At 43.2% G+C, this 134,918-nt stretch overlaps 5 protein-coding genes, 1 long non-coding RNA gene and 1 pseudogene across 13 annotated transcripts; 3 read left to right on the plus strand and 4 right to left on the minus strand.

The window, feature by feature from the left end:
• The first annotated feature begins 19,946 nt into the window (after window positions 1-19,946).
• Nxt1 (nuclear transport factor 2-like export factor 1) lies at window positions 19,947-22,869 on the plus strand. Its single transcript, NM_001106521.2, has 2 exons — window positions 19,947-20,052; window positions 22,122-22,869. Exon 2 carries the CDS (start codon window positions 22,180-22,182, stop codon window positions 22,600-22,602), a length of 423 nt encoding a protein of 140 aa, NP_001099991.1. The 5' UTR covers window positions 19,947-20,052; window positions 22,122-22,179; the 3' UTR covers window positions 22,603-22,869.
• Window positions 22,870-25,873: 3,004 nt separating this feature from the next.
• Window positions 25,874-29,854, minus strand: Sert1 (Sertoli cell protein 1). The gene is made up of 3 exons (NR_130708.1): window positions 29,570-29,854; window positions 29,206-29,269; window positions 25,874-26,903 (listed from the first exon to the last, which is right to left on the minus strand). It is a non-coding gene; the product is annotated as a Sertoli cell protein 1 (long non-coding RNA).
• A 123-nt stretch (window positions 29,855-29,977) lies between these two features.
• On the plus strand, window positions 29,978-42,195 carry Gzf1 (GDNF-inducible zinc finger protein 1). 6 transcript variants are annotated; one of them, XM_008762274.4, is made up of 7 exons: window positions 30,076-30,331; window positions 31,387-31,563; window positions 32,417-33,794; window positions 36,227-36,321; window positions 37,710-37,877; window positions 39,298-39,455; window positions 39,964-42,195. In XM_008762274.4, exons 3-7 carry the CDS (start codon window positions 32,434-32,436, stop codon window positions 40,303-40,305), a joined length of 2,124 nt encoding a protein of 707 aa, XP_008760496.1. In that variant the 5' UTR covers window positions 30,076-30,331; window positions 31,387-31,563; window positions 32,417-32,433; the 3' UTR covers window positions 40,306-42,195. The 6 variants fall into 6 exon arrangements, with proteins under 6 accessions (XP_006235215.1, XP_038960977.1, XP_063139882.1 ...); XM_063283811.1 differs by having other exon boundaries at window positions 30,078-30,331; window positions 31,387-31,521; XM_006235153.5 differs by lacking the exon at window positions 31,387-31,563 and having other exon boundaries at window positions 29,978-30,080.
• A 1,024-nt stretch (window positions 42,196-43,219) lies between these two features.
• On the minus strand, window positions 43,220-90,244 carry Napb (NSF attachment protein beta). Of its 2 annotated transcripts, NM_001191966.2 has the most exons (11): window positions 90,092-90,244; window positions 62,533-62,612; window positions 58,384-58,500; window positions 56,229-56,275; window positions 56,018-56,095; window positions 52,294-52,349; window positions 52,096-52,180; window positions 50,602-50,706; window positions 49,094-49,162; window positions 48,346-48,396; window positions 43,220-47,051 (listed from the first exon to the last, which is right to left on the minus strand). In NM_001191966.2, the coding sequence occupies exons 1-11, from the start codon at window positions 90,187-90,189 to the stop codon at window positions 46,941-46,943; spliced, it is 897 nt and encodes a 298-aa protein (NP_001178895.1). In that variant the 5' UTR covers window positions 90,190-90,244; the 3' UTR covers window positions 43,220-46,940. The 2 variants fall into 2 exon arrangements, with proteins under 2 accessions (NP_001178895.1, XP_038961630.1); XM_039105702.2 differs by lacking the exons at window positions 56,229-56,275; window positions 90,092-90,244 and having other exon boundaries at window positions 62,533-62,548.
• Window positions 90,245-110,792: 20,548 nt separating this feature from the next.
• Window positions 110,793-115,875, plus strand: Cstl1 (cystatin-like 1). 2 transcript variants are annotated; one of them, XM_063283358.1, is made up of 4 exons: window positions 110,793-110,917; window positions 111,298-111,424; window positions 115,096-115,206; window positions 115,718-115,832. In XM_063283358.1, the coding sequence occupies exons 2-4, from the start codon at window positions 111,413-111,415 to the stop codon at window positions 115,799-115,801; spliced, it is 207 nt and encodes a 68-aa protein (XP_063139428.1). In that variant the 5' UTR covers window positions 110,793-110,917; window positions 111,298-111,412; the 3' UTR covers window positions 115,802-115,832. The 2 variants fall into 2 exon arrangements, with proteins under 2 accessions (XP_063139428.1, NP_001099992.1); NM_001106522.1 differs by having other exon boundaries at window positions 110,878-110,917; window positions 111,298-111,640; window positions 115,718-115,875.
• A 6,501-nt stretch (window positions 115,876-122,376) lies between these two features.
• On the minus strand, window positions 122,377-125,101 carry Cst11 (cystatin 11). Its single transcript, NM_139085.1, has 3 exons — window positions 124,861-125,101; window positions 124,090-124,194; window positions 122,377-122,475 (listed from the first exon to the last, which is right to left on the minus strand). The coding sequence occupies exons 1-3, from the start codon at window positions 125,086-125,088 to the stop codon at window positions 122,389-122,391; spliced, it is 420 nt and encodes a 139-aa protein (NP_620785.1). The 5' UTR covers window positions 125,089-125,101; the 3' UTR covers window positions 122,377-122,388.
• A 3,473-nt stretch (window positions 125,102-128,574) lies between these two features.
• Window positions 128,575-130,053, minus strand: LOC102548897 (zinc finger protein 844-like; annotated as a pseudogene).
• Window positions 130,054-134,918: the final 4,865 nt, after the last annotated feature.

A 134,918-nucleotide genomic window follows, 5' to 3' on the forward strand; every position in this document is an offset into this window, starting at 1 on the left:
TGAATTTTGTCAAATGCTTTCTCAGCATCTAATGAAATGATCATGTGGTTCTGTTCTTTCAGTTTGTTTATATAATGGATCACGTTGATGGTTTTCCGTATATTAAACCATCCCTGCATGCCTGGGATGAAGCCTACTTGATCATGGTGGATGATTGTTTTGATGTGCTCTTGAATTCGGTTTGCCAGAATTTTATTAAGTATTTTTGCGTCGATATTCATAAGGGAAATTGGTCTGAAGTTCTCTTTCTTTGTTGTGTCTTTGTGTGGTTTAGGTATAAGAGTAATTGTGGCTTCGTAGAAGGAATTCGGTAGTGCTCCATCTGTTTCAATTTTGTGGAATAGTTTGGATAATATTGGTATGAGGTCTTCTATGAAGGTTTGATAGAATTCTGCACTAAACCCGTCTGGACCTGGGCTCTTTTTGGTTGGGAGACCTTTAATGACTGCTTCTATTTCCTTAGGAGTTATGGGGTTCTTTAACTGGTTTATCTGTTCCTGATTTAACTTCGATACCTGGTATCTGTCTAGGAAATTGTCCATTTCCTGAAGATTTTCAAGTTTTGTTGAATATAGGTTTTTATAGTAAGATCTGATGATTTTTTGAATTTCCTCTGAATCTGTAGTTATGTCTCCCTTTTCATTTCTGATTTTGTTAATTTGGACGCACTCTCTGTGTCCTCTCGTTAGTCTGGCTAAGGGTTTATCTATCTTGTTGATTTTCTCAAAGAACCAACTTTTGGTTCTGTTGATTCTTTCTATGGTCCTTTTTGTTTCTACTTGGTTGATTTCAGCTCTGAGTTTGATTATTTCCTGCCTTCTACTCCTCCTGGGTGTATTTGCTTCTTTTTGTTCTAGAGCTTTTAGGTGTGCTGTCAAGCTGCTGACATATGCTCTTTCCTGTTTCTTTCTGCAGGCACTCAGCGCTATGAGTTTTCCTTTTAGCACAGCTTTCATTGTGTCCCATAAGTTTGGGTATATTGTACCTTCATTTTCATTAAATTCTAAAAAGTTTTTAATTTCTTTCTTTATTTCTTCCTTGACCAGGTTATCATTGAGTAGAGCATTGTTCAATTTCCACGTATATGTGGGCATTCTTCCCTTATTGTTATTGAAGACCAGTTTTAGGCCGTGGTGGTCCGATAGCACGCATGGGATTATTTCTATCTTTCTGTACCTGTTGAGGCCCGTATTTTGACCAATTATATGGTCAATTTTGGAGAAAGTGCCATGAGGAGCTGAGAAGAAGCTATATCCTTTTGCTTTAGGATAGAATGTTCTATAAATATCTGTTAAGTCCATTTGGCTCATGACTTCTCTTAGTCTGTCTACATCTCTGTTTAATTTCTGTTTCCATGATCTGTCCATTGATGAGAGTGGGGTGTTGAAATCTCCCACTATTATTGTGTGAGGTGCAATGTGTGTTTTGAGCTTTAGTAAGGTTTCTTTTACGTATGTAGGTACCCTTGTATTTGGGGCATAGATATTTAGGATTGAGAGTTCATCTTGGTGGATTTTTCCTTTGATGAATATGAAGTGTCCTTCCTTATCTTTTTTTGATGACTTTTAGTTGGAAATTGATTTTATTTGATATTAGAATGGCTACTCCAGCTTGCTTCTTCTGACCATTTGCTTGGAAAGTTGTTTTCCAGCCTTTCACTCTGAGGTAGTGTCTGTCTTTGTCTCTGAGGTGTGTTTCCTGTAGGCAGCAGAATGCAGGGTCCTCATTGCGTATCCAGTTTGTTAATCTATGTCTTTTTATTGGGGAGTTGAGGCCATTGATATTGAGAGATATTAAGGAATAGTGATTATTGCTTCCCGTTATATTCATATTTGGATGTAAGGTTATGTTTGTGTGCTTTCATTCTCTTTGTTTTGTTGCCAAGACGATTAGTTTCTTGCTTCTTCTAGGGTATAGCTTGCCTCCTTATGTTGGGCTTTACCATTTATTATCCTTTGTAGTGCTGGATTTGTAGAAAGATATTGTGTAAATTTGGTTTTGTCATGGAATATCTTGGTTTCTCCATCAATGTTAATTGAGAGTTTTGCAGGATACAGTAACCTGGGCTGGCATTTGTGTTCTCTTAGGGTCTGTATGACATCAGTCCAGGATCTTCTGGCCTTCATAGTTTCTGGCAAGAAGTCTGGTGTGATTCTGATAGGTCTGCCTTTATATGTTACTTGACCTTTTTCTCTTACTGCTTTTAATATTCTTTCTTTATTTTGTGTGTTTGGTGTTTTGACAATTATGTGACGGGAGGTGTTTCTTTTCTGGTCCAATCTATTTGGAGTTCTGTAGGCCTCTTGTATGTCTATGGGTATCTCTTTTTTTAGGTTAGGGAAGTTTTCTTCTATGATTTTGTTGAAGATATTTACTGGTCCTTTGAGCTGGGAGTCTTCACTCTCTTCTATACCTATTATCCTTAGGTTTGATCTTCTCATTGAGTCCTGGATTTCCTGTATGTTTTGGACCAGTAGCTTTTTCCGCTTTACATTATCCTTGACAGTTGAGTCAATGATCTCTATGGAATCTTCTGCTCCTGAGAATCTCTCTTCCATCTCTTGTATTCTGTTGGTGAAGCTTGTATCTACAGCTCCTTGTCTCTTCTTTTGGTTTTCTATATCCAGGGCTGTTTCCCTGTGTTCTTTCTTGATTGCTTCTATTTCCATTTTTAATTCCTTCAACTGTTTGATTGTGTTTTCCTGGAATTCTTTCAGGGATTTTTGTGTCTCCTCTCTATGGGCTTCTGCTTGTTTATTTATGTTTTCCTGGAATTCTTTCAGGCATTTTTGCGATTCCTCTCTGTAGGCTTCTACTTGTTCTCTAAGGGAGTTCTTCACGTCTTTCTTGAAGTCCTCCAGCATCATGATCAAAAATGATTTTGAAACTAGATCTTGCTTTTCTGGTGTGTTTGGATATTCCATGTTTGTTTTGATGGGAGAATTGGGCTCCGATGGTGCCATGTAGTCTTGGTTTCTGTTGCTTGGGTTCCTGCGCTTGCCTCTCACCATCAGATTATCTCTAGTGTTACTTTGTTCTGCTATTTCTGACAGTGGCTAGACTGTCCTTTAAGCCTGTGTGTCAGGAGTGCTGTAGACCTGTTTTCCTCTCTTTCAGTCAGTTATGGGGACAGAGTGTTCTGCTTTCGGGCGTGTAGTTTTTCCTCTCTACAGGTCTTCAGCTGTTCCTGTGGGCCTGTGTCTTGAGTTCACCAGGCAGCTTTCTTGCAGCAGAAAATTTGGTCTTACCTGTGTTCCTGAGGCTCAAGTTCGCTCGTGGGGTGCTGCCCACGGGCTCTCTGCAGTGGCAGCAACCAGGAAGACCTGTGCCGCCCCTTCCGGGAGCTTCAGTGCACCAGGGTTCCAGATGGTCTTTGGCTTTTTCCTCTGGCGTCCGAGATGTGTGTGCAGGGAGCAGTCTCTTCTGGTTTCCCAGGCTTGTCTGCCTCTCTGAAGGTTTAGCTCTCCCTCCCACGGGATTTGGGTGCAGAGAACTGTTTATCCGGTCTGTTTCTTTCAGGTTCCCGCGGTGTCTCAGGCAGGGGTCCTGCCGCTCCTGGGCCCTCCCCCCACGGGAGCCCAGAGGCCTTATACAGTTTCCTCTTGGGCCAGGGATGTGGGCAGGGGTGAGCAGTGTTGGTGGTCTCTTCCGCTCTGCAGCCTCAGGAGTGCCCACCTGACCAGGCGGTTGGGTCTCTCTCTCACCGGGTCTGGGAGCAGAGAGCTGCTGCGGGCCGGGATCCACAGTGACCATTTTCTAGTCCCATGGTACATAAGCTCATTAGCATTACTTCTGGTGACGCCTCACTGGGGTTTTGGTTTGCGTGCTCAGAGAAGGGCATTCAGGTCATCTTACAATGTCACAGTTCCAGACTAACCAGGTAAATGGGCCTTCAGTTCATACTGCTGGAAAGACCAAGACAAGATAATCAAATTCCAAGGCCAATCAGAGTGAGGTCAAGGCCAGTCCTGATTCAACAAGACCCTGAATCCAGACTGGGCAATTTAGCAGCAGGCTCAGTCTCAAAAACTACCAAGAGAGCTGGTTGAGATGGCTCAGAGAGTAGCAGCCCTTGCCACCAAGCCTGACAACCTGAATTTAATCCTTGGAATCTACAAGAGGAGAACTGAAGCTCAAAAGTTGTTCTCTGATCTCCACATATGCACTGACAAGCAATAAACACACACACACACACACACACACACACACACACACACACACACAAACTAAATGGAATTTTAAAAGTACAAAGACCGCTGGAGATATAGCTGAATGGTAAATCCATTAACTGCCATGCACAGGTCATGGGTTTAATGGCTAGTACCAAAACAAGCAAGACCACAGTTCCCTCAGTTCACAGGTATCATTCCCTCAGCACAAACTGGCTCACTGACAGCAGAGGTAATACCATATTCTCTATGTCCTCAGCTAACTGTCCCCTTGGTTTTATGTGGTACCTAGTCCCTCCTCATACAGACTGGCAACTGATCCACATGGTTGGATGTCTGAAGGCAACAACCTCTTCAAAGGCCCTGTTCAATGACACCAAGAATCTATATCAATGTCACTTCATGTCTATGAAGCATTCAAAATGTGCTGGGTCATCCAGGGCCGCTTATAAAATGTCTTTCAATCCCTGCCACAATCAACACTGTACTGCATACTGAAGCCTGGGGCTTATTTTATCCACCAGGGCTCGGCAGATTTCTCAATGCCTAGTCACCATTTCGAAGTGACCTATCTCTGATGGGGTAGCTTCTGTACATCTCTCGCTAGGCAGACCAAAGTACCAATAAAGTAAAACTTCTCAAGCAGTCACCACTGTTGAGAGAGGTGTTGAAAGAGATGTGCAGGGGTTGGGGATTTAGCTCAGTGGTAGAGCGCTTGCCTAGGAAGCGCAAGGCCCTGGGTTCAGTCCCCAGCTCCGAAAAAAAAGAACAAAAAAAAAAAAAAAAGAGGTGTGCAATCCCCCTAACCCCATCTCACTTCCTCAACCTCCCCACCCACTCCTGAAGAACCTCCAGAGAGAACTCTGAAGCCTGTGTTCAGAGCTGGTTTATGCTGGTCTACACTGGGTTCCATGGAGTCATTCTGAGTGGCAATTACCTGAAAGATCCACACCCCACTCCTCACTTGAGTTATCTGCTCTCCTATACATTGCTTTGCACTGGATCCCTACTGTGAATTTTCTTTTGTGTTTTTTCCAAGATAGGTGTCACTACATAGCTATAGGCTGGCCTGGACTTCCCTATGTAGAATAGGCTTCCTCAAACTCATAAATGTCAGGCAAGTGGACCCAAAACTATACCCCAAAATTATACCTAAAACTATACCCAAGAAGATCCTAATCTCCCTTCCCTACAAATCACCCCCAATTCTAAGGGCCACCATTAGATTTAATACTCCCTGCCTTGACTGGCTTTCCAATGAGGCCATTGGGTTGAGCAGTGACCTCTATCATGGAAGAAACTTGAAGGTCTCACACAACTGGTAAAAGAACAGCTTCTACTACAACATATCCACCCTTCCTGCAGTCCATGGAATACCCCTGTGTTCGAATTAAAAAGAACTCGGGGGGATGGAGACTAATACAAGATTTAAGGACAACTAATAAAACCATGCAAGTCTAGGACTCTTCTTGAGGGGTGCTGCCCCATGTCTCAACCATCTCTGCCAATGTCCCCCTATTGACAATAGACATAAAAGACTGCTTTTGTCCAACTCTCTCCACCCCTGAGATTGTGAAAGCTTTGTGTTTTCAGTACACTTCCCCCACCCCCATTAACAACTCTTGGTCTAGCCTCACAATATGAGTGGACCATTCTCCCTCAGAGAATGGCTAACAGCCCAACCCTTTGCCAGGAGGCTGTGGACACCATGTTAAAATCTTATTTAGACAAAGGACTCAATATATTTTCTTATATGGAAGAAATGTTAGTGAGGCAATTCTCCACCTCCCTTCCCAAATTAAAGACCATTTAATAACTTTCCTATCCTCTCTAGGATTCAAAACAGCCCTTCACAAAATACAACTGATTCTGCCCATTGCAGTTTTAGGAACGAAATCTCCCTCACCTCAACATGCTTTCTCAAATCCACCCTTTCCTTCCCTCAAAACTTAACTCTTGCCTTCCTCCACAGCTTTATGGGTAATCTTAATGGCTTTGACCCTGGTTCCCCCTTCCCACAAACACCCTTAACACACAAAACATTATGTTTATCTCCTCTTAAAAGGAGATAAAGGGCCCTTCTCCCCAAGAATACTGCTCCCTGAGAAAAACCAAGCTCTGAACTCTGTTATTGCAGCCCTAAAAGTCATGGCTCTTGCTAGATATGACCCAACAATGCCCATACAGATCTTATCTTTAGCTTCTCTCCTACAGTAGTGGGAGCACTAGGCCAACCCCAGGGGGTGCTCGAATGGTTCCACACCTCTATGGATGGTACACCCAGATTTCTAAATGAGGTGGATGTGCTCACTATCAGAAAAAGAATCTGACATTCTCATCACCCCCTTTTCCTTGGCTGATATTCGATGGTTAATCAAAAATCACTCCCACTTTGCAATCAGCTTAATAGGATCCCTAGGGCAAACTGACAACCATTACCCACCCCCCCCATGGGTTTCTGTCCTACCTCTGTTAGGGTAGCTGCTCCCTCCTGCTGAAAGCCAATAATTGGAGCCCCCTTAACATTTACCCATGGTGGAAAGAAGGGCGCTGCAGAGATAATATACTACTCCCCTGAGACTAAAGCCCCTATTGTCTGATTCAAAGAGCTGCCCCATTACTTCTCCCAATAAAAAGAACTATATGCTGTCAAGTTAGCCCTAAAGGAAATCACATGCCCTTTAACTTCTTTTCAGACAGTATATATGCTGTTAAATTGCTCTACTAGCTACCAAGATACTTTGTCAAATTAGATGCCAATCCACTTTCCCCCTCTACTCATACAGGTTTCCATCCTCTTACCAGAAAGAACTTCTCCCCTCTACATCCAGCAAGTCAGATCTCACAGTCTTCTGCCAGGTCCAATATCCGAGGGAAATGCTCTCGGTGATCAAGCCACTTCTACAGGAACATTCAGAGCTTTCACTGAGCAAGCAGACCAAATTCCATTCATGCACACACACAAATATAAAGAGGCTTCATGCCTGCTTCCTCCACATCCCTCTTGCTTAATAAAAACATGCTCCTCTTGTGCATCCCTTATTACTATCCCAGTTTTACAAACTATAGGCACCAACTGTTGAGGTCTCAAATCCAATGCTGCATGGCAAATTGATGTCACCCACATTCTCCAATTCAGCAGACAGAAATATGTCTTTGTTACCATAGCTACTCACTCACAATTAATATGGGCTAGAGCCCAAATAAGAGAAAACTCAAAAAGGTTAATTTACCACATGCTCTCCACTTTTGCCATCATGGGCATGACCTAACAAATTAAAAACTGACAATGGCCCTGCTTTTACAAGCTCTTAATTCAAAACTTTCTGATCACAATGGGAAATTGCCCACCATATAGGGACTCTCCACAACCCTCAGGGGCAAGAAATAATAGAAAAAAAAAACATATCAAACCCTAAAAGTTCAACTTCTAAATCAAAAGACAACCACCTTCCCCCAAACATGCAATTAATGGCAGCTCTAACAACCATAAATATTAACATCTACAAGTGCTCCAAACACCCTCCCATCTCATTACATTGCCCACACTAGAAATAACCCATCCTATCCTAGTGCAATGGCGTAATCCCTTGGATGGAATTTAGAAGGGACCAGAATCCCTCCTTATAATGGGGTTTTGCTTGTGTTTCCCACAGCCTAAGTCTATCTGGAGTCCCAACAGAAATGTCCAACATCACTCCACTGAGCAAGAGAATGTCCCACACCTTGATTACTGATCAAGGACAGAGGAGGCACCACTCCCAAAGGAACAGCAAGATCTCCCAGAAGGACATCCAGGACCTGGTAACTGCTGCCCTTGCCATGCCATGTGTCCTCAACAAACTTCCCTCTCCTCTGTTCTTATGGCTGCTTTTTGTTCTTCTTAGTACTAACTCTGCTACTGCCCAGCCTCTCTCTAGCCTTCCCAACCCTCAACCATTGGGGATTCTTTGCTAGGGAAACCTACAATGGATACAACAAAATCATAGGAACACAGGATTGCCCACTTGAAGGACATTAGACCAGGCCTGAGATTTCCCTAAGCCCAGATTCCATTTCTACTATCCCCAGCCCTTTCCTCTGCTTTTCTTACTGAAACACTGGTTAAATTCACTGGGAGGCTTGTACATATGGAGGTTGCAGATATTGGAATTGCAAAATTGAATCTACCAGCTGAGGCGGCACCATGCTTGCTAACCTTAAAATTCATTTTTAGCGTTCCATCAGTGATCCATGGGATGAACGTTGGTGAATGGGAGTCATGCGTATGCTCTACCCTAATGGCTATGCCAAATATCCTGGAGCCTACCTACATGTCTCTCGCCAGTTTGTCCCTGCCTCCAAATCAGTCTCTACCCATGTTAGTATTCTTCAACAGGAAATCAATCTCAGAAGGAGGTCCATGCTACCCTTTCTTGGCTATAATACATTCAATATGAAGCTGACATCCTTCCCCTAACCACCCACCCCAACTCCTCCCAGTGCTTTTTCTGTGCTTCCTATTGGCAGCTGCCCCATTAACATTTCCCTTTATGAACCCCATGGACCCTTACCCACACAAAAATCACAAGACACTCCTCTTTGATTTACTCCTTCCCTTTGCCTTATGGGGATCCTCCTTAAAACCCTATCCTACACGTTCCCGTTTTTTTCACTATCGATCACCAAACCAATATATGCTAACTCCCCTGGTCTTCTCTGGTGTGGAGGCATTACAGGTTTCTACACTAACCTCTCTTTTCGAGATTCCTCCACTCCCTTAATGACTGTTCTCCAGGTTTATCTCTACAGATCTGAAGAATTTACAGCTGGGAGAAGACCAATAGAAGAAAGAAATCTTTATTCCTCTGCTTATTGGACTGGGTCTCGCTGTCTCATTGGGTGCAACAGGAACTACTAGAGCAGCCTATGTCCAAATACACCAGCTGGCCAGTGACTTCCAGGACAAACCTGACTGGGCAATGAATTCCACTTCAAGAGGCTTTGAATTCCTCCAATATCCGATAACCTCCTTAGCAGGAGTTGTTCTCGAAACCAGAGGGCCCTCAATTTACTGACTGCTAAACTGGGACGGATTTGAATTTTCCTGGGGGAGGAATGTTGTTTCTATGTCAATGAATCTGGGCTGACAGAACAAGATGTACAAATGCTCTGAGATCTCCAGGAAGATCTCCGGACATACTATGCTCCCAACACCCCTACCCCTTGGTCCTCAAACCCCTTGGTAGCTTCTTCCTTGGCCCCATACTAGCCATTGAAGCCCTGCTTCTCCTCGCACTCTGCCTTATCTAATTTCCAAAACATTGCAAAGATCACTACTAATCAGGTTTTGATTCGATACTAAACTGTTCTCAACATAAGATGATTACTCCAATGACACCTCTCCTTTATGAAAAACAAAAAGAAGTTGTTCTGGGGCAAGTAAAGACCATGCCACCTGACAGAAGACGTGGTAAGGTTGAGTGAGACCCTGTGAATCTCAGAATTGAGAACAGTAACAGTGAAGCTATTCCTTGTGTACCATTACCTGCTCTGAAACAAGTGCTGGGAGCAGCCTCAAGATGTTGGAAGCAGCTTTCATGTTACATCAAAAGCAATTGTATGTTAGCCTTATCTTAGATCAAAAGCAATCATATTTCAACCTTACCTAAGCCTGCACCTGCTTACTCAATAGATAGAATAAATCTGGTTGTCAGGTCGCTTAGCACTGGTGATCAGGTCACTAAGCAACCCACCCTACTGTTACCCCCGCTGACCGATTTACCCAGCCAATATCCTGGTCATCGAGCCAGGCCCATTCCTTTGTGGTTACCTAACCCCTCCCCACATTTTGCTTCTACCAGTATATCTTCTGCCTGAGAAAAAATTAAAAATTGTCAGCTTGATCAGACTTTTTGACTTGCTGTCCGTTCTTTGTGTCTTTTGTCCCCCATTCTCTCCTAGGTGGACCCCAGACCCTGGTCGACTGCTCTTTGGCAACAAGTACCTAACAAACCCCCACTGAGAAGACCATGACAATTAGTCATGTAGGGAAAACACCTCGAGTTCTTTCCCATGCAAATAGAGCACCACTAACATCTCAAACTAAGCCAATAGGAAACATCTACCCCTAAATCCCACCCTACTTCTTGATGTTTATATAGTCCCTATCCAAATAGAATAAAGCACACAAGTTATTTCATCAAGGGTCATCTGAGAGTGGCTGTTTTATTGAGCTATAACACTTGGGAAAGAGTTCTCTCTCCCAGAATATTCATTGCTGAACCTTGGACCCACCTGGCAGGCCAGGCTCACAACACTGCCACTCCTGCAATTATTGCTGCCACTGCTACTGCCACTGCCTCTGCCATTGCCACTGCCACTGGCACTACTGCCATGATAGTGGGACCTTAGCTACCTGCGCTGCACAGGTGACCTAAACCTCCTCACTTCTCTTCTAGGAGCTGTAGCACTTCCAGCTTTTCCAGCTAGTGGAACCTGTTTAACCTGTTCCACTTCACCCTTTGGGTGGATAGAGGACAACACATAAAGAGAAAATGCCTGTCTCCCAAGTGCTTGGATTTAAGGCCTCCCCAACATCTTCATATGAACTATATTTAAAAGATTTATTTTTATAATTTTTACTTATGCACATCTGAGTGTATTTGTTATGGGAAAAGGATATCCACCTTATTCATTCAATTCAGTATAATGACTGAAGTACTCACTATAACCATAAGGCAAGGGAGGAAAAAACAAGACACGAATAGGAAAGAAAAAAAGTCAAAGGCTGCAGAGATGGCTCAGCGGTTCAGAGCACTGACTGTTCTTCCAGAGGTCCTGAGTTCAAATTCCAGCAACCACATGGTGGCTCACAACCATCTGTAATGGGATCTGATGCCCTCTTCTGGTGTGTCTGAAGACAGCTACTTATATACATAAAATAAACCAATATACCTTTAAAAAAATAAAGTCAAACTATCCCTCTCTGCAAATTCATGACCCTACACTTAATTTCTTAATTTAAAATTTAAATAACTTTTTATATGTCTGGGTGTTTATGGTGTATACACATGTATGTCTATGCATTGTATGAGTGTTCAGTCACTGCACAGAACAGACGAATGCATCAGATTCCCTGGAGTTAAAGTTACAGATGCCTGGTGGGTGTTGAAAACCAGTGTCTTCTATATAAGCACCCAGTGCTCTTAACCACTGAGCCATCTCATTTCTCCATCTCCATGGACCATACTTCAAACAAACAAACAAACAAAAAACTATAGAACTCTTTAAGTAAAGTAGCAGCATATAAAATCAACATATCAAAATCTATATACCAAAAAGTAATACTCTGAGTAAAAAGCTTTTAAAAGCCATAGAAGCGAAAGAGTTTTACAATCAAGACTGTAAATATCAAAGAAAGAAAACCAGGGAACTAGAAGGCATAAAGATCTCCCCTACCCTACCCTGCATACTGATGGATTAGCAGAATTAGTATTATAGACATGGCTATTTTACTAAAAGTGATTTACAAAATCTACAATATTAAAATGCCAATGACATTATTCTTTTGAGACACGGTCTAATTTTGTAGCCCTGGCTTACTTTTGGCAATTTCTTTCTTTCTTTAATTCTTTGCTATTCTGGGGCTAAAAGCCATAGCTTCTGGCAATTTAACTCCTACTTATAGGCAGGGGATTAAGAAAAAAAAAAAAAGCTTAGTTACTTGGGCTCTTTTTTCTTGGGCTCAAGAAAAAAGCTAGTCAAGAGGCTCCTAGTTTAACTCTTCCTGAGTCAGAGAGAAAAAAAGAAAGGAAAAAGGAAGAAACTCAGGCACATACACTGGCTGAGCTTGAACACCTGTTTCATCAATTTCACAAATGTACATGCATATTTATATACATACACCTACATACGTATGTATACAGACAGACATACATACATTCGGTAAATGGATCAGAGCCCCAAAAGCCACACTTAATTTCTACACTCTTTTATACACTCTTTTATACCTTGGGCAATTTTTTTTTAAATAAAATTACCTTATAGATAAAATGTTAAACAAAAGGGGAGTTAAAGAAGGATGTTGATAGTAAGTTCAAAGCAGTATAAACTCATTATAAGTTCAAAGCAACAGTTTCACAAGGCCTTGCTTTATCATAGTGCACACCTGTGGCTTCATCCTTGGCCCTGACCTAGAATGAATGTTTTTTCTTGATCACAAAGTCTCTTCTTAGTATAATTTATGAAAGCTCATTATATTGCTTATTATATAGTTTTTACTTACAATCCTATGAGGAAGGGGTACATTCTATTCTTGATTCTAACTTTATTACATCTTTCTGGCAAAACAACTAAAACTATCTCCTTAAACTTCCTTCCTAAAATTATTTGAATCAAATCAGACATTATATAAAGTCATTAATTCATCTAAACAGAATTAATTTATGAAAGTTTATCTTCATGTTGATCTGCAGGAAATTTGTCCAATAGGGTGAGCTGATGCCCAGGAATTGTTAAGCTATGTAATAATGGTAGGAACTGCATTACCAGCATCAAGAAGCAATTTTCTGGGGCTGCGCCTCTCCAGAGTGACTCCATTGCAGTCATGCAAAATGGTGGGCCATCTCCAAGAAACTCACTTGCTTGCCAAAGTCTTTCCTAGATGGCTTCTGTCACATCCCCAAATCCCTTACCCTTTTCTTCTGGAACAGCTCCTCTACCTACTTCTGCAAGATTTGCTCCCTCAAGTGGTTTCAGTGGGATTGTAGCAAGTGAATGACATATGGCTGGACTTGGGTCCATCTAACTTCATTTCCTAGGATTTTAATTTGAGTAGTGAATTCCAGAGGGTAGAAACTCCTCACAGATCCATCATTCCATTCCAGCCAGTTCTAGTTTGCTTTCTATTGCTGTGATAAATACCATGACCAAAAGCAACACTTGGAAGCACACACTTACTGGATTGTTCTCTTTGGCTTGTCCAGCTTTCTCTTTAGACAACTCAGGTCCACTTGCCCTGGAGTAATGTCATCTATGCTAGGCCCTCCCATGTTAGTCATCAAGAAAATGCCCCCACAGACTTGCCTACATGCCAATATATTTCCTTAATTTTAAGTTATTTTATTTTATGTTATTGCATGTGTGTGAGTGTTTTGCCCTCTACAGAACGATCTTTTGAAGACATTTCTCAGTTGAGCATGGACCCTAGCTTATGTCAAGCTGACAAGTTAAAAACAAAACAAAACAAAAACTAAACAGTACATGATGTTGTAAAAATATAAAAAATAAAAAAGGTATGGATGTCTTTTACCTCGCTAGGTCTGGCACTGCAGTGCCACCAAGATATCTGCTAGATATCTTGGAAGAAACACATCTCAACTCTGCCACAGTGGCTCAATGTCTCCAGTCGCCACATACTTTCCTATACTCAAACTGTCACATAAAGAGACAGGAGGGGGAGAGAAGCCAAGAGACAATAATGGAGGCTGACACTAAGATTCCGCTCTCTGTATTTACAGGTTGTTATTAATGTACTTAAGGGATGGATGTTACTGGGCTTTGTATGTTTAGGTGGGCAATTATATCTTATCAATTGGATCTAAGGTTACTGTGTTGTGTGTTCTCTCATGTAGCAATTTAAGTGTAATGGAGTGTTGGGCGGCTGGAGACACTGGGCCACTGCCGAGGAGTTGGGATGTGTTTCCGCCAAGATATCTAGCAGATATCTTGGGGCACTGCAGTGCTGGACCTAGCAAAGTAAAAGACATCCATACCTCTTATTATTTTTTATATTTTTACAACAACAAGTACGCAGCTCTTTAAGCAATTGCTGTTCATTTGCTAGACCCTAGGAATTACCTTCACAATCCCTGTTGTTCACTCTACTAGCAGCTTTTCCATAAAGACCTTTTGGCTTACATTAGCCAAAACTGCCTTCTTGTACTTTGCAAATACTGATGTAGATGTCCCATTTTGACCACACAAAGAGGCTCTGTAGCCATGTGTGACCTGTTTCACCATTTCAGGTGGCTGGTACCAGAGTTAGGAAAAGGTGTACCCGAGACTTAGTCAATAGCAGTCATTACAACCTTCTCAGGCAAACAGCTCCAACACAGGGAGCATTTCTATGTAATGTGTACAGAAGCAATGTTCTCAGGCGTCTATGTTCTTCTCTGTGGCAACAGAGAAGGCAGAGGATGGGTTTTATAAAACACTGTCTGGCTTTATTGACTATACATCTTCCATGGCCTCCCTATAGTTCAGTCCCTAAATGAACTCATAGAAACACAGCCCCAGATCACCCTGGTCCACCAGAACTAAGATGGCCCTGCTAAGGTCAAGAGACAGGAAGAAATAGATGCAGTTCAGGTGACAGTGTAATTGACACACAGCTGCCCAGACACTACACTGACCTCAAGTCACGCAGCTGCTTTGAAAACATGCCGTTCAGATTCTATCCCAGGGAACAGCACTGACAGTAGGGGAGGAGAGCAAGTGTGTTGACAGATTTTTAAGATCTGTAAGTCAGGCCCAACTCTAGGTGTAGACCAGATGGTGTCCTTCTTCCTTCTGGATAGGCTCCATGTAGCAAATGGGAACACTGGCTCCACAGCTGCCTAGGTCGGTCTCATTTATCCAAAGTGCTCACGTGATTGCGTAACAAATCCCACCAATTTGTCATCTGCTTATCCCAAACGTAAAAGCCAATCATTTCCTTAGGACTGTTGACAAATGAAGCTACTGTTGGCATAAAGTATAAAACATAATTAGGTCCTATTAATGTTTTCTGGATGCTAATTTGGACTGAGACCCATGCAAAGCTCTTCCCAAGAATATTACTAGTGTCTGTGCTTTACAGAGGAGGCAGCTGGTTACCAGATAGGCAAACTCACATGTCACAATCACACTGATGATACCCAAAAGGCACAATGCTGAAGCTGTAAGCAATTATGCTTATGCCTACCTTTCAACCCTGACTCTAGAAACTACCAAGTCCAAAACTGTGGAGGGGGGCAAAGATTTTGCTTAGCATGTTGAGGCCTTGTTTATAGTCACCACCACACAGACACAAACACACATATACACATTGATAGTAATACTCCTAACACTCACTGATAGCCTGGTTTCTTCTCATCCGCCCTGTTGGCTCATCACTGAGGGGTCAGTTTCTTCTTGGGGAGCAAGAAGACTAAAGCACTCACTGGTGTCCATACTCATATTCAAAATGGAAAGAGAGAAAATTCTCCTTTCTTAGAATGTCCTATCAAACTCCTCTTCTAATCCAATAATAGTAACTGGGGACCCTATGATTGCTATTTTTGGTTGTCATTTTTTTTCTTTGTTCTGCTATTAAATGTGCATTGGTGTTTTGCGTGCATGTATGTCTGTGTGAAGATGCCAGATTCCCTGGAACTAGACAGCTCCAGCTGCTGTGTGGGTGCTTGGGAATTGAACTGCAGTCCTATGGAAGATCAGTCAGTACTCTTTTTTTTTTTTTTTTTTTTTTTAAACTTGAGTATTTCTTATATACATTTCGAGTGTTATTCTCTTTCCCAGTTTCCGGGCAAACATCCCCCTCCCCCCTCCCCTTCCTTATGGGTGTTCCCCTCCCAACCCTCCCCCCATTGCCGCCCTCCCCCCAACAGTCTAGTTCACTGGGGGTTCAGTCTTAGCAGGACCCAGGGCTTCCCTTTCCACTGGTGCTCTTACTAGGATATTCATTGCTACCTATGAGGTCAGAGTCCAGGGTCAGTCCATGTATAGTCTTTAGGTAGTGGCTTAGTCCCTGGAAGCTCTGGTTGCTTGGCATTGTTGTACATATGGGGTCTCGAGCCCCTTCAAGCTCTTCCAGTTCTTTCTCTGATTCCTTCAACGGGGGTCCTGTTCTCAGTTCAGAGGTTTGCTGCTGGCATTCGCCTCTGTATTTGCTGTATTCTGGCTGTGTCTCTCAGGAGCGATCTACATCCGGCTCCTGTCGGCCTGCACTTCTTTGCTTCATCCATCTTGTCTAATTGGGTGGCTGTATATGTATGGGCCACATGTGGGGCAGACTCTGAATGGGTGTTCCTTCAGTCTCTGTTTTAATCTTTGCCTCTCTCTTCCCTGCCAAGGGTATTCTTGTTCCCCTTTTAAAGAAGGAGTGAAGCATTCACACTTTGATCATCCGTCTTGAGTTTCATTTGTTCTAGGCATCTAGGGTAATTCAAGCATTTGGGCTAATAGCCACTTATCAATGAGTGCATACCATGTATGTCTTTCTGTGATTGGGTTAGCTCACTCAGGATGATATTTTCCAGTTCCAACCATTTGCCTACGAATTTCAGTCAGTACTCTTAACTGACCCTCTCTCCAGCCCTTTTGACTACATCTGGAATTAATTGAAACCCAAACAAAGAATTTTTTTCCATAAACCTTTTTCTTTCTTCCCTTTTCTTTTTGCTTTCTCTTTTTATTTTCTGCTTCTGCTGCTGCTGCTGTTTCTCCTCCTCCTCCTTCTTCTTTTTTTGACAGGGTTTCACTGGGAAGCCTCCGACGTCCTGGAACTTGCTCTGCAGACTAGACTGGCCTCGAATTCACAGAAATCTGTCTGCCTCTGCTTCCTTGTGCCACCACCATTTGACTGGGATGATCCACTTTAATGTGGATCACACCTGCTGGCAGCCTATATACAGAGCATGAAAGAAGGAAGCTCTTCCTCTTTGCCTTATCTAGCCTTTGCTAGAAAGTTCATTTCTTCCCTAGCATTAGAGCCTACTTCTGGTATATACTGAAGACCAGATGAGATATTCAGCTTCACAGACTGAGCGACTACTGGATTCTCAGACCTTCTGCTCATAGGCAGCCTTTGTTGGACTAGCTGAACCACAAAGGGGGTGTGATGGTTTATATGTGCTTTGTCCAGGGAATGGCACTTTTAGAAAGTGTGACCCTGTTGGAGTAGGTGTGTCACTGTGGGTCTGGGTTTTAAGACCCTCATCCTAGCTGCCTGGAAGTGAATATTCTGCTGGCAATCTTCAGATGAAGATGCAGAACCTTCAGCTCTGCCTGCATCCTGCCTGCCTAGATGCTGCCATGCTCCCATCTTGATAATGGACTGAACCTCTGAACCTGTAAGCCAGTCTTATAAGAGATTCCTTGGTCATGGTGTCTGTTCACAGCAGTAAACCCCTAAGACACACATTGGTGCCAGGGACTGGAGTAGTGCAGTGATAGGCCTGACCATGCTTTAATGCTTCTGTGAAAACCACCACCTGTGGTGTTACAAAATCTATTGTTATGGTATTCCACACAGTATTGTTTCTGACCAAGGAACTCATTTCACAACCAGAGAAGTGCACCAATGAGCCCACAATCATGGAATCCACTGGTTTTATCATGTTCCCCACCATCCTGAAGTAGGTCTGATAGAAAGATGGAGTGGCCTTTTGAAGACAGTTACAGCGCCAATTAAGTGACAGAAGCTTGGAGGGCTAGGGCAGGGTTCTTCAGAAGGCAGTATATGTCTTGAATCAGCGCTCAATATATAGTACAGTTTCTCCCATAGCCAGGATCTATGGGTCCAGGAATCAAGGGGTGGAAAAGGGATTAGTTCCACTTACTATCTTAGTTAGGGTTTTACTAAGGCCACATGCAGAAACGAAGATTATAAAGTAATATGAACGCTTCTGTTTTATTTTGTTAAGAACACATTTGTGTAGATATTTGTGCTTTCTTCCCATTTTTTCCAATTTCTTTAACAATAATTGGTATAAGTTGAGATACTAAAAGAATGTTCCCAAGGGCCATGGACCTATTTTAAATTTACAAATGTGTTTGTGATTATACGAGGAATAGTTATATCATGTTAGGTGCATTTATGACCTGGTTATTGCTTCACTTGGACATGAGATATTAGTTGTGTCAAGTTGACAAGGGGTGGACTGTAATGGTTATTCCAGGTTGTCAACTTGGCTATATCTGGAATGAACTACAATCCAGAATTGTGGGAGGCTGGATGACACAAGTTTCTGACCTAGATCTTGGCATAGTGGCCATGAAAAGCTTAGGCCCAAGCAAGGTAGTACATGCCTTTACTCCCAGGAGACTGAGGCAAGGAGATCTCTGAGCTCAAGGTCAGCCTGGGACCAAGCAAATTCCAGATCCACACACCTTTAATCTGGGCCGCACCTTCTACTGGAGACATCCATAAGGATATCGGAAGAAGGAAGATTCAGTCTTCACCTGCTTGCACTTACTTGTTAGAACCTACTTCTACAGGAGGACCAGCTGAAACAACTAGCCTCCTGGGACTGAGCAACTACTTGATTCTTGGACTTCCCATCCACAGCTGCCCATTGTACTACACGCTGTAAATAATCACAGTAAATTCCCTCATTATAGAGAGACATTTCATAAGTTCTGTGACTCCAAAGAACCCTGACTAATATGGGGGTTATGAGGTAGTAGGGAAAGAGAGACAGAGGAGAGAGAGATTTTTCATTCTATTCCCCAGAGAACCTTGACTAATACTCTCAACCGTGACAGTGCTCAGTCCCTTAGAATCAGAGGTATTTCTAATCTCAAATTCAAGGGCTATTGAAAGAATAAAGGTCTAGTTCTCTCTCAAGAAGAGTCCTTGGACCTATCACTGTTTTAAGCCCAGGTTTACAGAGCATTTTTGTGTAACTACTGCTCCAAAAGCACTTATTCATCCTCAAAACTCAGCCTCCAACTTATTTCTTTAAATAATGAAAACTTGTCACACTTAACTCCAGTGGGAAGTAACCTATATTGAACAGGCATTCTGGTTTCTTAACTCTAAAAGCAAATGCCCCCTTAGTAACATGAGCAAAAGGAGCCAAGAGGTTGCTAACAAAATACAGATTAAAGTACTTAATTGAACGTAGCCACTTCCAAAGGCTCTCCTAGCGGGGCAGATGACGCAGAGTCGGGTCTTAGGAAAGTTAGCCTTTTGGGTTTTGTTACGCGCGGCAGTTCCCCAAGTTCCTATGTGAAATGGCTCCATTCTTTCGCTAAGCATCTAGACTGCTCCAGATTAACCAAACTGCGGCGCCTTAAATGAGGTGGAACTGCGCCGCAGCTGGAGCCTGTAGGGAACTCAATTTGCACCGCACTGAAAGTAAACTACCATTATTTCTCTCCTCCTCCGCGTCTTCGACCTCAATTCTTTTCACTTGACTAAATTTGTTATTTCTTTTAAGTTCATCTGCATGCCGACTCTAAGTAGTTTTACCTTAGAAAGGGTGCGCTCAGCTAAGATGTTTGACCACAAGGACTTCCACAGACTCTCTCAGACTTAGCCTTCACTCGGATTCCTACACGGGCATCTATGTGCTTGCTGGGTTCAGTCCAGAGCCTTACTGAAGCCATGTTGCTGTCTCCCTAGATATGGTCAACCAGTGAAGCTCCACGTTGAAGCTCCACGAGTCTCCACAGGATATAAAGCCAAGACAGACAGGAGAGGAGCAAGATGCAGCAGCGGGACACTTCTCACCAACCAAACCTTCCACAGCTAAGCGCGCTAACTCCACCTCCTCCACGCCGTCCAATCAGAGCTCGCTCAATCGGATCTTTTGGGCTCGCGCCTACCCCGGAAGCCACCCTGATTTTGCAGCCACACTTGGGCGGGGCCAGTCTTTCTACTGGCTCCCGTAGCTGCCCGTCGCGGGGAGGCGGGAGCCGGCAGGAACCGAGACGCTAGCGCCTGCGCAGAGTGAGGCTCGCGGCGCGCGGGAAGCTGCTACCGGCGCCTAACCGTTCCCCGCCTCCTGGACGTCGGCTCTTCAGGCGGAGCCTCTAGGAGGAAGAGGAGAACAAGAGAGAAACTCTTCTGGCCCGGGACCGCGGCCCGGGCGGGACCCGGGGCCGAGTCGCCTAGGCGACGTTGACCGAGACCGAGCAGGTAAGTGGGCGCTCCTGCCTGGCTGTGCTCCGGCCGTCGGACAACGCCGCGGTACCAGGGACCTCTTCCCTTCTCTTAGACTCAATAAGACATGGGTGTTGTCCTTTCCCCCACGTGGTGTCTCTGCAGCCTGTGCAGAACAGTGGCGGTGAGTTTGCCATACTTGGAGGAGAGCAGCAGTTTGGGGATGTAAGAAGCGACTCAAAGCTGGAAATGAGGCCCGGGGCACGGCTGCCGTTTCTAGGGTCCAGCTCCAGCTCCAGGAGACTACAGTGTGAACCACGGCAGTGGAGCATCTTTCTGGCTCTCGCTCTACAATATTTCTGTCTTACTGCTTTTTCCTGAAATGAGAAAGATGACTGGGATCTGTGTGTAGCTGAGGACCAGAAATGGGGGTGATCATCTTTGGGGGGCGTGACCAATGTTAGACCGTGTTTGGATGAAGCATCGTGGCCTAAAGAAGCGGAGATGAGGTGGTTGGACAGAGAAATATGGTTACCTGGGAGAACATTGCTAAGCCAGCATCCCTAGAGCTGTTTTTATATAGAACTGCTTTAAAAAATCCTGGAACTTAGTGAGCATGGCGCCGACTCCCTTGCTTTCCTAGAATGAAGCATCCAAGATCGTAACCTCTTTTTGTAAGTTGTTACATTGATTTGTGCAATGATGATTGAAGGAATGTACCTAAAATGCTAAGCAAATAGCACTTCAGATTGATTGTTGAGTCTGAGGACCTTGGAGAGAGCAATATCAAGCTGGTCAGAGTTCATCTATAGGACCAGCTTTGCTCTGTGTGGAATCATCGTTCATAAACTGATAGTTGTAAAAAAGAAAAGTTGGACCAGGCATGGTCCTGCACCATTATTTCCAGCACCAGAGGCAGAGGCAGGCAGATCTCTGAGTTGAAGGCCAGCCTGGTCTACATAGACGTGCCAGAAATATATAAGAGACCCTGTCTCAAAATAATAAAGGCTCTTGAAATGGAATTTTTTAAAAAAAGTGTTCCCAACTTAGTTGTAAGCTTACTCTGTAGAGACCTGTTTCTGAAAATTGGAAAATAATATAAATTACTTGTGTCCAATATTTTCATTAATATTGGTCAGTACTGGGTTCTTTCAAGTGGAACTTTTTAATCATAGGAAAAATTAACAGCCATACCTGTTATGAAAAAACAAACATGCTGCTTATGTGTTGGAACTTTCATCTGAACTATGGTATTTCAGATTCTCCCTGAGAATCTGTTCATTCTAGAGCCTTCTGCTATGGTGTCATGGCCCCTCTGGTCTTACATGGTGGGCATTAATGCTGAAGAGGTAAATTTAGTCGGTCTTGGGTTTACTTATAGGAATTGTAACCACTGTCCTCCACTCCCCTAAGAAATATGCTGTTCCCTGCATCTTTTGGGTCCTTGTTGTGTTAGTTCGTGGTAGTTTTTTTCCTGGAAGGGCATCTGCTCTCCCTCTGATACACTTTATTGGGTCAGTAATCACTCATCCCTTCAGCAGGAGCCACTGGTTTTACTAAGATTAGCCACACCCTGGTTGCCTGGGGACAATCACACCTCTCCAAGCTTTCAGGAAAGAGCAGTCTTTAGGTATCAATTTTTTGAAGATGAAACAGGATTAGAAAGATTAATAGGCAACCATTCCTGATCTGTATGCCTTTGATCCTGGGTGTGTGTGTGTGTGTGTGTGTGTGTGTGTGTGTGTGTGTGTGTATCATGATCCTGCCTTTAAAATAAATAGGCAAGAGTCTGAGCCTGAAGTCATCTGCCTTTAATATGCAAATGTTATCTATGGAAAAAATAGGGTTGGGAACTAGATGGGTCAGTAGCTAAAGGTGCTTGCTGTCAAACCTACCGACCTGAGTTTTTGACTCCTAGGACCCACATGGGGTAGGCAGAGAGGACTTTTGCCTGGTCACCTTTGACTTTCAATGAGCCATGGCATGTACCAAACTGACATGCACACAAATACTATTTTAAAAATTAAAACTTGAAAGAAAACTTTGGCCAGAGCAGAATAGATTTGATATTCACTTGTGTTCACTTTACCTTTGCTGTCCTACAGTCACTGGATCCCTAAGGAGGCGGCATTCTGGCAGAGGCCTCTGGCAGCAGACCCAGAGATGGCATCAGTAGATTTCAAGACCTATGTGGACCAGGCCTGCAGAGCTGCAGAGGAATTTGTCAACGTCTACTACACTACTATGGATAATCGGCGGCGGCTGCTGTCTCGCCTGTACATGGGCACGGCCACTTTAGTATGGAATGGAAATGCCGTTTCGGGACAAGAATCCTTGAGTGAGTTTTTTGAGATGTTGCCTTCCAGTGAGTTCCAAATCAACGTGGTAGACTGCCAGCCTGTTCATGATGAAGCTACGCCAAGCCAGACCACGGTCCTTGTGGTCATCTGTGGAACAGTGAAATTTGAGGGCAACAAACAGCGGGACTTCAACCAGAACTTCATCCTGACTGCTCAGGCGTCACCCAGTAACACAGTGTGGAAGATAGCGAGTGACTGCTTCCGCTTCCAGGACTGGGCCAGCTAGTGGGGGTGACAAAGGCAGCTTGGCTTTAGCCAAGCTCTGCAGAGAAATGCCAGTCTCAAATCTCAGGACGTGGAGAACACTAGTTCATTTTTGTTGTCACAGCAGCACTGCAAACTGGATGTTCGACTCCTAGAAACCCCTTTCCTGGTTATATACTGGTTTGTCATAGTTGCCTTTTAAAAGTAGTAAACTTTCTATTTTTCTACTTACTCAGTAGAGAACCTGTTTCTGGAAATTGACAAATAAATATGCTGCTTCTCTGCCTAATATGTCTAAATCTTGAGATGTGTGGAGGTGTGTAAAAATCAGAAAACATGAAGCATCTATAGAGGTGGGAGGCTGAGCTCCTACCACAGTGTGAACTTGGGGAATCCAGAACTAGGGGAGTGGGGGGGTAGGCAGGGCAGCCCTATTCATATTGGAATCCTTGAAACATTGGGAATTACCTGTCCTGGGTCCACCCTTAATGTGTGGTGTGTACATAAGCGTACATATGAATATATGTGTGTATGCACCTCACAGTTGGCTTTGCTCTTGACACCTGAGATGGCAGTTAGTGATAAATGGGAAGAGTTAGCTGACAGCTAAGTACTGCTCTACCAGAAGCTCTACCAAGGTTGGAGGGAGTGTCAGAAGCTATAACTACAAAAGATTCACCTAAAACTTTTTATGTCTTAGTTGTCATTTGATTTGACATATGATTAGATCTGACCAATGAAGCAGAAGTTGATGATTGAAATGGGGAATTTTGCATCAGTAAACCCTCACTTCTTTCTCTGGCTGCTAGACCAACTGGTCATGCCTTCAATTGGGGTTACAAGACAATTTGTCCTTGCCCTAGAGTTAGAATTCTCATGTAGTCCTCTAAGGTAGCCCTAGTCTACCTCTGATATCACCTATGTCTTGGCCTGTCACACCCATAAAATAACAGCTGCAAAGCCACATCTAGAGTGGTCAAACCAGTCCTACAGACTTGGTGAGAAGATGAGACTCAGACATTCAAGCGGTGATGCTATTAAAAATTATGAAATAACAATGAGATTTCCAGCATGTTGAATTGACCAAGATCCTGGAACACTAAACATGGCCCCTTAGGAAGACACAGGGAAGAAGAGTAGAAGAAACAGTTTCTGAGTTTTAAATATCACACACTTGTCACCCAAAGGTGACCTTGATACATATGCCCTGGAGTCAAAAGAATTAAATTAGTTAAACTCTACCCTATTTGTCCAAAACAGCAAAAACAGAATTGTGTTGACCGCTAGGTTCCTGATTTCCTGCTTCTCTAGGAATGTTTGAATCTGAACTAACTTGGTTCTCAAGCTTTGCTCAATATCCATTCCACACCTCACCCTCATTTCTCTCCTGCTAGAGTCCTCCAATTCAACCTTTCTGCTCTCCCCCAAGTTCTTGTTCTTATACCCTGCCCTGTCAGGGTTCCCTCCACACCAACCCACCTTTTCCTTTGCTGTTCTTGCCTACTTCTACTTTACCAGAATGCACTCCATACATAGGCCAAAGGCAAACACTCTGCTGTCACCACTAAGCGGTCTCCTGTTTGACCCAGCAAACATAAGGACATGAAAAAAGTACTCAGTAAGAAAAGAGGTACCTTTTTCTGTGACAGCCACATTTTGTTTTCAGAATAAAGGCAAAGTTTGCTTCAGCCACAAATCCTCATTTGTAGTCTATTTCAAGTTCCCTGCTAGAGTGTCTGCTAAATTGAGAGGTCTGGGCTCTGTTCTAACCTCTTTTGCTTTAACAAAGACATGTTTTTGGTGCTGCCTTGTTGGAAAAGTGTGAAAATGGTATTTACTTCTAACAGTGAGGATAATTATTTGCCAAGTTTTCTTTACTCAGCAGTAATGGGAGAAACATTAAGGACAGAAGAATCTTATTTTCAAACTCCTAAGTCTCTAGATAGACAATCTGTTTGACTCTTGCCTCCCCATTCCCTGATTAGATGGATTCCCTAGAAAGAACTGAGAAACACTAGGATTTGCAGTGTAGGGCTGGACGTTGAGGACCAGCGTGGACAGACTTAGGGGCTGGAGATGGTTCAACTCGTAAGAGCACTTGCTGCTCTGGCAGAGAACCTGGGTTTAGTTCCTTACATCTACATGGTGGTTCACAGTTGTTTGTAACTCAAGCTTCAGGAGCTCTGATCCCTTCTGTAGTCTCCTTGTGCATCAGGCCCACAAGTGCATACACAGACATGCAGGCAAAACATCCATACAGTAAAGTTAATTTTGGTTGACAGTGGACAGGCTTGATCCTGACCCAGAGGCTGTGACATCTACTGATGGACCTTGGCCAGAAGAAAGCTGATAGCATAGGCCTGACCACTCTAGGGCAACCAGGATAGTGTGGGGGTATGGAGTCATTAGGGGGGGGATCTCACTGTCTGAACATCATCATCTTAGATTTCTAAACAAATCTAAGTGAGCTGTAGATGGTAGGCAGAATCTACCATCTACAGCTCACTTAGATTTGAGAGGAAACAACATTAGAGACCAGTGGGGTCATATTTTGCTGATCAAACGCAGTGAATAGAAACAGTAAGTACAGCAAGTGGTGCCTCTAAGATGGGGTCTCAGTGTTTCCAGGCTGTTCTGGAACTCAGGCTCACGTGTGCTTTCTGACTGCTCATGGAGTAACTGAGGCCTATAGACACATGCAACTGCACCCACGGTCTTGGTATCAGAAGAGTGTCTTCCTGTCATCGGTAATGTTTGTCTCCTTTTAGGGAATTACCAATTTTACTGAGTTTTCTAATAAACAGCTCGTGTCATTGATTTTTCTGGTTTCAGTTTAGTTGGCGTCTGTTCTTTATTTCCTTCCTCATGCTTATTTCAGTCTTTTTTTTTTTTAAAGTTCTTCCATTGAAAGTGCTGAGATTAGAATATGCCACCATGACTGGCTAATAAAATAGTTATCACAAGCATCCTTTGTGATTGAAAACTAACAGCTCTAAATGTCCCTGATATTTTTAAATCATAATGTTGTCATAAGAGGGATTATTGTGCAGTCTTAAGAATAAAGAACAGACCTTTTATGTGAAATGATTTATATAATGTATTTGTGTTTGATAATCAGAAAAGCACAAACTTTGTAGAATGCACAGGCATTCTAAGGGCCACTCAAGGCATGTTGCACCATTTTCGGCTTATTGCCAAGGTAATTGATTTGTGAATGTAAAATGAAATTACAGTAGGTACGAAACTTCTAGAATCATAGATCAAAAATTAAAGACAGATGTTTCTCTCACATTAGCTTCTAGAATTTTAATGTGTCGTTACCAGGGTCAACTTAGTGGAAAGGAGAGAACTGACTCCTACAAGTTGTCCTCTGATCTTGCCAACATATGATCCCCTCCCGACGTAATTAAAGAAAAAAAAAAAAGAAAAAAGAGACTCCTCTAATGTATTTAAAGAGAGATGAAGCGTTTGGGTTTTGGAATCTACAAGAATATTCCAACGTAGGTATGGAAATAGCTTTACAAAAGCGCATTCATTCCCCCCTCCCCCGGTCATTACCAAATGCACTTGTGAGAAATGGCTAAAGATAGAGTGTATATGGGGGAGGGGAGCAGTTAAGTAACAATGTGCCCAGATTTAAAGCAGGTGAAGACTTTTGTGGTCTGTTAAAATTCAACTTTTGAGCTGACCCATAATTGATGCACTGGAAAGTAATCTCACTGGCTGGATTTTGGGGCCTGGGAACCGTACAAGAAAAGTGGCCCATGACAACACCGCGTGGTTCCTCCGTCCACACCAACGCACGACTTGCTCTCTCTCTGGGCCGCCGGGAGGCTCCAGCGCGGCCGCGTGGTAGAGATGGCTGCTCGGCTTGGAGGGGATGTCACAGGACCGCAGAGCCTCTCACTTCTGTAAGACTACCACAGCGCCACATTTTAGGACATGGGGGTGTCAACGTCATCACCTCGCGACCACCAAGAACCAATTACAAGAGGGTTCCCCGAGAAACTCAACGGCAAGCAGAGTGACCTGGTCCCCAGCTGCTGCCTGAGTCTCCTAGTGTGAGGGACAAAGCGCTGCCTGGCCTGGGAGGCTATACCAATCAACTGGCTGCGCGCAATGGAGGGTGTGGCCCAGTTTGTTGTGTGTTCCAGAATTGGACCCTACTCATATACAAATGAGAATTGTCCTGTAGCATTCTTTATCGGCTGGTGATTTCTTGTTGATTTGAAGAGGTTCTTTGGCGTCTGCCTTGTTATCTTACCAGTCCCTTGGCACAAGGATATGTATGGGTCAGATCTGTAGTTCTGAAATCCAGATGATCTGAAGAAAGGTTAAGGCAATGGTTTACTGAGGGGAAATGAAATGAGGTCAATAGAGTCAAGCAGGAGTCTGAACCAAAGTTCAGGGAGCACAAATGAAAGTGGTGATCAGGATTTAATCCAGACTTTAGTTACTTTTGTGTAGAAGAAACTTTGTGATAGAATTGATGTTATAAAAGACTTACTAATAGATTTTCAAAGAAGACATTAAGTCACACAAGTGGAATTTAGTGAAAGGAGCTACCTAGAAACACCACCAAAGATTAGTAGTATACTAACCAGGCCTGTTAGAAGAAACAATTAGGACGCTAGCATGCAAATGTATATTCACAACAATTGGCTAGCCACTAGCTCCGTTGCTGAAGACATTCCTCTAACAGGCAGTGCAAGGTGGGGGCAGGGAGCCAGTGTAAGGTTACAACCATCCTTAAGTCCAGGTCTGCCTTTAAGACCCCTGGGTAACAACCATTCAACCCCCTCCCAATGCCCCCAAGCAAACAAGCAAACCAAAAAAGCCGTACTACAACAAAACTGGTGTGCTTAGAATACTTCTGACAAAATGTTATATCTTTGCTGTGTAAATCTACCATTTGCCTGAGCAGCCCTTCAGTATCCTTTGTTTAAATTGTTCAAAGTGTAACCTGGAGCCAGGACCCAAAAGGGACTTAAGAATGAAAGCATATGTAAAATGCCTAAGGTAAGCTAATAAAACCTTCCTTTGCTTTGGGCCTTAGCACCAGTTGGCCAGACACTTTAGTAAAGAGCTTTCCCTTCATTAATCTCTAAGTGTGCAGACTGATTTCTCACAGGGAAGTCATGTTTCTATAACAACTTTGTGGGCCTAAGGACTCAGTGTTTTCTAGCAAAAGTACATTAAGATACAAATCCACTAAGAGTTTGTGAAGAGTAAAGCTTGTGGGCTGTGAGGTACTCGACAATTAGGATGTCCATACTATTGGGTAATAGCTTCAAATCCTGGAAAACTGAGCTGGGCAATACTGAGTAATAGTCCCTGGCCATAAAACAATTGCTTGATTCCTTGCAGATTTTCAGCTCTACCTGCAGAAACAATACACCTGGGCACCAAAAGACCCACCCAGATTCAAGTTAAAACACACACACACACACACACACACACAGGAGTGGGGGTAGGGAAGGAGAGAGGAGGGTGAGCTGGAGAACACACATTTCCTGGTAGCTACCCACTGATGTGTGTAGACTTATATCTAAGTGTTGCAGCTCTGAGGTGAAAGACTTGCCCCACAGAAATGTTACAGCTCTGCTGGGAAAAGTGAGAGTGTAACAGTTCTGTTCTTCTCTGCTTTAGGGGAAAGTGTTACACAGCTTGCTGCACAGCAAACCTCACATAACTAACCTCACAAAGATTTTACTGGGAGGGAAGACTCCAGAAGGCTGCCTCTGCTCCAGGAAGAAGCAACAGCAGTGAGCTGAACCATAGACAGAGCTTAACCAGGATTTCTTAGGGGAGGAGATTATCAGAGCAGAGATTTCCAGGGTCAGGATTACTGGGTTTCAAGTCCTGAGTTTAGGGGGCTCAACAATTGGTGGGTTTTCCTGCTCAGGGATTTGTGGCTTTTTTTATTTTACACCCCTTTTCTGCACTGGGCCCATGGATCAGGATGGGAAGACTATCCAGGCCTCAAGCAGCTTTGGCTGAGGTGACTGGCTATCTCCCAGAAACCAGTAGGCGGAGGCTGAAGAGGAGATGTGGTTGCCACAGCAATTCCTGAGGTGATGCCCCGCTTGGGGACTACAATATATACCTGTCCACCAGCCCCTCTAAATGCACTCAACTTTCATCCCATAGAAATGTTGGGGCCCCTTGCTGGTCCAATAAAGCCGTCTCAGCCTGTTGAACTGGAATTAAATGCTTCTCTGTCTCATTTTCCTTACACATAGAATTACCTTTTGAATGTTTATTCACATAAACATTTCCCATAGTACCGTGCTATTACTTAAAGATTAAGCGGTTCACAGCTCAGGGTTGGTTCATCAGTATAACGAAGCCTGCTCCACTCATGGAGGTTGCCTTATGGTTGGCTCCTTAACACATCTTGTAAGAATTACATTATTCCAAATCACACAAAATGGTTTTACTTATGTTCCAAACTGGGTTGTAAGTCAAGATTTCATTCTTCTGTGTAGCAAAGCAGTTATGGCTTACACACACACACACACAGACACAGACACACACACACACAGACACACACACACATTAAAATACATTTCAAGTTATATTCTCAATATATATTGAAGTCATACATAGTTTAAAGTAGCGTCACCTTGAAATTGAAGTGAACTTGTATTTCATGTAATTGGCTTAACATCGCCTCTTTGCAGCAGGAGCTAGTTAAAAATAAGAGCAAGACATTTGCAAAGTTAAAGGAGTTATCAATCTCGTATTTCTAGTTGAAATAGCCGGCTTCCACAGCCTAGAGAAAGACAGGGTCTGTATGCAGACAGAAGCCAGCTTTCTAGAGGATTACGAACATACCAAAGGGAGGAGAAAGCATTATTTTGATAAATGCTCAAGGGAATGACCAGAGACCTTCTATTCTCAGCAAGAAGAGGTCTAGCTGGCTGGTGGCAGTAGGAGGGCGACTTGGTAAAGCTTTAGCAGTAGGTGGAAGTATAATCAACATTTACCAGGAACTGGAAGTGTCAGAGCAGGATTTTCAAATGAACAGGCTTTAATTAAGATCAACAGTGGGATTTAGAGCGGAAGGATTCAATACGAAGCAGCGCCAGCCTTCCCGTCCCACCTTGGCCGTGCCCTAAGCCAAGACTTGGCCAAACGCAGCACCCGGGAGTGCTCGAAAATTCAGCTTCCAGCAACCTGAAGACCAAAACTCCGCTAAATAAACCTGTCCCCAACCATTGCTGTCTTCTGCGCAGGCGCGGCCTTGGATAGCCACGGGTGGTAAATCCGGGATCTGCTAGCTCTTCTCCCTGCCCAAACTCACGTAGGATCACGTAACTCAACGGCCGGAACCGCCTTTGCAGCTGGAGGTGCGCGCGCAGCACCTTCCTAGCCTTTTGGGGCGGGGCCCACTAGGGGGCGGGGCGCGCTTGTGGCGACCAATCCGCGGACCCTGCGGTCCGCTGTTCCTGCGGGCCTGAGCCAGGGTACGGGTCCCGCGGAGGCACTGACTGAGAGGTGAGCGTGCTGCCGACTGGGTCGTCTTCTAGGCTGTCCTCTGGCCTCTGTCCCTTGGAGCGGCGGGCTGTGGGAATATAGGCACAGGGCGGGGGTCGGGGGACGGCGGCTAGATTGGCCGAAAGGGTCCAGGCAGGCTGGACCCTTTGGCTCTGGAGGCCGGAGGGAAGGGCTGGACCTTGGCCTCAAGAAGTTCATTCTCCCTGAGGTTTTGGAAGACCATCAGTGGTCCGGAACTCCGGGTGGCCAAGGTGGGAACAGAGGTGGTGCAGTTAGAGAGGCCACAGATACCAGCCTTTATTCCCTGCCTGAGAGCCAGGATCTCTGTAGGGTGGGCAGGCTGCAGAGAGCAGCGTTTCCTGGAGGCCTGGCCTGGGAGTCCCGACCCCGGGACTTCTCGGCGACCTTGGTGAAGAGGCTAGGCCCACCCAGAGGTGGCCAAATGCCAGTGAGTTACAGTAGAACACAGCTGTCACCAGACCTCAAATAGCCGCTCCCTATGACTGGTGTCTGCCCCCATGGGAGGTAAACGGGGTAATCTGCTCAGGGCCTTCTTGGTTAATGGTGAGGTTGCTGCCAGATCTCCTGGAAGGACTTCGAGTTCCCCTGAGGGACCAGGGCGAGGTGCAGGAAATCAGGCTGGTCGTATGAGCATCAGGCTGAAAGGGGTCCGCAGCCTTAGTCCTTAAGCAGGGACCAGGGATTCTGAAGAGTATTGGCTCATGAGTACTGCCTCTTGTCGTTCTCATATCAGTATTTCCTTTATTTAAGCTTCGTTGGTAGGTAGGCAGTGTTTCCTGTTGAGTCCCCTTTAGTTGACATGACATTCCACAGGTGCCGAGTTTACAATCGCACTCCCTAGGAGTCTTTTCTGTGTTTGAGACTGGAGATTGTGGGTATCGGTCTGTTGAATGAAATGGAGGCAATTGCAGGTCCTGGTAGACACATGGAATCCCAGGTGGTGTCTAGGATCTGGTGAAGGAGATCCAGGAGTGCTCTGGAGGGTGGAGACTTGGAAACCCACGTGAACCTGGAAAGGGAAGTTAGATTCAGGGACAGACTCTTCTCAGAGTCCACAGATCAGAAGACAGGAAGTTGGGGTAGCATTTTGGAGTCCAGGACAGGAACCTGGGGGATATGGCAACTGCAGGGGGAGCATCTTTCATTTGGTGAAGCTGGGATTGAGGGGAGTGTTGACAAACTATAGTTGAACCAAGACAGGGCCACGAGGCTCAGGGTCAAGATGCCCATTAGCCAGTTAACCAATTATCTCACTGGCTTGTCAACTGTGAGATGTCCTTTACAGGTGTGTAGGAAGCCCACCATACACCTGCAAATGTCAGGCAAGTTGGAAGTGTTTGCTATGTTGTTCTCCAAAAAGATGGCTGGGTCTTCCAAGAGGAAGAAGTAAATGTTTAGAGAAGCTTCTAACTTGCTCAAGGTAATACAGTTTGTAAAAGCTCTGGAACTTGAATTATTTCAGGTGAGCGTCTCAATTTACCAGGTGTTTAAGGACATTGCAAATGAGAATGGGTTTTGAGCTATTTTTCTAGGAAGTATTCACTATTTTCGGTGGTAAAAGAAATTATCAAACAACTATTTCTTGCTCAAAACAAAGAGATGCAAATTTTCCTATATTTTTGGAATATGTCTTTGAGTAGACTAGAAAACAACCTTGATAAGCAAATTACTGCCTTAATGAGTTTCATTTGTGCTTATCACTGGAGGAGGCTTGCCAGTATTGTTTTCATGAGAATATTTCTCATGAAAGCCTTTCTGGAACTTTACCAACTGCTAAAAAGTGAAGTGTAATTAGACTCCGTGTTCTATATGTGTGTTTTTAAAGATTTCATTTTGTTTTTAATAATATGTATATATCTTTGGGTATGTGCAAGTGAGTGCAGGTATCTGAGAAGTCAGATCCTCTAGAACTGGAGTTAGAGGCAGTTGCGAGTCATCCAGTGTGGGTGCTGGGAATTAAACTTGGATTTTCTGCAAGAACAGCATGTGCTCTTCTTAATTGCTGAGCAATCTCTCCTACCGTGCCTTTGTGTTTTGGTTGTTGTTTTGAGATAGGGTCTCACATAGTTCAGGCTGGCCTCAAAGTTGCTGAGATTGGTTTTGAACTCCTGTCTTCCTGTCTCTACCTTCTAAATGTTGGGATTGTACCGGCAAGGTTGGTTATAGATGCATACCACCATACCCAGCTGTGACTTACAATGAGAAAAGTTATTTACTTTTTGTTACTATTTATGTTCTCAAGAACTCTCATAATTGTAAGCCCTTTAGGAATGCTTCATGTGTGAGCTAATTGATTCTTGTTTTTGTTTTTAAAGCTGTCTTTAGAAGGAAAATGGAAAGTGGTACAGTTTTGCTGGAATCTAAGTCTTCACCATTGAACCTTCTGCATGAGATGCATGAGCTCCGCCTTCTGGGCCACCTGTGTGATGTCACTGTTATCGTAGATTATCAGGGTGTCCGTGAAGACTTCATGGCCCATAAAGCAGTGCTGGCAGCCACCAGCAAGTTTTTTAAGGAGGTGTTCCTGAACGAGAAGCGTGCAGACGGTACCAGGACTAATGTTTACTTGAGTGAAGTTCAAGTTGTTGACTTTGCTTCATTTTTGGAGTTTGTCTATACTGCCAGAGTGCGGGTGAAAGAAGACCGCGTGCAGCAGATGCTAGAAGTGGCTGAGAAGCTAAAGTGTTTGGACCTGTCTGAAACATGCTTGCAGCTGAAGAAGCAAATGCTGGAGTCTGTCCTTTTGGAATTGCAGAATTTCTCTGAGTCTCAGGAGGTGGAGGCCAGCAGTGGCCCCCAGGTGAGTGTGACTCCCAGCTCCAAAGCAAGTGTACCAGCAGGAGAGGATGCTCACTCCAATGGCCTTGTAGATTCCTCTGACTACCCAATAGAGAGATTGGGCAATGGCCTTTCACCAGAAACGCCATCTAAGAAGTGCAAGGAGAAACTGGACAAGAAGAAAGATGTGGCTAAGCCTCCCTTCCCTAAGATCAGAAGAGCGAGTGGGAGACTGGCTGGAAAAAAGGTGTTTGTGGAAATCCCTAAAAAGAAATATACAAGAAGGCTCCGAGAACAGCAGAAAAGTGCTGAGGAAGCCGCAAAGAATGACAAGTGTCCTCAGGACCAAAGCCCAGACAATGAGAGAGTGGAGGCCGAGCCAGCTTCCAAAAGTGAGGCTTGCCCTGCTAGTGTGGAACGAGAGGAAAGTTTGCAGAAAGTGGAGGGAGAGAAGGAAGAGGAGGAAGGGAAGGATGGGGAAGAGAAGAAGAAGAGTAACTTTCAGTGCACAGTCTGTGACAAGGCCTTCCTGTATGAGAAGAGTTTCCTGAAACATATCAAGTACCACCATGGAGTGGCCACCGAAGTGGTGTACCGATGTGATACCTGTGGCCAGACCTTTGCCAACCGCTGCAACCTGAAGAGCCACCAGCGCCATGTGCACAGCAGCGAGCGCCACTTCCCATGCGAAATGTGTGCAAAGAAGTTCAAACGCAAGAAAGATGTGAAACGGCATGTGCTGCAGGTGCATGAGGGTGGTGGCGAGCGGCACCGCTGTGGCCAGTGTGGCAAAGGCCTGAGCTCCAAGACTGCTCTGCGGCTTCATGAGCGCACACACACCGGCGACAAGCCCTATGGCTGTACCAAGTGTGATGCCAAGTTCTCACAACCTTCAGCGCTTAAGACCCACCTGAGGTGCGGCTATCTGGGAATGATGCTATGTGGAGCAGGGCTGGCCTGCATGCAGGGATGTGGGTTCCCAAGTGCTAACATGCACTGGGCAGTTGGAGATGGCATTAGGACTTGAACCAACATATCTGTTTCTATAGAGCTTCATTTCCCCACCGGTGCCATCTAGGACCTGGGAAATAGGGGCAACTCTTAATCTTAATCCTCTTTGGAGGTGGAAGTAAGGGAAATGGCTCTTCAACTTCTGGGAGGACCTTTGACCCCTCCTCCCATGTATAGAGGCCAGGGCACAGCAGAGGCATCCAGAATTCTGGGTGCTGTGTGCCTGGCCTCATGGTGGTCTGAGGTCTCAAGACACTCTGTACTTGAGCAAAAGCTGGGCTTTTCTTTACTCAGCTCTGTTGAAGTTTTATGAAATGATATATAGTGCTGTAGGATACTTCTCTAGTAGTCTTTCCGTTTTCAGGGCTTGGAAAGTGCCTTCAGGGTTTGGAAAGTGCCATTCAATGGTTGATCTAAGGATCAGACAACACTTTCTAACCTTTTAAAAAAGATGTATTTATTTTTAGTTTATGTATATGGTATTTTGCCTGAATATATGTATATGTACCATGTAAGTGCCTGGTGCCCTAAGATGTTAGAAGACAAATGTCAAATACTCAGGAACTGAAGTAACCAATGGTTGTGAGCCTCATGTGGGTGCTGAGAACCAAAGGCTGCAGAAGCAGCAAGTGCTCTCAACTACTGAGCCATCTCTTTAGCCTCTGAATGATGTTTTGTAATTGTTTGCAGACTGTACCTGGAAAATGAGTTTTGTTTTGTCTTGTTTTTTGAGACAGGGTTTCGCTATAGTTTTGGCTTTTCTGGAACTCACTCTGTAGACCAGAGACTGTCTTTGAACTTATAGATATCTGCCTGTCTCCCCTTGAGTGCGAGGATTAAAGGCATGGCCACTGCTACATGGCTTGAATAGTGAGTTCTTTTTTTTTTTTTTTTGCCCCCGGAGCTGGGGACCGAACCCAGGGCCTTGCACTTGCTAGGCAAGTGCTCTACCACTGAGCTAAATCCCCAACCCCTTTTTCTTTTTTTTAAGATTTATTTATTATCTGTAAGTACACTATAACTGTCTTCAGGCACACCAGAAAAGGACATCAGATCTCATTACCAATGGTTGTGAGTCACCATGTGGTTGCTGGGATTTGAACTCAGGACCTCTGGAAGAGCAATCAGAGTTCTTAACCACTGAGCTATCTCTCCAGCTCTGGATAGTGAGTTCTTACATTTAAATTTCCTCATAGTTTTTTCTTTGTCATTGTTTTAGAGCAGGGGTTCTCAACCTGTGAGTTGTAACTCCTTTGAGGTTGAAGGACCCTTTCATAGGGGTCATATATCAGATATCCTGCTTATCAGATATTTACATTATGATTCAGAACAGTAGTAAAAGTATAATTTTGAAGTGCAACAAAAATATTATGGTTGGGGGTCACCACACCATGAGGCGATGTTTTAAAGGGTTGCAGCATTAGGAAGGTTAAGAACCACTGTTTTAAACAGTGTCTCACTTTGTAGTCCTTTGTTGGTCTGGAACTTGGCAGTATAGTTTGTGCTTGCTTTGAATTTTCAGAGATGGGCCTGCCTCTGCCTCCTAACTGCCACATCAAAGGCATGTACCACATTGTAGTTCTTAGTATGTATATTCTCATTCCAGACAAGCAGTTGAATTTTCTACTGTACCTTTGCCCTCTAAGACTGTGGGGGCGAGAGCCTGGTGGTTGTCATCTTTCAGTTTGCCTGCATTCAAAGTGCTTGTGTAGGAAGCACTCAGTAGATCACAGCTGATTGCTACATCATGCTGGTTGTGAAACTGAAATACTCCTGTGTGGTTCTCAGTAATTTAAGAGAGATTTTTCTCTCTAGATTGACTGGTCATGTTAGGAAATGACAGTAAAAATATTTGGTCACATGGTACTTCATCAACAGTAATTCTTAAGGTTATTTCAAATGAGGAAGCCTTTCAAATATTAAGTGATACTCTTTAATATTAAACTATGTGAGGGCAGTCTCAGCCTTCCAGTGCCTCACAGCATAAGTAAGGCCCAGGAGAGATGTAGGAGCTCTCAGTGGGAAGTTCCACTCTGGTATGTGCAACTAAGCAGAGATACCAATCCTCAGGTCTTGCGCAGAAGTTCAGTTCTGAACTTGCTCTATAGATCAGGCTGGCCTCTATATTAGAGATTTCATGTCTGCCTCTGTCTCCCAAGTGCTGGGATTAAAGGCATGTGCCACCATCTGTGAATTCCCGATCTGTTCCATTAGTCATTTTTCTCAGCACTCTTGGAGAAAATGGTTTTTGCATAATACAGAGGAATTTGGAAATTGTATTGCAAAGTGACCTTTGAAATCTACCCTGAGTTATCATCTGAATGTTGTACTTTCAGAGTTCATACAGGGGAAAGACCTTTTGTCTGTGATGAATGTGGTGCAAGATTCACTCAGAACCACATGCTGATTTATCATAAAAGGTGCCACACAGGTAAATACCCACACTCTTGTGATTGACTGTCTTTCCTAGCTATAGAAGAAAACTGCAGTTGCTTAATTAGTTGGCATCCACCACAGCTAGGCTTCAGCTTTTCCATCTTGTAAGAGAGGATTACAGATATGGCTGCTGCCTGCAGTGCTGCTGTAGTGGCCATGGTCTGTGCCACTAGGCACTAAAATGGAGGATACTGGTCTTAGATATCTAAGAAGTATTTAACAGTTGTAACCCTAAGTCCATTTCCAGGAGTCTGTGCTAAATGATTATCTGACATCTGAGAAAAGTTGTGTGATGAGCTATCTTCTTGCTATGTTTAATAGCAGAATTAGGAGTGACATAATGGGCCAAGCACAAGGAAGTGTGTCCATAGGCTGGAAATCCATGCCCCAGCTCAAGATACGGCTCTTCAGAAGGACTCTGGAATTGCGTGGGCACATCTGTGCTTTTATGAACAATTATGAATGGTCACAGTGCCAACTGTTAAAAACGTGGACAGAAACCAGGAGCAAATACTTACCGGATAATATTTAGATATGACATTATCTTTGTTTCTAAACATCTTTGTGATAGTTTACCATGAGAGGGAAAGTTTAAGTTGTTTTTATTCCGGTTCAGCATTGCACTCCTGTGGTTGAAAATTGTGATGTAAACTATGCAGGGCAAAGAGCCTAGTCTATCATCTTGTATTCTATTCCCTCACCCAGCTCTTTCTTTGCTTACACTTTTACCTCTGAGCACTCGACACAGGCCTCAGGTTTAAGCTCAGTCCAGACAAAGGTGAATCATTTGTTACTGGAATGCAGAACTCCACTGGAAGCTGTCGGGGAGGCCATGTCACACCATAGATTTAGAGTTGGTGTACGATTATTAATGTATTAAAACTTTATGAAGGCCAGTGTTTGTAAAGCCCCCGGCACACCAGTTGATGGTATGAGAACTTAAAACAACAAAAACTGAGGTGTTGAAATTGCCATGTGGTCTAGTCAGGTTGACTGCTGTCGCTAGCCTAGAAGCTAGTGTGAACTCCCTCTCGTTTTAACAGAGGGACTTTTAGTCTCTTAAAGAGCAACAGAAATACTTGTTTGGAAATAATCCAACAGACACCCAAAGTTGTAAAGTTTTCTTATTTGCAGTAACTAGATTTCTTAATCTTAGCTGGCTGAACAGTAACCATTGATTCTTGTCCAGTGGAATGCTGTTTGGATTTTTGGATTTCCCACGGTATTCACACTTTTAGCAAGTAGCAAGAGAAGTATGTTTGATGTTTGATTAGAAAGTGTTAGCTGCTGTGTGCCAAAGTATAAACAGAAGACTCGCTTTTCCTCATCTGGTTGTTTTTAATGCTTCTATTGTTGGTATTTTTGTCTCATCCTTCTCTGTAGGTGAAAGGCCTTTTATGTGTGAGACATGTGGTAAGAGTTTTGCTTCTAAGGAGTACTTAAAACATCATAATAGAATCCACACTGGATCTAAACCCTTTAAATGTGAAGTGTGTTTGCGGACCTTTGCCCAGCGGAATTCCCTTTACCAGCATATTAAAGTCCACACAGGTATGGTGGCGTAGTACCAGAGGAGAGTTCAGTCTGGCAGGGAAAAGAGTTCACAAGCGTTAGATTTATTAGAAAGGCACTTGGAGAAGGCTGCTTTGGTGTTACTGTGGCCATAATCACGTCAAAGGGAGGGCTGATAGTAGCTCAGAGTTTTTTAGGGTTCATTTTCTCAGGGTAGGGAAAGCATGGTTGGATTCATGGTAACAGGAGCTTAGGGAGGTTCCTCATGTTAGCTAAACCAGAGAAGGCTAGCAGGAAGCAGGGCGGTATGATCTTAACCTCCTTCCAGGCCATCAGGAAGTAGCGATCCCACAGCCTTCAAAATAGTGAGCAGCTTGAGCATTAAGAATGTGACTCTGTGAGGCACATTTCAAATTCATTTCTTCTTCAGAAGCTTTAGGATAAAAAACTGGCCAATTTACAGTAGTATTTTAAACCTTTTGTGGATCCTATTTTTTATGTTTTCCTTTACGAGATAAAGATTTTCCTACATCCAGTACAACCTTTAATTCCTGATTCTCCTCTTTACCCCTCAAGTGCTACCTGTCTTCCCACATTTATTTGTTTGTTTGTTTATTTATCTGGCTTCCTTCTTGCCTTTCTCTTTTTCTTTTTCTTTCTTTCCTTGATACAGGGTTTGTGTAGTCCTGTCAAACTTATTCTGTAGACCAGGCTGACCTTGAACTCAGAGACCCACCTGCCCCTGCTGCCAAGGAACTGGAACTAAAGGCTTATACCACTACTGCCAGGCTAATTACATATATTTTAATTAATTAAGTTTATTTTGTGTGTGTATATGTATGGATGACATAAGTGCCCTGATATATGTGGAGGTCAGAGGACAAATGATGGGAGTTGGTTCTTTCCTTTTCCCATGTGGGTCCTGGAGATTAAATTCAGATCCGCAGGTTTGCTGGCCGGTGCCTTTACTTACTGGGCTGCCTTGTAGGCCCAGTTTCTGGTTCTGATAAAGTGAAAGTGAGAACACTTTAGTATGTAAACGGGGGGCAGTGTTTGCAGCATGGGGTTTATTGAACGGGCACATAGCTTCCTGTGGCCTGACAGCTGGAGTATGATCCACATCTTTCAGATACTACACAGGGTTAAAGAATGTTACTGTGCATATGTGCACACGCATGCTCTTTGTTATTGGGGCAGACCACTACAATGGAGATGAAGTTTGTATTTCACCGATACCATGGCAGCTGCACACATAGAACTGAGACAGTTGGTACAGTTGTAGGCTCTTGCAGTTACAGTGTAGTTACCTGACTCCTCTGCCAGGTAGTGCTTGAGTCGTTGTGATGTAACTTTCCCCTATGGGGAGTGCTCAGACTATCCTGGGTGTGCAGATGTGTATCCAGAGTTAAACGTGGACTGAAGATGCCACTGAGTAGTTTCCTTCCCTTTCTTTCTTCAGGAGAGCGGCCTTATTGTTGTGACCAGTGTGGGAAGCAGTTCACCCAGGTAAATGCTCTCCAGCGCCATCATCGCATCCACACTGGTGAGAAGCCGTACATGTGCAATGCGTGTGGACGGACTTTTACTGACAAGTCTACTCTCCGGAGGCACACCTCGGTAAGTGAGGGGGTGGCCTGTTCGAAAACAAAGCCATTATGGTCTGTAGGTTGCTAACCCCAAATACCTGTCATTATTTCAGCCTACGGGGTCAGCAGTGGTAGCAGGTTTCCTCCTTGGGTGTCCTGCAGTGACATCTAGCCAATAAGGTGAAGGACCCCTATGGCCTAGCCTATGTTAACACCTCCAGGCAGTGGCTGCTGAACAAGGCAGATATTTGGCAATTAGTACACAGATTTAAAAGTCAGAGATCTTTTGTTTCATTTTTTAATGTTTGCTTTTTTGATTGATAAATAGTCCAGCTGTTTTTGAGGTTGACCTTGAACTTATGACCTCCCATTTCTGCCTCCCATGTGCTAGTTTAGATTATGTTTTTGGGGTTTTTGTTGTTGTTGTTTTTAATGGTTGTGTGCCACAGTGCCTGGCCCTGTTGTTTTAAAAGATGCACATGTTATTGATAAATATGTGAGTCACACATGCAGTGACTCTTGCTTTGTTTTGTTTTTAGATACATGATAAGAATACGCCGTGGAAGTCTTTCCTTGTCATTGTAGATGGCTCACCCAAGAATGATGAAGGGCAGAAGACAGAACAACCTGATGAGGAATATGCATCACCCAAACTTTCAGATAGATTACTATCTTTTGGTGAAAATAGCCATTTTAACAACTTATTGGAAGTCCAAGGCAATGTGCCTGCTGTGCAGGAGAACAGTTCTACAGACACTGCTTGCAAAGCCGTGGTGTCTCAGGATGCTCTGCTTACCACTTCCATCAGTGCACTTGGTGAGCTGACTCCACAGACAGTCTCCATGCCTGCACACCTTCCCTCACTGACCAATATGGAGTGAGAACTTGAAGTTGTGTGCCAAGTAGTCTGTGTAATTGCTGTATTCCAGGTGATGCCAGGGGCTGAGGAAGAAGTCTGTGCAAAGATGTAGGCAAGACTGGCTTGCAGATTTCCCCAAACTTCCATGACCTTGCACGTCTGTATCACACTTGAAGCTTTCCTGTTAACATTCTGATCTGCATGATCTCGGTTCCATTTCATCAGCAAACATGGCAGTTAGCGTAGCTCACTTAACCCTGGTGTAGCTGTACACGTCAATCACACTAATGCTTGATTCTCTTGATGTCTAAACCACTGCTTGTCTTAATCAGAGTACACAGCATTGACCCAACTCGGGAAAGTGCTGTTCGTGATCTCCTGGTCTCGCTCGCCCTGCCTTATACGTCCATGTGTGTTTACGTCACTCTGGTCCCTTTAGGGCATTTTTCTACAAAGTTAAAGTAGAACTGGGGCCACTTATTTTCATCTGTTTCTTCCTGAGATAAAAGCAAATGAGATTTATTCTGGGGCCCCTAGATGGGATTGAAGAAGTAGATGATTCCATTTGTTTCTCTCCAAACCCCTTTTTGTAGGCACAGAAAGATGAATGGCAAGTGGGGCATGCTCAGTGTAGTGCCTCAGCACGTGTGCAGTGCAGGTAAGGAGTCTGTCATAACATTCCACCTGGATGAGCTGTGCAGCTCCAGTCCCTAAGTCAGATTAGGTCAAAGCTGTCCTACCAAAGAATCTAGTAAACAGTTGTCACTCTTCAGAAGTGTGGGAAATGCAGAGCTAGGCGTCTAGCTAGGCACATTTTCACAAGCAGCAGGAAGAGTGAGCCTGGCAAATCTTGAGTACTTTTGCCAGGCTTTTATTTATAAAGTCCAGAGCCCCCCAAATACCCATCTCTACAGTGGAACATGACACAGACTAGTAACTGCTACAAATCCACCTCTAGGAGCACGCAGGAATCTAGAGCAGTGGTTCTCAATGACCCTTTCCCAGAGGTGGCCCTAAACCATCAGACAACCCGAGATACTTAGTTATGATTCATAACAGTAGCAAAACTAGTTATGAAGTAGCAACAGAAATAACTATGGTTGGGAGTCACCACAACATGAACAAAGGGTTGCAGCATTAGGAAAGTTGAGAACCCTTGATCTAGAGGGAACCAGAAGCCTTGGCATGCTCACTTCTATGCCTTAACCAGTGGATCATAAAAACCAGGAATATTGTTTCAAATGTTCCTTTGGCTTTCTCATGCTGAATTAATAATTGTTCAACAAATTTCATATGAAAAAATGCATTTTATGGCACTTGCTATTCCTGATGTATGGTTGCAGGGCCTTGGGTTTGTGGCCCCTGTGTCACCTGTGACCCTTAAACATTAATTTTAAGAGCGCCTTAAAGGGGGAATTCTTATGCTTTCTGGTTGCTTTTCCTCTGTTTTTAACTTACTAAATTTGCTATGAGAACACTCTGGTTTCTAGGGAAAGACACCTAATGTTCAGGGCGAAGACAGATCACACTATGATAGAAACTGAGAGTTCTTACCCAGTGCTTACTTTGTGGTAACACCCTAAGTAGTTGGTGAGGCCAGCCAAAGGTGTTCCAGGTGCTGGTAATATTTTCCACTTGCTCTTGAAAGTTCAGGGCTGAATTATTTCACATTCAGTTATGACCTGGCAATCTAGTTGTGTTTACAGACAAAAACAGACAAGATTAGTAACTGGCACATGACCATTTTATCTGGTGAGAGCAAACCTGCCCAGCTGATGTACTGTGTTATGGGATAAAGTCATCTTGATGAGAAGGAATTTAAACAATAGATTATTTTGTTACCTACTGGAAGAACTGTCTTGAATTTGTTTCTTTAGAAATTCTAAATAAAATTGTTTAATGTGTTAACAAATGTCTGCTTTGTAAAAGTCCTAAATTTATTTACACTATAGACAAGAGTAGAATCTATAGAAATAGATTTTTAATCTAATTTGTTTAATAGCATGAACATTAAAACTTCAAGTCAGGGTCTGTAAACTTCTGTTTTATACAGTCACCACAAATGATGGACTTACATTCTTGAGATCCACTGGGGCACACAGAGGAGAATGGCCTCTGCTCAGCAGTGGTCAGCGTTGATCTGGGGAGTATACAGCATAAGGGCTCTCTGCCCTTCTGTAATGCAAGGTCACAGCAGGCGTCAGTGAACACTTTGCAGTACAGGAAGGTGATCTTTAAGGACATAAGCCCTGGAGTTAATACCACTTTGTGGTGTCTCCCACATTTCTAATCCAACCACAGTTTTATGCTGTGAGAAAGCAAGATACCTTTAGTGAGTTTGTCCCAAATGTGCTCTCAGCATTTTACTCTCAGAGCATCTATAAGGGCTACTGAAGAGGCAACCCGGGGCCATTCCAACCATTTCATGGCACAACATAATACAAACACTGTAGGGCTCTAGCCTTTGGTTTTATCAAGGTTTTCTGTAGCAGTTTAAAAAGTAGGCCAGGAATTAGAACCTTTAGATTTTTGCTGTTGGTAATTACCTAATCAGAAGTGTAGATTATAATTTAATTTTCTACAGATTTTAATGTGTATGGGAATTTTCACTGCATGTTTCTATGGCTGTGTATGACATGCATGCTTGGTGCCCAAGGAGACATCAGATCTCCTGGAACTGGAGTTATAGTTGTGGGCCACTATGTGAATGCTAGGAATTCAACCAGGGTCCTCCAGAAGAGGAGCCCGTCCTCTTGATCACCAAGCCTTATCCCCAGTCTTGTTAAATGTTACACCCCTGTAACTTCTAAACCTCCGCCAGCAGCACCGGCAGGTGAGTATGGCACAAAGTCCCTAGCAGTAGTAGTGCTGTAAGCTTCAGGGGAACAACTAGTTCTGACCTGAGTCAGTTTCGCTAGTAAAAACCAGTCAAAATGTTACTGATAACTTCCACTTTATTTACTGTACAGGTTCACATAAAACAAACGTTCTTTTAGCTTAGGTAGATTTATTGTTACACGATTTGTTTTTATAATGTACCCACTTGCCTGAGAGCAACTTAGGACTTTACAGGGCCTGCTTATGGCCACACAGCTCACACTGCAGCAGGCAGGTCACGGGCATGCTGTGCTGCCAGATTCTTCACAGTCACAAAGGTTTGTATTTGGACATTTTAAGTGCACAATACCAGAGGGAACAATAAATGCACAAGGGCTGGTGCATGTACTTTGGTTATAGTGACACCATCACACATGGTTACAACTGTGCAAAAATACTGTATTATGTCATTAAAAAAAAGGAATTCACACAACCTATAAAAATGTTGCCACAAAAGGAAAGCTTTTCAGTAAGAAATATTGACTGCCATAACTATGAACTATCTCCAGATGCACTCAAGTATGAGAACAACTGATCATTGTGCTTTGCTCATAATATTCTAGAGACCATGAAAGCCTAAAGTCTAGGCTCTGCCCTGTGTCTGCAGGATGTCTAAAGGCAGTAAGCGTGCATACTACTGTCTGGACTTTTTCCTCACTTTTATCTTCTGCCAGGTATATGTGTGTGTAGACACACACGTTTTTTTTAAAGGTGGTCTTGCTACTATGTGGCTTAGCCTAGTCCAGAAATCATGCTCCTCGTGCCTCAGCCTCCCAAGTTCTGGGACAACATAGATCCAAGCTCAGACTGATCTCAGCCTTTCTTTCCTTTTTTTTTTTTTTTTTTTTTTTTTCTTCTTCTTCTTGTGGTTGGTTGGTTTGTTTGTTTTTTGAGATGGAGTCTCACATTGTAACCAAGGGCTGGCCTGGAATTAACTAGGTAGCCCAGGCTGGCCTCAAACTCAGGAGGATTTAACTTAGTATGGCTTACTAATTAGGATGTTAGTAGTTGGCGCCCAGCGATTGAGTTACAGGTTAATTCTAAACTAAGTTTGTGTGGTGTTTTCCTTCATGAGACAACTCAACTGAGTTCAAGAGAAAGGTCTTGGAATTTGGATGTGTGGGGCTGGCATGGTACCAACCTGCACGGGAACTTAGCTAGTCGGGTGGAAACATTTTGAGAACAAAGGGTTAGAGGTCTACCGAGAGAACACCTTGCTGGTGCCATATGGCCCACCCGTGTAGGAAGCTAAATCCTTTTTTATTATTCTCTGCTACACTTAATACCTAGATACCACAGAATTACAAGTGTTCATGATGCCTGCCCCAGCATTTAACTTCAGTAAAAGCAAATAAGTGACTTTTAAAGAAACAACAAAGTAATACAAACAGTACTTTAACAACCCAACACTTCTTCATGGAGATGTGTTAGGCAACCTTGATGAAAGGTAAAACAGTGTCCTGTAAGATACCACATGGCTCTCACTTTAAATAGTCACATCAGGAAACTGAACTAGGGAGGCAGAGCACAGAGGCTCTCAGTGTTTAGATGCTCTTCTGCTGAACTGATTAGAGCCATTTCCACACCTTATTTCCAAGGCTGCCTGTGGCCAGTTGTGAATAAAGCAATAACTCACTTTTCTATACACTATAGTTTTTTCTTAAGTGTATGCATGTTTTGTCTGCATGTATGTGTGTGTACCACATACATGCCTGGTGCCAGTGGAGGAAAAGAAGATGGTGGATCCCTTAGGACGGGAGTTATAGACAGGTGTGAACCCACACATGAGTGCTGGGACTTTAACCCTGGGTCCTCTGGAAGAGCAAATGAGGCATCTCTCTAGCCCCAATAACTCACTTTTTGTCTTTAGAGATTCTAAAGGAGCCATGAAGTATCAATTAGGTTCCATTGCAAATTTTACCTTTGGTACAGTCAGCTATCATTCAGAAACCCCCTAAAGACACTGAAGGAGAAAGGAATCCTCATTAGATTCTAGGGCACATTTCCCCCCTTTTCAGACATGCAGAGGCCTCGAAGCTTCTTGCACTTACACCCTATTACCACCATGACGGTCTGACAGACACCTAACACCTGTCCTCATGGGGCCAGTTTCAGCTTCATCTGCTACTTTTCTTTTTAAAAATAATAAAAAGATCATTTTACACATGAGTGTTTTGCTTGCGTATATGTGTAGATTTCATTTACCTGTATGTTTATCTGTATGCACATGCATATGGAGGGCAAGTGCACTGGAACTCCTGGGGGAACTGGAGTGTAGGTTTGAGCCACCCAACATGGGTGCTGGAAATCAAGCGTGGGTTCTCTGGAAGAGTAACCATCTCTCCAGCCTCCTCTTGCTACTTGCTATTACTTCTGACTTTCTCATCAGTCCTCAAACTCCTCACTCAGCCTTGGGCCTGGGCAGAGGTACTACTCTAAGATCCTCCAACTCTAGACTAGGGCCAGCCAAAGATGAAAACACCATTCTGGTGCCATTTTTACCTGCTTATCAGGAGTTTCACTGTCACATGATAGCAGTACATTAGGACAACGGATAACAAAATATGTCTAAAACACATGCTCTTCAAGCACAAATCACCCCAGCATAAAAATAGCACAGGAGACTCAAGAAACAAGGCCATGTCTACAGTTATATCAGCATATAAAGTAGCAGGGAGTGTTAAAATCTGAAAAAACACAGCATACATCTTAGGTAAAGCAAGTAGGACATTAGAGCTAATACACACTAATGAAATCCCTCCTTCAGTTAAGAGATAAACCACAGACCCTCAAACATAGGTGAAGTTCTTATCTAACCAGGTATAACATAGATTCTTATGCCACACTGGTAGCATTTTACCACCATGTCCAACAAATGGACACTTCACTACATGTATTCAGCTGGAATCTTCTGTCTAGCTCTGCTCAAGCTTGACATGACTGTGGCCCAGAACACTATGTGGAGGAGTATATCAATGTGTGAATAAAGGAGATGCCAGCTAAAGATGGTTTAAGGCAAATATGAAGGGATTTCCATTACAAATAAAAGTGGAAACTGTCTAGAGAAGGGGAAAATTCCATCTTGTAGGTTTTGTGTGCGCATGTGCATGTAAAAACAAAAACAATGAAATCTACCTTGACATCCTCCACCACAGCAAACGACCTCAGGACCTGCCAGCAAGTTCCTTCCCCGAATGATGCAAGTGATGTCAACAGATCCCAGATGTTTTCAGTGTTTGCCATGCACATGTGAGCATATGGAGCAAAACAAGAAACAAATTCATCACTAGCACCTTCAAGATAGCTATAAAAGAAAGCCAAACGGTTTCTATTAAATACAAACCTACTTCTAATAACCACCCTAAACTAAGCCACTTGTATAAAGGTTGCATCCAGATACCAGTGCATAGGGTCTTTGCAAAGCATCTATAAAACTGGGTTGAAGACCAGAGTTCAAGAAAAAAGAAAACACAAAACGTGGCAACATTAACCGTGGGCCCTGAAAATATCAAAAGAACAAGAAAAAGATTTGGCAGTACTTCTCAGAAAACTAGGAGGACTCGGATAAGCATGATATACTTTGGTTGTCATAACCACAAACTGAATAGAAGCCTCCAACTCTCACATTACACAGATGTGGTGAGCTAAAACAATACATAAACTGTGTGGCTGGCTTATTTACAACAAAATTAAGTCATTAAATGAGCATCTCAGAAAGACAGCTCTGCCCAAAGACAAAATAAAAAGGAAGGAGCTGCATGCCACAAAGATGCCAGCGCTTCACTTGAGGTCTCCATCTCCTTCTCCATCCCCTTGAATGGACTTCTTGATACGAAGCAACATGGTAGTCAGCCACTGATCCAAACGTGATATTGAGTCAAACTCCTTCACCTGGTTTAAGAAACCAAGAACAGGAATTACACCCGACAAACAATGAAAACACAAGAACATAGTGGCCTAAGCTGTTTGAAGATGTTACTGTAATAGCACACCCACTCTGACTGGAAGTTACTCATTCTAATTTATCAGTTCTGTCACTAAAAACGGTTTTTCTTTTCCTTTATCTCATAAGCCTGTGCTTTTAACTTTTCTCTATATGTGAACATATGTATGGCAGAAATCCCAAAAAGCTATTATGAATGGAAAAGTGAGTTCTATGTGACAGAGGACAAGTGGGTATGGCAAAAGAATCAGGAAGGTATAATCAAACTACTATTTACCACCCACGGGAAAAATATAATCAAATAGTTAGGGAATGGGGAAGAGAAATCCCTTGATGGACTTCAGCACATGCAAAGAAAGACAATGGAATTTGTGGAAGCAGTTTTGAGGATAAAAGAACTGTCACTCCTTTTCACTGTCAATTTAGGACTGTGGTTGAACTCATTCTAGGCTACTCATAAATCTGCTTGATTCTGAACACAAGATTAGGAAAGATAAAAAAAATTAAAATAAGACAAGTATGAAGAAGTAACCTATATCACAAATACACCAATCCCCCAGTTTTGGATACTTTAATTTTAACTATAACCCATCCTCTACATTTATGGATCAGCCTATTTTCCAAACACTGAAACTGCATATTACAACCCTGTCACACACTTCTGAACAAGCATCACAGCTCAGTTGCTTCTGGGAGGAAATCAAGAATCGGAGCTCAGGGGTTGGGGATTTAGCTCAGTGGTAGAGCATTTGCCTTGCAAGCGCAAGGCCCTGGGTTCGGTCCCCAGCTCCGGAAAAAAAAAAAAAAGAATCGGAGCTCAATATAGCTGGAATTTCTGCATGGTAACTGGTTAATAGAACTGAATTAAAAATAATTAGGCTGATTTATTTTATGTGTATGAATGTATATGTAGTCATGAGTGTATATGTCTGGTGCTCTTGGATGTCAGAAGATGGCACTGATCCTCTGGAATTGGAGTTACAGGTGATTGTGAGCTGTGGGGGCCTAGGAATCCAATTCTAGTCCTCTACAAGAGAAACAAATGTTCCAAACTACAGTGCCACCATGTCTCCAGTGTTTAACAGAACTAATTTGTGGAACATGCAAGACATCATCTTTGGAAAATACAAGTAAGTTGAACCACATTCAAATAAATGTTCAGAATTTATACAATGCAAAGAAAAAGGAATTTTTATATATAACCTTTGAAAAACTGCAACATATCCTGAAGGTTTAACTTACTGCTTCAGTGTAAGCTTCACTGTTCTGTTCTTCATGAGCTTCTAGAAGTTTCTGATGGCATTAAAAAAAATCAAGAAAATACCTTAGGCTAGAAAGTACTGTTTCTGAAGGAATACTTAAACAGAAATCACTTTAGAATCTCATGAACTGATTTTCCTAGTATCTCATAAAGTGGGATATATCCAATAAGAATTAAGGAAAGGCTCTGGCTTTGTACTGCTAATTCAAGGCTGCATACTTCAGAACAGTGTTAAACATCCTAACTCTCTTGGTATATGGATATCTACAAAGAAAAAGCAGCCAAGTCCAAGGTACCCAAGTGACGGCTAGACTTCACTGTCAACTTGACTAAGTTTAGAAACATAATTGTTCATATGGGTGTTTCCAGGCAAGTTTAAAAGAAAGAAGAACTAAAGGAGAAGGAGCCACCATTTCTTGGGTTCTGGATTGAATGAAAGGAAAGAGCAGGTGAGGCAGCAGTACTCGTTTCTTTCTGCTTACTCACTATAGACTACGTGTGACTAGATGCCTCTCGCCCCTGGGGCCAGAATGGACTGTCCAATGAAACAGTGGCCAAAGCAACGTCCTATATTAAGTTGCCTAATGTTGGATTCTTTGTTACAGCAATGAATCCAGTAACCAACACCCCCTCAGAAGACTTACTGACACTCCACCCATCACCAGGACCACTTAGGTGCCATCAACCAGCAGTAAAGGCTTCTGTCTTCAAAGTTGTTTCAGTACTTACTTTCAATAATTTACATTCTCTGGAGTCAGTAAATGCTGGAAACATTTCCTCGTATTTCTCAAGAGCAAGCTGAAGGGAAGAAAACAACCAGTCACTGAAATTTAGTGAACTAGAGAACTTGTCAATGCTCTATCGGTTCAAAAATTTCATTTCCATCTCATTTAACTGTTTAAGAAATATAATGATAAACTCTACATCAGAACATAGGAAATTTTGATTTGTAATAAAATTTCTAAAATAATTTTTAGATTTTAATTTGGTTGCTGGAGAGAATAAACAAAATAAAATCTAATTTACTGTCAGGATCTATGTATGTGTGCTAAACAGAGAAGACTTTCTTTCACACCCTTTAAATGCCAAGTGCCCATGGGGTAGGACAGACTCCAAAGTAGTTTTCTTTGTGGCTCTCTGATGGCCAGTGCTGTCTGTCCAGGACCCGTCTGTCTTTCCAGCTGTCCTCTTGCTTTTTCTCCGACCTTCATCCTCTTCTAACTCCACTTCTGAGGTTTGTTGTTTGTGGTTTTGGGGGTTTTTGTTTGTTTGTTTTTTAAAATGAGGACTCAGAAGCTGGATGTGGTAGTCTACACCTTTAATCCCTGAATTTAGGGGGCAAAGGCAGGCAGATCTCTGTGAATTTGAGGTTACCCTGGAACTTCATAATGAGTTGCAGGACAACCAGGCCTATATAGTGAGACCCTATCTCAAAAAACAAACATACAAACAAACAAAACCCCTAAAACATCCATCCATCCATCCATCCATCCATCCATCCATCCATTAGGGCCAATGAGGTTTTTAACAGATAAAGGCATTTGCCACCATGCCTGACTTCACTTTGATCCCTAGATCTGATATGGTGGAAAAAGAAGACTTAACTCCTACAAGGTGTTTTCTAACTTCCACATGTGTGCTGTAATATATCCACGTTTACCCACAAAAAAATAAGTAAATAAATAAGCCAACATATATAAAAGGAACAACCGAGTGTACTAACTTTACTGTCCTAGTTCCCTAATCTATCTAAATCAACCACTGAAGGAAACCTGAAGAGGACAGCGTTGCAGCTGCCGAAAGATCCAAACTCCCATGTCACAGAAGAACTATTACTTCTACTTTATGTGTATCAGGAGACAGGCAATAAGTATGATTCATGGGGCATGTATATGTGGCAGCCAGAGGTCAATGCCAAGTGCTTCTCTCAATCATCCTTCACCTTATTTTTGAGACAGGGCCTCTTCCTCAACCTGAAGCTCATCACTTGGCTAGCCTGGCTAGCCAGCAGGCTTCAGGGATCCGCTCGTCTCTGCTCTGCTTCTCAGTGTGGGAGCTACAGATGTGAGCCAGGATACCTGGCCTTTACATGGGTGCTGGGCATCTGCACTTGGGTCTGCAGGGTTGTGAGTTAAGTGTTTTATCAACTGAGCCCTTACCACCTGTAGGAAAAGACATCAAAGATGACAAAATGTCTGCCCCAAGGGTAAAGTCATCAGACAGGAGCACATTCTCACCTTTGCATTCAGCTCATCCACTATGAAGTGACAGAGTGCTGCCTTGAAGAAGTAATCCTTTGCGCTGTACTTCAGCAAGGGGTTATCCATAGTGTTTGCTCCCACCTAGGCAGAAGACACCAAGGCACTATTACAGGCAAAGCAATCCACTGTTTACTCATCTGCTTTCCTTTTTAAAAGTGCCTTGTACTACCTTATATGGATATACTCAATATCAAGCAGTACAAAGTTTTACTAGGTAAGAAATAATTATGAGGCACATGAACTGTTAAAAATGCCTGGAAGATGATGAGGTCTAAGCTTTCTCTGGTTCTTCCTATGAAATACAACTAGAAGTTTGATGATTTAAAATAAAAATAAAAAGAAACATCTGTGCACATAGGGCACAGGAGAGCCAACCACCAGGGACAAGACATCAAGGAAAATCACCTGGGGTGAGGGTGGGGGCCACTGAGCTCTATTCTTCTTTACTATAGTCCCAACATGAAAATAAAGAACCCAGCATCCAGAAGGTTCAGGAGGAGTCAATTAAAAGAAAAGAGGCAAAGGTCGTAGGAGACCTAACAGGTGAGACTTCCAAAAAGAAGTCTGAGCTTCTGCCTCCACCAACACACCTACATCTCCAGTCAGTGTTAACGAGGGCCAATGCAGAGAAGGATGATGTAAATCAGATGCAGCCTCAGAGCACAATGAGAAAGTCACCAGTCACAGCAGAGCACAAGGTGAAGGTCACCAATCGCAGCAGAGCACAGGTGAAAGTCACCAGTCACAGCAGAACACAATGACAAAGTCACCAATCACAGAGCACAATGAGAAGGTCACAGTCACAGCAGAGTACAATGAGAAGGTCACCAATCACAGCAGAGCACAGGTGAAGGTCACCAATCACGGCAGGGCACAATGAGAAGGTCACCAATCGCAGCAGAGCACAGGTGAAAGTCACCAGTCACAGCAGAACACAATGAGAAAGTCACCAGTCACAGCAGAACACAATGAGAAGGTCACCAATCACAGCAGAACACAATGAGAAGGTCACCAATCACAGCAGAGCACAGGTGAAGGTCACCAATCACAGCAGAGCACAATAAGAAGGTCACCAATCACAGCAGAATACAATGAGAAGGTCACCATTCACAGCAGAGCACAATGAGAAAGAAGGTCACCAATCACAGCAGGGTACAATGAGAAGGCCACCAATCACAGCAGAACACAGGTGAAGGTCACCTGTCACAGCAGAGCACAATGACAAAGTCACCAGTCACAGAGCACAATGAGAAGGTCACAGTCACAGCAGAGCACAGGTGAAGGTCACCAGTCACAGCACAGCACAATGAGAAGGTCACCAATCACAGCAAGACCTGAAATGGTCAGAATGGCAAACCAGGGAAACAGAAAGCATGTTGTTTTCCTAGCTTCTTTTGGAAGTAATGGGAAGGCCAGCAGTAGGTAGTAGTGATGGTTATAAATTTGTCAAGGTGGCAACAGTGTCCTCACCTGCTCATAGATCTCGATGGCTTTCTGGTACTGCTCCAGCTGTGCAGCATAGGCTGCCACCTTCAGCAGACACTTGTTAGCAGAGCTGAAAGGAGGATAGTGCAGAGTAAGTGACAATACTGGGGAGCCTTGGCCGAAGGACAGTTGCTTTAGACGACAGAGATGCTGTGTTCTTCATCACATATGAAAAGCACTTGCCTGTTAGATTCTTCTCCTTTGTAATAATCAGCAGATTGTTCATAATGTGCAATAGCCTGAAAGTACATACAGTTAATTTACATACAATTCATTAAAAAATTGCATTAAAAACTATATGTGGGGTCCGGTAGGATGGCTCAGCAGGTAAAGGCACTTGCTAGCAAGCCTGACAATCTGGGTTTTGTTGTTCGTTTGTTTTGCTTTGTTTTGTTGACAGTCATTGGAACTAGCCTGAAACTTGCTATGTAGACTGTGTTGGGCTTGAACTCACAAATATCCAACTGCCTCTGCCTCCTGAGTGCTGGTACTAAAGCCACACTTGGCTGTAAAGTTTTATTTTAATTATTTATTTTTTTGAGATTATAATTACATCATTTTCTCCCCATCCCTTTTCTCTCTCCAGAACCTCCTCCTTGCTTTTTCAAACTCATGGTCTACTTTTTCTATTGTTGTTAATCTTCAAAAGAGGAGGTGAAATCCTCCTCCTCTTCTAAAATGGTAATCTTAGGTTGTTTTTTTTTTTTTAAAGATTTATTTATCACTTTATTCAGACACACCAGAAGAGGACATCGGATCCCATGACAGATGGTTGTGAGCCACCATGTGGTTGCTGGGAATTGAACTCAGGACCTCTGGAGGAGCAGTCAGTGCTCTTAACCACTGAGCCATCTCACCAGCCCAGGTATTTTTTTTTTTTTTTTGATAATGCTAATCAACCCACTGCCCTGACTCCCTGTTTTCCCATTTCAGCAGAAAGACAGAAAAGGAGAGCAGCCAGTTAGCAATGGGTCTTCCCTCCATTGGCATTTTAACTACCAGGCGTCTGTGGGCCCTGGTGCTGACAGGGACCCCACTGTATCGCACCATTCAACCTTCGGAGCCCACTGCAGACGGAACATTGTTAATGAACCTTAATGAGGTTCATTCCCTCAGAGCTGATGGCCCCAAGCCAAAGCCACATCTATGCTATGTTCCTATCCTGTGCTGTAAGTAATGCTACTAAACCAGGTTTTTCAGGAGCCCAAACCAGACACAAGCTACGTCTCCCCTGGCTCACTTACGGATCACCTACGTAAGACCTGCTAACACGCTGGCGAATATTTTACCTCAGGAAGCTACAAGAAGTCATTTGGATGTCAGATGACACATCTCACCGCCTAATAGATAAAATCTGTGAGTGAATCAAGAGAACGAACAGACATCTGTCGTACAGACAGTGACTATATCTAGAACAAACCAGTTCTTCAGAGTAATTGATTTCTCATACATATATTTCACTGACCACAACCTTAGGAGTCCAACCAGGGAGAAGACAAGGACATTTTTAATAATGTAAGAGCCTCAAACTCAGAGACCGTGACAAGCTAGCTCTCTCCTCCATGTCTGAATGTGTGTATGTGTAAGATACACGTAATTTTCTTTTCTTTTCTTTCTTTCTTTTTTTTTTTTTTTTTTTTTTTTTTTTTGAGGCAGTGACTTGCTATGCAGCAATACTGGCCTTGAGCTTCAATCCTTCAGTCTCAAACTCCTGACTGCTGGGGCCACGTGAACCAACACACAGGCTTTATTTCTTAAATTACTTTCAACAGAACAAGATACATCAGTGGAAAAGGTGCCACCTACTGGTTAATTCACAGAATGATAGAAAAAGACCAGGCAATAGAAGCTGAAAGGCCACTATGACAAACATAAAGAAGGAAAACGGCAGCACTAGAAGCCATTTCATTCACCCTGATCCTGTGGTGCCTGTGTAGTAAAGTGGTTGTGTGAGACATCCCCTGACACAGGGAATGGGTTCCAGACCACAGTGCTCTTCTGACTGCCAGGCCAGGGTGGTCTTTCTGACTTCCATGGGCCTAGAAGCAACCCAAATGATCTCTGTACACACTCCACGTCATCCACAAGATCCACTCAACCCAGTCAAAAGACAATGCCCATCCCAACTGCTGGGAAAATTAAGCCCTAGTCATAGCTGACCTGTCCCCTCCCATTTCTGTATTAATACTACACCAGAGAACAACTGCAGACTCTACTCACCCCTCCCTTCCACATTTACACACGTGGGGTAGCCTTCTTTAGAGCAAGACCAGAGCTTCCTAGAAAAGAGAGGGGAGTGTGGCTGGCGCTCTCTCTCTCCCCTCTCTCTCTCTCTCTCTCTCTCTCTCTCTCTCTCTCTCTCTCTCTCTGTGTGTGTGTGTGTGTGTATGTGTGTGTGTGTGTGTGTGTGTGTGTGAGAGAGAGAGAGAGAGAGAGAGAGAGAGAGAGAGAGAGAGAGAGAGATGGGGGTGAACAGCATGAAGCAAATGCAAGCAAATTCTGTGTAACCAACACATGTGCAGCTGGTATGACATCAAATTCGATGCTTCCTGGATTCCGGGCACAGTATGCGTACTTATTATGTATTTGTTGAAAGCCTACTATGTCCTGGGCTTTGAAAGCTATCAGACAGGCAGAGATGGAAACACCAGAATCATGAGCAAGCATATGCCACAGAATGAAAGGTGGTGTGTGGCTGTAAGTAAGTGTGAAAAATGAGTAAGAGTGTGTGTTCACAGAGATGTCATCTGGTAAATGTCCCTGAGGTCTATAATCTTAGAAAAGGTGATGACGGACACAGGAAGTCAGCTTGTGGATGTGTGAGGAAAAACTGGGCAGGCAGGGGGAATGGCTGCTACCTAGGTCCAAGGGCAGGGGCTCAATTGGTACAGCGAATGAACAGCACAGCATGAAAGGAACAGTGGCTAGAGTAAGGGGGACAGAGCAGGAAAATACGAGGAACTTGAGGTCCCAGGGGTACATAAGTTGGGTGAGAGGAGCAACTCTCAGTTTTTCAGTCATGAAAAACTAGTGCAGGTTTCCAGCTCTTCCTGAAGGGGGTGCCAACAAAAGGCTGTACACAGTGACTGGAGAGACGACTCAGTGGTCAAGAGCACTGACTGTTCTTCCAAGGACTCAGGTCTGGTTCCCAGCACCCACAGGAAGACTCAAATGACCTGTAACTGCAATTCCAGGGCATCTGATACTGTCCTCTGGCCTCCAAGGGCACATGTATGCAGATATGAAAAAAAGACTATAAGCAGAGGAGGCAGAATGACGCACAAATATCAAGACTCACTGTGGCTGTTCTGTTGTGTGATAGTCTGAGATGAGAGAACAAGGACGCAGATGTGGGAGTCCAGCAGGGGAGTTCTATTACTGATCACAGAAAACTGGGGACAAGGTACCAAGAAGGGCTGAGACACTGGAGTAGTGAGAGAAGTACCCACAGAAACTCTTCATAAGCTAGATGGGACTAGGGAAAGGGCAAGCAAGTCTGTTGACCTTGAGACTGGCTAGCTCAGAGATCACTGTGGTACCCGAGAAGAAAAGCCGGCAAGCAGGACACGGAGAGTAGCGATGCTGAGGGAGTAATGCTGACTGAGCATACAGAGTTTGCTTTCAGCTTCTCCATAGCCCCAGAGCGCTCATTAGACAGGTGCAAAGTCTATTGACCCTTCTGACACGAACCAAAGTACAAGCAGGGTGAGATAGGTAAATCTCAGGCTCTCCAGGTAAGCAGCCCCTTTACTCAGGTAGTGAGGCCCAGGCAGTCTCTCCGCCATGTCACCTGTAATGATTCTGACCACCCAATTCAGCTGGGAAAGAGAAGGAGAGGTTTTCTGAGAGGCTGAGAGGCCAAGCATCTACCTTCTGCACCAAGCTTCCGTGTGTGGTCAGTGCTCACCTTCTCAATGTCCACGAGCTCAGTCTCATAGATCTCAGCAATGGTGATATGGTGCTTGGCTGCGATTGTGAATCTTCCCTAGGGGAGAAAACTGAGTCAGACACTGCTTTACCTACCCAGACACCGACCAGTTTAGGAACAAGAAAAAGCACAACTCTAAAGCAGCTTAAGGACTCCACCCCACAGCCATTCAAGCAATGCAGTATCTTACCATGTCTGTGTAAATGTCGATGGCTGCATTTAAGCAGTTGATAGCCTCTGAAGCGTTGGCATTTAAGAAAAACAATGAAAAATTCATTCAGTGAAAGAGGGTTCAGCTGAGCCTGATTCCTGGCTGCTATTGATGGTAAGAAGGTAGGTACACTTTGAAGTGGAGGGTGGGCAGGTTGGTTAGTAGGAGCAGACACAGTCATACACAACACAGATTCATCAGTGTAGCTTTCTTCCTAGCAGCTGCACTGGTGTTTAAAAGCAGTGTGGCTGCAGCAATACTGGCTTAGTAACGCTTAGGGGGTCCTTCCAGGTGGCAGATTGTATTACAAATGAAACAAGACCACAGGGATCGCCACCAACATTGATAGATCACACCTGCTACTATACAAGGTAAATGTGGTCTTCATTAATATCATGTGTGTCTATATTAATTTTGGAAAATATCTCTTCTTCACAAGAAAAAGACCATTTCAATTGTCTCCACTCTTCAGCAGCTGAGTTCTTCAGTTCCTCTCTTAAGTCATATGTGTAAATGTGTACTACTCAAACATAACAAAATGGTCTCGGCATTCTGCTTAAGGAAGGAAGAACTTCACAATGACAAAGCTAATAAATTATATTGGTTCCTAATACAGTGAGTCAGAAAGTCTCCTGTCACAGGAAAGAGTCAATTTTGCTTTTGATTTGGAAGAGGCAGCAAGGAGGCAAAGCTTAACAGGAGGAACAGAGAAGTGACTAGAAGAACAAAACACGAGAAGCAACCGCCCGCTAAGGCATATTCTAAAATGCACACAGAGCTTATCGATTACACCACTCAGGCCCAGTGTTCCCACACCAGCAAGTTTCTTTTGTGTGTGTGTGTGTGTGTGTGTGTGTGTGTGTGTGTGTGTGTGTGTGTGTGTGTGTAGAAACTGTAGCTACACGGTGCTCAGCTCCCTATTTAAATTAGCACGTGAGAATGTACCAGGTCAAAGAACAGCTAAGAAACCCAGAACTTAGCTTTCTTTGAGGTAAGGTATATACATATATATACATATATCTCTGTGTGTGTGTGTGTGTGTGTCTGTCTATCTACATCTATCTATCTACATGCACACACATACATACATATATCCATCTCAGACTGGTCTCAACACCCAAGCCTCCAGCCTCAGTCTCCCAAGTGCTGGGATCATAGCTGTGTGTCATGGCGGCCTGCCCCAAATGAGGAACGTGGATGCTTGTGTGCTACTCTACAATATGAAGACACTGTAAGTCTGCTGTGCCCCTCATTCTGCTTATACCCGCTGTGTTCAGTTTCTCACTTAGGAAATAAAAATATGGTTAATCTTTATAAAAAAAAGCTGGACGACATTTTTCTTTGGGATACATTCCTAGAAGTTTAGATTTGTAGGTAAAATAAAATAGAAAACAAAAGAAAAAAGACTCAGCAGGGTTGTGACGGCAGCGGTGTACACCTTTAATCTCAGCACTTGGGAGGCAGAGGCAGAAGCAGACGGATCTCTGTGAGTTTGAGTGAGGCTAGCCTGGCCTACAAAGGGAGTTCTAGGACAGAAAACTAACCAGCCAACCAAACAAACAAAAAAGACTAAAGATAGCCATGTACATGTGCAGGATTTTAATCCTTTAGTTTAATACTTCTCCAAAAGGAATTAACATTTGTAAACTTTACTGCTTTTAAAATCCAATATTGTTAAAAAAAAAAAAAAAGGTTCTGAAGAGCACTTAGAAAAACAATAAGGAGTGCTGTGTGGTTCAGACACCTTTAACACCTTTTTAACCACTCCCTCACTACATAAAACACGTTGAGGAGTACAGTTAAATCAGGATTTCCTGCCTAGTTCAAGAACATAGTTCATGAAGGTGAGATAAGGTGCTTGAATCCCAGAACTTGGGAACCAGAGGCAGAGGATGCAGAGATGCAAATTTGAGGCCAGCTTTAGCTACATGATGAAAACTGTCTCAAATGTCCCTTAACGCATGCAAATTAATGTCTTTATGATTAAAGAGTAGACTTTATTACATTTACCAAACTTTCTCTTTTATCCCATACTACAAGAATTCTTATTACCAGGACTCAGCGTGGCACCCCAACCTCAACACCACAGGAAATGCTGCTAAGTCAGTTACACAGAGCCACCGAGCGGCCTTACCTTGAGGGTCTGCTTTCTTGTAAGCATTTCCAGCATCCACAAAGCTCGTAGCAGAGTCATGCTTGCTCTGAAGCTGCATGTGGAGCTTGGCGGCTTGACAAAATGCATTTCCTGCAGCTGAAGAAGATGCCACAGTTAAATAGTGAGGCACAGCCTGTCTAAACAAGAGACCAAGTATCTAAGAGGAGGCCTTGCAGTCAGAGACCACAGGCATCACACTGAAACAGGTGCATCTGGGTGTCGGTCACTTTTCCTGACAGTTCCAGAGGGCCTGCCAAGCATCCTGGACACAGAGCATCCTTTCTCAATGACTGTTAGCCAAGATTTAAGCTCTTGAACTCTATTCCACACCGTGAGGTCAGCCCAACAAGGGGCACACAGTTTACACAGTTAAAGAAGGCAAAACACTGAAGCCTCGCCTCCTAATCCAGTGTCCATGGCTATCAGGTGTCATTATTGAATCTGTTCTTCTAGGGAAAACATAACTAAGAATGGCATAAAACCTTAGGGTTTTTGGATGGAAGATGTGGTTTGCTAAGGTAGGATCTTGCTGTCCTGAAGCTGAATTCACAATCCAATTGTGCCCCAGCCTTCCATGTGTCAGGACTACAGTCATGAACCATGCCCAGGTTCATGTTCTGAGTGGTTGGTCTCCAAGGGGTGGTGCTATTTGGTCAGTTCTAGAAGCTTGAAGAGGTGTGCCTAGATGAGGTCTGGGAACTAAGGCTTGTCAGGATCACCTTCCTTTCCTTGCTCTTCTTGTATCCTGTCTACAATAACGTGAAGAAGCCTCTCCCACCACCCCTCCTGTGTGACATTCTGCCCACACATGTGGGGTTAAAACAAGCCCAGAGTGAGCCTCTGAAACCACGAGCTAAGTGAGACTCGCCTCCTTCAGACTGTGAGCTAGAGGTACTAACAACAAGCACACAGCACTGCACTCTGCTTGGGAATCACCTGCTTTAAATTTACTCTTAAGAAATAAAACAGCCAACTCTGTGAAAGCTTTTGCTGTTTCCCTTATCCCAAGAACCCTCTCCACAAGTATTAACCTAATTTCCACAGGGACTTCTGATCATCACCAAGGAAAGGAAGACACTCAACCCTGTAGTCTGCCCCAGTTCAATTCTTGCTCTGTCCTGTTTCTGACAAAAGAGTACACGTGACATTTAGAAAGCACTGACTACCTAGCTCTGCAGGGGGCTCCTGAGGTCTGAATGTTAGTATCCCCAACTTCGTATTTGAGTATCTAATGCCCAATGGGATGATATTACCCATTAGGCCCTTTAAAGGAGTGGTTAATCCACACACTTACAAGTGGAACTGGTATTCTTATAGAAGATACTAAAAGGAACAAGCTGCTTTGCTCCCTCTGCCATGTGGGATGAAGGAACAAGATCCTGTCTTAGAGGTGGAGAGGAGTCTTCGCCAGATGCAAAGTCTGCTGGCGCCTCAACCTGGGACTCTTCTGTTTCCCTATGTTGTAAGCAATATATTTCTGCATTTTATAAAATTCTCAGATGAAGGTATTTTGATCCAGCAGCATAAAAGGATAAATGTCAACACCAACTAGTGAGAACGAGCCTTAGGGCTAGAGTTGGATCAATATAATCCCTTAGAGCCACATTAAGACTTGGAGAAGCACCAAGGCCAAGCTAGCTGCAGGAAGAAACCAACTGATCAGGAGCTTTGACTGGCTCTGCCTTGGAAGGATTAGTGAGTGACCTGGACCTGCTGTGAAGTGCTTGGGAGAGCCTGGCTCCAGAAACACTGGTGCTGGCCACGTTCACTACTGAAGACAAGCCTTCCCACAGCACACTGCAGCTCGTTTCTCATTTGTTTACCAGTGCCGTCGGCATTTTACTTTCGACTACATTTACTGTCCCAGAACTAATCATGACCTGTCCTTTTCTTGCTGCGGGTACAGCACAACAGTTGGCTCCTTTCAGCTACTTCTCCCTCCCGATGTGCTGGGTATACAATTCCATGCTGCCACTTCATTGCTTGGAATACAAATTCCAATCACTGCTAACAAGAGCAGCTTGGTCTCTCTTGACCTAGAAGTGTCTTTAAAGGAGAACAGTCTCTGGGAAGTTACCCAACTTGTCAGTCTCAACAGAGGCTGAAAAGCATTAGCTTAATCAAGACCTTTTAAAATTATAAAGAGACAAAATGGTGTTAGGGTCGCCATCAGTGCACCACTGCTTTAACTTCAGGGCCTTGTTTATTTATTCAAATAACAAATAATATGCTGAATATCCACAACATCAGAGACAGTGTGGACCCTGGAGATGTAGTCAGATTGCAAACGCATAAACACTCTGACCTTCCAGGGTACATGCTAGTGAGGGCTACCGTGTGATGATTCATGTAACTATAAATAACTAAAACACCCAGGTGGTAATGTGGGCAGTAGGGAAGAGTAGAGCGTTTCCAGGGAGAGATCACTGTTTACAAGGGGTAGTCAAAAGAGAGCTGGCTGAGGAGACAACATCTGAAGAGGGGACAGAGGAAAGCAAAAACAAGGGGAAAGTATGCAGGCAGGTAATGGCATGTGCCAAGGCTCCGGGGTGGCAGCCAGGAGCACGAACGTGACCAGATGAGGTGAGAGAAAAGAAGAAGACAGTCCTGGAAGGTCTGACCCAATATATGACCTGACTTACTCAGCCTCAGTAAGACTGACTGGAAACTAAGCATGGTGGCACATGTCTACTATCCTAGCACCTGGGAGACTGAGGCAGGAAGATGGTTCCAAGGACAAGATCTATCTGGGCTTATAATGAGTTTCAGGACAGGCTGGGCAGCAAAGTCAGCCAGGCGCTGTCTCAAAACAAAAGCGAGAAAAGCAGAACATGGGGACACTGGGGTACTAGCTGGAGAATACTAGCCAGCAAGGGACAGGGGCAGGGTACATGGAAGGCCTCCACAGGTACACACAGGATAAGGGGCTTTCCATTGAATTTTCCAGGATCTAACCTTTAGAAAAGATGGGTGAGCACTCTTGGGTAAGATCACTTTTCACCATGATTACAGGACTTAAAAAGATGGGATGCTGGGATGGCTCTGTTTATTTTCTATTTGTCTTTCAGTAAAATACAACGTGAGCATACGTGTTCTGAAATCCCTCCATTTCCCTTTTAACTAAAACTCTATTGCAAACTAAGCCGACAAAGAAACTTCAGAGTCAGAGGCACCTTTCAGATCCACCTAGCTTGAAAGCATCTTCTCCTTCGAAACAAAGTGCCTGCCTTAAAGGCAACAGGCAACAGCAGCTAGTAAAAAGCAGGAGCCGGGGCTGGAGAGATGGCTCAGCGATTGAGAGCACTGACTGCTCTTCCAGAGGTCCTGAGTTCAAATCCCAGTCCAATCCCATGTGGCTCACAACCATCTGTAATGGGATCTGACACCCTCTTCTGGTGTGCGTGAAGGCAGCTACAGTGTACACATAAAATGAATAAACCTTTAAAAAAAAAAAAGCAGGAGCCACTTTCCCCCTTATTACAACAGCTGTTTGCCAAGTGTGAGACCTGCGTTCTGTTCTCTCTGGCCCAAGGCTGACTCTATGTCACTTGCATAACGACCCATTTCCATCTGAGCTACAGAAGTCTCTTTCTCCAAGGGAAGAAGATGTATTTTTCTCTCTAATTAGTGTTAGTGAGGGCAATCCCCTTGGATAGATAGTAGCATCCTACCGACCTGCTCCCTCTGAGGGCTTACCTTAAGGAGTGTGCTAGCTAATGAGGTAAAGATCTTTCACTGTCACTCAGTTCTCAATGGATTCAGGGTAAAGAATGCTTCGAAATTCTCGACTTATGCCAAGGAATTTCCATCTATCTTATTTCTCAATGACTTCTCCTATAATCAAGGCACTGGAATACAATTCTAAGAAGCAAAAGATTACTACCTACCCTCCCTTGTCCACGGAATTCTTGTTTTCAGATCTCAGAAGCCTACTGCACTGGGTAGCTGGCCGAAGGTGAGACAGACAACGTACCAGGGTTCAACCTTGACAGCAGGTTAGTTATCTGAGATGAGGATCCTTCCCACACCACCCTTGCCTCACTCTTTAAAGGGGATACACAGCTTTGTCTTTCTACTAAATTGCTTTTAAAGTATTTGCCTGGTAAATAAATAAAATGTTGTACATACCACTCCAGTTCTTGGCCATCTTGAACATATTTGCAGCTCTGGTATACATTTCACATGCCTCTTCTATTCTTGTGTTTCCTCTAAGAGAAATTTAAATGCAAGGTTACATTTTTCTTCTTGTTAATAACCATACATGTCTCTCCTCCCTCACTGAAATAATACTGAGATTACTATTTTATTATATAATTATTATTATATAACTCTGAAACACTCTTTTGTACACAAGACAAACTATAGAATCTTAACAGCTGTTCAAAAAGACAGATACTCTTTGTGGTAGTTTGAATAGGTATGACTCCCAAAGACTCACAGGTTTGAATGATTGGCCCCTGGGGAGTGGCACAATTTGGAGGTGTGGCCTTATAGGAATGGGTGTGGCCTTGCTGGAGGAAGTTTATATGTCACTGTTGGGGGCAAGCGTGGAGGTCTTCTAAGCTCAAGCTCCACCTAGTACAGAATATAGTCTCCTGCTGCCTTTGGACCAAGATGTAGAACTCTCAGCTCCTCCAGTACCACGTCTCCCTGGATGCTGCCATGTTTCCCACCATGATGATAATGGATTGAATCTCTGAAACTGTAAGCCAGTCCCAATGAAATGTTTTCTTTTCTAAGTGTTGCCCTAGTAATGGTCTTTCTTCACAACAATGGAAACACAAACTAAAAAGTCTCTTTTTGATCCCAAATACCAGATGAGGAGGCTGAGGAATGTAGTGCTAAAGTTACTACACTAGACCACACAGCAGGTACCATAAAAATGACACCCAGACAAAGATTTGGTGAATCCAAGGTCTACAAATATAACTAGAGAGTTTTATGGCTCAGTGGTTAAGGACACTTGTTCTTACAGAAGACCTGGGTTCAGTTCCTATCTCTTATATGGAGGCTCACATCTGTAACTCTAGTTCCCGGAAGGTTCTGATACTCTCTCCTGACCTCAATGGGCAGCAGGCATGTATGTGGTACCAATACATCCATGTAGACAAAATACTCATACATACACACATTCTCTCTCTCTCTCTCTCTCTCTCTCTCTCTCTCTCTCTCTCTCTCTCTCCATATATATATATATATATGTACATATATATACACACACATACATATTCTATATACATATATATAATTTCTTTAAATGCAAGTTTTCTATCAGGAAGGGTACATAGATTTCTTTATATTACAAGTGTACTTCTCAAAGAAGATTACATTTTGAAGGGTGAAGATACTTGCCATTCTTTAACAGTTTAGCACAACACCGAATGCCAGATGTGGTGGCCCAGGCCTATAGCACCCACACTGGAGTGACAAAGGCAAAAAGAGGGTGAGTTCCAGGCCAGACTGAGCTCAACAGTGAGACTATCTTAAAAACAATGCCCCAATTGCCTCAAAAGCCACAAAAATCAGAAACAGAGTGCTGAGCAAGTGCCACATTATTTTGTTGCTCTGCCACTGTGTGGCACGTTAGCTCTGGAATTATTCAGCCTGTCTCCAATATGGAAGAACCTTAGAGTCACAGCCGCGCCAGGTACAGAAAATCACTGTGTAACATCTTGAGAAGAGGGCACTCTACAGCAGCTAGAATACATGTAGCTCTAGAAAGTTCTTCACTAAGTAGCTAATTCCACTGACTAATAACTTAATTTTTATTTATTTTTAATTATAAAATTTACTTTTTGTGTATGTGTTTTCGTTGCGTGTATGTTTGTGTACCATGTATGTGCAAGTGCCACAGTGCAAAGAAGGAGCATCAGAGCTCCTTGAGCTGGGATTACAGATGGTTCTGAGTCACCATGTAGATGTGAGACTTGAACCAGGTCCTTTGAAAGAGCAGCCAGTGTTCCTAACCACTGACCTATCTCTGCAGTCTGTAAGGGATAGCTTTATTCAGTCAGCAATTTCTTCAGACATAAAACCAAATTACTCTTTGGCATTTACCTTTTACAGTTTCTAAATTCAACTTTGCTAATTAGCTCAGGCCCTTCTACACAAGACAAGTGTATTTTGTCTGTCTACACTGCAAATATAAAATCACAGAGGAAAACCAAGGCTCAAGAGACTCTGTAGCACATACAGTGAGGACCTCAGAGTGGAGAGTGGAAACATGGACTTGACAGGGAGTGAACACAAGGGCACGTTCAGTGAGCTTAGGTAGGTCATGATAAGTGAACTAGGAGAGATAAAGCATGGGACTGTAGGGTAGGATCTATCTCCTTTGCTCCTCCACCAAACAAATACACAACATCTGTCCCCTCTCTGCAGACTTCCACCATGTGAGGACAATAAAGGCTCACAGCGGATGCTAGGACCTTGATTTTGTAAATTCTACTCTCCTCCAGAACTGAAATATACACCCCTTTAAACTACTCAGTCTCGGGCATTCTGTTGTGATGTCACAAACCAGACTTAAAACCTCTAGAGCCAAGGGGAAAGGGAGGATGGTGTGCCACAGGCCGAGGGTGTGTTGTTTCATTTGGGGTTGTTTTACTCACGGTTGCACAGCTCTAATACTCAAACATTTTAAAAGATCAGCAAACACTTTAGACAGGTAAATTATTTGCTAGGTGAATAATATCTCAATAACACTGCTATTCCTGGCTGCCAAATAAAATGACCTGGGGCCATGTCACACAAGGAATGGCAGGATGTCATCAAGCTGTTCCAAAAAGGAGAGGAAAGCTTTCAACCTTAGCCTTCAGGCCCCTTTCTTCTATTTCAAATCTACATTAAAATTCTTTTAAAGACTTGCTTTCTTTACATATGTGAGTGTCTACTTGTGTGCCTGGTGCCTACAAGAGCTAGAAGAGGGTGTTAGATCCCCTGAATCTGGAATTGGCTGTGAGCTGCCATGTAAGTACTGGGAACTGAACCCCGATCCTCTGGAAGAAGAGCCAGCGCTCTTTTTTTTTTTTTTTTTTTAAAGATTTATTCATTTTATTATATATAAGTACACTGTAGCAGTCTTCAGATACACCAGAAGAGGGCATTGGATCTCTTTACAGATGGTTTGAGCCACCATGTGGTTGCTGGGAATTGAACTCAGGACCTCTGGAAGAGCAGTCGGGTGCTCTTAACCGCTGAGCCATCTCTCCAGCCCCCGAGCCAGCGCTCTTAACCTATGAGCCACCTCTCCAATCCATCTACATTTATTTCTTCCTTCTTCTCTAAAAAGCAATGAACTAATATAATAGGCTTTCCTAGTCGAAAATTCCTCACACGAGAAGTTTCTCACTTTTAGTCACAGTTAACAGGCGTTAGCCTTTCCCTGTGTCTTGTTTTTCTGTCAAGTACCCGGAATCTTGAACTGTAATTACAGTGCAGTGCAGTCATTCCTATTAAGTTTCTAAATAAAACTAGCTTAATTAAAATGTACCTTATCCTACTTTCAAGATGCAAACAACAGAACTCATGTGCTGTGCTAAGCTCACACCCAGATATTGCCACATCAAGTCATTTTTTAAGTTATAATAACCAGTGAGGATACTTCCTTCATCTCACAGAAGAAACACTGTCACCTGGAGGCCAGCAGCTCGTCATGGTTCTCAGTACAGTGGTGTAGCTGACTCCTGACTTCAAATCTAGAGATCTTTGTGAGAAGGCTGACTAAGCTAGATGGATTAGATCACTAGACACCAGTCTTGGCCAGAATTACCACAAGCATTCTCAATATTAGAGAACGGGGGCTGGAGGGATGGCTTAGTAGTTAAGAGCACACACTTCTTTTGCAGAGGACCTGAGTTTAGTTCCAAGAACTCACATTGGGTGGCTTACAACAGACTGTAACTCTAGATACAGATCCCACAGCCCCTAACCTCAAAAGGTACCTGTACTCATATGCACTCACCCAAACAGACACACAAAAAAAATCAATCTTAAAAACAAACAAAACAAATATGAAGAAAGCCAGGCATATACCTGAAACCCCCAAACTTGGAAGGCAGTGGCATGATGATCAGAAACTTAAGGTCATCCTCAGTGAGTTTGAGGCCAGTCTGTTACACAAGAACCTGTCTCAAAACAAACAAATAGATAACAACAAACCACCTAAGGAAGACTCATCATCAAAAAACAAAACAGCCAGAATATAGGCTGGGGATATGGCTCAGCTGGTAGAGTGCTTGCCTAGTACGCTCAAAGCCCTGGGTACGATCCTCATCCAATCCATCTAATCTGCCCAGGGAGGCCCATATCTGTAACATCAGCACTTGGGAAGGAAAGGCAAGAGCATCAGACGTTCAAGGTAATCACCCACAATACAATGAATCTTAGGCCAGCCAGGGGTACATGAGCCTTTGTCCCCAAGTAGGGTGAGTAAGCTTTAGGTATCTATATTAAAATAAAAGGTAGGCTGCCGATAAGGTAAAGGTTCTTGTCTGTCAACCTAAACTCAATTTCCAAACCACGTAAAGATGGAAGGAAAATAACAGATTCCACAAACAAATATAACTGCATACCTTTTGGGAAATATCTTCAAAAGTACTTTGACTAGTTACTTTATGTACATGGACACTAAATATTACAAGTTTTAAAGACCAATACCCAGTATTCACATTCAAATAATTCAATCTACCCTGAGCTCCACAAGAGCAGAATATTCTTGGAAACAAAACAGAGTTTGAAAAGCATCTCTGCTACAAGGTAACACGATGCTAGCATATGGCACCGAAGTGGCATGGAAAAAGATAAACTGAGCTAAAGTAAGCATCCTTTGGTATCATTAGTTTCTAACCTTGAACAAGGAGACACCTTCTCCACCAAGAAGGGAAACTCTAGCATACGTAAGACCTGTCTCCGCCTGAGGCCTCAGCCTAGCACACCTTCATTTCGGAGGCAGGTCAGTCAGTATGTACCAGACAACGCTATGGAAGGTCAGAGTGCTCACAAAGCCTCCTACTTCAGGGGTGAAGATGCCTGAGACAGCATCTCTAGCCCCACTGTAGACCAAGTTCCTAGGCAGCTGGCTAAGGACCTGCGAAGAGCAATTAATCCCCAAATCCTCTCAAGTCTTAGTATTTCCCCACCCCAAATAATCACTGTTTGGAGCAGAGCACACTGGCAACTACAATACAAACTATTTTAAAACTGTGGGTGGGAGGAGGGAGGTATCAAAGCAGACTGGAGTGAATTAATGGCACACACATCATGAGATGTACCCAAAAGGAAAAGGTGACAACTGCAGAGGCAGAAATAAAGCTGCCTCTAAAATCACAAGATATTAAAGTAGAAAAATCTCGACTAATTACAGCTATGCCAATGTATCAGTGTGCAGGCACAACCAGAGAGAATTCAGGTCTATAATCCAGATACCCTGAGGGCTACTACTGAGACAAGAACCACTGTGCTTATTGCTGGGATGATGGTGAGGTGTCCATGGAGGCTGTCACTCAGGACAACGCTTCTTCTTCACTAGCAGGAATATTTCTTTAGTCAACCTGCATCAAATGTCAGACCAGGGCCTGGGACATAGGCTACAATGGCAGCAATAGCTGCTGAGTGTGTTGATGGAAGAATCTGTCCACATTACTGGCTTTTTGCTGCTGCTGCTGCTGCTGCTGCTGCTGCTGCTGGTGGTGGTTTTACTGTTGTTGAGTTTGTTTTCTGTTTAGTTTTGGGGGGTTGCTAAGGATGTTTATTTTGATACAAGGTCTTGCTCTATATAATCCAGGCAAGCCTTAAACTCAAGCTCCCACTGCCTCTCCAGTCCTGGGATTCCAGACAAGCAGTAGTGAGCCCAGTTCCACATAGAAAATTTTAATTAGTAGTCCAAATGTTCCTCAAGTTAGCAAGCAAAAATAGAAAATATTGAGAAAGGAGAGACAAATCCACTGACTGTGTTTAAAAGTATCTGCCATAAATATGGAAAAGGAGAGAAAATAAAACAGTAAGAATGTTTGAAAAAGTCATAACTATCTTCCTTAAAAAACCTATAATGCACATAAGTCTACATAAATATGCATAAATTGTTTACATGAAATTTTCTCATCTGGGTTGAAAATGTTTCCTCCAAGAGCCAAAGACCATAGAACAAAACATCTAAAACCAGGCATGAAAAGCCCTCTTTTGAGCTGTTGGTTGGTCAACGCCTCAAATATCTCAGGTTATTGATATTGCCACTGATTGCCTCTAAGGGGTGAAGGAAATTCTAAGACACCATACACTTCAAAATCATGGCCCTAAGATACCTGAGCTGGAACTGACCTGAATGCCTCCTCCCCAGGACTAGCATTTATGGTACCAAAACGCACCAAGTAAGCATCAAAGAAGGGGAGCAACCAACAGTCCTACTCAGCTATGACGCCTGTGAACCCCAATGATGAACCGGCAACCTAGGGATGCAGTCCTAGCACTTGGCAGTGTCCAACAGCTCTCTAATTAGACTTAAAACCTGTCAAACAAGAAGGATATCTACCCGGAATGGAAACCTAGCCAACTATTCAGGGCCAATGAAGTCATAGATCTTGAAGGCACTCCTACAACCTCCACTTTACTAAACAGCAAAAGCATAACTTGTACATTCTACAAGTCCTTACACCTACAGATAAGTCTAGTCCTCACCACTCTTCGAGGAAACCTCTCTTTGCAACAAGATGGAAGCCACCATAGAAAACCATGACCAGTAAAAACAGAGATGTGGAGCCCAGTCGCAGTGGATACATCTACAAAACAACTCCCAGAAGGCTCAGGGAACACTGAAGAAGAGGGAGCAGAAAGCTTTCAAGAGCCAGATAATCAAGGAGCTTAGGTAAGATTACTCCTAGGAATGTCAGAAGCTATACTCATAACGTCTCACCAACATCACAGCCTAAACATGAGCGGAACAAAAATAACAAGAGACATACCAAAGTAGATGGGGGTAAAGTCCACACGGTTTAAACCCTTCACTATAAGTAACCAAGGATGGGAGTGAGAGAAATAGTCTTCCTGAGGGAAGAACTACCACTTGGTTATCCAATTTTAAATGGTCAGCCCCACATGCACACATACATACATTATACAGAATAAGATATATATACATATATATATGTATATACATACATACATACATACATACATACATATATGAAACAAAGGTTGTAGAACCTTTAGGTTGAACCTTGATGAAGGAAGTGGGTCGCTTGAGTGATCCTTGATCTTTATGGCTGGACCCTGCTTCCTGTTCCATAGGTGAGGAACCCCAGCCACGTGATCCTACAGTCAAGGAATCATCTACTATTACATCTCTACCATGATGGACTTCTCTCAAACTTCCAGTCAAATAAATTCTTAAACTGCTTTTGTCAGACATCCTGTCATAATAAAAAGTAAATAATACAAAGTCTGTATCAGAAGTGGGGTTATTCCAATGATAAACCTGAACATGTGGCTGATTTGCAGGAAATATACAGAGGAGATTGGAGACACAGACTAGCAAAGCCCTGGAGTGCTATAAATAGAGCTTAATGTGCTATTGCAGTGGGGGAAGAGAAGAATGCTGATATAAATGTGAACAGTGAGGGTGTGACTCACTGGGTTTCAGAGAGAAACAAGGACTCTATCAGGAACAGGGCATTTGTGGCACTTTCTGGCAATGAATCTGGCTATGTTCTGACCCCTCCTGAAAACTTGAGTGAGGGTGAATTACAAAGTAATAGACAATGTATTTTGTAGAATTTCGAGACACAGTAACATCTGGGCTAAAGAATGGTCACTGCTGGGGTTGGGGATTTAGTTCAGTGGTAGAGCGCTTGCAAGGCCCTATTTCGGTCCCCAGCTCTAAAAAAAAAAAAAAAAAGAATAGTCACTGCTTGGTGCGCTTAACAAGACTTAGGTGGACAAGTAGAGTAGAAAGATCTGAAAATTAGTTTCTAGAGGAAAGGAATATGACAGTCTGACACCTGTGGGCAGCCGGGTGGTGGTGGTGGTGGTGGTGGTGGTGGTGGTGGTGGTGGTGGTGGTGGTGGTGGTGGTGGTGGTGGTGGTGGCGGCGGCGGCGGCGGCGGCGGCGGCAGCGGCGGCACACACCTTTAATCCCACCACTTGGGAGGCAGAGGCAGTTGAATCTTTTAGTTCCAGGCCAGCCTGGTGTACAGAGCAAGTTCCAAGATGGCCAGGGCTACACAGAGAAAACTTGTCTTGAAAAAAACCAAAAGAATAAAAGATGTAGGTAACATGGGCTTGGAGAAAGCATCTGCAAGTGTTAAAGAGCCAAGAAAGAGAAATCATATACACTAAGTAGAATAGGAAAAATGTCTTAGGGTGTGTTTGGGGGCAGGGGGATGGCTGCACATCCCAAGAACTCCAGAACTGTTTAAAAAGTCCTGCATTTTAAAACTATTTTCTATTTTGTACTGAAGTTCACTGAGATATACAGACTTTAGATCTAGCTATTCCTTTTTTTCTCCTCTAAGTGTTTCACAGTAAAGCTTTAATAAAATAATTTTATATGTGCATTTGTGGGTATCAGACTTCAGGTCAAAGTATAGTGGTCAGAGGACAACTTTCAGGAATTGGTTCTCCCTTTCACCTCCCTGAACTGGGGTCTCCCTTGTTTTTGCTTTTAGGCCGTGTACTCCAGACTTGTTGGCCTGAGAGCTTCCAATTGATTCTTTTGTCTTCATTTCACACTCCAACTGATAGGAGTGCTGGGATTACAGATGCATGCTACTACAATCTAAGCTACTTAAGTGAATTTAAGGCTACCGTGGGCTACATGATACCTTGGTGTGGTGGTTTGTATAGGCTAGGCTGAGGGAGTGGCACTATTAGAAGGTGTGGCCCTGTTGGAGTAGGCGTGGCCTTATTAGAGTAGGTGTGTCTCTGTGGGCGTGGGCTTTAAATCCTCATCCTAGCTGCCTGGAAGCCAGTATTCTGCTAGCAGCCGCAGATGAAGATGTAGCACTCTCAGCTCTGCCTGCACCATGCCTGCCTTGATGCTGCCATGCTCCCACTTGATAATGGACTGAGCCTCTGAACCTGTAAGTCAGCCCCAACCATATGTCCTTTATAAGACTTGCCTTGGTCATGGTGTCTGCTCAGAGCAGTAAAACTCTAAGACACTTGGCTTGGAAAGAAGGAAGGGGAGGGAGGGAGGGGGAGGGAGGGAAGAAAGTTTGACGGAGAGCCTCCAGGGTATTTTGCTCTAACAGACCCACCTAGAGAAGTGTTCTCCTAAGCTTAAACTACTGTAGCCATGCCCAAGGGGACAGGCTACATCCCAAGCAAGCAGAATGTGGCACTGAACACTGGTAATGGTTTTGGAGGCATGAAAAAAAATGCAAGTAATGGGGTCATAGAGGCTTGCTCTAAAGTCTTAGAAGATGCTGTAACAAGGCAGCATGTGGCTAGGTTCCCTGCATGAAGGCTGTGAGAAGCCACTGAACAAAGCCATGAAAGTGAAACCTGAGTTTCAGGGAAGACCCCAGGATACTGAAGATGCTGGAAACACAGGCTTCTCACCAAGAACACTGAGAGACAGCTACTGTGGGGTTACTCTTAATGTTAGGAACCTGCCTTAAGGAATAAGTACCAGGGTCTCAGCATGTCAGGGTGATTTGGCTGTTATTGCTATCTTAAAGTTCACTTAATAAATTCTCCTTTTTTCTTCCATCCCTTGCTTCTGGTGCTGCAGAGGACCTGACTGAAACAGAAGTATGGAACAGCTTTGTAGTTATTAAGTATGGAATAGATTTGTAGTTACCGAGGTTTGGGAAGGGTTATGGGGCAGGAGAAGTCCGGGGTGGGGGTGGGGGTGGGGGTGGGAAGGGAGGGAGGATGATTAACAGGTACAGGTGTGTAGGTGATCAAATGGAAGAATGTTTCAAGTTCTACAGCACAGCAGGATAAATACTGTTGACAACATTTCAAAATAGCCAGCAGAGACAATTCTGAATTTTCTCCAAAGAGAGATATAATAAGTATCCGGGGTGATTAATTTTGACAACTGCTCTGCTCTGCACTACAGTTGACACTGAAATGTCACATTGTGGTACATTTACTCAACAACTGATAATGGTATCATTACTAAACAGGTAGCATAAGGGAGGTACTCTTAAGATACTCCCAGACCAAGGAAGGTGGGGGGGGGGGCAGCAATCAAAGGTTCCTTCTCTTTTCTATTAACTGATGGCAGAGCCCAATGTTCAGCATAAAGGACTAAAAGTCCAGGGCTTGGGTCTTGCTCAGACCACTTGCAGATAATGCCATTCACAGCCTGCTCATAGAGGCAGTCAGGCCAGGAGATGGAGAGAAGCAACCAGGTTGGGTGCTAGCACATGCTAACAAAATGGCTCCTTGAAGCTCACGCCCATACATTTAAATTCAACTTTCTGAGACCTTTTCACCATTTCTGCTTAAGGGGGTGGGGAGCGTGGATCATGGATTCTCAAACAGAACATTCAATATTTAACGATTGGCTAACAAAAGTATTAGTTAAGTTTAATTTCCTGAATAAGGTAATGGGATAGGTTAAATGTAGTTGGGAAGGCTAACTGGACTTCTGGCAGTGTTCTGAAGCTCCACCTTGATAGGCAAAGTATGTGCCAATGAGAGCCAATAACAGAATGTAGGTTAAAAAAAACCAACAAACTAGGTAAATACTGAAGAAAGCAAAGGGTAGCATAATTTAATAAACTTAAAAACAAATTCCACACAACCCTATCTGACTAGTGACATTCTAAACACATTTTCCAAGGTGTGGTGGCACATACTTTTAAACCCAGTTCTCAGGTGGCAGAGACTTGAGTGTGAGTTCAATGCCAGCAGCATCTATATAGTGAATTACTGCCAGAGCTACATAGTGAAATTTTTATCTCAAAATATTTATCTTTATAAAATGGAATCTTTGAAATTAATTTCAATCTTTATAAAATGTGGGACAGAGAAAGACAGCTAAGGCTAGAAACCCCAGTGACCCTGAAGGGATGGTAGGCGTTTCACCTGACTCCCAGGGAACCAGGCCCCTGTCAATAGCCACTGCCCTCCATAGATTTGTGGCCATCAGTCACATAAGGGAAATGCCCACAGTGATAGGTTCAAGGCAGATCTCCATTTTAATGAAGTACCTAAAGGCCTGGAGGCTTAGCCAATAACCTTTCCTTCCCAGACACTCCTCCCTGCAAAAGGTATTTAGTCTCAGGCCCACCCTGAGAAGTGGAGTATGATTTTACACATTCACTTTCCACCATGACAACAAATGGCCTTAAAGCGATGGACTGCCTCTTTTCATGGGGATCTGCGGTGGGGAGCCACTGAGAAGACCTTTGCTGACGTAGCCTGTTCGTCTATTCTCTTGTAGAAGGTAGAAGGTTTTTCTGAACTCCGGCCGTGGCCGTCACCAAGCTAAGTTCAAGCCTCAAGCAGTCAAGCCAAAGATTCCCTCCCCACCCCCCCAACGGGACCAGCCGGAGTTCCCCTCTTCTCCCTCTCAGCCCGGAGCTAGATCCTGCCTGCCATGCCGTCTACTTCATTCTCAGTTCTTCAGTGGCTCCCAGTGGTGCCTGGGTGCCCGAGAGCCTGAGAAGCAGATGGCCCGGGCCTCCTTGCACCCCCTCCCCACCAGCTAGCTTCTGCTGTCTCATGCCTCAGACTGCACTTCCCCACCCCTAGAGTGGTGTCTTACAGCTTTTCTACAGCCGGACACCTGCCCATGATCGAAAGCATGGAGTAAGCGAAGTCAAATTTCCCGAATCCTGCCTCCCTAAGAGGCTATGCCCTGTGGCAGAGTAGACTCGGGACCCACCACAATCCTACAGTAAAATATTAATAACTGCTATAATTCCCAAAGGATGGTGTTAACTAAATATAAATTTACAAACACGTCCTGCATTTAGTAAACCTCCACTGAAATGGAGCTGGGAGAAACAAATCGAGTGATCATGGCTCCTGGTGCAAGTCAGGAGGGGGTCTGTGGGCCAAAGTGCAAGGTTCAGAGAGAACCATTCCTCAGCATGGGAGTCCTAATCAAGGAATTCCAAGGCCAAGCATAAGATCTGAAAGGTCAGTTCAGTTCAGGTCAGGAAACTGAAAAAGAGTTCCTTGAATAGAGTCACAGTCTTTAGAAGACTGCCTTCAGGAGAGAGGGAGGGACCTCCCTACCAGGTGGCAGAGCAAGGAAATAAAAGGCAAGCAGCAAAGATATGTTCAATTTTGCCTAAGGAAGGGGGCCTCTAACTATTGCTCCACAGTGCCACTCCTTCCAGACAGCGTACCCAACTCTACAGCAGCAAAGCCAGCTAAGATTCATATCCCTCCTCTCCAACTACAGAAGCCCATGCTGCCACCACTGCTGCTGCTGGCTGAGGGGAGCCATGGAAGTCTTGGGTGAGTGTGTATTGTTGACATGGGCTTAGCTATGTCTAGGATCCAACATCTCAGATCCATGAGAAATTGGCAAAGTCTTCCCCACCTGAGTCAGCCTCAGAATGAGTGGCAAAGCCTTCCCTCAGCCTGAAACTGTACAGAGAGCTCTTACCAAGGCTAGCAAATCCCTCCCATGTGCTGTATGCAGTAATCACACTGAGGTTCGGGGTTGTTGAGTAGTTGGTACCTCGATCAGAGCACGGCCCAGAACCTACGGTTCTGTAGGTGTGTCTACCTGCCTGTCCTTTCTTCATTCCTTCCCTGCTGCTCCTTGTCAGGGTCAAGGGCAAGTCCTGCTGGGCTCATGTACTTAAGAGTTCTCCAAAGAAGGAAGAGAAAACAAATGTTTCAAAATTCCCAAGATACAAAGATACAAAGAATACCTGAATCCAAACACTGAAACAGCCAACCTTGTACTAAAGTCCACTGAAAAATCCTGGTAAGTAACCCAATTCTATTAGTCAAGAAAATCTCTAGGCTCCCACATCAAAAGGCAAAGGTGCTTACAAACCTAAAAACTCAAGTTAGGATGGGTTTCAATGCTAGTGTACTCAGCTGACAGCTGGATTTTCCAAGAACTCAAGAGAGAATCAAAGTCACACTGTTATCAAATAGCTAGTGAAGCCATTTGTCACAGGCCACTAATAGAACCCAAAACTTCAGGAAGACTAAGAGAGGACCAGAGAATGTAAGTGGTGGGCATTGGATACATTTTATTACTGATCTAAGACTAAAGACTAAAGGATATAATGAGAAAGGTTAAAAAAATAAAAATGCAAGGGAATTTTTTTTTTTTGTCTAAATACAAATAGCAAAACTCCCACACCAAACCCACAAAAGCAGACAGTGGAGGAAGGAGAAGGTACACTTTCAAGCACAGGGAGAATAGGTGTTTTCCAGAACAAAAAAAGGAACAGAGGCCTAAGTAAGGAACAGGTGCTGGACTATTTTTAAAAGCTTTATGTCATAAATGCAACAGCCGAACAAACCACAAACATTTCCAAATAAAACAAATATCAGATAAAATATAAACTATAGTAAACCCACCAGAATGCTTCAACAGTTCAGAACCAGTCACATCAATATCACTTTCAGATTTGCTCACAAAACAGAGCCACAGGAGAGGCACAGCTAAGGTAAGGCTCTTCGGAAAGGCTTGGGATACAGAGCCAGAAATGCACCAGAGTGCTGACCAGATGCCTCAGCTGCTCCTACAGAGGACACAGATTCCATTCCCAGCACCTATGAGGCAGTTCACAATTGTCCGTAACTCCAGTTTCAGAAGATCTGACACCCTTTTCTGGCCTCCTTGGGCACCAAGCACATATGTGGTGAAGACATACACACAGGCTAAATACCTATATGTGTAAAGTAAAAAATAAAAAAAGATTTTTAAAAGGTGCTATAAAAAAACATATACCAGAAGTTTGAGACCAGACTGGTCTACCTAACTGAGTTCTAGGCCAGTCAGAGGTAAACAGTAAGATATTGTCTTAAAAATAAAACAACAAAACCAGCACACAACAGCTAACTCTGTTATATGTATCACAAACTGAAATAGCCCTGACATCCTGCAAAGGCTTCTCTAGCTCAATTCACCTGCAGGAGAATTGTGATGTTGGTTCTTTCCTAAAGGTCCTCACACTCTACCCCAGGGTGTCCCTTTCTTAACATCTCAAGAGAATAAAGATTTGGCAGAAACACAGTAAAGGCAAACACTTCCAAGGGGAAATATATGTCCTTGCTACTTATCTTCCCTGAGTCAGTCATAAAACCATCACAGTTTGTGGGGAGCTGGCTGACACAGGACGCATGGCCACTGGATGTCTGTGTGTTCTTTCTTATATAATACGCAGTCCCAACATAGGAAATGTACCCAGTTTAAAAACATGTACGTCCGCCGGACCCTGAAGGAAACAGACCGGATAAACAGTTCTCTGCACCCAAATCCCGTGGGAGGGAGAGCTAAACCTTCAGAGAGGCAGACAAGCCTGGGAAACCAGAAGAGACTGCTCCCTGCACACACATCTCAGACGCCAGAGGAAAAATCCAAAGACCATCTGGAACCCTGGTGCACTGAAACTCCCGGAAGGGGCGGCACAGGTCTTCCTGGTTGCTGCCGCTGCAGAGAGCCCGTGGGCAGCACCCCACGAGCGAACTTGAGCCTCGGGACCACAGGTAAGACCAACTTTTCTGCTGCAAGAAAGCTGCCTGGTGAGCTTGGGACACACGGAAGCAGAATTTCTCTAGGACCGGGCACGTTCTGTGTTTACCGGAAGTCCCACACCCGCGGATCCCGGCCGGCAGCAGCTCTCTGCTCCCAGACCCGGTGAGAGAGAGACCCAACCGCCTGGTCAGGTGGGCACTCCTGAGGCTGCAGAGCGGAAGAGACCACCAACACTGCTCACCCCTGCCCACATCCCTGGCCCAAGAGGAAACTGTATAAGGCCTCTGGGCTCCCGTGGGGGAGGGCCCAGGAGCGGCAGGACCCCTGCCTGAGACACCTCCAGAACCTGAAGGAAACAGACCGGATAAACAGTTCTCTGCACTCAAATCCCGTGGGAGGGAGAGCTAAACCTTCAGAGAGGCAGACAAGCCTGGGAAACCAGAAGAGACTGATCTCTGTACATACATCTCGGACGCCAGAGGAAAACACCAAAGGCCATCTGGAACCCTGGTGCACTGAAGCTCCCGGAAGAGGCGGCACAGGTATTCCTGGTTGCTGCCGCCGCAGAGAGCCCGTGGGCAGCACCCCACGAGCGAACTTGAGCCTCGGGACCACAGGTAAGACCAACTTTTCTGCTGCAAGAAAGCTGCCTGGTGAATTCAAGACACAGGCCCACAGGAACAGCTGAAGACCTGTAGAGAGGAAAAACTACACGCCCGAAAGCAGAACACTCTGTTCCCATAACTGGCTGAAAGAAAACAGGAAAACAGGTCTACAGCACTCCTGACACACAGGCTTATAGGACAGTCTAGCCACTGTCAGAAATAGCAGAACAAAGTAACACTAGAGATAATCTGATGGTGAGAGGCAAGCGCAGGAACCCAAGCAACAGAAACCAAGACTACTTGGCATCATCGGAGCCCAATTCTCCCACCAAAACAAACATGGAATATCCAAACACACCAGAAAAGCAAGATCTAGTTTCAAAATCCTATTTGATCATGATGCTGGAGGACTTCAAGAAAGATGTGAAGAACTCCCTTAGGAAAACATGAATAAACAAGTAGAAGCCTACAGAGAGGAATCGCAAAAATCCCTGAAAGAATTCCAGGAAAACACAATCAAACAGTTGAAGGAATTAAAAATGGAAATAGAAGCAATCAAGAAAGAACACATGGAAACAACCCTGGATATAGAAAACCAAAAGAAGAGACAAGGAGCTGTAGATACAAGCTTCACCAACAGAATACAAGAGATGGAAGAGAGAATCTCAGGAGCAGAAGATTCCATAGAAATCATTGACTCAACTGTCAAAGATAATGTAAAGCGGAAAAAGCTACTGGTCCAAAACATACAGGAAATCCAGGACTCAATGAGAAGATCAAACCTAAGGATAATAGGTATAGAAGAGAGTGAAGACTCCCAGCTCAAAGGACCAGTAAATATCTTCAACAAAATCATAGAAGAAAACTTCCCTAATCTAAAAAAAGAGATACCCATAGGCATACAAGAAGCCTACAGAACTCCAAATAGATTGGACCAGAAAAGAAACACCTCCCGTCACATAATAGTCAAAACACCAAACACACAAAATAAAGAAAGAATATTAAAAGCAGTAAGGGAAAAAGGTCAAGTAACATATAAAGGCAGACCTATCAGAATCACACCAGACTTCTCGCCAGAAACTATGAAGGCCAGAAGATCCTGGACTGATGTCATACAGACCCTAAGAGAACACAAATGCCAGCCCAGGTTACTGTATCCTGCAAAACTCTCAATTAACATAGATGGAGAAACCAAGATATTCCATGACAAAACCAAATTTACACAATATCTTTCTACAAATCCAGCACTACAAAGGATAATAAATGGTAAAGCCCAACATAAGGAGGCAAGCTATACCCTAGAAGAAGCAAGAAACTAATCGTCTTGGCAACAAAACAAAGAGAATGAAAGCACACAAACATAACCTCACATCCAAATATGAATATAACGGGAAGCAATAACCACTATTCCTTAATATCTCTCAACATCAATGGCCTCAACTCCCCAAAAAAAAAATAGATTAACAAACTGGATACGCAACGAGGACCCTGCATTCTGCTGCCTACAGGAAACACACCTCAGAGACAAAGACAGACACTACCTCAGAGTGAAAGGCTGGAAAACAACTTTCCAAGCAAATGGTCAGAAGAAGCAAGCTGGAGTAGCCATTCTAATATTAAATAAAATCAATTTTCAACTAAAAGTCATCAAAAAAGATAAGGAAGGACACTACATATTCATCAAAGGAAAAATCCACCAAGATGAACTCTCAATCCTAAATATCTATGCCCCAAATACAAGGGCACCTACGTATGTAAAAGAAACCTTACTAAAGCTCAAAACACACATTGGACCTCACACAATAATAGTGGGAGATTTCAACACCCCACTCTCATCAATGGACAGATCATGGAAACAGAAATTAAACAGAGATGTAGACAGACTAAGAGAAGTCATGAGCCAAATGGACCTAACGGATATTTATAGAACATTCTATCCTAAAGCAAAAGGATATACCTTCTTCTCAGCTCCTCATGGTACTTTCTCCAAAATTGACCATATAATTGGTCAAAAAACGGGCCTCAACAGGTACAGAAAGATAGAAATAATCCCATGCGTGCTATCGGACCACCACGGCCTAAAACTGGTCTTCAATAACAATCAAGGAAGAATGTCCACATATACTTGGAAATTGAACAATGCTCTCTACTCAATGATAACCTGGTCAAGGAAGAAATAAAGAAAGAAATTAAAAACTTTTTAGAATTTAATGAAAATGAAGGTACAACATACCCAAACTTATGGGACACAATGAAAGCTGTGCTAAGAGGAAAACTCATAGCGCTGAGTGCCTGCAGAAAGAAACAGGAAAGAGCATATGTCAGCAGCTTGACAGCACACCTAAAAGATCTAGAACAAAAAGAAGCAAATACACCCAGGAGGAGTAGAAGGCAGGAAATAATCAAACTCAGAGCTGAAATCAACCAAGTAGAAACAAAAAGGACCATAGAAAGAATCAACAGAACCAAAAGTTGGTTTTTTGAGAAAATCAACAAGATAGATAAACCCTTAGCCAGACTAACGAGAGGACACAGAGAGTGCGTCCAAATTAACAAAATCAGAAATGAAAAGGGAGACATAACAACAGATTCAGAGGAAATTCAAAAAATCATCAGATCTTACTACAAAAACCTATATTCAACAAAACTTGAAAATCTTCAGGAAATGGACAATTTCCTAGACAGATACCAGGTACCGAAGTTAAATCAGGAACAGATAAACCAGTTAAACAACCCCATAACTCCTAAGGAAATAGAAGCAGTCATTAAAGGTCTCCCAACCAAAAAGAGCCCAGGTCCAGACGGGTTTAGTGCAGAATTCTACCAAACCTTCATAGAAGACCTCATACCAATATTATCCAAACTATTCCACAAAATTGAAACAGATGGATCACTACCGAATACCTTCTACGAAGCCACAATTACTCTTATACCTAAACCACACAAAGACCCAACAAAGAAAGAGAACTTCAGACCAATTTCCCTTATGAATATCGATGCAAAAATACTCAACAAAATTCTGGCAAACCGAATCCAAGAGCACATCAAAACAATCATCCACCATGACCATGTAGGCTTCATCCCAGGCATGCAGGGATGGTTTAATATACGGAAAACCATCAACGTGATCCATTATATAAACAAACTGAAAGAACAAAACCACATGATCATTTCATTAGACGCTGAGAAAGCATTTGACAAAATTCAACACCCCTTCATGATAAAAGTCCTGGAGAGAATAGGAATTCAAGGCCCATACCTGAACATAGTAAAAGCCATATACAGCAAACCAGTTGCTAACATTAAACTAAATGGAGAGAAACTCGAAGCAATCCCACTAAAATCAGGGACTAGACAAGGCTGCCCACTCTCTCCCTACTTATTCAATATAGTTCTTGAAGTTCTAGCCAGAGCAATCAGACAACAAAAGGAGGTCAAGGGGATACAGATCGGAAAAGAAGAAGTCAAAATATCACTGTTTGCAGATGATATGATAGTGTATTTAAGTGATCCCAAAAGTTCCACCAGAGAACTACTAAAGCTGATAAACAACTTCAGCAAAGTGGCTGGGTATAAAATTAACTCAAATAAATCAGTAGCCTTCCTCTACACAAAAGAGAAACAAGCCGAGAAAGAAATTAGGGAAACGACACCCTTCATAATAGACCCAAATAATATAAAGTACCTCGGTGTGACTTTAACCAAGCAAGTAAAAGATCTGTACAATAAGAACTACAAGACACTGAAGAAGGAAATTGAAGAAGACCTCAGAAGATGGAAAGATCTCCCATGCTCATGTATTGGCAGGATTAATATAGTAAAAATGGCCATTTTACCAAAAGCAATCTACAGATTCAATGCAATCCCCATCAAAATACCAATCCAATTCTTCAAAGAGTTAGACAGAACAATTTGCAAATTCATCTGGAATAACAAAAAACCCAGGATAGCTAAAGCTATCCTCAACAATAAAAGGACTTCAGGGGGAATCACTATCCCTGAACTCAAGCAGTATTACAGAGCAATAGTGATAAAAACTGCATGGTATTGGTACAGAGACAGACAGATAGACCAATGGAATAGAATTGAAGACCCAGAAATGAACCCATACACCTATGGTCACTTGATTTTTGACAAAGGAGCCAAAACCATCCAATGGAAAAAAGATAGCATTTTCAGCAAATGGTGCTGGTTCAACTGGAGGTCAACATGTAGAAGAATGCAGATCGATCCATGCTTATCACCCTGTACAAAGCTTAAGTCCAAGTGGATCAAGGACCTCCACATCAAACCAGACACACTCAAACTAATAGAAGAAAAACTAGGGAAGCATCTGGAACACATGGGCACTGGAAAAAATTTCCTAAACAAAACACCAATGGCTTATGCTCTAAGATCAAGAATCGACAAATGGGATCTCATAAAACTACAAAGCTTCTGTAAGGCAAAGGACAAGGTGGTTAGGACAAAACGGCAACCAACAGATTGGGAAAAGATCTTTACCAATCCTACAACAGATAGAGGCCTTATATCCAAAATATACAAAGAACTCAAGAAGTTAGACCGCAGGGAAACAAATAACCCTATTAAAAAATGGGGTTCAGAGCTAAACAAACAATTCACAGCTGAGGAATGCCGAATGGCTGAGAAACACCTAAAGAAATGTTCAACATCTTTAGTCATAAGGGAAATGCAAATCAAAACAACCCTGAGATTTCACCTCACACCAGTGAGAATGGCTAAGATCAAAAACTCAGGGGACAACAGATGCTGGCGAGGATGTGGAGGAAGAGGAACACTCCTCCATTGTTGGTGGGATTGCAAACTGGTACAACCATTCTGGAAATCAGTCTGGAGAATCCTCAGAAAATTGGACATTGAACTGCCTGAGGATCCAGCTATACCTCTCTTGGGCATATAACCAAAAGATGCCCCAACATATAAAAAAGACCGTGCTCCACTATGTTCATTGCAGCCTTATTTATAATAGCCAAAAGCTGGAAAGAACCCAGATGCCCTTCAACAGAGGAATGGATACAGAAAATGTGGTACATCTACACAATGGAATATTACTCAGCTATCAAAAACAACGACTTTATGAAATTCGTAGGCAAATGGTTGGAACTGGAAAACATCATCCTGAGTGAGCTAACCCAATCACAGAAAGACATACATGGTATGCACTCATTGATAAGTGGCTATTAGCCCAAATGCTTGAATTACCCTAGATGCCTAGAGCAAATGAAACTCAAGACGGATGATCAAAATGTGAATGCTTCACTCCTTCTTTAAAAGGGGAACAAGAATACCCTTGGCAGGGAAGAGAGAGGCAAAGATTAAAACAGAGACTGAAGGAACACCCATTCAGAGTTTGCCCCACATGTGGCCCATACATATATAGCCACCCAATTAGACAAGATGGATGAAGCAAAGAAGTGCAGACTGACAGGAGCCGGATGTAGATCGCTCCTAAGAGACACAGCCAGAATACAGCAAATACAGAGGCGAATGCCAGCAGCAAACCACTGAACTGAGAATAGGACCCCCGTTGAAGGAATCAGAGAAAGAACTGGAAGAGCTTGAAGGGGCTCGAGACCCCATATGTACAACAATGCCAAACAACCAGAGCTTCCAGGGACTAAACCACTACCTAAAGACTATACATGGACTGACCCTGGACTCTGACCTCATAGGTAGCAATGCATATCCTAGTAAGAGCACCAGTGGAAGGGGAAGCCCTGGGTCCTGCTAAGACTGAACCCCCAGTGAACTAGACTGGTGGGGGGAGGGCGGCAATGAGGGGAGGGTTGGGAGGGGAACACCCATAAGGAAGGGGGGGGGATGTTTGCCCGGATACCGGGAAAGGGAATAACACTTGAAATGTATATAAGAAATACTCAAGTTAATAAAAAAAAAATATAGAAAAAAAATAAATAAAAAAAAAAAAACTTGTACGTGTACCTTAGTATTCTGGAATGGACAAGGTAGAATTTGGACTCAAAAGCATCATGTAAGATAAAATAAGCTCATTCTATAATGCTAAACATAAAGATCGTAATGGAATTCTATTAACTGAATAAAGCAATAGTCGCCTTCTTAAAGCTGAAATACAGGAGACCCACAGAAATACACAAAGGCGAGACATTAACATACTTCTCTCAGTCCAAAGCATATCAAATAAATGAGACACAAAAGGCCTAGTCCTCATTACATAGTCAGGAGTTAGATATTATAAATCTCTACCAAACTGAGAAGCAAGCACCCGCATTCATAAGACCATTCATGAGCACTGTAACATATTAGGCAGCAGAGAAAGCAGAGAAATCACTATTGGCTTTCTAATCATAAAGAAATAAAACAGAAATTTTAAAAAAAAGTTTCTTTTGTCGAGAGGGATGCCCCCAACAACTCCTAGATCAAAGAGCAAACAGACTTAAGATCAAAGCACTATGCAACAGGCCCTACATCACACAGTTAAAGCAGTTTAAGAATTCACACCTAGGGGTTGGGGATTTAGCTCAGTGGTAGAGCGCTTGCCTAGGAAGAGCAAGGCCCTGGGTTCGGTCCCCAGCTCCGGAAAAAAAAGAACGGGAAAAAAAAAAAAAGAATTCACACCTAAATCAGATTCATATACGCCAAACTGAGACAGCAAATTAATACTTCCTGCAAAAAAAAAAAAAGCCAGAGGGAAAAATAAATGATAAAGAAAATCAAAAAGCAATAAAGGCAGAAACAGAAATAAGGTAAAAGGTATGCAAAGAGGAGAAGAGATGAGGAGAATAAAGGATCAAAAAAAAATGAAGGGAGAAGAAGGAGGAAATCAAATACAAAAATAAGTATCAAGAAGCAAAATATTATTTATATATCATCGAAAAAGAACACTTTTAGAAATTAAAAAAGATACTGGCATAATTCTGCAAGTCAATTTTTAAAATTTAGATTAAATGAATAATTTTCTGAGAAAATATAATTTACTAAAATTAGTACAAATAGCATACTTAAATATTCCAAATTAAATACACACACACAAAAAAACCCCAATGTTAAGGAAAGAACTTATTCACCAGGCTAGGGAGATGCTCTGTTGGGAATGGCCATCAGCCTTGTGCCAGGTTCAGTAAGATATATACTCTTTCTCAAGAGAATAAGGCAAAATGTGTTAAGAGGAGGGGCATATGTCATTTTCCTCTGGCTCCTGGATTTGTGCACATACACCAAACACGCTAAAAACAAACCAAGAAAAGAAATGAAACACATATGTACAAACCCAACAGTTTCACTATAAGCGCAGCTACACAACCTGTAAGAAACCATAGGAAAGAAAACACCTAAACTCTTTTTCTGAGGCACCTATAACATCAACATTTCAACCTGATAAAGGCGATAAACAAAGAATCATAAGTAAAATAATTCTAAATAAACTGTGAAAAACCAGGTTCCAATAGAGCTTGTTTAAACAAACAAACAAAACAAAACAAAACAAAACAAAACAAAAACCGAGCACAGTCTGTTATCCTAACTCTGGGAGGCTCAAGCAGGCAGACTGATCACAAATTTAAGACCAGCCTGGGCTACAGTGAGACCCTCAAAGCAACTCGGAGGAGCTTATGCCAAGCATGCAAGGACAGTTCAACAGGAACCCACCCACTAATCAAGGTATTGGTAATCTGAAGGAGAAAAATAATTTTTATCTCCACAGATATTAATAAGGCTTTTCAAATAAAATAATAACCCATGATGAAAAACAGCCAGTAAAACAGGAGCTCCCTACCAGGCGAAATAGGCCTTAATTCAAACAATATTGACTAATTATATATAAGTTTTTTGTTTTGATAAGTTCTACTTGAAAACAGAAAAGTTAACATTCTAAAATTCTAATTCCAACCTTCAGCTTCCTGTGAACTGTGTGAGCTGCTGAAACTTTTCTGAATGTAATGCTGACTTATCACCAAATCAGATGAACACAGTTCTGAAGGCCTAACTGTACAAAGGCTGCTATGACTAGGATGATACTATGATGTGGTGACATAGACACTCTCAGTTTACCCCATATTTCAAAAAAAAAAAAAAAGTCAGTTGGATGCCTTAGTTAGTTTTTATTGCTGTGTAATAAAAAAGCAACTTGAGACTGGCTTATATGGCCCAGGTCCTAGTTCAGTGATGGAAGCCAAGGCTGGAACCAGGAGGCAGAACCCATGGAAGAATACTGCTTACTGGCTTGCTCTTCACGGCCTGTTCAGCCCACTTTCATATATATAACGAAGGACAGAGCACTGTGGCTGTACCCTCCCACTCTGCATTAATCATTAAATCAAGAAAATGCCTACAGGCCCATCTAGGGAGACATTTTCTCAACTGCCATTCATCTTCCCAGATATCTCTAGCTTGGGTCAAGTTGACATAAACAGTCAACCAGGACAGGGTAATTGGGTAATGTTACTTATGATCTCGTGAATAATTCTTGGAAACAAGAAATACTTGAAAAAAATCAGAAGTGCAAAATCCCAGAATTATAGATTTAAATGGCTGTATTTATTATTTCTCTATATACAATTATCCATATCTTAGTTCCTACACTATAAGAAATATACACAAATATTCTTCTGGGTTTTACACTATAACTTTGAAAGTAACTGAGTCGACATTCACTGTCTTGTTTTTGAGACAGGCTCACATGAAACTCAAGATCCTGCTGCTTCAGCCTCTAGATTGCTGGGATTACAGGCATGGATGACCACATTAATGATTTTTGTTGTTGTTGCTTTTTTCTTTTTTCTTTTCTTTTTGGTTTGTTTGTTTGTTTTTTGTTTTATTTTTGAGACGTTTCTCTACCTAGTCGCTGCTGTCCAGGGACTCACTGTATATACCAAGCTGGCCTTGAACTCACACAGACCTACCTGCCTCTGCCTCCCTAATGCTGCTATTTAAGGTGTGTGCCACCACATCCAGGTGATTAATGACTTTAAGAAAAAAAAAACTGAATCTACATTTAAGTGTTAATCATAACTGAGAAAGATGTAAATGCTCTCTCTCAAAGCTATCACCTGACTGTGCTAAACATGGAAACAGTCTTCGCTGAAATAAAAACAGGGGAACAATATGGATATAGTCTACAGTATCTAAGAAATATCTGAATCTTCACAAATAGATATTAAGTAGATCCATGCTTAGTTGCAGTAACCCAAAAGGATCCTTCATTAAATTTACACTGAGACTACCTCTTTTATTAGCCTTGAGATTGAGGAACATTGCAAAGAAACCATCAGGGAGCTGAGAATATAGCTCAGTGGCAGGATAAATGTTTGCCTAACAATGTACAAGGCCTGGGGGTACATCCCCAGCACTGCAAACAAACAAACAAACAAACAAACAAACGAAGGAAGGAAGATCAGAAACATTTTCCTATCATTCCCTAGTATAGCTATCTTCAATGTGCACTGTTCAAGTTCTCCCAGCAAGAACATTTTGGAGGTCTTGGCACTTTGAGAACATCCTACTGTTGGTTTGACCAGCTTAAGATCACTCTAGCAGTTCGTTGAGATGCTAAATTAAACTTCGAAATTAACTACAAGTTTCCACAGCTCTGCTCTGACCATGCAGTAAGTGAAATTGTGACTTTGTCAGTGGTGGCTCTACACTGTGCTCTTCAGAAAAAGTGAGAATTAGTTTGACTGCACAGCTACAAAGAAAACAAACAAAACCAAAACCAAAAAATTTACTCTTTATCTGGGAATAAGACAGAAAACCAAACGGAAGTAACATTGGTTGCAGGCAAGTCTGCAGCCTTTCAAACTGTTGTCTTGTCGGGAGGGCTGCAAGAGGCCTTGCTGGAAATACGTACTGATGTGTCCCCCAACCTCCAACTACCAGGCTGGAAAAACATCCACTAGACCCACTCTTGTGAATTTCCACGCATATTCCCATCTAAAGCAACAACAGAAAGGCAGAGTTATGTAAGAATACTGAGGCCATAGTATTATCACAAAAGCAGTGTTTGAGATACGGGAGATGAAGTCAAGCAATGCTTTAATCTGCAGTTAGGAGATTAACAGTCGGTGACGTGAAACATCTGCAATAAGCCAAATGCCTTTTCAAATGTCTGACACATCCTCAAATCATCACCTGTCCGGCTCTTAAACAGGAGCTTTGGTGAGACCCGTCATTGTAATTGCCTGCTAACGTGAGAGTCTCACATGGGGATCGCTGACACTACCTTAAATGAAGGACAGAACCAAAGAGAGGCAGGCGGGGCAGGTCAACGTGAAAGGTGATGACAGATGCTCGCAAGGTCACACCCATAGAACCTTAAACATCTAGAGCTGATACAAAAACCATTATCTTCCCATTGTAGCCAAAAGAAAAATAGGTTGAGTTTGGGGTTTCAAATACTTATAATGAATCTCATGAAGCTCGTCATATTCTTCTCCTATGCTTTTCAGGACCAATTATCACTGGAAACCTCCCGGTCTTCATAGTACAAAGGACACTTGACCTGGCTAAAACTCTTAAGATATTCATTCATTAAAGCTACCGACCACACTTTTGGCTCTGACATCCTGCAAAACTCAATCCACCTGCCCTTCTGTTTCCTTGACAAGAGGGGTATGCAGCTTGATGAATGTGTGGATAATCATCCCACAGTCATTTCCAAAATCCATAGGTCTAAGCATTTTATAAACTCACTGATTATTAATCATGAGTTAACATTGGATTACAGCAGAAGAAACTGAGGCCCAGAGAAGCAAAGCTAACCTGTTCCAGGTCCCAAACCCCACGATAACAACCTGAACTGCGGCTTCTAAGTGATTACACAAACTGAGTGCGGATGGAAAATGAGTCTTCCTATGTGACCAGCCACTGACAGCCAAAAAGATGTTTCTTCAGAAATAAAGATTCCTCAAAATCCTTTTCAATGAGTGTCTCAAGAGTTGACCTAGTTTCCTCAAAACAATGTTCCTCTTGACCAAAATAAATGTCCATAACTGGCTCGAGGAACCACATCCTGATTTGAGATGTGTATTAACATCGTCTCCTCAGATGAGCTACTCTGCCATTCAATTTCACATTCACTGAATGAATCCTGTGTGTTTTGCGACTCACAGACAAGAACTAGTCTTTGCCACCTGCAATGCTCCTTGTCTCTTTTAAAAGGGACACCGTGTCTATAAGTTACACCTACAGCACCAAGCTTCATATTACATGAGAAATTTAAGACCTAGCAGTGACAAATGCCCTTAGAGGTCTCCAAGGATGGTCTCCTCCTCTATCTTGGCAGACCATGGTACCATAAACTGTACCAAAGTGACCCTAAGCATTTCCTGGAGATGGAAGCATAATGGGGTTCAATTAAATTATTATACAATAATTAATAATAATATAACTAGTAGTCAAATAAATGAAGTAAAAATAAAAGTCAAAGGTCATTGGGTGTGTTTTCAGAACTTAGTGTCTAAACTGAATTCAGACAGGAACTGTATATCACAATGCAGCAGTTAAGTATGTACCACTTGTCCTTCTCGATAATTAAAAATCTGTTCTTGGTACAGATCTTTCACTTTCAAATGGGGGGAAAAAACAGGCACACGTAATTTCTACCACTGTCATAAACAGCTGAATCATTCGCATAATCAACAGCCCAGAATTCTTCCACAAGCTCTCAGTGCAGGTTCTGAATTTTGAAAGCTCAGAAGGTAAACCCTTCCCTAGCACGGTATATAAGAACTATACAAAATCACGGGATTCCCAAGGGATACTGACTTTAAACAGGAGCAGTGTTACACACAATTCATCAAACGGGAGGCCAGAACTACGGATACAAGTCACTCTGGCAAATGAAAAACACACCAAGAAGGAAATGATTTCAAGGCCCTTGAGCCAAGACCAGCGGACAAGTGCCCGGGATATAGGGGCGCAGACTTCACGCTCCCCATGAGCCTCCGGCAGATGCCAAGGTTCAAGCTGAATTCCAGAACCTCACAGTCCTGGTTTCCCCGGGTGATTTACTGCCCCGACTAGGGGAAATGAATGAATCTGGTCCACCAGGAGGGGTGGCATCCTCGATAGGGCAGCTCAGCGCGGACGCTGGCGCCAGCGCCGGACCGTTGGAGACTCAAGGGGCATGGGGGACCACAGAGATCTCGGAGGACGCGTAGGTGTTTTGGGTTGTTTAAGGGTGCTTGGGGATTGAGAGCTAGGGGTTCTCCGAGCGTGGGTGAGGGGTGCCCAAGGCCTGAGTATCCCCAAAAGGTTTTGGGGCTTGCAGTGTGTGCAGACTAAAGGGACCCCCCCAGACACGGCCCAAGGGATGCGATGAGGCCCTGGGTGCTACGGGACGGAAAACAGCGTGGGCCACTGGGAATCCTGGTACCCTAAGCAACTGCGCGGGGTACTCTGCAGCGGCAGCGGGCTGGGCAAGGGATCGGGCACCAAGACCCCTAAGGGCAAGACCTCTGGTGCTCACCCGAACAACCCTCGGAGGAAGGAGTGGGAAGCCTTCACTCGCTTCTCGGCCTCCGCCATAAGCTGGACCGCTTCTCGTTCTTTCCCTGCGTTGTCCATGTCACCGGCTGCAGCTAAAGCCTCCTCTGCTGACTTGCGAGGCTCCCGGGACGACTTAGTCCTCCCTCTAGCAGGTGCCAATACGCAGGCGCGACGCGAGTGGCCTTCCGGGATCTGTAGTCCTACGCTCCACCTTAACGGCGGCTGTGTCAGAGACCACAACTACAATTCCCAGAAGGCTGCTGGACAGGGCCGGGCGGGAGCTCGTCGGGGGGGGGGGACCCCGAATTCTCTTGGACTCCTAGGAGGAGGGAGAAGGGGCGTGGCCTTCTAGAGGGGTATTGGGCAAAGGTGAACTTCAAGGTTCTAGGGAATGTAAATTGTGAGAGAGAGGAGAGAGGGAGGAAGAGAGGGAAGGAGAAAGAGGGAGGGGGAGGGGAGAGAGAGAGAGAGAGAGAGAGAGAGAGAGAGAGAGAGAGAGAGAGAGAGAGAGAGAGAGAGAGAGAGAGAGAGAGAGAGAGAGAGAGAGAGAGACACTCTACAAGCAATACTGCAAAACGGAATCTAATGCAGCAATTCAGTGCAACCACCTCCCAACTCTCCCAGAAAAGGAGCAACAGCTGGCTGAAAGAGCTATTTTTAATTTCTGACAGCAAGACATTAAAAATGCTTCATCATCCCCAATATAAATTCAGAGTTGATTTTAAACGTCCCCAAACTACAACTTTCTATTTGGTCCTCTGGTTTAAAAATGAAATTGCATATATTTCATGTAGGCACAATTCACTCTTTTTATTGACTGGATCCTATTAGATATGGCTATAAGCCAGTGAACTCTCTTATGCTTTACATAATGCTAGCTATAGTGGGTGGATCCTGACAAAATTCCTGTCTGCCAGGAAAACTTCTAATCTACTAAATATCCATAGATAGTCGCAATCCTGTGCCAATGACTTCTAGGCCTGTCCCAGAGGGAGGTGGTTTTTTAATACAATGTCTAGACCATTTATGCTTGGCAGTGCTAACACAGACGTGGTGCGGCAAATAGAAACACTGCCAAATGAGAGTTTCAGATGATGAATATGCTGTGGGAACTGGCAAGCAGAATTTATCTAAGAAAATAAAGCCTGTGTTTAGAGAACACAGCAAGAGGGTTCAAACGCCTAGAATCAAGTTACCAAAACTGATGTCACAGTGTGACAGGATCCAACCATAGCGGGATGCCCTCAAGATAGAGGGGAATATGAGCTCTTAGGGCACAGTTTTATTTACAACTACTGTGAGCATTTGTCTCACTTTGGAAAACTGATTTGCATGTTTGGAGCAGGAGGGTAGATGGAGGCAGGAAATTGGATGTGGCAGTGGATGTTGGATTGAAGAGAGAAAAATTGCAAAAAAGTGAACCAACATTGGCATTTGAAAAAGAGGCAGTTGGGGCATTTGGTGGAGTGAGCCAACTCCCAAGCATCATGGTAGCAGCAGTGTGTTGGTCAGAACAATTCCCAACCCTGCCTCAGTGGAATAACTTTTCAGGATAGTCAAGAAATATTGATCCCTCTGTTACTAGTCTTTGGTGTCCAGATTTCCACTCTACCCTATTCTGGGGCTCACCATTCTAAATACTAAAACTTTGGCTGAAAAGGAACTAAAATACATTCTCCCAAAGCACACCTCAAAAACCAGACATTTCACTCATCTGCCTTTGATGGATTCTCATTCAGACTGTGGCGCCCACCTTTCAGTGGTTCTGGGCACATCCTATCCAGTGGACATTCAGGATACATTCAAGCTAAATGAATACAGAGGAGAGTAGACTAGAAGGTTAAAAGCCCACCATTCATATTTAATGGTCCATAGAGGAATGACTGAACTCATCTGAAACCCCCAGTCCTAACAGAGTAAGGGTCAGAAAATGACAGTCACGAGTAGAGGATGTGGCCATCTGCCTGTTGCTAGAGTTCTAGGTAGAGTGGGACCAGCTTTTATAACCAAGCCTCAACAGTAATGAGTGATATGACACTTTTCTACACCAAAGCAAAGAGGTAAAGCTAGCCTACGTACAGGGAGGGGAACTGGATGATATTTCTTGGTGAGAGGGACTCAATCTTATTTATTTTTTTTGTTATTTTTGGGTTTTTTTGTTGTTGTTTTTGTTTTCTGTTTTTTTTTTTTTAATTCTGGGACAAGGTCTCTCAGTGTAATCCTGGTTGTCCTAGGGCCTGCTTATAGGTCAGGATGGCCTTGAACTTAGAGATCCTTCTCTTTCTGCCTTCCAAGTGCTGGGATTAAAGATGTGTACTACCACACTCAGCTTAGAAACTCAACCTTATTTTTTACACAGTTTTAAACCACCACAGGTAGGTTAGAGGAAGTCAGTCTACAGTCTGGTCCACCTTCATAGTGCTGACCATGTTGTATGTCTGGAGGCCCCAGGCTAAGGCATGGGGTCACCTCTGGTGACCCTTCCTACCCTAAGGAGTCAGCTGGAGCGTCAGCTCCCCTTTCCAGGACATTTATCTTAATTTCTCTTCTGCTTTTTGAGAAAATACTCTGGCAAAAGTCACTTAAGGGAGAAAAGACTCCTGACCCACAGTTCAAGGTCTTGGTCTATCATGGTAGGAAAACAAGGTAGAGGAGCTCCAAGGAAGCTGGTCACAGGATCTACAATAAAAACCAGGCAATAAGTGCTACGCTGCTCCAGCACTCGCTGTCCCTCTCCCTCTGCCTCCCACAGAGTCCACTATCCTATCTGCAGAATGGGGCTACTTACCAAGGGTGAGTCTTCCATTTTAATTGACGCAATCGAGATAACCCCCCCTTAGGCCACAGCACTCTTAAAACATTGTGCTTTACTTTAAAAGGCAGGGAAAGCAGTGAAAGACCCCCCGAGTGGGGAGACCCTCACTCACGTCTCGGGATGGCGCAACCCCTCAAGAACTCACACAAGACCGTCCTTGTTGTAATCACATGAGGTTTATCGATAGCAACCAGTGCACTGGGGTCGAGACTTATATCCCACGCAGGGGCAGTGGAGTTCGACCCCGAGAAGCTGAGAGAAGAGGTATTTAAAGGGAGAAACCACAACCCGAGGGGGCAGGGATGGCGTCATAGAATAACAGTGAAAAATCACAAGGAAGAACTCTGTCCCCCAAGATTGTTTCCTAGGAGAAGCTGTCTCCTACTTCTCAGATTGTTTAACTTTATGGTCCACTAGTTCCTAGGAGAAGTTGTTTCCTGCTTCTCAAGATTGTTCTCTAAGATTTATGGTCAGCTAGTTTCTGGGAGAAAGCTGTTGAGCTGGCTAATGTAATTATCCATTCTATAGCCCTAGGAGAGGCTTCTTGGAACATACAATTCTGGGGCCTAACCTGTTTGGTTTTTTTTTCTGCTCTAAACTTTGTGTCTAGGGGGCAACTTTAAAACTTTTATTTTTCAGCAGAACCTATTCAGAAGTCTTTTATCCACAGCCATTGAAGCAATGCAATCATAACTAGGAGTCAATTAATGATGCATTTTATTATTTTTCAAAAGACATTCAAAGCAACATGAGTTTGTAGGGGAGGTGAATCTGTGTGGTAGGGGTGTGTGTGTGTGTGTGTGTGTGTGTGTGTGTGTGTGTGTGTGTGTGTGAAATGACTTTTTCTGCTAAGTCATACATGCTAAAAATATCCACCCAAAGGACTTTATAGATATGATTTAGCAGTTTCCTTAATAAATAATTCTATAAAACCGAGTGTGATGGCACACATCTTTAATCCCAGTACTCAGGAGGCAGAAGCAGGCAGAACTCTACGTTCAAGGTTATTCTGATCTACGTAGTGATTCTTTGTCTCAAAAGAAAGAAAAGAAAACATTCTATAAAATTGAGAACCCCAAATTAGGAAAGATAAAATTAATATAAGTAAGTATCTGCCAGGAAAGAAAATTTTAATCAATGCTTACAAGAAAATGCATACTGTACACATTATTGTTACGTAGTGTTATTCTTTTCATTAATTGGTATAAAAATTGACCCAGGTTTTGAAATTAACTTGGTGGGTTTTGGTTTTGTTTTGTTTTGTTCTGTTTTGGTTTTTAAAGACAGGGTCTTGTGTAACTCAGAACTTCTGATCCTGCTGCTTTCTGCCTCCCAACTGCTATAATTGCAGACATCCACCACCACATACTGTATTATGTTTATGCCACGCTGAGGATCAAACCCAGGGCTTCATGTATGCCAGGAAGCACTCTAGTGAAGTGGAAATTTCTGGTTTCTTTTGAAACTCTTCTGTCAAATGATGTTTTGCTGGGACAGACAGATGGAAGGATGTTTTACTAAAGCAGACCTGTGAGAGGATGCATGATGTTTAGCAAGAATATAAATATGACCCCACAGACAGTGGGAGAAGGTTCTGGCATTGGTTTGCCTTGCTCCACCTCACTGATCTTCCGCTGAGGATCCTCTGGCATTGATTCACCTTACATCACATTGTTGATTTTCACTTGTCCTGATCTCATAGAGAGTAATTTGCCCAAGAACTTCTGGTGATATTCTGGCCGCTGTGCTCCCTCTGAGGACTCAGGGTCGATTGGTGAAGTCTCACAGTTTCTTATGGATCAGACTGCCTTTGCTGATTCGTGAGTGGTGATTGCCAAGTGGGTTGGACTGTTGATTCATGTTGGTGTTTTGCTAGAGGGCTGGACTGCTAATGAAGTTTAGAATCGGCCTGTTCCAAACAGGTTTGCAACCCGTTTCCTGTTAACCTTTCTTTCCCACTACTACTACTGGTAGGCTAAAGGGAGGTTAAAGCATTTAAGAACCCTTATTAAAGTAGTTTTTGAAAAAAAAATCTAAGCCCACACTCTTGCAACCAAGTTATGCCCCCAGTCCTACTTGATACTTTTAATGTGGGAAGTAGACAAACAACAAAGATGACAACTTGAGGGACTGGAGAGGGGATTCTCTGGTTAGGAGAGCACTCACTACCCTCGCAGAGTTCTGGGTTCAGTTTCCAACACACACATTCCAGCTCTAACTTCATTTCCAGATGGTCTGGTGCCCCTTTTTGTCTCTTTTTAAAATGAAATTATGTGAAAAACAAAAATATGCTCTAGACTAAAATCCATCTCATCCTTGTTTAAAATAAGATATCTGAAATCACGGTTCTGAACTGTAGACATAAATCCTAAGTGGAAAGGCTTTACTTTCCCCAAGCCTTTGACTTTCTAAAATGATATACAATGTTTCATTAAAATAAATTTGGAGAAAAGACAGTTTTCACTCTAAATGTGTTAGTGTGTGCATGTGCATGTGTGTGCGTGTGTGTGTGTGTGTGTGTGTGTGTGTGTATTCATGTGACTGACAAAAGTTGACACTTGCTAGATGTTGTTCTTCATCTTATTTTTTTGAGGTAAAGGCTCATTGAACTAGAACTCACTGTTTAAGCTAGAATGTAGGCTGGCTGGCCAGTGCACTGCTGGGATATGCCCGTCCTGTCTCTTCCCTACTCTCTCTCTCCATAGCACCAAGGCAACATACACAGCATTGTGCCTGATTTTGATATGGATGCTGCAAATCCAAAGTTATCCTTCCTTCTTCTTGTACCACAAGCTTCTGATCCATAGAGACATCCTCTCTCACTTTTACCATATGCATTCCTGTCTGAACTTAAAAAATAAATAGGCATCATCAAGGTGTAGATTTGTAGTTTATATTTTGTGCTAAGCCTTTAGGACATAGGCTAAGGGAACATTTCTGATGGAAAGCACTCAGGAGACATGACTGTTATTGTTAACTACCAGTAACACATTAGATTTATGTAACTCTTTCCCATGGAGCATAGTTGAGTTATATAAAATTGGGCTCTTAGGAAAATATCCACGTCTGTATTGCAAGTGAAGGAAATTGCTCTTACCTGGAACACTCTACCCCAAGTTGAATTAAGAGGATGCTAGCTTCAAGATCAGTGGGGAAGAGCTGAGTTTTTCACTGACTTGCTCTGCATTACAGTAATTGACTTTGAGGATGCAGCCAGTCCTTATTATAACTGGATTCCAGCGTTACAAATCCACTTTCTTATTAACATACGATGTTTCTGCAGCCATTCTGAGCACATGGGGAGTAATTAAAAAGTGCAAATAGACTGACATATATATTCCAGCCAGGGTTAAATACAGTGGCCTCTGACTTCTGGGTCCATCTCTGTCAATAAGCTTCCCTTTCACAGCCTCTGTAGTGTCACAGCTTTTCATTTTAGTCATTTTTATGTTGAGAGATTTTATGGATCTCCAACCTGCAAATGGCAGGTTGCTGACTCCCAGCCTTTGTTACTACATGAGCCAATCTTGCATAATGAATCGCTCCATATATATATATATATATATATATATATATATATATATATATATATGTGTGTGTGTGTGTGTGTGTGTGCGCGCGCGTATGTGTGTATGTGTGTGTATGTATGTATGTATGTATGTATGTATACACATGTACATTTATTTTCCTACTAGTTCTGTATCTTCCAATTCATCTACATTCTGCTACCCCTTCTTGAGAGCCTGCAGGGATTTCATCAATGAGGGTCCTGTATCTGTGGCTTCTGCTTGAATTTAGCCTATCAGTCATATGATAGAGATCAAGGGATGAGTGAAAGTATAGCATGGTTTCCCAGTTCCTTCTCAAAGAGGCCACATGACACTCCCTGGCTCTTTCCTGATTTTTCCCTTTTCCTCATTGTTCTCGCTTCAGGATGCCAACACGGGTACTGTCACCTGCAAAAGACTTCCCTATCATCGCCACTCCCTCCTCCATGTCCCCTGCTTCCTTTGTATCCTCACCATTGTGTAGACATTATGTATAGATCAATCTTCTTGATTCTTCTTGATCAATCTTTCTTTCCTTTCTTTTATTTTCACGACGAGGTTTGCCTGTGTAGCCCTGGCTGTCCCAGAACTCACTCTGTGGACAAGGCTGACCTTGAGCTCAGAGATCTGCCTGCCCTCCTTCCCCAGTGTTGAGATGAAAGGCAAGTGCTACCAAGACCCAGCTTTCTTGAATTTTTATTGATCTCATGCTTCTGTTCACTGTACAGACCCTGACTGACATGTTCCCAACTCATTTCATAAGGCCAGTATGATCCTAAACTCCAGACTGAAAGAGGACAACATGGAAAAAGAGAAACACAGGGCAGCCTCATTAATGACTGTAACCGCAGAGAATGAACCAGGCACTGGAAAACATACCAAGAACAAAATCCAGATGGATTGCTGAAGTTCCATAAATGGAAATGCTGGAGTTTAAAATGTTTGGGAGAACATGGAGGAAAGTAGCATCATTAAAATGTTCAAAGTAGCTTTCTGACCTTGACTTCCTAAGTAAGACATCAAAAATGCAAACCAGAAGAGAGAAAATCAATACATTCACCCCATTAAGGTTAAGACTTTCTCTCCTCCAATGTACCAGAAATAAAATGGGAAGGCAAACCACAACCCAGAAAAAGATATTTGCAACACATATACCCAAATCAAAGTGAAGAATTACGAAGGGTAAGAAAATCTTCCAAACCAATGGTCACAAACAGCCAAATAGAGAGTGGGGCAGAGGCTTCGAATTTTCAGACTTAGTGCACTTTGACACATGTATTGTTTTCTTTAACTTGGTTGTTTTTCTGGTGGTGAGCTTGTCGGCTGCTCATAGAAAAGCAGGAAGGCAGAAAGCAGAAGCAGGCTCCAAGGGCTGTTTGCTTTTCATTTAATTTCAGAGTATGACCTGATGGGAACTATTGTCCATTCTACGACACATGCCTGTAAGCTGCACTCACCCTACTATTCAGATACAGAACTTTAGAGTTACTTTTCTACTTCTTTTTTCTTTTTTTAAAAAGTTTTGTTTTGTTTTGCATTTTGAGACAAGATCTCACCATGAAGCTAGGTTAGCCTTCAACTCCCAATCCTGCCTCAGCCTTCTGGATGCTGTGATTACAGACATGTGTCACCACACTCCGCAAGAAAGCTTTGGTTGATCATCATTTTAACTGTACATATTTAACACGTACAGTGTGATGACTCAATACATGTATATGACATTTAATGGTCAACTCATGGCAATTGATTTCAATCTCCTTATCACTGTGTTAAATTCCTCTCAGAGTTATTTATAAAATGTATAATAGGCTATTGTGACTACAGACACTCACTATGCTGCAGATTTACTGTTTTTAGCTCCTGGTGTTTTATTGCCTGCTACTCATTTTCTCACCTTCCCCTTATTACTTTTAAGTGGGGTGTGTGTGTGTGTGTGTATTGAATATGTCTGTACTTGTGTATGGGCTGTGCTTGCCTGTGCATGCATGTGTGCAAGTCAGAGGTCAGAGGTCAGCATATCTTCTATCATTCTTCATCTTAATTTTAGAGAAAAGGCTGTTCGCTAAATCTGTACATTGCTGTCTTACTCTTACTGATGTGGCTGAGTCCCTGGGGTCTGCCTGTCGTCTCCTTCATCCCATATGTGTGTGACATCATGCCCAGCTTTAGTTAGCTAATGGGAATCCAACTCAAGTTCTGATGCTTATACCTCAGCTATTTTTTTAAATTAAAAACCAACCAATGCATGAGGAAGCACACAGATATCTGCTCCTTCATGTTTGGCTTATTTCCCTTCTTAGGGTGTCCTCTAGTAGTTTTGATGCAGGTGGTAGGATATCATTTTATTAAATTTTTTTATTATTTTTAATTGTGCAGGTGTGTGTGGGGGGTATGTGCACAAGAATGCAGGCGGTCAAGGAGGCCTGAGGCATCAGATCCCCTGGAGCTAGAGGTACAGATGATTGTGACCTATCTGACGTAGGTTCTGGGAACTGACTTGGGTGTTTTGGAAGAGCAGCAAGTGCCCTTAACTTAAGCCAACTCTCCAAGCCTGAATATCATTTCTTTTTTTAATTTTAAGATAAGTCCTTATTGTGCTTCCTACACTGGCCTTGAACTCATGATTCCCCTACTCTTAGAGCCCATAGTACTAGGATTATAGGTGTGCCCTACTATGCTGGAAGAATATCATGCTTTTTAATTAGTAAATAATAGTCATATCTATTATATTACATTCTATGCCTCCCCCAACTCTGTGGGTGTTCATGTATGTTCTTGAATGTTCACATGGAGGTCAGAGGATAACTTCAAGTGTTGATCCTCAACTTTCACCTTGTTTCAATCAGGATTTCTTTTTTTTTTTTTTTCTAATGAACGAGCCAGGCTGGCTGGCCCACAAGTGCTGGGATCACAGATGCTTGTGCTACTGTCTGGTATTTACATGGGATTTGGGGATCAGAACTCGGGTCCTTAGGTTTGAGTGACAAGTGCTTCCCCTGCTGAACCATGTCTTTTTCCATGTACTAGGTTCTCCTTACACATAGTTTGAAGACACAATCACATATTCAGTGTTTGGCCTCTGACTGGAAGCACCATTTTGGAAGATTTTGGAAACTTCTAGTCAGACCTAGATAGAGGAAGTAGGTACCTGGAGGCATGCCTTTAAAGGTAACACCTAGTTCCCAGACTCTTCTTTCTGCTTCCTGTGTTCTGAAAGGTGAAGATGCTCGACCTCCACTGCCTCCCACTCACCGGCACAGGTAACTGTAGGCTTAGATTTTTCAAAACCTATTTTAATTATGGTTCTTTAATGCTTCAATCTCCCTTCCAATCTACTACCCACCAGAAGGAAAAAGAAAGGTGAAAAGGAAATGGGGGTTATGGACCTGTTTAGAAATAGTTCTTTGGTGGCAATTCGATCCTTGCTGTCAGCAGTCCAATGTGCACTGGCAAAACACCAAATACAAATCAACAGCAGTAGTTCAGTCCACTCGGCAAGCACTAAACATGATTCAGTAGCAGCCGATGGACCCAGAAGAAACTGCAAAGCTCCGCTGATTGGCAAGAGTTTGTGGAAGTGGCAAGAGGCAGCCTGAATACTACAAGGTCTTTGGTGAGTTTCTTTCTACAATGTCATGACGGGGTCAGGGAAGAAACAAGGTGAACCAATGCACGTGTGTTGTCAGCGAAGATCAGCATCAGGGAAGCCCAACAAAGAAAGACTAGCAAAGGGTGTCGAGGCAAACCAACATCAGAGCACCATCCGCTGTCTGTTGGGTTACACTTACACTCTTTCCAAACATCGTGTGTCCTCTCAAGCATCCACTGGAGCGAAACATCACATATCTTTTCATCAGGCAGCTTCCAGAAAAACACCTTGTGTCTGTTCTCAGCACATCCTCTCACACGTATGGTTCAGCAAAACATCCTCCTATAAGACAGTTTCCAGAAAAACATCACACGGCATAAAAACAAGTCTCCAACAAAACTAGAAATTCCCACTTCAGGTAACCATGGATCAAATTCTCTGAAGTTTGAACTGGAATAAATCTTTCCTCTTTATGTTATTTATGGATGGTGTCTTAGGCCCCTGCAATGAAGTCTAATTAGTACATCAGTTCATCTGCAGTTGAGCGCTTGTGCTGATTCTGTGTTTCTGAGCTCTAGCAGATAATGCTGTACCACACATGAGCATATCTCCCATATGCTGATTTAATTTCTTTTGGATCTACCCAGAGATGGGAGAGCGGGATAATAGGCTAGATCTACTTTTCTGAACCTTCCATACCATTCTCCACAGTCGCTTTACAGTCTGAGTTTGCTTTGCTTCACCTGTGCTCCACTTGTTTTTCGCTTGATTTACCTGTATTTTGGTGCCAGTTATCAAACCTTTCTCTGTTGCCCTATCCTCTGCCCCTTCCCGGCCCCTTGTGCCCTTACTCTACTTCTTATAGGAGTTCAGTGTTTGAATGAGATCATGCAGTCTTTGTGGCTTGTGCCAGGTCTATTTCACTTAACAGAATTTCATCTAGAGTTTTTATTTAATTATTTATTTATTTATTTAATATTTTGAGACAGGGTTTCTTCGTGTGGCTCTGGCTGTCCTAGATCTCTCTTTGCAGATCAGACTGATCTCTAATTTAGAGGTTTGCCTGCCTGTGCCCCCCAAGTTCTGAGATAAAAGACGTGTACCACTATACCTGACTGAAGATCTTATCTTTTATTTTTATTACTTTAAAAAATATATAGTTGGCCAGGGAACAACTTGTCGGAATATTTCTTTTGTTCCATCATGTGGGTCCCAGCGTTTGAACTCAGATCTTCAGCTTGGGAGCAGATGCCTTCTTCTGCTGAGACATTTCAGCAGACCTGATTTCTGAGTTTTACTGTAGGCTTTTCCTAGTTTCTTTTCCTCTTTTTCTTTCCTTTCCTTTCCCTCTCTTCCTTCCTCCCTTCCATCCCCCTTCCTCTTCCTCCCCCTCTTCCCCCTCCTCCCCCTCCTCCTCCCTCCTCCCCCTCTTCCCCCTCCTTCTCCCTCCTCTTCCTCTTCCTCTTCATCCTCCCCTTCCTCCTCCCCTTTCTCCTCTTCCTCCTCCTCCCCTCCTCTTCCTCTTCCCCCTCCTCCTCCCTCCTCTTCCTCTTCCTCCTCATCCTCCCCTTCCTCCTCCCCTTTCTCCTCTTCCTCCTCCTCCCCCTCCTCTTCCTCTTCCCCCTCCTCCTCCCTCCTCTTCCTCTTCCTCCTCATCCTCCCCTTCCTCCTCCCCTTTCTCCTCTTCCTCCTCCTCCCCCTCCTCTTCCTCTTCCTCCTCCTCCCCCTCCTCTTCCTCCTCCTCCCCCCTCCTCTTCCTCTTCCTCCTCCCCCTCCTCTTCCTCTTCCCCCTCCTCCTCCCTCCTCTTCCTCTTCCTCCTCATCCTCCCCTTCCTCCTCCCCTTTCTCTTCTTCCTCCCCCCCTTCCTCTTCCTCCTCCTCCCCCTCCTCTTCCTCTTCCTCCTCCTCCCCCTCCTCTTCTTCTTCTTCTTCCTCCTCCTCCTCCTCCTCCTCCTCCTTCTTCTTCTTCTTCTTCTTCTTCCTCTTCTTTGTATTAGGTAATGGACATTTGGCCTCACACATGCTTGGCAAGAAGTCTACCACTGAACTACATCCTCAGCCCTGCTTTCTGAATTTTAAATACCCCCAACACAGAGAAATGAAATTTGAGGTTGTATTAGTAAGGATTATCTAGATGATAGTGTCTAGAGTAGTAAAATTGAAAAAAATGATTCTTTCTTTCTATATAACAGGGACTTATTAGAATGACTTAGACTATGTTCCAGGGAATCCACAATGGTTGTCTATGAACAGAAAGTTCAAGGATCCAGAAGTTGCTCAGTGCACAAGGCTGGATGTGTCAATTGGTCTTCAGTGGATGTGGGAATCCAAAGAAGTAGGCTCTAATGACAGGGAAGGAGTGGACTTGCTGGTGAGCAAGCAGCAAAGAACAAAAGCTTCCTTCTTCCATGTCCTTGTTATATAAGCTTCCAGCAGAAGGTTCAGATTAAAAGTATGTCCTCCCTCCTCAAGACCTGGATTAGAAGTAGATCTTCCTATTTCAAATTAAGCAAAAATCTCTCACAGGTGTGCCCTACATTTTAGGATTTTAGTTAATTCCAGATATGGTCAAGTTGTCTACCAAGATTCGTCACCACAGAGGTAATGTCAATTATTCTGATTTGGTCAGTACAAATTATATACATGTATCAAAAGATCATTTGTATAATTATGTCAGTTGAACTTTCAAAAACAAAATGTAAAAAGAGGGAAAAGAATAAACCTCCATTTATTTAGATGGAGAAGCCTGTTTAGAGGATGATAAATTATTTTTAATATGGAAAACACATGAAGAAAATGAAAGACTTAAGTTTGGGTGAGGAGTCCAGGCTCCACCAGCTGCTCCATTGTAATGTCCTTATCGAGCTCTTCCCTCCCGTGGGGCAGCACTGTGTAACTGCGAGACCGATCTTTCTTGGCCTCGTGATTTCTCAGGTTTCTTAGTCTAGAGGAGAAAATGTACAGGATCTTTGAGGCAATGCCAACTTGAGCCATCTGGAGCACCACCTTGTCTCTCTGTCATTTTGTGTGCCGGCTGCAGGCCTGCTCCTCAGGACCACAGGGCATTTCCAAGTCGAGGTCAGCCATTTCCATCTGTGGTAGCTCCAGAGGCTAGGGTCCAGGGCTGCTTTGGGGACTGCTGCTGGCAGCATGGTGTGGTGCTGCCTGGCAGTCGAGCATGGCATACCTGAGTAGGTAGCAGACTGCTGATTGTTCCTTTCAGGACCATTTTGGAAGGGTGCCTGGCAACCTGGTGGGTCTTAAATAGATTTACTTCCTGTCTGTGTTATATCCAGGTCAGAATCCTGCCCAGAGCAGGACTATTCAGGGTACAGAAATAACCTTTTTAAAAAAGTCTAGAAAAGAAACAATATGATACCAGCCTTGTTTGTAAGGAGTCATTGTCTTTATTCACCCTGTGGGAAAAGAAGATTCAGACATCAGATATAGGTATAGGTTTTTAAAAAGAGGGGCACATTGCGATTCTTCTCACAGCCCTGACACCGTGTCTATTAGTTAAAAACAGATGCACCTTGCTATCCATGAGGATTGCTTCCAGGGGCTCCTGCAGATACCAAAATCTGTGGATGTTCCAGCCTTGGTATAAACAGCATAGTGTTTGTAGAAGCATTCTCCTCTATCCATGTTACCATCCCTGCATCTCTTAAAATAGCTATTAAAATAAAATACAAATCTATATCTAAATATTCTTTAGTCTCTATTTTTTCAGGGACAAGTTTAGTCCAGACCTAATTGTTCTTCAGGAATTTTCTGTTCATGATTGGCTGAATCCAGACATGCTGTACTCACAGGTAACACTCTACTGTTCTTCTAGGGTTAAGTTCTCAGGAAACAGCTTAGAGTCCTGGAACAGTTCCACTTTTATCACTCTTCTGAAAGATTCTTATTCTTCTTCCTCTCCTCCTCCTCCTCCTCCTCCTCCCCACCCCTCCTCCTCCTCCTTCTGAAATAACCAACACAACCGATGATGTCAATATGAACCCTGATCCCTTAAACTACACCTGCTGGGTATCTGTGCAATTCATACTTTAATTTTCCCGAGCATCTTCAATAGTTTGGATGTGAAATGTAACCCAGCAAAAGCGTGTATGCTAAAGGCTTTGTTGCCAGCTGGTGGGATTTAAAGGCTACAAACTCAGCAGATTAGCCTGTGGGCAGACTAATGATTAGAAGGCATTGTCTGGAAGTGATGGAAACTAGGAGGAGTCGTCTAATTAGAGGAAGTAGGTTGGGGGAGGGCCGCCCCCTAGAGGAGTATATTTTGTCCTGGCACCGATCTGCTGCTTTCTGTCTGTGTTCTGGCTACTGTGAAATCATAGTAATGAAAAGCTGGCATAGCATATCATGAGATATTTATTTTAATGATTATATACTAGAGTTTCAGGTAAAAAAAAAGTTAAGCTAAGAAGGTGAATCAAGGGGCTTGAGACCCCATATGTACAACAACGCCAAGCAACCAGAGCTTCCAGGGACTAAGCCACTACCTAAAGACTATACATGGACTGACCCTGGACTCTGACCTCATAGGTAGCAATGAATATCCTAGTAAGAGCACCAGTGGAAGGGGAAGCCCTGGGTCCTGCTAAGACTGAACCCCCAGTGAACTAGACTGTTGGGGGGAGGGCGGCAATGGGGGGAGGGTTGGGAGGGGAACACCCATAAGGAAGGGGAGGGGGGAGGGGGATGTTTGCCTGGAAACCAAAGAATTATTATTAAGTATTAAATAAATTAAAAAAAAAAGAGTATGTGCACAAGTTAAAAAAAAAAAAAGAAGGTGAATCAACTGGCCAAGCAGCAATGAAATGACTAATTTTTTTCTTCTTGTATGTTCTTTTCAGGGGTTTTCCTGCACACTCCAGATTCCCCCGGCTGACACCAGGAATAACAAGCTTGAATATCAAGGAAAGGCTGCCTGGTCAGGATATGGTCTATTCTGCTGCCTAGCGTGAAACATGTCCAGCATCGTTGGCAGCATCCTTGGCATCTGCTAGTGGTCTCATTCTGGAGCAAGAGCATTCCATGCCAGGTTTCCAGTGAGAGCTGGAATACCATGGGCAACGCCTTTGGACCAGACTCATGGGTGGTCTAGTGCAAGCCCAAGAAGTCTCAGGCAAGACCTAAACCTGAGTAATCTATCTACAGGAGTGGGGTACAGTGAGGGAAGAATAGCAACCACAAGGACAGAATAGAGAAGGGATGACTAAAAGTTACAGCCAGGAAACACCCTCGTCTGCAGACTGCTCAACCCACACAGCCGAGCATACTGCGTGTGGTGGTGATAAAGCATGTTATTTTTCTGTCTATTTTCTGCTTGTTTTCTTCTGGGAGCTGGACTGACAAATCCCAAGCCTAGATGCCAATAGGAAAAATCAGGAAGTAGTGCAGCTCATGCAGGTACCTCCAAGGACCCAAACATCACTCAGTCTTAGGCAGATCTCAGATGATCCCATCTACTAACCAGGCGTGACTGATCTAATTAACCAGGTTATCAAATTTAGTTTATCAAATAGCAGGTCAGATTAGCTGAGCATGAGGAAATGATTCGAGAGAGAGAGAGAGAGAGAGAGAGAGAGAGAGAGAGAGAGAGAAGATGGCTTGGGTACAGGAAGGTAAGAAGGGCTATGGCTCAAAGCTCATTGTTTCAGTCTTTTCTTTGTGGCTTTGGCCAAGGGCTGTCTATTTTTCCTCAGTGTTATTGGCACAGGTCATGACCAGGAGCATAGTGGTGACAGAAAAGTCATTGGACTGATTGCCTATTTCATAGGAAGTACTCTGGGTAGTGTCTCATGCTTTTTGTCTATCTACCTTGCCATTTACCTACAGATTCATTCTCAGATCTATCCATCTATCCATTTACCCATCATTCATCCATTTATTTATACACCCCCATCCACACATCCAAACCACATTATGAAATGTGGTTGTCAAATAATCCCATGTATTTACAGTGAACAATTTGAAATTTTAATACTTGTGCCCACTTGCAGAATCATCCATCACTTGTCTTAGGGACAAGATGAAGCAAGGCCTCTATAATTGCCTCCTCATGTGGACCCAGCTAAAGCCCAGGTTTCTCTTTGCTATGGACCAAGAAGACTCCTCTAAGTTCTCCTTAGTCTATGAAATTCTCAATTTCCCACCTTCCCTATAGCCTATAAAATTATGAAACATTTTAGTTTCATTTTCATGACATGAGAAGAACCTTATTTTTCCCTTTCCTTTGTATGTGGCTGATCTTCTTCTTTTTTTCTCCCCATCTTCATTAACTTGGGTATTTCTTATTTACATTTCGATTGTTATTCCCTTTCCCGGTTTCCAGGCCAACATCCCCCAATCCCTCTCTTTCCCCTTCTATATGGGAGTTCCTCTCCCCATCCTCCTCCCATTACCGCCCTCCCCCAAGAATCACGTTCACTGGGGGTTCAGTCTTGGCAGGACCAAGGGCTTCCCCTTCCACTGGTGCTCTTACTAGGCTATTCATTGCTACCTATGAGGTTGGATCCCAGGGTCAGTCCATGTATAGTCTTTGGGTAGTGGCTTAGTCCCTGGAAGCTCTGGTTGGTTGGCATTGTTGTTCATATGGGGTCTCAAGCCCCTTCAAGCTCTTTCAGTCCTTTCTAAGATTCCTTCAACGGGGGTCCTGTTCTCAGTTTAGTGGTTTGCTGCTGGCATTCGCCTCTGTATTTGCTGTATTCTGGCTGTGTCTCTCAGGAGAGATCTACATCTGCTTCCTGTCAGCCTGCACTTCTTTGCTTCATCCATCTTATCTAGTTTGGTGGCTGTATATGTATGGGCCACAAGTGGGGCAGGCTCTGACTGAGTGTTCCTTCTGCCTCAGTTCTAAACTTTGCCTCCCTATCCCCTCCCAAGGGTATTCATGTTCCCCTTTTAAAGAAGGAGTGAAGCATTCACATTTTGATCATCCTTCCTGAGTTTCATGTGTTCTGTGCATCTAGGGCAATTCAAGCATTTGGGCTAATAGCCACTTATCAATGAGAGCATACCATGTGTGTTTTTCTGTGATTGGGTTACCTCACTCAGGATGATATTTTCCAGTTTCAACCATTTGCCTATGAATTTCATAAAGGCACTCTTTTTGATAGCTGAGTAATATTCCATTGTGTAGATGTACCACATTTTCTGTATCCATTCCTCTGTTGAAGGGCATCTGGGTTCTTTCCAGCTTCTGGCTATTATAAATAAGGCTGCAATGAACATAGTGGAGCATGTGTCTTTGTTATATGTTGGGGCATCTTTTGGGTATATGTGGCCGATCTTCTTAAACAATCTCCCCAGCTGCTTAGATCAGTTCATGATTTTCTTTTTATTCCCGAATGGAACCAGCCATCATACTCCTCCCATTTCAGGGCTATAATCAGGAATCCAGTTTTCCAATTCTGTGAAGATAAGCAAGTCCACTCTTTGCCTTTGTTCCAAGAACATCATCAGGCCTCTTACTTCCTCCTTTTTATCCTCATCCTTCATGGGATTGTATTTCTGGCTCCTTATTTTTCCTTTAATTCAAGGGCAGGTTCCTGATACTCACTATATTTCTCATATTTTTGAATGTGATGATTGTGACTAGGGCCTCTAATTTATCTTTATTCCACAAAGAGCTTGGACTAGGGTCAGGGGCTCATCAGACAATGAATCCACTTAATTCTTGGACATTAAAACACTGCTCATTTATTCTATATTCCATTGATGCAAATAGGCCAGTTATTTCTCTTTTATTCATTCCATGGCTTAAATAAATATCTATTTTCTCCTCCATATCATGGATCTTTCTGGTATTGTTCAGAAAAACTGGGTCAGGAAACAAGATGCCTACACTGACATGACGCAGGAAGCAGGTTTTTTAATTAATTAATTAATTAATTAATTAATGTATTTATTTGTTATTCCCCTCCTGGTCTACTCCTGTGAGGGTTCCACACCCCATACCTCCTTCCCTGCATCCCCCCGTCGCACTCGACCCCCCATCTCCACCCACTCTACCACACTCTAAACTCCCTGGGGCCTAAGTCTCTTGAGGGTTAGTTGCATCTTCTCTGACTGAACTCAGTCTGGGAGTCCTCTGCTGTCTATGTGTTGGAGGCCTCATCTCAGCTGGTGTATGCTGCCTGGTTGGTGATCCAGTGTCTGAGAGATCTCAGGACTGCAGGCTAATTGAGACTGCTGGTCCTCCTACAGGGTCGCCCTCCTCCTTAGCTTCCTCCAGCTTTTCCCTAATTCAACCAGAGGGGTTAGCAGCTTCTGTTTGTTGGTTGGGTGCACATATCTGCGTCTGACTCTTTCAGCTACTTGTTGGGTCTTTTGGAGAACAGTCATGGTAGGTCCCTTTTTGTGACTGCCCCATAGCTTTAGTAATAGTGTCAGGTTTGGGGGCCTTCCCTTCATCTGGAATCCACTTTGGGCCTGTCGCTGGACCTTCTTTTCCTCATGATCCTCTCCATTTCCATTCCTGCATTTCTTTCAGACAGGAAGAATTATGGGTCACAGCTTTGGCTGTGGGAAAGCAACCCTAACCGTCACCCTGACTTTCTGCTGGAGGTGGATTCAATAAGTTCTCTCTCATCACTGTAGGGCCATTCATCTAGGGTCCACCCTTTGAGTCCTGAGAGTCTCTCACCTCCCAGGTCTCTGGTACATTCTAGAGTGTCTTCCCAACCTCCTTCCTCCTGTGTTTGCCTGTTTCCATTCTTTCTCCTGGCCCTCTGGGCTTCAGTCCTTTCCCCCAACCTAATTCCAGATCATGTTCCTCTCTCCCCAAACCCTATTCCTTTTCCCTCCCCTGTCCCTCCATCCCTCTCCCCTTGTGGTTGCTTTCTTCTCCCTCCCAAGTGGGACTGAGGTGTCCTCACTTGGGCCCTTCAGCTTGTTGACCTTTTTGAGTTCTGTGGACTGTATCTTGGGTATTCTGTACTTTTTATTTTTTTGGCTAATATTCACGTATTAGTGAGAACATGCTGTGCATGTTCTTTTAGTTCTGGGTTACCTCATTCAGGATGACATTTTCAAGTTCCACCCATTTGCTTGCAAAATTCAGGATGTCCTTGTTTTTAATAACTGAGTAGTATTCCATTGTGTAAATGAACCACATTTTCTGTATCCATCCTTCTTTCTGTCATGGGACATCTGGTTGTTTCCATCTTCTGGCTACCACAAATGAGGCCTTATTTATGCAGTTTTATTGTGTAGTTTTTACATACTCACAGGCTCAGTAGAGGAGTGGTTAAAAAGCTGAGTCCCAGGGCTGGAGAGATGGTTCATTTGTTAAGAGTACTTGTCACTTTTGCAGAGAAGTCCTGTATTCTCTGGTTCACAACCGTCTGTAACTCTAGTTCATGGGACTCTGAAATCCTCTTCTGATTTTGTCAGACATCAAACACACAAATGGAACACACATGTACATTCAGGCAAAACACTCATTTATGTAAACTAAAAAATTAAAATATATAATAGAAAGAAAGAACTGAGCCCCAAGTTCAGTTACACAGAATGTTTTATACCCTTCCTGTCCTTCTGCTGTCACATAGCAATCCAATTTTGTTGGTTATATTTAGCTTAATTAATAGAGTTTGTTGAATTGCCAATAAGTAGAATTCTTTCCCCATCCAAGTAGCAGAGTTTACTTAGCAAGTCATTTGTAATACAGAGGTGAAAGGTAGGGATTAGGGTCTAGATGAGACATCTCCTTTTGTAGTGACTTTGGCTGATCCAACTTAGAGTGTTCTAACGCTCCCATGTCTGGAGCTCGACAGATTCTAGTACTCTATGGAGCACAATCTGGATGCCATGGTGTGTCCAAACAGTACTATAAACTGTCACAATGGGGGGACACAATGGAACTTGGACTAGGTCTAGGGGCTCATCAGACAATGGATCCATCATGTGAATCAGACTCAGGGAAGAATCTCAGACGATTTTGAGAAATCTCCAGTGCTGGACACAAGATCCATCCCGTTTCATATACAGAGATTTAGATGTGGGGCGCACAGCTTTAATCCCAGCACAGCTTTAATCTCCAGATTACAGCTGGATAATAAGATTATGTGTGTTGTCTGCCATATCACTCTGTATCTCAATGACTAGTTTTCATTTTTAACATTTTAATTTGGAAATAATGAGACTTATGAAAAGGCTGAAAAAAATCTCAAACAAACAGAAAGCCCATAGAACCTCTACTAGGCCTTTAACCTCCTGAAACATGGACATAATCCCAGTACAAATGTAAAACTAAAAAGTTAGCATTTGACAATACAATCACTAGACTTCATCTGGATTGTGGTGTATGGGCATGTGTGTGTGTGTGCATGTGCGTGTGTGTGTGTGCGCACTTGTGTAGAGGTTGTACTGGAATGTTTTATGGCATTACTGTATTATTTTTGAGACTAGGTTTCTTAATGAAGCTAGACTTAGCATTTTGGCTGCACTGACAGGTGAGGCCCTGGGACCCACCCACATTTGCTTTCCATCACCACGGCTACTAGGCTTCACTGCTAAATCTGACTTTTATGTGGGTGCTGAGGATCTAAGCTCAGATCCTTATGCTGGCACTGGGCCATCTCTCTAGTCCAAGATTTTGTTGATTCTTTTACTACTATTCTTTTTCTGGTGCAAAAAACTAGGGTACTGTAATGAGTTTCTACATATAGGTCGCACCCCTGCAGCGTTAATTTCTGAGTAAGACTCTTGGCTGATTTCACATGGGGAGCTTGGGGTTACCTCACAAAGCTCTGCTGGGTCACAACAGGATTACAAGGGATAGCCTGGGAACCTGCCAGCACAGTGGGAAAGACCAGAGAGAAATCTGTGACTGGTGGGAGGCAGGTGAGTAAGGGGACCTCACTGAGGAAACATGGGGATGCTGGTGGCTTGGTAAGGTAGTTTAGAATGTACTACTCCAGGTTCCACATAGTCCTTTGTCTCAGTTCAAATATGACTTATTCTATAAACTTTCAACTGCTCCCATACATAGTGCCCTCTGTCCACTACAGCATTTTTTATTGTGTAGCTCTGAAATCTCTTCTTGGGATCATACTATATGCGCAGTCAAGGATAGGGACTCTCTCATGACTTGGCATGTGTGCAGAGACAACCCCTTAACCTGCACTGCTAAAGAACACTGTTGTGGCCCTTGGGAAGCTTTCCACGGAGAGTGTCCTTAGCACCTTGGAAGAATGACCTCAGTGTCTTAATCTCTGCTTTAGCATACGTGAAGCTCTCTCCCAGGAAGCCAATGCCGGAAGACTGCTGTGGAAGACTGAGAGAACTGTTGCTGCACTCCCAAACTGGCAACACTATACATAAGTGCCTTCTGTAGCCATGGAGATGAAGGTTAGAGGCTTGAGGATTCCCTTGCTGCTACTGCTGGTGACTGTGGTTGTCATGGCCAAGGTGAATCACATCCAGAGGTGGGGGGGCTTCAAGGAGAAGGCCACGAGCCAGAAAAACATCAACTCGACACTCCATTTCTTCATCCAGTCTTACAACAACGCAAGCAATGACTCCTACTTGTTTCAAGTTCAGAAGCTAATTCACAGTCAGATGCAGGTTTGTGCTTTCTTTCCCAGACATCGACACAAGCCCCATCCTGCTCCTTGAGACATGTGGGGATTTTCTATAACCAAGTACCGGCAACTCCCTAGGTAGCTTCACATGCAATGGGTGCACGTGATATCTCTGAGTTAAGCAGCTCACTTGGTCACCACAGCCATGTGTCATAGGCTGGCCTTAGGCTGGAGGCTAACCCTTACACCCTTCTTCTTGACCAAAAGTTGACCTGTTGCCATTCTCCATTGTTCTATGGGAGAAATTGCATTTCGTTTTGCATACCAGAGGGCAGCATGGGGATGTCTTTGCTTTCTTTTTAATGATATTATCTGGAAAAACCATAAACACTCTCTGTAGATTTCTTATTTCCAACAGCATCCCCCCCCCACACCCTCACTGTCTAGGACTGTAAATTAGGATTTGAGACATTTAGAACAACAAGTCTTTGGTTAGAGCAGTAGGGACAGGGAATGGGCAAGCAGCTTCAGTCAGATCAGTTCTACTCCGTTTGAGGCACAGTCCCTGTAGTTAGCCTTGGCTGGCCCGTATCTATCCATCCTCAGGCTCCTGGCTTGTGAGTGCTAGGATTACACTTCTGTGTCATTGCACCTTCTTTTTCGTTTTACACACAGCATTCTTGTGACTTACCATATTAGCTGAAAGGCGGTAGAGGAAAGCAGTTGCTTGAAAACTATTGATCCAATGTTTCCTTAAGGTCAGATAGTAAACTATGGAAACAATATTGCATCTCAGCTAGACAGTTTGGAGAAGAAATCGTTCACTATGAGAAAAGGCTACTAGTCAGAGACAATGGGAGGCAGATGGAACAGGAGTTAACAGCAAGGGGGGAATGCATGGGGCAGGGTGGGCAAAGTTTGATAACCAGGACAATGGATTCCTTAATCCTGACACAGTCCAGGGGCTTCCTTGGTATTTTGTGCTATGATCACAAGATGGCACTGTCCTCATTTGTCTTCACTTTGATCGGTTTCCTTAAGCTCTAATTGAGATACCGAGATAACCTGTGAAATCAACCTTCTACCATTAACAGTTAACTAGTCAAGAAAAGTTTTTAAATGTTATGTGCAAACTTGAAGTTATTCAAAGTGATAAGCGAACAATATGGGCCTGTCACTTGGAAAGAGAGGATCATGGACACAGGTTTCCCGATATCTCAATATCTAGATGTGACTTCGAAAGTCTCAATACTGCCAAGGGGGAGTAGTAGACATGTATGGTAAGCTATGGGCCTGGTTTCACCTTTCAGTTGTCCCCAGTCGTGGGAATCTTGGTTAGACGTTATCTAGACTCTTTCGTATTGCTTCTTCAGAGGCAAAATGAGTCAGAACAGTAACAATTTAGCACAATGCTGCCACCTAGTGGCATGTGTTAAAATGTACTGATTTGTGTTCTAAGTGAGTCATCGAGACTGATAGGAAGTTTAAAGACATGCATGTTTTAGGTTTCTCCTACATAAACCTGCCGATGGCCAGGCAGTGTGACAGTGGTTGGCACAGTTCTACAACGTCCCGGTGCACAAGTAGAATAGCCCCTTGATGACAGCAGAGGAGCACCCGCACTCTAGGGATTTCCAGGCTAGTACTGAGATTGTGTTCACAGTGCAGCCATGAGCAATTGCCCTGGGATCTGGCCTTAGATTTTTTTCTATGGGAATCTTTCAACCAGGATCAAGGTGCATTTTCTGCCTGCATTTTCCCTAGGCAGACTTACTGTCTCATTAGGTTGAACCACTGACATTTGGGCACAAGAATCAGCAGGCTCCCAAGAGTTTCTCTCCACTATACGTAGATCCCTCTAATGTATACCTTCTTCTGAGGTGCCAGACCTGGGTCAATAGCCACCATATTTCCTTAGCGTTTTATTCCATGTGTAGGGCTTCTTCTCTACACAGGCCTTCCCAGCCCCTCCACCACCACCACCTCGCTGCCTTCTTAGTCTTCACAGCCTTAGGTTTGAACATGAGTAAAAGAAGACAGATGCACCCTGGGAGCTGGCCCTGGCTGGTATTCTCTCTGCCTTACCTAGTCAGCACATCATCATCTCACACTGTCCACTGCCCCAGGAGAAAACAGATTCAGGGAACAGGGGGTATCATATCAAGTGGAAAACTCCTGGGAGAGAAAGCAAGGTCTTCAGCACAAGCTGTTCTTCTGTCCTTGGCTCTCCAGGTGTCATAGCTGCTCCACACACTTTGGCAGAAACATTTAATCACTTAAGAATCCTTAGGATACCCTTGTGTGGCTTTTCCTGGTGTGTGTGTGGGGGCCTGAGCAGCAAACATCTACTTACTACAGATAGGGAACCAACAACAGACCAAAGCAATGATTAAGAACGTCTAGCTTAGTTTACTAATGAGTAAACTCTTAAGGGGAACATGGGTGACTCAATGACAGCTGTATCACTGAAAAGCCTACTCTAGTAAGTGTGATGACTCGGGACGATGATGGTATGTCAGAAGTTCCCACAGGTGGTACAGGTGGCTCGCCAAGCCCCAAACTCTCCTTAATCCCCTTGGGTAGGAAGCCTTCTGATCTTACTTCATTTGGTTCCTGAATCTTAGAAGCTAACCTCCACTCTCCAGAGGAAATGCTTCGATCGGGAGGAAGTATCTACATAGTAACTTGGGTTTTTTTTTTTTTTTGGTGTTAGTGCTTCTGTTTTGCCCACAGACTCCACAAACAGCTTGAATGCTTACGTGGACCTTGCAAACGGAGGCTGCTAGGTTATTTTCTCAAGGTTTCAGAGCTAATACATGGGGAGCGAATGGCTAGAATCAGTTTGACTCCTAAACTATAATTTTTTAAAGACTTCTATTTTTTATGTGTATCAGTGTTCTTCTGCCTTCAAGGGTTTGTATAGAAGCGTACCACATCCACACAGTGCTTGCAGAGGCCCGTAGAGAGTACTGGATCCCCAGGAACTGGAGTTACAGATGGTTGTGGACTGCCACGTGGGTTCTGGGAACCAACCCTTACTTAGTCCTCTGCAAGAGCAACAAGTGCTTTTAACTGCTGAGCCATCTCTCTAATTCATATTTAGATGTGTTCCTAAATTGTCTACTTTCTGATTGACTGGAAAGGAGAGTAAGGAAGGAGTGAATAACTGCACAGACTTGGTAGAAATAGGGCAATACGAGAACCATGGAGGTCTGTGGTTACGAGTCAACCCAGCTTGTCTTAGCATGAGAATAGGGGGGGTGTGTGTGTGCAAAATAGAGGCCACTATGTGGCTACCACAGTAAAGTTGAGGGCACAGGGTTGTGGCTGATCAGAGCTCTCAGTTGCCATTGAGACTCACTCAGGCAGGGAGGAAGGAGTTGAGTTTTGGTGCAAGATTTCTGGGAATAGGAGTCATGACTTTTTTCCTTGTGGAGAAGGTCAGCCACTAGACACTCAAAGTGGAAACTAGAAATGCGATTAATTGCTTCTCTGCAGTTGACCACAGGAGTGGAGTATTTGGTTACTGTGAAGATTGGCAGGACCAAATGTAAGAAAAACGAGACGAAGAAAGCCTCCTGTCACCTGCAAAGCAACAAGCTGAAAAAGGTGTGTGGTGGGAGTTCTCTCAGAGTGCCTGAAGGCCAAGGATAGCGAGCGAATATTCCCAAGCTGTGAGAGTCAGGGCCAGCAGATGCCCAGCCCTAGGGCTAGCTCACACTTCTTGGTGCACAGAGTCCCAGGGTGCAAGTGTTATTCACTTCTCCTTGGGGCTCTTGTTATGGTCTTGCTCTCATTCTCTAGGTCACTGAGGACTGTCTTATCACCTGTGTCTTCTCAGTTCTGCTGTCCCTCAGTGTCCCACCTTGTCCCGTTCTATGTTGCCTGGTCCTTCTCCAGCCAGATGGCTATTCCGGGGTGTGGGTACAGGAGTGGGAGGAGAGGAGGAAACTCCGTACCCCGTCCTGGAACTGAGGGTTCCAGAGTCAGCTGCCTTGGGTCTCAGAGGGACAGTTCCTTTCTCAGTGCCCCAGGGCCTGAGGAGCAGGAGATTTTTTCCCCTCACTTTGAAGACTCTTTTCCCCAAAGCTGATTATCTCATTTTTTTCTTATTCCACAGAGCCTGATTTGCACATCACTGATATACACTGTACCCTGGATGAACTACTACCAGCTCTGGAACAACTCCTGTCAGGAGAGCTGAGTGCCTGTGTAAAGAGCTCTGCTGACACCCAGATGCCTGTGTTGTGTACTGGTTTTTGTAAAGTTATAAGAGGACTTGTGCCCCCCTCTGGGGTGTTTCTACACACACACAAGCTCACAACATTGACACTCAACAACATACATAGTAACAGCCCCTTTATTGTACTTTACACACACACACACACACACACACACACACACACACACACACACACACACAAAACACACTACACACCTGCACTCGTATACTTAACATGAACCCCCACCACACAAACTTATGCAGACACTCCCATACCTGAACCCCTGTGCCTTCCTGCCCTTGCAGCTCACACACACCTCACAGAAATGTGGTGGTCACCAGGACTGCTGTACTTTGAATAGGATGCTGATATCCCCTTAGGAAGTCTCACCATTCTTTCTATCTCAGCCCCATGCTTCTGCTTTCTCTGGGTCCAGGTTGGGGAGCTTTATATCCTGCCAGTATACACAACACTGTGGCGCACATATGTCACAGTGAGCATGTCTGAAGTCCCATGACCATACAAGGCCGAGTAACCAGTGTAGATTCGGTATAATTATACCAAGGCTGTGACTTATGACAGAAAGATGTCAAGAGGTGGCAGCCCTGCCACAGCCACCACAGCCACAGCAGCAGGAGTGTCTTATGGTTTTGATTGCAGTGAAGTGACACCATGACCACAGCAATTCTTACAAAGGCAAACATTTAATTAGGACTGGCTTACAGTTTCAGAGGTTTACTCTTTTGTCTGTCTGCTTTCATCGACCTATGCAGATCTGTCTGCAGGACCTGGGATTTGAAGACCTTAAGAAAAAGAGTGAGCTATAGTCTAATGTTGTAGACAACAATACTTCAGTTTCAGTGTACTTTTTTATACATGGATGTAACAAAGAAAGCTATGATCAGGCTGGAGAGACAGCTCAGTGGTTAAGAGCCTGACTACTCTTCCAGAGGTCCTGAGTTCAAATCCCAGCAACCACATGGTGGCTCACAACCATCTGTAATGGGATCTGATGCCCTGATCTGGTGTGTCTGAAGACAGCTACAGTGTACTTATATATAATAAATAAATCTTAAAAACAAAGAAAGCTATGATCCAAAGAATGTTGTCTGAGTTAAGCAAAACATCAGAAAAACATGCACACAAACACCAGCAAGGACAAAATAAATATTAACAGGGCAGTCCTTTCCCAGAACTTTCTCCGGACAGAACAATTTAAACACAATTCCTGGTATATGCAAAAGATTTTATCTGAGAAAGCATGAAAGCAAGGTCGGAGGCCATTTCCAGATTTAGGTCACACTGAGAACAGCACTCAGCCTACCCTTTCACCTGATTGGGTTCTGTAGCTAGGTCCCAACACTCAGCAGGGATAAGCATGTCTTATAAAGTGAATGCAAATAATTGTTGCAGGAGGCATGGAATCAAGAACAATTCAGGGAACAAAATGCACTAGAGGTAAAGGGCCCTCTGCCTTTTTCCTGGAGCTTCTCTCACAGTTCCCCAAGGCATTGTTCACCATGTGTCCTCTTTTTGACCGTGTTCTGACACTTGTCATGGCGGGAAGCATGGTGACATGCAGGCAGACACGGTGCTGGAGAAGTAGCTTAGATTTCTCCATCCAGATCCTTAGCAGCAAGGCCTGGCTTCAGCATTTGAAACCTCAAAGCACACCCCCAGAGACACACTTCCTCCAACGAGGCCACTCCTACTCCTTCAAGGCCACACCTCCTAATAGTGTCATGCCTTATGAGCATGTGGAGGACTATTTTCATTCAAACCAACACAAGGAGATAGATGGTGGTGTCCCGGGGGAAGATAGAAACTCTCAGAGTCCTTGTCATCAAGGCCACAGGGTGCACTTAATCCCCAGCAACAAGCTATGAGGGCATCTGTGACATACTATCTGTCAGGGATCAATCAGAGACTCAGTGCTCATGTTTGGGGCTGGTGCCATAGGCATGTGTCAAGTTCCAGACTCTAGAAGGAGAGAGGTGCCAGGCACAGGCCTCACTGGTGTGTGTAGTGTGGACATATGGAGACTCTTTGGTAGGATTTCTATCAATGTACTTACAGTTACCCTCTAGGTCTCCAGATTCAGTGAGATTATATCCTCCCTTTCCTATAGCTCCCTCCTTCCTATGACTTACAGCTCAGTAGAGAGGACACAGCTTTGAGCTGAGAGCACATTGAGTGGACCATGTGATGCTTGGCCTCCTCCTTGAATCGGCACTGTCTCAGTTGGAGGGCAACCATAAGAATATAGATCCCTAAGCAAGAGCCTCACGTTAACCAAAATGCGTGGAGAAGGGGGCACAGGAAAAGAATGGGAGGTGATACATTTGTACAGAGAGCCCAAAGCACCCTGCCATGCAAATCCAATGCCCCAGGGGCCTCTGATGCTCTATATAGCCCTCCACTTTCTCTCTGTCCCCAGAATCATCTCTTCAGTCTCTAAACACACCATTCTTGTTCATTCTTTAATAATGGACCTGTGAGAGGTTTTCAGGATTTTTTAATTTTGATTTTTCTAAGGTAGTGTTCAGGTAAATAACTCAAGTTGGTTTTGAATTTGAGATTCTTCTGCCCCAGTTTCCTGAGTACTGGGATTATAGTCGTGCACCACAATACCCATCTAGTTGTTAGTTTCTAATAATACCTTTTAGCGTGTGTGTAGCTACGTAAAAGGTAGACCTGCACATGTATCTCTGGTATTCACTGAGGCCATGGGGTGTGCATTTGCACAGCATAAGCTACTTTGGTTCTGAATTTGTTTTCACTTTTCCCAACTTACTCTGACTTTCTATTGTCACTTACTTTAGACATGGGCATAGTGGTTCAGGCTTATCATCTCAGCATTCACAGGTTGAGTTATTGGAATTGCTGTGGGAGAGGCTACTCTGAGCTATAGAAAGATATAGGGGCTGGGGATTTAGCTCAGTGGTAGAGCGCTTACCTAGGAAGCGCAAGGCCCTGGGTTCGGTCCCCAGCTCCGAAAAAAAGAATCAAAAAAAAAAAAAAAAAAGAAAGATATAGTGCCGCAAGATCAATGAATGAATATTAAGGAAATAAACTATAGTATTAATTTGAGCTGCATTCAGCTGCTATAATTTCATGTTTACATGGTGGGACTTGCGTTCAGCTTCTCTTTTTACTTTATGTCATTTAATATTGACATGATTCCTTTTTGTTTTAATTTTATTTGTTGTGATGTGTGCATGTATGTCAATGTGTGAGTGTGAATGCATGTGTGCTCTTCCAGAGGACTAGAGTACAATCCCAAGGTCACAACCGTCACTCTCTAGCTCCAGGAGACCCAACACCCTCTTCTGGCCTCCAAGGACATTGGCATACATACGTAAAACAGGGACATATAGACAGATAAATAAAATTATTTAAAATGAACAAAAATTTTCAGCAGAAGTCTAGGGCTTAATACCATTGGTAGAATCTGCTGACATTGTGCATTGTAGAATATATGCATGCACACACAGAGGATGGGGGGGAGAGAGAACATCAGGGGCAGCAGATAGAGTTTAAGGTATTTACCCAGTTAGGATTTGCTAGGGATGTCTCTAAGAACCATGATTTCCAGGCTCCTTTGAGTTGAGGTAGCTCTAGGGCAGAACAAGGATGAAGTTGTATGGTAGGATCCTGGGAACACTGAAGTTGTGGTGGCCCCACTGTTAATGTGCCAACATGAAAAATGCTTCCAAACTCCCATGGAGACATAAATCTACATCATGAGAAGAACTGCTGGGACATTTAGGATGTTACTGGGTCTCTGTACTCATCAGTGGATGAACTCTGTGTGTATGTGAGTTAATGGGTTAATGACTTACTGCATCATCTTGAGAGCCATTTCCTGCCACAGGACTCTGTCAAACAGGAGACGATCACTAGAGGGTGCTCTTTAACCTTAGACCAGAACCATGAGCTCAAATAAAGTTCGCTTTATGATTTACCAGTCTATTCTATAGCCTACAGACTCCAGTTATTTTTCTGTTGTCATCACAGGTGTAAGAACATCTACTGGAGTACGGTGATCCCAACAACAGCCACACTCATAAAGAGAACATGATGTTGGAAGGGATTGGGTATTCTTGGGAGGAGTTATTAGGAGGGGTGAGAGGTGAATATGACCAAAATACATTGGATGCATGTATAAAATTACTAGAGGATTAATGAACATGTATTTTACAACTACATTTAAATCCTATGTAAGTGTAAAATACCTTTGTTAGAGTAAAAATTCTGGAATTCTAGTGATAGAGGGAGTTTTTGTCATTTGTAATAAGAAGTGAAGGAACAGACATAGAAACTCTTAACAATCTCCATTCAAATGTCCCTTTTTTAGAACGCAGTGGCTAACAACATTAATTTCACCTTTTGGTTCCTTTACAAATGATGTAATTGTCTACTTTTTATTCTCTAATTTGTTAAATAAGGAACATAGTGCAAATTTTTAATGATACCGGTGAATGTTAAATTAAGTTTTATAACAATTGTTTAGCATTTCGTTAGTTCCTTATGTATAATGAGCACAGGATAAATTGCAACCAATGCCATGATTAATTCCAAAGTTTCATCACACTTAATGTGAGATATTTTTATTTTATTGTTTATTCGTGTGTGTGCCCATGTGCGTGTGTATGTATGTGTACTGGTGCCCACTGAGGCCAGAGGCCTTGGATCCCCCAGGAGCTGGGATTACAGGTGGTCATGAGTTGCCTGACACAGGTCCTGGGTACAAAACCTTTTGAGCCATTTCTTTGGTCCCAGTTTGAGATGTTTTAAACAATACAAGCACATCTGAGAAGTTATTTAGAGTCTGACTGAGTAACTTAATGTATACATTCATGGTTTAACCGAAATACTGGTCAATATCCTCAAACTTAATTTTAAGTCAAAAGAACTTTGCAAAGAGCAATTCTATACTAACTATCTACTCTGTAATTTATATTTTGTTTTGATATTGTGCATCTCTTTCCCCATTCTTATATTTTCCAAGCAGTTTCCTTTTCATATGTATTTCAAATTTATATGAAGACATCAGTATACTTAATTTATTATATTTAGTATACTAAACATGTCTGGTTGAAAATTAAAGGGATTTCACGATTTGTTTGTGTTTTCCCCCTTTGAGCTAAAATTTTAATATATAATTAGACTAGTATTAAAAATAATCTACCTCATTTGTAGTATTGTGTTGCTAGTAATAGGAAACAGAGCAAGGCAGAAAGTGCCATCCCTGTGACAGAGTTTCTGGTTTTTCCCTGTCTACACTCCTTTCTCACCTAGTGGAGTTGATCCAATTGCTGATATGGGAAGAATAAAGTGACATGTGGCCTATGTCCTCCTTCCCATAGAGCACATGCATTTCTTTGTCTTGAAGATAAAATCTGCCAGAATCTGAGATGCACTCGGCTCTAGTCCTGACTGCTGGTATAACGTGGTGGGAGTCTGGATTTGGGTTTAGTGTTTTCTTTTTCTTCCTTTCCTTTCCTTTCCTTTCCTTTCCTTTCCTTTCCTTTCCTTTCCTTTCCTTTTCTTTTCTTTACTTTTTAACAATATTTTATTCTTTTTTAATTGTTTTTATTTATTTCCATTCCAAGTGTCGCCACCCTTCCTTGTCCACCATTCAAGAGTTCTTCACCCCGTCTCCCCTCTGAGAGGGTGCTCTTCCCACCCCTCACCCACTTATCCACCCCACTCCCTCGCCACTCTCCACATTTCTCTTCCCTGGGGCATCAAGTCTCTACAAGATCATGCACTTACAGAAACAGAGGGAATATTTCAACTATGGACCAGGAGCAAGTCCTTGTCTTTCTTAGTCCTTTTTTTAAAAAAATTCATTCTTTCTTTAGTAGAGGAGAGAGGGGCTCTTTGTCAGGTTCCTGAGGGATCCCATCATAGGAGTCCCCTGTAAACATCTCTGTTGTTCAGTTACCTACTGTCATCATCTCTCCACCTCCTCATTTTCTTTTATCCCATCTTCTCCAACTTATCTTAAAACTTAGTCTACTGGGCCTGGGAATATTGCTCAGTTCATGGAATCCTTGTTTAGCCTGCATGAAGTCCTGTGTTTGAAACCCACTGGTGCATAAAGCTGAGTGTGCCTGTTAGCCCTGTACTTGGGAAGTGGAGGAAGATCAGAAGTTCAAAGTCATTCTCAGCTTCATAGTGAGTTCAAGACCAGCCTGAGGCTACCTGAGACCTGATTTGAAAAGGAAACCAAATCAAACTAAACCAAACCAATGCAATCCAAACCAAACCATCAGACAAAAAAAAAATCCTAAAGTCTCCTACTTTTTACGAAGCCAAAAATGAAGTTCTGCTAGTAGTGGTTGTAAGCAATGGGTTCAGAAAGTATCTGTATCGTCACCTTAGAACTCCCAGTAGACCTCCACATTTTCTTAAAATAACTGAGAATTTATAGGGGAAAACTTGATCACATCATGAAGACCATGAAGAGAATAGGCTAACCTTTTTATTGGGCAAATTGAGGATGACTATTGATTGCAGGGTGATCAGAAGCATGGGGGACACAGCATGTGCTCCAGGACACTCAGCTGCTATTGGTACAGTTCTTCTTGAGCATTTTGAATACTTCAAGCCAGGGAATGACATACACTGAGAAGTAGCACTGGATTTGCTAAAACAAAACAAAACAAAACAAAGGACCAATACATGTATTTTAAAAGGTGAACAAGAGCTGGGCCTGGTAGTACCCTGTAATCCCAGCATCTGGGAATCTGAGGTGAGAGGTTTTCAGTGAGAAATGGGCTGCATAGTTAGACTCTTTCTACAAAACAAACCAAACAAAAAAATAAGATAAAGGCCAAAATGGAAAGTTTAAGGAAGAGAATATTAAACATGGGGCTGGGTAAATAGCGCTGCCTCATTACCTCTCCAATCCTGATATTTATGTCATTTCATTTCACATGACAAAAGGGCTGCTAATACTATTCTGGGAAAGGTCATGTTTGTGGTCAGATATGGAGTAGGAATAGGGGCCACCAACCCATACTCACTGTGGGAATTACTGATTCCATTATCTTACCATTGTCATTCACATATTATTTATCATGTCTTCTTTCTCTGGGCTTCTGTTGGATCCACATCTCCTTTCTTTTTTCCCTGCCTCCCTTCCTCTTCATTGTTTCCTTCCTTCCTTCCTTCCTTCCTTCCTTCCTTCCTTCCTTCCTTCCTTTCTTCCTTCCTTCCTTCCTTCCTTCCTTCTTTCCTCCCTCCCTCCCTTCCGTCTCTGCCCACCCACTCACAATCTGTCCTTCTAATTCCATTCACATTTGTCCTTCCATCCTTTCTTTTATCTACACTTCCTTTCATTTGCGCAAACGAATAATTTTATGTCATAATATGAAGAGGGAGCCCAGGAAAGGACACATTTGTGTGTTGAGAACCTCCAAGTCATTGTTACAGGTTGACCATGTAGTTTATGAACTGAACAGGGACATGTTATAAGTAAAAGATGAGGCTAATAATGATTACCTTAAAAATGTAGACATTGGCTGGGGATTTAGCTCAGTGGTAGAGCGCTTACCTAGGAAGCGCAAGGCCCTGGGTTCGGTCCCCAGCTCCGAAAAAAAAAAAGAATCAAAAAAAATGTAGACATTGACCAGGGTGGTGCTGGGCAAGGAGGGACATATGGCCATCCTTGATCAAATTCACTTGGGGAAAGTTAAGAGTAAGTTACAGGGCTGTTAGGACTCCCAGCCTAAAGAATCCTCTGTGTATTGGACACATTATGTCTATGCACACAGAAGTGGTAATGGTGTGGGGCAGCATTAAGGCAGCCTTCTGCTGGATCAAAATGAAGCCTGCTGGGGACTGAGGTGCCTTTGCGGTTGAAGGTCTCTCAGCAGGTCCCTCAGCAGGCCACCCACACGGATTTGTTTTCCTTAGTCTACCCATACACCAGTCAACTTATTTTCAAATGTACATTCCAACTTCTGGCTAAAATACAGTTACTAATTAGCTGCTTTCCTTGACCTGGGCTGTCCTCTTGTAGTTCGGTCACTCGGTTTCTCCCTTTGGACCCCTTTCTCCTCCTTGTGATTCTTCTAGCATCAACAAATGATGACTTAGCCTTTTCCATTTCTAGCTTCCTCTTTGAAAGAGGAGATACTATTCATAAGGTTTTCTTTCAAACAAGCTTGAGTAGATCCCAAACAGGTCTGCCTTCTCTTATGCTAAAACCGCGTGTGTGTGGGGAACCCCACTTTATGTGAATGGGTTTGCCCAGCACCTTGTGAAGTTCCCCTTCTTGGACATTACAGAGGTTCTTCTCTGTCTTCAGGCAGGTGGTCCGCTGCATTTCCACCGTGATGTGAAACTCCATGTGATTCGTCATCTGTGCGTAGTGAGGGGAAGGCGAATGGTGAGTAATCTCCTCTTCTCTCCATTATGGCTTCTATATGGGCAGGGCAGCTTTACATCTTGCACCGTGGCAAGAGCCTGGGATTCTTGCTCTTCTTCCTGTCAGACTCCAGTTCTTTTTTAGTCACCCACTGAGACATCACCAAAACTACCCATTTTTCTCTATGGGACCAACCAGCATTAAATTGTTCCAGACAGGATGGTGTCAAGTTTTCTGGGAAAGACTAGAGACTAAACAGGTTAATCTCTGTAGACCGTGTGTCCTGTGTTGTAACTTTTCAAACTGCCCATGGCAGCATAGCAGCCCCAGATGGACATATCATAGCTAGCTGTGATATCTCTGTTTTAAAAGGCACACAAGTAGGACAGTTGGTCCTGGGTGGGTAATTTTTAGTTATCCGTGAAAGGACAGATCATCCACTCTAGTAAATGTACATTCATTTCTTTTAAAACACCCATTTTCAGTTGGGGATGATAGTATATACCTGTAATTACAGCACTGTGGAGGTTGGCACAGGAAGACTGCAACGTTGAGCCTAACCTAGTCTGGATAGTGAGATCTTATCAAGAAAAAACTCTGGAATTTTACAGGAGCACTGGGTCCCTCTGTGGAGGAGAGACAGGGAAGCCACACACTCACCTGCTTCTCAATCTTCAAGATTCGAAGGATCCTGAAGTTGTACAAGTCTTCACTTTTCTTGTTGTATTCTTCTGTAACATATTCCAATGTTTCCTTCACAGATGACTCCAATGCGTTTACTTCTTCAACCCGTATAAATGTTTTCCTCTTTACTTGGTAGCTGAAGGCCACCAGCGCCACCAGAATGGCCAACAGGAACCATGTTGTCTTCCACAATCTGGCCATCATCTTTCAGCTGGATGAGATTGAAAGATCCTCCCACTTCATCTGTTGGGTCAAACTGACCACGGCTGTCTGACTTAAGGGAAGCATGCATTCACACCCACAGCTGTCCTCTCTTCTTCCTCCTATTTGCCTACTCTAGGAACACTTTGCAATGACTGGCAAATTCACTCCTACTCTCAATCTTTTTGCAAAGCTCATGAATCTCTGTCTCTGTCTCTCTGTCTCTCTGTCTCTCTGTCTCTGTCTCTGTCTCTCTGTCTCTGTCTCTCTGTCTCTGTCTCTGTCTCTCTGTCTCTGTCTCTCTGTCTCTGTCTCTCTGTCTCTCTGTCTCTGTCTCTGTCTCTGTCTCTCTCTCTCAATGCATACTTCTGTGGCCTGTGACTCCATTACTGGAAGTCAAGCTAGAGAACTCTTTCCACTGAGCTTATGTCATGAGGGGCCACAGAACACTTGAGGGATGAGCAATGGAGGGGACATTAGGGATTGGATCTCGGGAAGTATAACATAGTCAGCAGGACTGTGTGAGGAGAAGCTTATCAGGAGGGACTGGATCTGAGGAAGCCCTCTCCTTGGCCTGGCTCTTGGACATTGTTTGACGAGATACGTTGAAAGAGAAGGGGGCTAGGAGGAGAGAGAGCAGCAAGGATCTGGAAAGCCTCACTTTGGAAAGCTGGTCACGCCTAAGTGTGGCTGACTTCATGTTTTACATGTGAGTAGAAAGTTGAGGGAGGGGGGATGCCAAGAGTTTCCTGCCTTACAAGCTAGGTTTCAACAAAAGAGCTCTGCTATAGATTGGCATCAAAGGGCAAGGACACAGGCATGTGATGCTGGCAAGATGCAGCCCTCTGTATGGTACAAGCTTATGAGATGTTAAGAGGAAGTCTATAGGCCGGTGGTTCTCAACCTGTGGGTTGCAACCCCTTCGGCAAGCCTTTATCCAAAAATATTTATAGGACAAAATATAACAGTAGCAAAATTGCAGTTATAAAGTAGAGACAAAATCAACTTTATGGTTGGGGTTACCACAACATGAGGAACTATATTAAAGGATCACAGCATTAATGAGGTTGAGAACCACTGCAGTAGGGTATTTTTCAGAAGGGTACAAACCAAAACAGGTAGGGAAAGCTCCTAGAAGAGAGGAGTGAGTACACAATACCTATTTAACTTTGCTCACACTGACATGCACATATATGCAAGATGCATCCACACCTATGCCCTAAGTATGCATTCACATTGATATATGCATCTACCTATGAACATATGCACCTCCATTTACATATGCATCTCCAAGTACATCTTCCCATCGATCATTGTGTAGCTATTTCTTCTGAATTGGAACATCCTCTTCTTAGTGGAGGAGATTCATTAAGACTAAGGAAGTAATAAAAACTGTAGAAGTCTCAGGAAATTCTTCAAGTACCTCTCCAAGGATCTATAAGCAATCCTCCCCAGCCTCATTGCCTACAAGTTGTTCAAACAGTTGTAGAAATCTCTTGAGTCAATGCTTATGCTGGAGTAGAATTTTCAAGGATGGAGTTGCCTTTAGCTCACCCATACTTCTATAAGTAACCCACACACATACTCCTGAGGGTAAATCCAATAAAGTGACTGGTTGACAAAGCTAAAATTAGAGTTGAAACCAAGATCTCTTTCTTTGGCCACACATCATTGCTAGCTTATCCAAGGCCCCACTGGGTGAGAGTCTTTCTCATATGGAAGGGTCTGGGGTCTAAGACTTGCACCATTAAATCTCCATACCTATTTTGTGTCATTTGAAGAACAATCTGTTGATACCTTCACTACTGAGAGCACTCACAAAATAGGAGAAAGGAAATAGAAGGTAGGACCTCACCTGTCACTCCTGGTTTCATTATAGTGTTGCAGAAGAGATCTGCCTGGGCTTTGGGTCTGCTTGATTAATTTCCCAGAGGGCTCAATAGCAAGGTTGATGTCATGAAGAGAATGCCTGGTGGAGGAGTTTGCTCACTGCCTGACAGATGTGAGGCAGAGTGAGACAGACAGAAAGGGACTGGGGTCTGTCTCTCCCCTTCAAGGACCTGCCTCCTGTGATTCAACTTCTTCCAGTGGTTTTCCTACTTAAGGGCATTACGACCTCCTAGGAGTGCCACAGGCTAGGACCATATGTGAGCCCTCAGGGGATATTTAAAGCCCAAATAATACACTGTATTTTTCCCACCCATGGGTCTGTATCTGTGGAGGTGATGTCTTCTCTACCTTCATCCCACCTACTGCTTCTGCTCTGTTCCTCACCTCAGCAGCCACGGTTTCCAAGATTGTTCTGTTACCAGACCCACGAGTGAAAGAAGTGGGGACTGAAAATGGCATTTGGTTCTGGTTCTAGGACTCCTGGTTTTTGCAGAAACGGAAAGCTGACATCCTTGGGGGTGTCCTCCTGCTTCTCTTTCTCACTGCCAGGATTCACTCTTCTGTTGTACTCCTGGATGCTGGATGGGTTTCCCATGATGATCTCTCAAGTTACCATAAATAGTTTACAGCAAAGTAAGTTTTCTATCTCAGTTCTTCAACCTCCAATATCCTTGTTAATTCTCCTATGACTCCCCATCTCTCTCTAAGGAGGACCCTGTGAATGCATGATACCTTACCACTGAGGCAATCCACCACCTCCGGACTTCTCTCTACAGGTCCAGTCTCTTTTGCATGTAAGCAGTGTGTTCACAGGTTTAAAAGCTTGGACTGAGGCAGCTTGCGTCAGGATGTTGCTATCTGTCACAGCAGTACAGAGGGTTTCTCCTCTGCTCTGCTGCTTGGGTTCTTTTCTTCCTTCTGAGACTCTTATTTATTTATTTATTTATTTATTTATTTATTATTTATTTATTCATTCATTTATTTTGGACTGGAATTTATGGTCCCTTTTTGGTGTCTCTCATACTGTAGGATGACTTCAATCCAACTCTTTCTTGGATGTCCAGACATCCAAAAAGGAGAGTAATGAGCCAGAGACCATTTCCTTTTACTGCTCCCCTGTTCTTCAACCTCTAGCCATTTCCCTTTGTAAAACATCAGCAAGGAGTGGAAGGTAGCTTTTCCACCTACTGTGAAAAGCTTGAGTTGTTTTCTGGCACCCAGCTTGATTCCTGTCTTCCAAAGTAACAAAGACTCCATTGTAACAGTAGAATACTTATCCTCAAGGTTGAAGGGACTTGCCTAATGTTTGAAGATATGAGCTTGGGGTTGATCTGCTGGCCGTCTGTCACTTGAGGTAGATAAATGTGTAGGAGTTCAGCTAGTGGTATCTAAAAATTCTCACACAGCCTCCAATCCTGGAGTATTTGTAAGTTCTCTGATTTAAAGCAAGAAAGTCAGCAACCATAGCTGGGCATAATAGTGCACATCTTTAATTCTAGTGCTAGGGAGACACAGCAGATGGCTCTCTGTGAGTTTAGGGCTTTGTGCCCATGTCCCATGGCCCCCTCCTTTCCTCCTTCTATGAGAGAAGAACGATAGTCAACAAGGCCCAGCTATGATGATCTTTTCTAAGGGGGCATTAGTGTATCTGATGAAGATGATGGCTGTTCCACTTGGAGGATAATCTTGTACAGCACCCTGTTCAAGCATTACTCTGATTTTAGCTTTGGCTATACTTCCTGGTTTATATACTGTCAACAGTATATGAGAATACTCATCCCACAAACTCTGCTGGTTGCCCCAAATTCCTCATACATATTTATACTAATTGTAGGACAAACATACCAAGTCTTGCCTCACAGCTTTGAAATCAAACACCTTATTAGCCGACTCTCCAAATACCCACACTGACAGGAAGTCTAACTCCTTCTCACAGAACAGTCAGTATTTCCTAGGTGTAATACTGGAGTTTTAGCAGGGTAGCTGTGGGTGGCTGTCCTGACTGTCATGTATTTAGATGTATTCCTTTTACCCGTTGACACCACTTGGGATGCATAAGCTGGCACTATCTTTCTGTGTTGTTCTCTCCCCCCAACCCCCTCACCTCATATCTGCCTGACCCTTAGCAGATTTCTGTTTATCTAAATCTGTCTGTCTATCTAAAGTTGTATATTTAGCACTTATCTATCTGTCTCTCTGTATCTATCTATCCTATCTATCTATCTATCTATCTATCTATCTATCTATCTATCTATCTATCTATCTTCTATATGTCTGTCTAGCTATTTATCATCTGTCTATCATCTATCTATTATCTATCTATCTATCTATCTATCATCTGTCTGTCTATCATCTATCTAGTCTATCTATCTATCTATCTATCTATCTATCTATCTATCTATCTATCGCCTACCTACCTACCTACCTACCTACCTACCTACCTATCATTTACCTATAGCTGTCTATCTAGCAGATGACTGTTTACTTCTATCAGCCTCAGTTGTTGAACCATTATTATATATATTTTTAGGATTTTCTTTCAGTATGTATTATTTTATGCCTTCCAAGATTACAACAATGTTCAAAGGCTTTACCACCTTGATTACATTTGTAGGGTTTTTCTCCAGTATGAGTTCTTTCAAGAGTTTGAAGCTGAGAATCGTATGTAAAGGCTTTATCATGTGGCTTACATTCATAGGGTTTCTCTCCAGTATGTGTGCTCTTATGTCTTCGGAGATGACTATGTTGTGCAAAGGCTTTACCACACTGAGTATTTTCAGAGGGCTTCTCTCCGTATGCCATCCTTCATGTCTTCCATGTCTTCTGAAACTTTGACAATGTTCTTCAATAGCATGGTCGTCCCAATTGTAACCTATAGCAGTGAGGTTCCTGTAGGTCTCCTGCATCACATCTTTGTAGAGACTCTTCTGTGAAGGATCCAGCAAAGCCCATTCTTCTCGAGTGAAGTTCACATGCACATCATCATAGGTCAGTGCATCCATGTTGCAACTTTGGAGCTTGCCTGAGCATGCCTCAGAGAATCCAACGGCAGGACAGAGAGCACAGCAGCCAGGACCATTTAAGATTCGAACCATTATTTTTTAAAACCCACTAACTTGAAACTCAACCTTGATCCAACACAATATTCCCTGAGTGTGTGACTCACTTTTGTGCTTAAGTTCTGTCCCACTCTCAGAGAGTGCTGCTCTGGCCTATTTTCTGCCCCTTTCCTCAGTCTGACTCTAGGGTCCTGAGTACAAGGCTCAAACATCTACGATTAAATTTGTGTCCTACTGAGAGTTATGTTTACTATACTTTTTATTCATTCCTTTTGATTCCTTTCAGAAGACATTAAAAGTTTTCATATATATTTTGCTTGTTGGTCAGCCAGGTGACCTTGCTGATCTGGGCTGGGTTCTTTTATGCATTGAGGCCTGAGCTAAGTAAGGCTCACGTGAAGGTTAACCTCCATTTTCAAGTTCATCGCAAGTAGAATTACTATGGAAATGTGAATCTCTCCAAAAAGATTTAATTGAGAGAAGAAAAGTCATCCTGAGTGTGGTTACAATTGCACCGGGAACCTTAACTGGATAATAAGGAGAAAGCCATCTCTCTCTACTTTCTGACTGCAGACACAGTACAACCAGTTACCTCCGGATCCTGCCACCATGCCTTCTCTGCCATGTTGGACTGTTCCTCAGGGTATGAGCCCTAATAAACCTTTCCTACTTTAGGTTATGTTTGCAATGTATTTTGTCACAGTAACAAGAAAAGTAAGTGATATAGTATATGTAAGATGAGTAAGTGATGGCACCATGTCCTCAGTTTTCAGATTCTGTGACTATGCTTATGTTAGGGCTTTACTGCTGTGAACAGACACCATGACCAAAGCAACTCTTATAAGGACAACAATTAATTGGGGATGGCTTATAGGTCCAGAGGTTCAGTCCATTATCATCAAGGCCAGGGCATGACAGCATCCAGGCAAGAATGGTACAGGGGAGCTGAGAGTTCTACATCTTCATTTGAAGGCTGCTAGGAAGAGGGTCCCATTGCCTACCCTCATAGTGACACACTTCCTCCAACAAGGCCACATCTATTCCAACAAAGCCACACCCACTCCAGCAAGGCTATACCTCCTAATAGTGCCACTCTCTGGGCAGAGCATATTCAAACCACCACACATGGCAAGAGCATCTTTGCTTGTATAAGAATTTGATAGAGAGAGAAAAAGTGAGAGATCATTTTGGGGGTAATCTGGGTAGATCCAATATAGTCATAAAGGTCCCTGTAAGAATGTGTAGAGGATGTAAAGAGCCAGAGAACCACAAGAAGATCATGGGAGCAGCTTTGAAGAGTATTCTGCTTCTGGAGGAAAGGGCCAAGAGACAAGAAGTACAGGTGGCCCTAGAAGCTGAAAAGAGAAGGGAGTAGCCTGTCACCCTAGAGCCTTAAGGAAGAAAACAGCCTTGCTGGCATTTCATTTTAGTCCAGTAAAAACTATGTTAGACTCTTCCCTTTATGTAATAAATCTGATCTTTTTAAAGCCACTATCCTTGGAACACATGGCCTAAACATCATCAGAAAACATCTTCACTCATTTTGATGGTTCACGAAATATTTAATTTTAACTTAAAATAGTATTTATGAGGAATGAGTCCTGCTGTACTGTGGCAGTATAGGGGTCACAAAATTAATGATAAGACTTTATTCATTTTTCTAGAACATTTTCCTAATGTCTGTGTTAAAGTTTCTGTTTGTTTCCAACATCTGTATTAGAAAGTTTCTAATTATTTTTTTCTCTTATGGGAGTTGAAATTTTCCTGCTTTTTCAAATATAGAATAAATTTGAATTGCAGTTCAGGCATTTTGAAAATTGTCTGAGGGAACAATGATAGCTTTTTTTTTTGATAGGCAGTTGATCACAGCTGCATTTAGCCTGCAGATTTTGAACACTCAGTGTTGGTCATGGCATTTGCAGTGCTGTTTGGATCTGTGCCTAGTGGCTTAGGGGGTCAGTCTGACTGGTGTAGTTTATCCTTTTATTCATTTTGAAGGCCTTGTCATGCAGTTTAAGGTTAGATTCACACTATAGCTCAGGGAACATCCTAAGAGCTCTTTTCTTAGCTCCTCCTATTACCACAGCTCTAAGCTTGGAATTCTAGCAGAGCCCAGCACATCACACTCAGCCAATAGCCCCAAAGAAAGCAGACCAGAGTGGTGGCAAAAGGACAGGAAAGGATTTTAAATAAAATGGTTATATTAGAAAGATGGCAATTTCAGCTCATCTTTAGAGTACTGACATGAACTTAAACAAAGGAAAAAACTTGGTTTGTGGGAACAAGAAATGAAGTATATTTCATTAGGCAGTCATAATCAAGGTGAGGTCTTCATAGAGCTTATCTCAGTCTGGCTTTATGAGGTGCACCAGAGAAGTGCTATTGCTTGAGGGGACAATATGATGCTCTGGAGATGATTGCTCCTCCTTGGGGAGGGGACAACTTCATGTCAGGTGAGCTGTCTGTGAGGCTTGGCAGATCTTGGAAGCCAGTGACTAGAGAATTTCAGGCTCCTTTCCGGAACTAGAACAGGACTGTGAAAAAGCTGATGTAAGATGACTCAGTCACTCTCTGGACCTTCATCCTTGAAGAGGGATGAGACATGTTAGCTCTCCCTGACTTTTAGACAAACACACCTTCAGCGATTAACACGTGCCATAAGGCAACCCCAGTGACACCATTGTTTGTTTGATACTTTCTCTGATCACAGGACAAGTTTTCCCACAGTTGGGATAGGCCAAAAATTTCTCTTTCTAAATTGGTGTGTTATGTTTCTTTAATTAAAAAGTTTTTTTTGAGAATTTCATACATGAGTACTTGTTTATATCATTTGTACCATCCATTCCTCCTCCAAGTCTTCCCACACTCCCCCACATCCTCTAAAATCACACACACACACACACACACACACACACACACACACACACACACAAGTATATGTAAATATAGCTAGGGTGCATGTGACAAACAGGAGCCAGGGACTTATTTATCTTCCTAGGCTTTATGACAGGTTCCTCATATCTTTTTGAGGCCCCCAGTGTAGGTAGAATCCTAGATACCCACACACTCACCCGCTCATCAACACACTGAAAATGACGTCTTTGCCTGCCTTCTTGTGCTTCCTGGCATCTCCAGCACCCGCTCTTGATGGACTACAAGACTTTCACCTGCCTGAGTAAGGACAGCCTGGAGCTGTGCTGGTGTTTCCTTCTGTTGGCCTTGGGAGACTTAAGCTGAGTAACACAGTTGCCACATCTCTCTGTGTCTCGGCATCTCTTCTACAAAGTAGTGACCTTGGACGTAGGAGACTCCTAGCCACAATAACATATGATCCTTCTTCTGAAAAAGCAAAATACTTTCCTGTTGCTGAAACCACAGAGTGGGCCCACAGCACTGCAACAGGGACACACTCGTCCCTGCATTCGTCACTCAGACAGCTCACGTGTCCCTTCTCTCATCCATCTCTACATGTCAAATGTTCTGCTGAAGTATTTTTAAAGGTTTTATTTTAAAAGAATCCCACACTGTGATAGGGTTTCTGTGTAAAGAGCTTTTCCCTCTGAAACCTCAGAGAAAAACTTGACTATGTAACTGCCTCATCGCTCTCAAACTTATTACCGATTCCTACAAATGGGTGTGATCTTCCTAACCCAGGGCAACCACTGCATTCAGGGCATCACACCTCTAGCTATCCTCAGATGTTGCCAGGAATCCAGGAGCAGGACATAGCCTTACCTCAGTCAATAGTGGAGTCCTGAAGTGTGTTCTGAGTCTTCTAGGAATGGGCACCTGGAAGGGAACTTACTCCAAGTGCTCTTTCTAAACGACAAGAGTCACCCGCTATACTGACCTTCTCTCATCAGAACTAGCTTCCTATTCGTTCCTTGATCTTCACGAACTTGATGCCATTGAAAAGTATTCTAATATATTAGAATTCTCCTGTTTTCCCCAATTTGCGTATGGGGGTGGCATCTGTGTATAGGAACTATACTACCACAGAGGTCAGTCTGGGCCTCTCTGTTCTGTTGTACATAGTGGTCTAAGTGAACATGCATTTCTTGATAAAAGTTACATTTTGTTTGATGGGACATGCCACCATCCTAGTTCCTCCTGACTTCTTAAGTAGAAACACTCAGACATTTTGAGACTCAGAGCCTAGGACTATCTCTAAATAAAATGTGTCCATCCAAAGGTTTGCTATTCATAAACTAATTCAAAGGTCACAGAGGGACAGGAAAGAAAAGGAGAGCCCCCTCCTGCCTCAGAATTCATCCTTCTTCAGGTACTGGAAGCCAAGAGCAGCCTCCCTTTGGGCCTTTGTTTTTCTAATAGACACTTGCTGTTAGAGTTCCCAAGACACACAAAAGTATTTTGCCAACTGCTAATAAGAGGATTCTTGCTGTTTTCCAGTAAATTGATCATGAGTCTGATGAGGATACACTACTAATCACTTAAAGATGAATGACTGGGGGCAGGGGAGGGCTTTATCCTATGTCTGAGATACACTAACCATTAATGGATGAATGACCGGGGGCTTCATCCTGAGTCTCAGGATATATAAAGTTCTTATGAATGAATGACTGGAGTGGAAGTGTGGAGATATTTTCCATGTGTACGTACTATTCAGATTGTTCAAAGGATGAAATATTCTAGTGTCAGACGGTAACTCTATTATGTTGTGTTGTGTCTCAGTGAATTCAGGAGTGACTGATCTCAAATGGGGCATAAGAATTGGACACCAGGTCAGAGATTGTCTGACATGTTGAACATACAGTCCAGTGAGCAGAGACTTCCCATGTGCAAATTTAACACTATGCCTACAAAACGAACTGTTCTAAAGCACAGAGAATACTGGCCACATTCAAGAATAAAAACAAAAAGAAA

This window comes from Rattus norvegicus, chromosome 3 (assembly GCF_036323735.1).
Source record: "Rattus norvegicus strain BN/NHsdMcwi chromosome 3, GRCr8, whole genome shotgun sequence".
Taxonomy (NCBI): domain Eukaryota; kingdom Metazoa; phylum Chordata; class Mammalia; order Rodentia; family Muridae; genus Rattus; species Rattus norvegicus.

Excerpts from the sequence above, each read along its gene's own strand:
- Cstl1 (NM_001106522.1), top strand. The coding sequence starts at position 111,413 with ATGGAGATGAAGGTTAGAGGCTTGAGGATTCCCTTGCTGCTACTGCTG. Across the intron at positions 111,641-115,095 it reads TAATTCACAGTCAGATGCAG|TTGACCACAGGAGTGGAGTA; the intron begins GTTTGTGCTTTC and ends GCTTCTCTGCAG. Across the intron at positions 115,207-115,717 it reads AAAGCAACAAGCTGAAAAAG|AGCCTGATTTGCACATCACT; the intron begins GTGTGTGGTGGG and ends CTTATTCCACAG.
- Nxt1 (NM_001106521.2), top strand. The coding sequence starts at position 22,180 with ATGGCATCAGTAGATTTCAAGACCTATGTGGACCAGGCCTGCAGAGCT.
- Cst11 (NM_139085.1), bottom strand. The coding sequence starts at position 125,088 with ATGATGGCCAGATTGTGGAAGACAACATGGTTCCTGTTGGCCATTCTG. Across the intron at positions 124,195-124,860 it reads TCTTGAAGATTGAGAAGCAG|ATGACGAATCACATGGAGTT; the intron begins GTGAGTGTGTGG and ends CACTACGCACAG. Across the intron at positions 122,476-124,089 it reads AAGAAGGGGAACTTCACAAG|CAAATCCAGTGCTACTTCTC; the intron begins GTGCTGGGCAAA and ends GTTTTGTTTTAG.
- Napb (NM_001191966.2), bottom strand. The coding sequence starts at position 90,189 with ATGGACAACGCAGGGAAAGAACGAGAAGCGGTCCAGCTTATGGCGGAG. Across the intron at positions 56,276-58,383 it reads CAAGAAAGCAGACCCTCAAG|AGGCTATCAACTGCTTAAAT; the intron begins GTAAGGCCGCTC and ends CCAACGCTTCAG. Across the intron at positions 50,707-52,095 it reads CCATCGAGATCTATGAGCAG|GTGGGAGCAAACACTATGGA; the intron begins GTGAGGACACTG and ends TCTTCTGCCTAG.
- Gzf1 (XM_006235153.5), top strand. The coding sequence starts at position 32,434 with ATGGAAAGTGGTACAGTTTTGCTGGAATCTAAGTCTTCACCATTGAAC. Across the intron at positions 33,795-36,226 it reads GCGCTTAAGACCCACCTGAG|AGTTCATACAGGGGAAAGAC; the intron begins GTGCGGCTATCT and ends TTGTACTTTCAG. Across the intron at positions 37,878-39,297 it reads GCATATTAAAGTCCACACAG|GAGAGCGGCCTTATTGTTGT; the intron begins GTATGGTGGCGT and ends TTCTTTCTTCAG.